Source organism: Narcine bancroftii, chromosome 8 (assembly GCF_036971445.1).
Source record: "Narcine bancroftii isolate sNarBan1 chromosome 8, sNarBan1.hap1, whole genome shotgun sequence".
NCBI lineage: Eukaryota > Metazoa > Chordata > Chondrichthyes > Torpediniformes > Narcinidae > Narcine > Narcine bancroftii.
The window spans coordinates 44,121,907-44,263,772 of record NC_091476.1 but is presented as its reverse complement, the minus strand read 5'-3'; the positions used below and the strand labels follow the sequence as shown (position 1 = coordinate 44,263,772).

General features: G+C 42.2%; 1 protein-coding gene across 6 annotated transcripts; it reads right to left on the bottom strand.

Moving 5' to 3' along the window:
- Nucleotides 1–30,503: 30,503 nt before the first annotated feature.
- LOC138740622 (mediator of DNA damage checkpoint protein 1-like) lies at nt 30,504–134,838 on the bottom strand. Of its 6 annotated transcripts, none has more exons than XM_069893523.1 (22): nt 134,703–134,838; nt 134,536–134,613; nt 123,361–123,453; nt 114,563–114,616; nt 112,518–112,574; nt 102,025–102,078; nt 96,652–96,708; nt 93,382–93,429; nt 88,370–88,423; nt 87,138–87,185; nt 83,198–83,272; nt 77,332–77,361; nt 75,820–75,897; nt 72,185–72,265; nt 68,686–68,745; nt 65,508–65,591; nt 64,121–64,222; nt 56,836–56,982; nt 51,594–51,707; nt 48,889–48,990; nt 40,887–41,058; nt 30,504–34,000 (listed from the first exon to the last, which is right to left on the bottom strand). In XM_069893523.1, the coding sequence occupies exons 1-22, from the start codon at nt 134,794–134,796 to the stop codon at nt 30,595–30,597; spliced, it is 5,088 nt and encodes a 1,695-aa protein (XP_069749624.1). In that variant the 5' UTR covers nt 134,797–134,838; the 3' UTR covers nt 30,504–30,594. The 6 variants fall into 6 exon arrangements, with proteins under 6 accessions (XP_069749624.1, XP_069749625.1, XP_069749627.1 ...); XM_069893524.1 differs by having other exon boundaries at nt 75,820–75,894; XM_069893526.1 differs by lacking the exon at nt 72,185–72,265.
- Between the last annotated feature and the right edge of the window lie 7,028 nt (nt 134,839–141,866).

Genomic DNA, 141,866 nt, shown 5'->3' with positions numbered 1-141,866 from the left:
CTGGGGCTCACCCAACTTTTATACAGTCAATTTCAGCATCAGAATTCCCTCCCCCTTACATTCTTCTGCCCCCTGGATGGGTTTGGCAGAGGCAATCCTTCCTGCCTACGTGCATTTTCAGTATACTTGGAGGACCAGGGGGTATCCTGTCGGTGTCTTCTTATGCCATTATTCCCATTGTCCTTATTCACATCCTAGCCCTTGTCCCCATTCACACCTTCCCGCCTCTCAGGGCTACAGTCCCTTCATCTGCAGGGTTCGTTAATCTTGGCTAGGGTTTACTAGTTAAATATGCATACTTGAAAAATCTGTTGTATGGCTTACTAATTATATATTTTCTTTCTTTGGCTTGGCTTCGCGGATGAAGATTTATGGAGGGGGTAAAAGTCCACGTCAGCTGCAGGCTCGTTTGTGGCTGACAAGTCCGATGCGGGACAGGCAGACACGGTTGCAGCGGCTGCAGGGGAAAATGGGTTGGTTGGGTGTTGGGTTTTTCCTCCTTTGCCTTTTGTCAGTGAGGTGGGCTCTGCGGTCTTCTTCAAAGGAGGTTGCTGCCCGCCAAACTGTGAGGCGCCAAGATGCACGGTTTGAGGCGATATCAGCCCACTGGCGGTGGTTAATGTGGCAGGCACCAAGAGATTTCTTTAGGCAGTCCTTGTACCTTTTCTTTGGTGCACCTCTGTCACGGTGGCCAGTGGAGAGCTCGCCATATAACACGATCTTGGGAAGGTGATGGTCCTCCATTCTGGAGACGTGACCCACCCAGCGCAGCTGGATCTTCAGCAGCGTGGACTCGATGCTGTCGACCTCTGCCATCTCGAGTACTTCGACGTTAGGGATGAAAGCGCTCCAATTGATGTGAGGATGGAGCAGAGACAACGCTGGTGGAAGCGTTCTAGGAGCCGTAGGTGATGCCGGTAGAGGACCCATGATTCGGAGCCGAACAGGAGTGTGGGTATGACAACGGCTCTGTATACGCTTATCTTTGTGAGGTTTTTCAGTTGGTTGTTTTTCCAGACTCTTTTGTATAGTCTTCCAAAGGCGCTATTTGCCTTGGCGAGTCTGTTGTCTATCTCATTGTCGATCCTTGCATCTGATGAAATGGTGCAGCCGAGATAGGTAAACTGGTTGACCGTTTTGAGTTTTGTGTGCCCGATGGAGATGTGGGGGGGCTGGTAGTCATGGTGGGGAGCTGGCTGATGGAGGACCTCAGTTTTCTTCAGGCTGACTTCCAGGTCAAACATTTTGGTAGTTTCTGCAAAGCAGGACGTCAAGCGCTGAAGAGCTGGCTCTGAATGGGCAACTAAAGCGGCATCGTCTGCAAAGAGTAGTTCACGGACAAGTTTCTCTTGTGTCTTGGTGTGAGCTTGCAGGCGCCTCAGATTGAAGAGACTGCCATCCGTGCGGTACCGGATGTAAACAGTGTCTTCATTGTTGGGGTCTTTCATGGCTTGGTTCAGCATCATGCTGAAGAAGATTGAAAAGAGGGTTGGTGCGAGAACACAGCCTTGCTTCACGCCATTGTTAATGGAGAAGGATTCAGAGAGCTCATTGCTGTATCTGACCCGACCTTGTCTAGAGCTGGATGAGGTCCTCACCCTGTATGAGACATATAAGGCAATCGAACAACTGAAAAGTGGCAAAGCAGCAGGTATGGATGGAATCCCCCCAGAGGTCTGGAAGGCTGGCGGCAAAACTCTACATGCCAAACTGCATGAGTTTTTCAAGCTTTGTTGGGACCAAGGAAAACTGCCTCAGGACCTTCGTGATGCCTGTACAAAAACAAAGGCGAGAAATCAGACTGCTCAAACTACAGGGGAATCACGCTGCTCTCCATTGCAGGCAAAATCTTCGCTAGGATTCTACTAAATAGAATAATACCTAGTGTCGCCGAGAATATTCTCCCAGAATCACAGTGCGGCTTTCGCGTAAACAGAGGAACTACTGACATGGTCTTTGCCCTCAGACAGCTCCAGGAAAAGTGCAGAGAACAAAACAAAGGACTCTACATCACCTTTGTTGACCTCACCAAAGCCTTTGACACCGTGAGCAGGAATGGGCTTTGGCAAATACTAGAGCGCATCGGATGTCCCCCAAAGTTCCTCAACATGATTATCCAACTGCACTAATTATATATGTATAACTTGCTAATACTATCTAAGGTCTTCTAATTATTTATGCAAGCCTTGCTAATTCTATCTGGGGCTTGGCGACCCTTATCTCATTCAGACTAACTCTACTTCTATTCTCAATTGTCTGTCCTTCTCTCCTTCATTCAGTGAGCTTGCTGGTGTAGGAGATTCTTATCTTACTCAGACAGTGTCAGCTTCCTGCCTTCTAATATCCATGTCTTATGTTGTTTGCACTGGCTTCATTCATTTACTTATGTATCAATTTTATTTTCTTTATTTCTTCATGTTCATATTGCAATGTCAGTTTTTCTCATCTCTCACAATGTTGAATAAAGTCCATTTTTGGTTAATTTTTAAAGAAACAGCGGGAGATGCCCCTTTAGTTCCGTATCCATACATTTCCAGTGTTACATTCATTTCTATCTAGCCGCATTGCAACTAAGGGTGTGAAGAGACTTTGAACGGTTTTCTGTTTCCAAATAATCTATTGTGAATAAAGTCTATTTTTGGATTTTTAAATAAAACTCGACGGGTCAAGCAGTTCCTTTCTTTTGGACTCTCCATCAATCATCTTTCTGGCTTGCTGATCAGGGGATTACAGAAATTCCATTGTTCTCATACTTCCCCTCCATTTCATTGAAAACACTTCTCCCAATTTTAATGAGAGGGAAATGAATCATGAGATGGGAACAGATTAGGCTATTGACCCTTTCAAGATTTTCCATGATTTTCTTGCCTTATCCTTGCTTCCTTAAATATCCAACAATCTATTGATCTCATAAGAAATGGGACCATAAGACGGGAGTAAAATTAGGCCATTTGGCCCATCAAGTTGGCTTTGTTATTCAAATTACGTTAATATATTTTTCCTCTCAAGCCTATTCCTCATGACCTTTGACATCCATGCTAATCAAGAACCCATCATCCTCCACTTGAAATATACCCAATTACTTGGCCTCCACAGCTGTCTATAGCAACAAATTCACCACCCTCTTGCTAAAGAAATTTCTCCTCATCTCCATTCGAAAGGGATGTCCTTTTATTCTGATTCCCTCTCCCACTACTGGAAACATCTCCATGTTCACTCTCTCTAGGAAAGGGGGTCAACCTTTTGGCCCATCGAGACTCCTCGTGTCTGATCTGTTCTGCATAATCCAAAAATCTATCTGCTTTAAATACATTTAAGTTTGAATATAATTATTTTCAACATTGTTCATTTTTTTATCTCCCTCAATTCTTTGTTTACACAATTTTTTGATGTTTTCATCAATTAATGATGAATACTGTTGGAATCTAGGGGTTAAAACATTATGAAAGAAATGATTAATTAATAAGTTTATATTTACTGCATGGTTCAGGGAAAAAGGAATGTGATTAAGTGGCAATCACAGCATGGAGCAAAGTTGGCTGAGCAAAATGGTCTGCTCCCAAATACAGGGAGAGGAAATGCATAAAACGATTTAGGAGGAATGCTCAAACTGAGGAGGTGTTAAAGAGAACAGCAGAAATTGGCCAGACAGGAACAGAATGGTGATTAGAAATATTTGGGGATGAATTAATTTCTGATCCAATCAACAGGATAGTCTGGCTTGGAGGATTAAGATGGGAGTGCTACACCCCAGATATCTGCAAAACAGGAGATGACTTGTGATAACTTTTGTTCTGTATGATAATGAAATCTAGCAAAGGAAGCCAACTTTTGTTCTGTATGATAAGGTTGATCTATATAAACTGAGCCAACTGGACAATAGGGGTCAGTCTTGGGGAATAGCTCACTGTGCAGGTGACCTATGAACTAACTCTGTTAAGTTTTATTCTTGTGCTGTGTAATAAACTGACTGTTGAACCGAATACCTTCTCCTATCACTTCATTCAAAGAACACGCTGGACTCAGACCACACATAGTCTAAATTAAGAGTAAGATAAAGCCAGAGTCCGACAATATTCATCATTTATATATCTCCAGAGTTTTTTCTTTAATATTTGATCTCATGTCCCGGACCATAGCCTCTATTTTGTTGGCTAAATTCTCCAAATATAACTATTTTTCAACCATCATTGTCCTTCCAATAAATTTTTAGTTGAAGAAAATTTATTTCTCTTTTTACAACAATGAAAATATTGAAAAGGTCCTGCATGGCAGATTAGACTGGAAGGTTAGGTTGCATGGAATCCAAGGTGAGCTGACCTAGCTTTAAAACTAGCTTAGTGAAAGGTGTCAGAGGATAGTAGTGGAGGGTTTCTTTTCTGTTTTAAATCCTTTGACTAGTGATATGCTGCAGGGGTCTGGCCTGAATCCAGTGTTATTAGAATGGCATCATTGTGAATATGATTAGTACCTTTGATTACATCAGAATTGATGGTATAATGGACAGCAAGGAAGTACATCTAAGTTCACAACAGGATCTGGATCAGTTGAGAAATTGGGCCAATGAATGGCAAATGAAATTTAACACACTGACAAGTGTGAGGTGTTGTGTTTGGGTCATTCAAACCAGAGTAAGGCTTATACAGTAGCAAGGCTCTGGAGAGTGTTGTAGAACAGAGAGATTGAAGGTACAGGTTCAATGTTCCAGAAGAGTGGTGACTCATTTTGGCAGAATTTGGAATGCTTGCCTTCATTGGGTGGGATATTTAGCAAAAGGTGGGATCTCATGATTCGGCTGTACAAGGTACTGGTGAAACAACATCTAGAGTACTGTGTGCAGTTCTGACCACCTAGTGAAAGGGCATCGATAAGTTGGAAGGGATGCAGAGTAGATTCACTTGGATGTTGTCAGGGCTGGGAGGCTTGAATTATAGGAAGAGGTTGGATAGGTAGAGTCCTTATTCCCCAGAGCTTTATTCTCTGAGGGGTGACCTCATAGAGACTTATAGAGAAATAGTAGAAGCTAATATATATATATATATATATATATATATATATTTAAGACATTGTCACTTGCGTTGTTGGGTAATAGGTGGAGCTGTGTCCACAGCCTGATCAGCCATGATCTTATTGAACAGCAGAACACATTTGACAAGCCTAGTCCTGCTTCTATTTCTTATGTTCTTGTGTTTATAAAATTATGTGATGCATAGATAAAATAAATGCATACAGTCTTTATCCCAGAATAGATGATTCTAGAACTAGAAAACATAGGTAGGGGAATCTTTTTCCACTCAGAGGATAGCCCGGATTTGGAACGGGCACGGTCACAATGTTCAAAAGATATTTGAATGGACTTCTGGATAGGAAGGATTTAGAAGGATTTGGCCAAATGCAAATGAGATAGGCCCAGAATGCCATCATGGGTGGCATGGATGCATTGGGCAGACGGACCTGTTCCCTGTTATATGACTCCATGACTATTTGAAACATAGTCAAGTGTAGTATATTGGAATGTAATGAGGATGTTAAAGGTTTTAGTTAAATTCAGTTGCATTTTAATTGTTTTCTGTTTTGTCGTTGTCCACCTCTTGTTTCTTAACAAGGTACATTTTGTATATTTGGCCACAATTAAGATAGATTCTGATTGGTTGCATCATTGTCTGGTATGGAGGTGCCAATGCACAGGGGAAGAAAAGGCTACAGAGGGTTATAAACTCAGCCAGTGCCATCATGGGCATCAGTCTTCACTCCATTGAGGACATCTGTAAGATGTGGTGTCTAAACAAAGACACCACATCTGTCATCAAAGACCCTCATCACCCAGGCCATGCCCTCTTCTCACTGCTACCATCAGGAAGGAGGTATAGGAGACTGAAGATGAATACCCAATGTTACAAAAGCAGCTTCTTCTGCTCTGCCATTAGATTTCTGAATGGAAAATGGACCACAGACATCACCTCACTTTTTTCCTTTACACAAATCAATGATTTTTAAATAGTGAATTTACAGAAATGTAATATATAGCAATTTTTTCACCTGTAATACACAATACTGCTGCTAATTTCATGACACATGTTCCTGACAATAAAACTGATTCTGATAAATAAGTAATTTAATTTTAATTTTTTTTTAAATTTAGATATACTGCACAGTAACAAGCCCTTCCAGCCCATGAGCATGTGCCATCCAATTACATCCAATTGACCTACATCCCTGTAATGTTTCAAGTGGTGGGAGGAAACTGGAGAACCTCGAGGAAACCCACACAGACTCAAGGAGAACAAACAGGCTCCTTATAGACAACACCGGATTCGAACCTGGGTCCTGCGCTGTAACAGCGTTGCGCTAACTGCTATGCTAATAATGTCTCCATTTTCTAAATTTAGACATACAACATGGTAACAGGCCCTTCTAGCCCACATCCTGCCCAAATACCCCAATTAACCTACAACCTCCTGTAGGTTTTGAAGGGTGGAAGGAAACCAAACCCATGTAGATGTGGGGAGAACGTATAAATTCCTTACCGACAGTGCCAGATTCATACCCGACTGGCACTCTACTAGCATTGCATTAACTGCTATGCTAACCATTCGCCTTAAAGAAACTACCTACAGTAAGTAGATACTATAAACAGTGGTTTTCAAGTACTTTTTTTTCAGGTGGTCCACTTTAAAGGAAGGGTCTATTCACATAACCCAATTATAATAATAATAATAACATTCTCCAGTTTGCTGAGTTGAATTTATTAAAAGAAGTGGTGACTTTCATTAAAATATTACTAACCACCCAGGGGCTATGACATCTATTTTGAAAGCCACTGCTGTAGAACATGCACATAAATATTTGATCAGAGGCACTGCTCTGCAATAAATATGATCTACACCAGCTGCAATGTTGACACCCTGAGTTGGCAATTTGCTTCTTCTTGCTTGTGACAAGTATTAATAAAGACAATAAAAACATGGTCATAACTTCAACTAATATCGTTCAGATTTAGACATTGCAATTCTTTAGAAGTTGCTTGATTTTAAATGTAGAAGTTTATATTAACATTATATTGAGGCATTATACTGGTTAAATAATATTATAAGAAATAGGAGCAGAAATAGGCTATTCAGCCCATCGAGTCTGATCTATTTTCCCACTCAGCCTGGCCTTCTCTCTATAACATTTGATGCCCTGTCTAATCAAGAACCTATCAATCGCTGCCTTAAATAAATTCAATTACTTGATCTCAACAATCACCTGTGGCAACAAATGCCACAGATTTACCATCCTCTGGCTTAAGAAATTCCTCCACATCTCTGTTCTAAGTGGACACCCTTCAGTCCTAAAGTTGTGCTCTCTTGTCCTAGACCAGTGGTTCTCAACCTTTTCTTTCCACTCCCAGACCACTTTAAGTAATCCCTATGTCATTGGTGTTCTGTGATTAGTAAGGGATTGCTTAAGGTGGTCTGGGAGTGGGAAGGAAAGGTTGAGAATCACTGCTCTAGACTTAATTATTACTGAAATATTTTGTTTGAGGAAAAATTGTCACTAGTCCATTTCCTTTGGAGTTATGAAACTGTGCACATGACAAGTCTATTGGGTAGGATTAAAACAGTGGTTTTCAAACTTTCTTTCCACCCACATACCACCGTAAGCAATCCCTTACTAATCACAGAGCACCGATGGCACAGGGAATAGTTAAAGTGGTATGTGACTGGAAAGAAAAAGGTTGAGAAACATTGTCTCTAGGAAACAACCTTACTACATCTCCTCCATCCATGCCTTTCAGCTTGCAAAATGTTTCATTGAATTCCCCCTCATTCTCCAAAATTCCAATGAGTGCAGGCCAAGAGCTCTCAGACGCTCCTTATTTGATAACCCTTTCATTCCCAGTATTTGTATATTCAATGCAAGTTAGTGTCCTTAAATGAATCTATGATTGACTCTTTTGTGCATCTGTTCCTGAACCTTGTGATGTGAGTCTTATGACACCTGTACCTCTTTCCTGATGGTACCAGCAAGGACAGAGCATGTCCTGGGTGTTGTGGATCCTTTATGATTGCTGCTGCTCTCTGACGGCAGCATTCCACATAGATTTTCTTGTTGGTGGGGAGAGTTTTGCCAGTGATGTACTTGGCTGCGTCCACTATCTTTTACAGGGCTTTTTGCTCAAAAATATTGGTGCCCCAATCCCAAGCTGTGATGCACCCAGTCAGCACCCTTTCCACAAGACATCTATAGAAGTTTACCAAGGTTTTCGATTCATACCGAAAACTCTGCAAACTCCTGAGGAAGCAGAGATACTGACATGCTTTCTTCACAATGACATTAGTTTATTGTATCCAGAAAAGTTTCCCTGAGATAATGACATCCAGGATCTCCAGTAAAGAGTTTCACATCACATTGCAGTTAAAAATTATCAAATAGTTTTCAGCCATCCCTGAAGACCAGCCATATGGTATGGCGGAAAACTTTTGTAATGTTTTAATTCCAGTGTGTCATCAGTTATTGTCCTACTGAGAAATGCTGCTATAAGCTTTACTTCTCTCCTTCTCATATCCAGATCATAAAAGGACTGTGGATGGAGTGGGATTTACAGACAGATGGTTTTTTTTATTCCATATTTTTATTATATCTTCCTTTGTAACGCAATGAAAAGATACATTCATGCAGGAACAGTGATGATTGCTCATTTACAGTACATGATTTTTGTCTTGTCTCAATGCAATGAAAATTCACAGTATTCATCCTCCATCCACATGTAGTCCTATTCCACATCTTTCAGCACAAAGGAAATCTTAACCAAACACAGTCCTGTGTCTCATTGTACTCCCTTCAAACATTACATAATCTCCAACAGGAAAAGAACTACACGTAGCCCTAGTGTGAAAGCAGTCCAGGAAATGAAATGTGCTCTTCTAGAATTCACAACTACGGTCAAAAAAATATGATACAGAATAAAAATTCCCTCTCATGGAATTTTTGTCTCAATTTTCATTGTATTTTCAGCTTGAAGCATGTACAGGTGATGTGGCTCTCTGTAACGGAAAATCACAATACAACAGTCTTCTGGGAACACAACCTTCCTAGTATCATGAGGGTTGACTGTACTGGTTATAGCGTAGAGTATATTTTGATATTTTTTTTTGTTACACTTTTGTAATGAATAACACTATAAGCACAAGATCATTTTTTTTTAATGCTTGTTCCTTTTGGTACCTTTGTTCCAATTGTTTTTTTTCTCTTTACAAGAAAATGTTCATTTTGCCCAAGTCTTTATTTGCTCTCTTTTATATTGGGCTCCCAAAAGGCTTCGTGTGCTAAAGGCTTCTTGATCATGTCACAGGTTTGGATGTGGAGCTCGGGTTGCCAAGAGATGAACAGGGCAGTGTCTGCGTGACTGCAGAGGCTGCAGGAGCGCTGGAGGCGAGTCCATGGACAGTGACTCTGAAGGGACTTCTTTTGCTTTGCTTACTATAAGGGGGGCTGGGCAATACTCATGGCAGCACTTTGTCTGCCTTACAGCAAACAAAAGGATATTTTGTACAGTTTTACATTTCTTTTTTATTATCTTACAATAAAAGTATATTCTATCCAAATAAATTCTTCTTCATTCCTTTTCTCCTTTCTCTTTTGATTCCATTTAATTTCTCTGGTCTCCCTCTTCCGTCATTCGCCATGACCTATTGTCAATTTTGTGACACACACTGCCCAGACTACTAGTCTATGTCTTTTAAGTCAGTGCAGCACCTATTGTCACAAAATGTGTCAAGAATCCTTCTCCTTATTAGTTGAGGTTCACAGAGAATAGAAGATGCACTGCTTGCATTTTTTCATCAATTGATCTCTACAAATCAGAACGTCACAGATTGAGCACAAGGCCTTTGTGTATGTGTTAACGGTGCGTGACATTTCATGTTGTCACAAGCTGCTTTTAAAATCATTCTATTCCACTTGCTCAGAGGATTTAAACCCTGAAAAGATACAGGGCATTCAGCGTATTTAAAGTTGAATGAACAAATCCTGACAAATTGACATAGATTTAAAACAAAGTCAAAAACATAAATTTTAAAATATATTTTTAGCAACTAATGTGAACCAAGAGCAACCATCATCTGGCACTTTTCAAGTAACAATGGCGACACAGTTAGCGTAGCGGTTAGTACGACAATATTTCAGCGCCAGCAACTGTAATTCGGGGTTCGAGTCCGGTGCTGTTTGTCAGGAACTTGTACATTCTCTGTGTCTGTCTGAGTATTCCGTTAATTTGGGTGTAATTGGATGGCGTGGGTTTAAATGGCTAGAATTGGCTTCTGCCATGCTGTAAATAAAATTAAATTAAATGGAAAGAATCATATCACATTATCACATAGTAAGGGCTGTAGGCCTATGAAACCTACTCCACCACAATCCAATCCTTCCATAACCTTCTATTTTTCTTGCATTTCAAGTACTTTTGTGAAAAAACTGAAGGAACAGAATTCCAAGCCAAAGAGGAACAGTAATAATTGACTGAATGTTTTGACAGACAAAGAAATGAGCTTGGAGCTTTTAAAACCTGGAGGAATTGATTGAAACCAATTAGGCCTAAGAACAGGGGTAGTTAAACTATGGTGCGTGAGTCACATGCGACTCTTTGACATGAATGTGCAGCTCGCTGAAGTATGTTGGCTGTGTGGTTTTGGTGGGTGTGGCTTGAGATCATGTGATTGTGGCGTGTGGGGCTGTGCTACAGACAGTGGGAATAGTTGCGTTTGAGTGATCCAGGACACTCGCCCATCCGAGCTCCCAATTCTCCAGTCACCCGAGCTCCTGACGCCCCAGTCGCCCGCCCACCTGAGCTCCTGACGCTCCAGCCCCTTGCCCATCAGAGCTCCAATTCCCCAGCCTCCTGCTCATCTGAGCTCTCGACACCCCGACTTCCCACCATCTGAGCTCCCTGTGCTCCAACCTCCTGCCGATCTGCGCTCCCAGCTCCCACCCATCTGACCTCCCAATGTCCTGGTCTCCCACCCATCTGAGCTCCTGATACCCAGGCCGCCCAATCATTTGAGATCCAGACACCCCGGCCTCCTGCCCATCTGAGTTCCAGATGCCTCAAATGATGCAAGTACTTATGCGTGTAATAGTCGACCCCCTAAATATTACCCTAAAAATTAATCCACAAAATTCAACTATTACAAAAGCATATATTGTATGTGTACATGTTGATTATTGAAACTAATACAAATTAGCAGTTTAAAAACTACATACATGAAGAAATTTTATGATATACATGTACAGTATTTAATATTTATAAAATTTTTGTAACAAAATGTGCATATTAGTAAAAACATGTATGTAATATTTTTTCTATGTCTTACTGTTCTCAAACATCTGAAGTTTATCATATGTGGTTCTTGCATTAAGCAAGTTTGGCCACCCCTGCCTTAGAAGATAACTACAAAGTGATTGAAGGCACATGTATCATCAGTGGAGTTGGATGACATGGAGAAGCCTACAGTTAGAATTGGGATGGTATTTGCATGGACCTCAAATGGAACATAGAGATTAAAATGTAGTTTTACATGGTTTAGAAGGACTCTGTGTTATGGACACAAGCCAGAGAAGTGCAATGAGTGTGCAGTGATCAAAGCAGGATAGGCGTTGTAGAGATAATTGACATTTATGGAGAGAATGGAGAATAAGAAGTAAGAATGAATTTGCATTTTCACAACTTAATGTTCTCTGCATATCTGCAGCACAATGAGCTAGATCTTGCCTCAAACTAGCAGACTCTTTACTACTTTTAATGTAATAAAGATGCATTTAGAAAACTTCAGGAAAACAGGTAGAATTAATAACAAAATGCATTACTCGGATAGGTAGGAATACAGAATTGAGATTATGATCAGAATAGCTGTGATCTTAATAATGGAGCAGGTTTTAGAGGCCACAGAAGTCACATTACTTGTACTTCATAACTTCCTGTACATTTATATAGCATCTTGTATGTAATAAATCATCTCAAAGCTTCACAGGGACCAAACTTTGACACTGACTGGGGTTACATGAAAGTAAGTACACCTGGACACGTAAAGTTGAGAACTATATTTAAATTTTATTTACAGCACAGTACACTGTATAAGTCAATTCTAGACATTTAAACCTGTGCCACTCATTTACACCCAAATTAACTTAGAAACCCATGCAGACACGGTGAGAACATTCAAACTCGTTTCAGATACCACCGGATTTGAACCTGGGTCACTAGTGCTGTAGTAGCGTTGCTCGAACTGCTATGTGAAAGATATGGCCCAATTTATAAGTAATAAAGCAATTATTTAATACCAGAGCAAACAAAATATTTGCTTGTGTGTGCAGATGTCGTCATCCTAAAGATAAGGTTACCAAAAGCTTGGAGGGAAAGACAAGTAACGGCACTCACTCTCTAGAGGCTCAATGACCTACCCTACACTTTGTCACAAAAAATAAGCCTTGCCAAAAATAAAAATATTTTCACTTTATTGGAATAGAGCTTGAAGTATCTGCAATTTCAAACATGATTTTTTTTTTATTCTTCAAGTTGAGAAAATGACAGCAGAATATCACCTGAATTCCTCAGGAATACAAATAGTACACCTGGCACAAAGCTGGAATTTCAGACTGGAAATGTTGTTAAACATTTGATGCATTTCTGAAACTTGGGCATTATGTTCCATGCAGACACTGAGGTCTGCAATGCATGTTCCTGGGCTGAACTGCTTTATATTCCATGTGAATATGTTGGAAGTGAATGGAAAATAAACAAATTAGCTGAATTCAATGTACCAATAGATTTTTTTTGATAATTTTCTCAATCCACAGATCAATTTAACAAGGCAAACAGGAATCTTTGTAGACCTGAGGAAAGATTCTGCTTGCAGAAGAGTATTATTTTCACAGGCTGTGAAGTAATGCTTGATAAGATTCAGTACTTGCAGCAGAGGCCTCGGTGGCACGGACTGAAATCATAAAATATTTTTTCTGCTTCTTATGTAGTCGGTAGGAGGGATACCAGCTAAACTATTGCTTCACAGGAAAGGGGGCCCATAAACTGTGAGCAGAGTTCTCGGGGGCCCATAGCCAAAGAAAGGTTAAGAATGAGTGCTCGGGTCAATGAAGCAGTTTGATTCAGAAATAAAAATAAAATCCAAACTTTGTATTTCATAATACTTGAATTTCCCTTATCTGTTGGTACATCTAGTCAGGGACATGGATAGGAGAGCTTCAGAGGGATATGGGCCAATCACCAATATGGGAAACTTGGAGTTACTGAAACAGTAAGGAACAAGAAAAAAGCAAGCCTTAAATGAAAAGTAAACATTTTAAAAGGAAATCTGATCAACTTGTTTGTAGTCTAAATAATTGCAAACAACAGACTCAATCCACATGAACATAATGCTGCTTTGTCAGTTTAATAAAACACAAGCATCAGATGGTGTGTTCAGCCTGCCACCAAGTGGCATATAATAGATGATAGTAAATAAGTGTATGAATAACCTGAGGCATAATATTTTATGATGTGGACCAAAGAGGTGACTTTAATTATATGATTTCCAAAGATCTCAATCAAAGCTTTATGTTATTTGTAGAGGTTGTTGCAGTTGATAGCTATTAATAATCAAAATCATACCATGGATGTTATCAGGACGGTAGAAGGTGAACTTGTTGGACTTGTCAGTTTTGTGGACAGTTTTATAATGTACAACCTTAATGTTACTATATTACCAAATTGGCATAAATTATACAGTATATTACATCCTTTGGCTTGGCTTCGCGGACGAAGATTTATGGAGGGGGTAAAAAGTCCACGTCAGCTGCAGGCTCGTTTGTGGCTGACCAGTCCGATGCGGGACAGGCAGACACGATTGCAGCGGTTGCAAGGGAAAATTGGTTGGTTGGGGTTGGGTGTTGGGTTTTTCCTCCTTTGCCTTTTGTCAGTGAGGTGGGCTCTGCGGTCTTCTTCAAAGGAGGCTGCTGCCCGCCAAACTGTGAGGCGCCAAGATGCACGGTTTGAGGCGTTATCAGCCCACTGGCGGTGGTCAATGTGGCAGGCACCAAGAGATTTCTTTAGGCAGTCCTTGTACCTTTTCTTTGGTGCACCTCTGTCACGGTGGCCAGTGGAGAGCTCGCCATATAATACGATCTTGGGAAGGCGATGGTCCTCCATTCTGGAGACGTGACCCATCCAGCGCAGCTGGATCTTCAGCAGCGTGGACTCGATGCTGTCGACCTCTGCCATCTCGAGTACCTCGACGTTAGGGGTGTGAGTGCTCCAATGGATGTTGAGGATGGAGCGGAGACAACGCTGGTGGAAGCGTTCTAGGAGCCGTAGGTGGTGCCGGTAGAGGACCCATGATTCGGAGCCGAACAGGAGTGTGGGTATGACAACGGCTCTGTATACGCTTATCTTTGTGAGGTTTTTCAGTTGGTTGTTTTTCCAGACTCTTTTGTGTAGTCTTCCAAAGGCGCTATTTGCCTTGGCGAGTCTGTTGTCTATCTCATTGTCGATCCTTGCATCTGATATTACATAGAATCTACAGAATCAACTCAATTTGTCCACAACTTTTGTGATAAAGTATTTGTGAAAATTGGGATGTGAAATAATGAATGGACATGCTTTGATTCTTGCTTCATATAAGCCTTCACTTTCACAGTGCAAATATTGCTATAAATTACATTTAAAAATAAATAAATTAGCACAAAAAGAGAAAGGAGAATTCGTGGTTTATTGTCCATTCAGAAATCTAATGGCAGAGAGGAAGAAGTTGTTCTGCTTATTCCTTGAAGAAGGGCTCAGGCCCAAAATGTTGGCAATATAGCTTTGTCTCCTATAGACACTGAAGAGACCAGCTGAGTTACTCCAGCATTCCGGTGTGTTTTACCTACAATCATAGCATCTGCAGATTCGTGTTTCACTGTGTTCCTTTGGGTGTTCATCTTCAGGTTACTGTACCTGCTTCCTGATGGTAGCAATGAGAAGAGGGTACGGCCCGGGTGGTGAGTGTCCCTGAGGATAGAGGCTGCTTTCTTGAGACACCGCCTCTTGTCGATGTCTTCGATGGGGCTGGAGACATGATAGCGCTGGCCGAGTTCACAACTCTGTAATTTTCTTTCCTCTCCTGTTCATTGGTACCTCTATACCAGACAGTGATTCAATCAGTATGCTGTCCATGGCATGGTAAATAGATGAGAATTTAAGCAGCAGGGGAGATAGCTGATAAAAGTAGGAGGTCTTGGAATACTTTGAGAAGAGGCCAACACATCTTACTAAGGTGTTAGGTGAACTAGAATCCTTCTCTCCTTCTGTCAAATATACATTATTGTTGCCACGCATATAAAATCTGAAACTCAAATCATTACCAAAAATGGTGCAAGGCTGCAACTGCCTTGTTAGTTTTCAGTATTTTTCAGGGGGCAGGATGGAGTTGATTTGAATTCACAATGGGAATTGAAGGACTTTAAATGATTCATTGGGGACATTTCTGCTCCTCCACTCCTGGATGTCAAACTTTCTGATAATTTAAACATAGTAGAGATCAAGAAAAAGTATCAATGAAGTGAGCTAGCACACCTGTAAAAATTGACCATGATTATGGACAATGATTATGTATAAGGAAAGAGATGAGGGAGATACAATAGATCCATGAGGAACATCAGAGATAACTTTTGTTCAATGTATTCCTTTCTCTGGCACTTTTTTCCACTTGCCCTCTGCATGTATTATTTGCCTTAAGCCTGCCATCTGGCAACAGATTACCTATTCTCAGTGCCCTCTGAATGGTAGCTGTTCCAGGCAAGCGTTCAAATCAATGTACCAATAACTCCAGTGCTGTGTTGTGAAGAATCTTGTAATGTAAATGCACCCTGTGTTTTGAGCAGCCTCAAACATTGGAAGATTTTATTTGCAATGGATGAGATCAAACAAAGTGGCAGAGTGGTTGAGTTGATAAAGCAGCAGATTATGAAAGGCTTGAAATAAAGAAAAGTGCTGAGACAGTGTGTGACTTTGGTATTTGGTCATGTAGAAGACACACCAACACCTCTGCTTTCTAAGAAATCCAAGGAGATTTTGCATGTCTTCAAATATTCGATCAAACTTCTTCAGATGTACTGTGGAAAGTATACTGACTGGTTGGATCAAGACCTGGTTTGGTTACTGGAGTTCCTAGGAATGAAGAGGGCGGCAAAAAGAAGCAAGCATAGCCATGTTCATTTGACCTCCTATCCATTGAGGACATCAATGTGAGGCACTGCCTCAAGAAGGCAGCCAACATCATAAAGGACCCTCATCACCCTGGTTACAACCTCCACTCACTGTTGCTTTTTGGCAAAAGATACATAAACCTGAACTCCAGCATCTTCATGTTCAAGAAGTTGTTTTTTTTCCAATTGCTATCAGGCTCTTGAACTTTCCCATATTGTTCTAATCCTAAAATAAACTACACCAATTCCATCAAAAGATCTATATGCACTACTGAAACAAAGCTTTGTATTTCTTGCAATATCTGTGAATAGTTATCCATCTTTTTATATCTAATATCTCATTTTCTGTCTTGGCATATTGTGGTGATATAACTCTTTTAGAGTTAGTGGATCTTGATTTGCAGCAAGGAAGAGTTTCAGCACATCTGCACAAGGTATGTGTGTATCTGACAATAAGCTCATCCCATTTATATTGAACGAGCTGCTAAAGGAATCCTTAGCGGTGGATGCAGTTGGTACATCTAGTCAGGGACATGGATAAGAGAGCTTCAGAGGGATATGGGCCAATCACAGTGTGGTGTAGATAAAAGCTCACACTCGGCTGGAGGGAGAACAAACGCTTTTATTAGCTTACAACACAGGTAGAGTTCACGAATAGGCTTTTGGAGGGGTTCTGGATTTAAGCAGAAAACCAGGGTTATATAAGGGCCCCAGTGGGAGGAGCTGGAAGGCGGGACCAGTCATCAGTACAGCACACTTCTAGTGAATCCCAGTTCACTACACACAGGCAAATAGGACAAGTTTAGGTTGACAACTGGTTGGCATGGATAACTTGGGGCAAAGAGCTTGTGGTCAAACTTTATTATCTTCATGTATTTTCATACCAAAACATTTGCAATGAAGGCCATCATCCATACTGTTTGCTTTCGAAACAATAACCATAATTCTTCCTGTGTTAAAGGCACTTTAATAAATCTGTTTTTTTTCTTTTTGCTCTTTCAATCTTTTTATTGAGTCTTATAGAAAAAGAACACATTGTATAGAGAACACAAGGTTACCAAATATGAAGAATATAAGTACATTTCCAAAAATAAATCAATAGTGATATACCCCTTCCCTCTACGATGTTTTTGGAATGACAAAAAAATGTTAAAAAAAGAAACCAAAGAAAAGAACTCTAACCCCTTACCGAAAAAAAATCCTGGGATGTTTGGACATAAAATTAAAGATAGTATAGTTCTGTTGAACCTATAGAATATTACTAACTGAAGAAAAAATCATAGACATAAATAAATATATTCAATGATCAAGATATTTTAATGAGCATGAAAATACTCCAGAAAAGGACTCCAAATTTTATGAAAATTAGTGTTAGTTGACAACACGGAACACCTGATCTTTTCTAAATTAGGGCATGACATGATATAACCCCAAAGTAACTCGTGGGTGGAACAGAATCTTTCCATCTACGAGACAGAAGAGTTGTAAATAATATGACTTGACAATCAGATGAAGAAAATAGCTTGTTAATACCAAATAAAGCCGTTTAAGGATTTAACATGTAATATTACTGACAAAACACCAAAATTCTCCCTCCAAAAATGCTGTTTTAATCTGCTGTTTCACCAGTACTTTACTTTCTGCTGTTAGCTACACATTATTGACATCTCTCGGAAGTTCTCTGTTAATACTCACATTGGCAGTGAATTTGATGTTTTGCAAAGCACAGATCCAAACTTTAGGCAGTGACCTCCAAACATCAATCAGATAAATGTTTTTGTTAGCTTTGGCTCAGTGAAAGGGCTATGAATCTTTTGATATAGAACACCACCCCTTTTCCCCCCCGACTTTATACCTGAGAGCTAAGCATGCAGCTAGGCATATCTGGTACAATCCGTGGCATCCATGCAAGAACACCAGCAGAAATCCCTCCCCAACCCCATAATGTACTGGGGAATATTTCTAATTGAATCTGTATCATTTAAAGAGAGTATCTGATTGATTTACGGTACATACTGGTAATTGTGGGATTTCACAATATAAAAATGTACTGCTTTATTTCTTACTTTACAATGGAAATGTTTCTTTTGGTCTGAAGTACCTTGGATTTCCTTGGGACATGAAAGGGACTACAAAAATGACTCTTGCATTTAAAACAATATTTGAGTATTTCCCTCTTTTAAAACAAGATCAATTATTATTTAATTGCAGAGAGAATCCAGAGCTGGCAACTGTTGGTGTAGAGAACCAGGAGAGGGCATCTTGACAACATCACTCAAGTGTCTGAACCAATTATTGTGATTTCACTCTTCATGAACAATGATTTCATGATCCGCGATCCCAGAGAAAGCCCATTGTTTGCAGGAAGAGTCAGTGAGCAAGACTGCGATACACTATTTCATGGACTAATTGAATTGTTACGACACAGGAGGCCATCATGCCTGTGCTGTCCTCTAGTGGATCAATCTCTTGCCCATCACCTTTAATGTACTTTCTCTGACCTTCATGCTTTGGCACATTAGATCACTGCCATTTGTGGCCTATTGCTATCTGACCTGAACAGAGTTCTGGTGTGTCGCTTAAGAGGCACTCACATTGTATGGGTGTAGAGTTCTGTGGTGTAGGGTGGATTGGCCGAATAGGAACATAGGAACATAGGAAGTAGGAACAGGAGTAGGCCAAAAATGGCCCATTGAGCCTGCTTCGCCATTCAATAAGATCATGGCTGATCTAATTTATGACCTAACTCCACCTACCTGCTTTCTCCCCATATCCCCTAATTCCTCTATCATGTCAAGATTTATCTAACCGAATTTTAAATATGTTTAATGAAATAGCCTCAACCACTTCCCTGGTTAGAGAATTCCAAACATTCATTACTCTCTGGGAAAAACTATTTTTCCTCATCTAAATCTACTCCCCCCAGTCTTGAGACTGTGTCCTGTCGTTTTAGTTTCCCTGGCCAGCTCAAAAATCCTTCCTACATCTATCCTATCTATACCCTTCATAATCCTATATGTTTCTATAAGTTCTCCTCTCATTCTTCTGAACTCGAATACTTACTCTGAAGGACATAAGTGAACCAGATGGATTTTTACAAAAAAGCTGGCCGTTTGTTATTGTTACCAAGCCTAGCTATCTTTATTTGATTGAAGGTTATGAACTGAACTTAGATGACACAATGGGATTTGAGCACCAGTCTAGACAGTTAAGAGTAAGCTTCAATAACATAATCTCTCTTTGTAAACCTGCCAGGATCTTTAAGCTCTATCAAATCTCCTTTCAATCTTTTTGCTTAAAGAAGAAAAATCCTAGCTTGTTCAGCTGTTTAAAGATGGAATTTCTCATCCTTGGAACTATTATATAGTTACTGTTTTCTGCATGCACTCTCTCAAAGGTATTGGAGACAGCATTCCAGTTACAACCAACAGACGTTTTACAGTGGTTCAACCAAAACTCCCTGCTTTTGCACCTAATGCTGCTCTGATATTTGAGTGGCCCCATTTGTATTATTGGTTTAGAAGTTTTTCTTCACTCTGCAGACATATAAATGGTTGACAGGGCCTTAATGTGTTCTCCTGTGTAATTGAGTCATCAGATGTGAATTCAATATACAGATGTAATAACCCTAATTATCCTTGATTGGATCTACCCTTTCCCTAGCTACCCTCTGAAACTTTGGAAATAGAAGGAGCAGGCCTTTCAGCCCTTCAAGCCTACTTTACCATTCATCCATACCCCTTGATTCCTTTTCATCATAAAGGGGCCAAATACAGCTATCTTTTGAATATATCTTCTAAACTGGGCTCAACAACTCTCTGTGGTCGGGAGTTCCACAAGTTCACAACTCTCTGAGTGAAGAAGTTTCTCCTCATTTCAGTCCTAAATGGCTCCCCCCCCCCCCCCCCCCCTTATTTATAGACTGTGACTGCTTGTTGTGGACTTCCCCAACACTGGGAACCTCTTGTACATAATATACATATAAAATGGCGTGCAATTCTCCTTCATCCTACCTGGCAGGGACATTTTGTAGCTCCTTTTACTCCTAAGTTTTTAATGAAGTTTTTATCAAGGTTGTATGTGATGTCATGTATGTACTCTGACATGTCAGAGTCTGATTTCAACTTCCAAAAAATATTCTTCCTTTGTCTTTCTGGCTCAACTCACATTTCTTGTCATCATAGGTTCCAGAAATTTGCCTTCCAAAAGGGTTAGATTTCCTCAAGATGGTAATGGGCTGGCAAATCCTCGTAGACAGGCACCTTGCTGATAAGAACATAACTGGAGCATTGCCAACCATCAAGCCTGCTCCACCTTTCTGGCCAGATTTAGCTCCACATACCTGCCTTTTCCTCACAATCTTTATTTCCCCATACTTGACTTAAATATATTCATTGAGATAGAGAATTCCACAGATTTCCTACTCCCTCGGAAAAGCAGTTCCTCCTCATCTCTATCCTGATCCCAAGTTCCTCAACATGGTTATCCAACTGCACGAAAACCGACAAGGTTGGGTCAGATACAGCAATAAGCTCTCCGAACCCTTCTCTATAGACAAAGGCGTGAAGCAAGGCTGGTAGCAGTTACCACGATGTTATTACAGTATCAATGACCAGAGTTGGATTCCGGTGCTGTCTGTAAGGTGTTTGTATGTTTTCCCCATGTCTGCATGGGTTTCCTCTGGTGTTCCACTTCCACTCTTCAAAACGTCTGGGGGTGGGAGGGTGGGGGAGGTTGAAGGCTAATTAGATGTATTTTGGCAGCACAGGTTCTTGGGCCGGAAGGGCCTATTACTGCACTGTATGTCTAAATTTTTTAAAAATAAATGTACTCTTCTGAATGTTGAGGCTACATTCTCCAGTTCTATTATCACCTACCAGTGGAAACCACTTCCACTTTCCTGCCTCTATCCTATCTACCCCTTTCATAATTTTATATGTTTCAAGTCTAAGTTCAAATTTGTTGTCATCTGTATACATACAACCTGACAAAACAGTTTCTCTCTGGACCATGGTACACACACATACACACACAATACGCTGCACATAATAATCATGTATATACGTAAAGATAGAATTTAAGATATATAAAAAATATTTTGCAATGATTTACTCAGTTACAAGACACTGTTCATCAATGGTTAGGAAGGCCCTTGGTGTGCTGGCCTTCATTAGTCAAGGAACTGAGTTCAAGTGCTCTGCTCTGGAAAGTATCCAGTTTGCTAGGTCCACAGAGACCAGACTGAACACAAGTGTTACAATAAAAGATAACTTCATTGAACACACGGAAGACAAACAGGGGACGACATCAAACAATATTTAATTACTCTACTAAATAACTATACAGTATAGACATTCATATTGTAATCAGGATGGACTCTGATACCAATGACTGCCTGTCTTCTAAACGGTACAAGACAAAAAACTTTAATGGTGCAAGCAGGCACATCGGGCACAGGGGACTCCAATAGCGGTGGCTACTTACCTCCCACACACATGTACACACTTCACACACAGGGACTTTCAAACACTCCCGATTCCTTGTACCAACAGGGGTGCAGTTCTTCGCAAGCACTGATCTACTGCAGTACTATGGCTCAACTCAGAGTAGTGCACACCTTATCTGCAATTCCTCCAGCGATGTCCACAGTAGTGATCTGGCTTGGAGTGATGTCTGGGGCTTTGACCAAGAGGCAGAGAGAAAGCATTGTGGTATGGATTGATCTTTATACTGTTCTAAGCTGGGCATCTGGCCAATGGTGACACTGAATCATTTAAATGAGCCAACAGTAAGATGTGCACTAATGGGTGGCTGGAATCTGACCTTGATTGGCAAGAAATGCAACTTCTGAATAAGTTTCAGACACGGAGCTCTCATGACTCTCTGCATCCACAATCTTCCACTCAGGGAGGCCACGACTTACTCCACAATCCACATATAACAAGCTGTGAGGTAATGTTGCAGCATATAAAACTCTGATTAGACCAGTGGTTCCCAACCTTTCACTTTCAACTCACATACCACTTTAAATATTCCCTAAAAGAAAAAGTTTGAAAATCACTGTTTTAATCGTATCGAATTGACTCGTTCTGTGCACAGTTTCAAAACTCCAAAGGAAATGGGCCAATGACAATTTTTCTCAAGCAAAATATTTCAGTAACAATTGGGTCCAGAGTAGTGATTCTCAACCTTCTCTTCCCACTCACATCCCACCTTAAGCAATCCCTTAGTAATCATGCCATCATCATCACCCTGTACAAAAACAAAGGCGAGAAATCAGACTGCTCAAACTACAGTGGAATCACGCTGCTCTCCAGGCAAAATCTTCACTAGGATTCTCCTTAATAGACTAAAACCTAGTGTCGCCGAAAATGTCCTCCCAGAATCACTGTGTAGCTTTCGTACAAATAGAGGAACTACTGACATGGTCTTTGCCCTCAGACAGCTCCAAGAAAAGTGCAGAGAACAAAACAAAGGACTCTACATCACCTTTGTTGACCTCACTAAAGCCTTCGATACTGTGAGCAGGAAAGGGCTTTGGCAAATACTAGAGTGCCTCGAATGCCCCCCCAAGTTCCTCAACATGGTTATCCAACTGCACGAAAACCGACAAGGTTGGGTCAGATACAGCAATAAGCTCTCCGAACCCTTCTCTATAGACAAAGGCGTGAAGCAAGGCTGCGTCCTCGCACCAACCCTCTTTACTATCTTCTTCAGCATGATGCTGAAACAAGTCATGAAAGACCTCAACAATGAAGACGCTGTTTACATCCGGTACTGCACGGATGGCAGTCTGTTCAATCTGAGGCGCCTGCAAGCTCACACCAAGACACAAGAGCTACTCTTTGCAGACGATGCCGCTTTAGTTGCTCATTTAGAGCCAGCTCTCCAGCGCATGACGTCCTGTTTTGCGAAAACTGCCAAAATGTTTGGCCTGGAAGTCAGCCTGAAGAAAACTGAGGTCCTCCATCAGCCAGCTTTCCACCATGACTACCAGCCCCCCCACATCTCTATCGGGCACACAGAACTCAAAACGGTCAACCAGTTTACCTACCTCGGCTGCACCATTTCATCTGATGCAAGGATCGACAACGAGATAGACAACAGACTCGCCAAGGCAAATAGCGCCTTTGGAAGACTACACAAAAGAGTCTGGAAAAACAACCACCTGAAGAAACACACAAAGATCAGCGTGTACAGAGCCGTTGTCATACCCATGCTCCTGTTCGGCTCCGAATCATGGGTCCTCTACCGGCATCACCTACGGCTCCTAGAATGCTTCCATCAGCGCTGACTCTGCTCCATCCTCAACATTCATTGAAGTGACTTCATCACCAACATCAAAGTACTTGAGCTGGCAGAGTCCGCAAGCATCAAATCTAAGCTGCTGAAGACCCAACTGCGCTGGGTGGGTCACATCTCCAGAATGGAGGACCATCGCCTTCCCAAGATATGGCGAGCTCTCCACTGGCCACCGAGATAGAGGTGCACCAAAGAAGAGGTACAAGGACTGCTTAAAGAAATCTCTTGGTGCCTGCCACATTGACCACCACCAGTGGGCTGATATCGCCTCCAACCGTGCATCTTGGTGCCTCACAGTTCGGCAGGCAGCAACCTCCTTTGAAGAAGACCGCAGAGCCCACCTCACTGACAAAAGACAAAGGAGGAAAAACCCAACATCCAACGCCAACCAACCAATTTTCCCTTGCAACCGCTGCAACCGTGCCTGCCTGTCCCGCATCGGACTTGTCAGTCACCAACGAGCCTGCAGCAGATGTGGAGATACCCCTCCATAAATCTTTGTTCGCGAAGCCAAGCCAAAGAAGAAGAAGTAATCACAGAGCACTTATGGCGTAGGGATTACTTAAAGTGGTATGTGAATGGAAAGTAAAAGGTTGGCAACCACTGGATTAGACTATATGAAATATTGCATTCAGTTCTAGTTGCCTCATTGCAATAAGGTTGGAGATGCTTCAGAGAGGGTGCCTTGATTGGAGAACACATCTTATGAAACAAGTTTGACAGAGTTAGAGCTTTTCTCTTTGAAGAGATGAAGGATGAGAAGAGACAACAGAGATGTACAAGAGTAGGAAGGGCTTAGATAGGATGGACAGCCAGCACTTTAGTCCCAAGGCAACAACAAATGCCAGAGGACATTAGATTAGATTCAGCTTTATTGTCATTGTGCCAAGTACTGATACAAAACCAATTGTTGTGAGTGAGGAAACAGGTCTGGTAGGTCTCAAAGGCAAGGACTTTGAACACTCAGTTTTGGTAAAGGAAGGATTTTATTTACAGAGGCTGTGTGGGAAATGGTAACAGATGCAAAACACACACACACACACACACACACACACAAAGAACTGGTACAATGATCAAGGAAAAATCGCTATGAAGCCCCACCACCCCTTGACTCAGTGCAGGTAGAGCTCTATGCTACAAGGGACACTAATTAAATGCTCCCAACTCTTTTAAACAGTGCACATCTTATCAACAGTTTCTCCAACACCCTTCCACATTTCTAGGCCTGGAGTGAAGCAGGGTGGTCCCAAGCTGGCAAAAGAGGGAGAACAAAGAACACATGGCAACTTTATAGTGCTGCAGGGTCCAGCCCAAATCTTTAGCAGAGATCAATGACTTGGTGCCAGGATGGTTAATCCAATTACAACAGCCAATGGCCCAAGGCTAAGTACAGGCAGGATGGAGTGGAGAGTCCAGTCCAGGTAATTTACAGGAAAGATTTGCACTAATGGGTGGGCAGAACTAAACCATAATTGGCAGCTGGTGTGTCCTCTGACTAGGTAGGGGCAGTGCTGTCATGTGACAGTCACAACCCGTCCCAATGTACCAATGAAATGCAATTAGCACCTATACCAGTGGGTCCCAACCTTTTCCTTTCCACTCACATACCACTTTAAGTATTCGCTATGCCATGTGCTCTGTGATTAGTAAGGGATTGGTATGTGAGTGGGAAGGGAAGGTTGAGAATCACTGCTCTAGACCCAATTGTGACTGAAATATTTTGCTTGAGAAAAATTGTCATTGGCCCATTTCCTTTGGAGTTCTGAAACCGTGCACAGAACGAGTCAATTAGGTACAATTAAAACAGTGGTTTTCAAACTTTTTCTTTCCACCCACATCCCACCTTAAGCAATCCCTTACTAATTACAGAGCACCTATGGCATAGGGAATACTTAAAGTGGGATGTGAGTGAAAGAAAAAGGTTGAGAACCACTGATCTAAACAGAAATACAAAAATTAGTGCTATTTACAAGTAACTGTGAATAAAGCAAGCACTCCAGCAAATAAGCAAGTATAAAAATACTGACAGTACAATATGGGTGCAATACTGCTCAGTGCTATAATGTAAGATTCAGCAGGGTCACAGCCTCAGGAAAGAAGCCCTTCCTGAGTCTACTGGTTTGGGAGCTGAGTGCAAGGAGAGTAAAAAGTCCATAATTAGGGTGAGATGCATCCTTGATGATGCTTTTCGCCCTTCCCAGGCAGCATTACTTTATAGTTGGGCAATTGGGGGACGATAATCTGCTGGGCAGTTTTCAACACCCTCTGGAGTGCTTTACAGTCTGATATAGGACAGTTGCCATACACACTGAGATGCCACAGATGAGTATGCTCTCAATGGTACAGCGATTTTTAAAAATCCATCAGTATCCTGGGACAGAGGTGAGCTTTCTTGATGGCCCACAGGAAATAAAAGTGCTGTTGTGCCTCTTTGATCAGAATGGAGGAGTTCAGGTGCCAGGTGTGATCATCAATGTGCCGATCATCGGAAATGTGGGCACCAAGGAATTTGAAACTTGGTACATGTTCCACTATAGCTCCAATTATATAGATAGGGGCATGAATGTGGCTTCCAGCACAGCTGAAGTCCACAATGATCTCCTTGGTCTTCTGGGTGTTAAGGGTCAAGTTATTGTCAGCACACCACACAGCCAGGTGCTGGAGCTCATCTCTATAGGCCATCTCATCATGCCAACCACCATGGTGTTACCTACGAACTTGATTATCAAGGTAGAACCATATGCAGGAATGCAGTCATAGGTGTAAAGGGAGTACAGAAGAGGGCTCAGCACACAGCCCTGAGGCACGGCGATGGAGAGGTTGGGGACTGTTAGTTAAAATGTTCAAAGTCCAATTGCAGAGGGATGAGCTGATACCCAGCTGGTGAAGTTTAGTGATCAGCTTTGAGGGAATCACAGTATTGAATGCAGAACTAAAGTCAATGAACAACATTCTGACATAAGAGTTGAGTCTGTCCAAGTAGGTCAGGGCAGAGGGAAGTGCCGTGGAAATGGCATCCTCTGTCGACCAGTTGGTGTGATAGGCAAATTGATGGGAGTCCAGGGTGGAGGGCAAACAGGATTTAAATATGATAAAAACAGTCTCTCAAAGCACTTTGCAATGATAGAGGTGAGTGCAACTGGATGGAAGTCGTTCAAGCTTGTGGCAGTGGAATGCTTCAGCACTGGCATGATGATGGCCATCTTGAAACTTGTGAGGACAATTGCCTGGGCCAGGGACAGATTTAAAATGTCCCTAAAGATAGCAGTTTAGGATGAGCAGAAGAAAGTTTAGGTGAGATAGCAGAGGTAAGTTTTTTTTTACAAAGAGCATTGTGGATGGCTGGAATGCATTGCTGGGGATGGTAGTGGTGGAGACTTGTAGAGAAGGGACATTTAAAACTGTGATCGGCACATTGATGTCAGAAAAATGGAGGCTTATGGGTTAGAGGGAAGGATTAGATTGTTGTGGAGTAGGTTTACTTAAGTCAGCACAACATTGTGGGCTGAAGGGCCTGTACTGTGCTGTAATGTTCTTTGTTCCATGATCCACAGCCTGTGGGAAGAAGCTATTTTGATCAATTACATCACCTTCCATTCATCTGAATTTCAGCGACTATAGTCTCCACATAGGCTAACTCCCTCATTTACATTTTTAAAACATTTATTTACAGCACGGTAGAAGCTGATTCCGGCCATTTAAACCCAAGCACCCCAATTTCTCCCAAATTAATAAACAACCCCATACGTTTTGGAGGGTGGGAAGAAATTGGAGCACCCGGGGAAAACCCAGTCAGACATGGGGAGAATGTACAAACTCCTCACAGACAGCGCTGGATTCGAACCCGAGTCACTGGCCCTGTAATAGCGTTACGCTAACCTCTACACTAAGCATGCTGTCTCATCTCTGGAATCAACCTAGTGAACTTCCTTGGCTCTACTTCCAAAGCCAGCCTATCCTTTCTCAAGTCAGGAGACCAGAATTGCACGCGATACTCCAGTGTAGCCTCACCAGCAACCTGTACAGTTGCACCAGAACCTTCCTGGTCTTAAATTCAATCCTTCTAGTAATGAAGGCAAGCATTCCATTTGCTTTTTTTGATTGTCTGCAAAATAATTTTTTTGCGATGTACTCCCAGGGCTCTCTGAGTTAATGATTCTAAAATTAGAGGGCATTGGTTTAAGGTGAGTGGGGAGAGATCAGAGGGGAACCTGTGGGGCAATGTTTTCACTCAGACAGTGGTCCACATCTGGAACTTTCAATGCACTCCTTATAGTTACCACTAAGTTCTCTTCTTTCGAAGGAGATCTGATGTTTTTCAGTGAGCCTTGATGATACCTCAGTGCACATTTTAATAGTGACTTTCTGGATTGTAAACTTTAGCCTCTTTAAACCTGAAGAGTTCCGATCAATTGGTGGTTGAGGTGAATGAGCTTGCGTGGAAGCAGCCGATATTCAGACACTGCGAACCCAGATAAGTTTTTTTTTCATTATACCCAGCTCAGGACTGATGATCAAAGCTGTTTAAGAACAATCATCTCAGTATCGGCGTGTCAGTTTCCTCGATCCAGCGGCGACCTGCCCTCCTTCATAATGCCAGCAGTGGAGATGTTTGCTGATAATGCGCAATACTCAGTTGCAAGGTGAGCCAGATAATAAATCAATCCGTGTCCATGTGCAGCAATCAGACTTGGGCAGGAAAGTGGCAGCTAATGGTTCTTCACACAAGTGCTAGAAATTTTCCACAAGTGGGAGTATAATTTGCTCCCACTGAGGCGCAACAGGTTTCCCATAAATTCAACACCTCTTCATCATATTCAGAGAATGTGGAAGCAAATCTTTATTTAGCTGAACCAGTCTTTCTGCAAAAACACTTTCAAAGACCAAATCCCAGTTCATCCCCAAGACGTCCACAAGACCACAATTATAACCCCCTTTGGCTTATTTAAATTTTCCGCATCCCCTTCAGTCTAAAGAACGTGGCACAAACTTTCCATTGGCTGATGGATGCAGTGGCCGGGACCTCCCATTTGCATTCATCTATTTGGATGATATCCTCATCGCTAACCGCAGCTGCAAAGACCACGCTGCTCACCTGAGATGTCTGCGTATCCGTTTGAGTGAGTTTGGGTTGACCATCAACCCCGCAAAGCGCCAATTCGGCCTGGACACTATTGACTTCCCGAGGCACAGGATAAACAGACACAGGGCTTCAACCCTCCCCGAAGAGGTCGAGACAGTCTGGCACTTTGTCAAGCCACTACAGGAATTCGCTGGTATGATAAACTTTTACCATAGATTCATTCTGGCAGCAGCCCCCATCATGCGCCCACTCTTTGCACTGATAGCATTGTCAAATGACATTACCTGGGATGATAAGTCTTCAAGGGAATTCCAGAATGCCAAAGATGTGCTAGCCAATGCCACCCTCTTGGTCCACCCCAGACCGGAGGCACCTACCGCCCTGACAGTCGACACCTCCTGCATAGTGGTAAGGGGTGTACTGGAACAGCTCATTGAAGGCCACTGGCAATCCCTAGCCTTTTTCAGCAGGCACCCCCCCTCCCTCTGCCCCTCCCCCCCTCACCTAACTCAAATACAGCTCTTTTGACCGAGAGCAATTGCCACTGTACCCGGTGGTAAGACATTTCTGTTACTTTTATTAAGGTCGGCAATTCAAGGTCTTCACCGACCACAAGCCACTGACCACCTTCCATAATGTATCAGACATGTGGTCGGCCCAACAGCAGAGACACTTGTCCTACATGTCTGAATTTACCACGGACTAACAGCACATCACAGGGAAAAGCAATGTGGTAGCTGATGCTCTGTCACGCCCCACGAATGTCCCAGGGAGTCAACTATGTGGCCCTCGCCAAAGTGCAGTAGCAGGACCTTGAAATCCTTGCATATAGGACAGCCATCTCCGGTCTCAGGGTGGAAGGCCCAGGTAACCTGACACTGCTGTGTGACGTCTCTACAAGCAGCCCTCGCCCCATTGTTCTGGCCGCACGGAGGTGCCAGGTTTTCAGCACCATCGACAACCTGGCATATCCCGCAACCCAAGTCACAATCAAGATGGTGGCCAGCAGGTTTGTCTGACACAGCCGCTGTAAGGTCACCCAGTGGGTCAAAACCTGCATGATTTACCTCTGGGCTCTGGGCAGCACTTCCTGGGGACACAACTTCACCACATCACAGCGCATCACCCTTAGGCTACTGGATTGGTGGAATGGTTTCACAGGCACCTCAAGGGTCCCAAATGGATAGACGAACTGTCTTGGGTCCCGCTGAGGATTCATAACATGCCTTGACAGCAGAGATGGTGTTTGGCACACCCTTAATCATTCCAGGGGAGCTCCTGTCCCCTGATAAACGCCCGGAAGAACCCACGGCAACTGTGGAAACTGGGGTCCCTGGTCCTGCGGCAACCCCCACCAGACAACCAGCCCGAACATAATATCCCCAGGGTCTTAAAGACTTGTCAGTACATGTTTGTGGAAATGGATGCACACTGGCCGCCCCAACAACAACCCTATGAAGGGCCCTACTGGGTCATCAGGGACGACTCCACCTTCATGCTTGACATCAGCGGTAAGGAGGAGACTTTTACCGTCAACTGCCTGAAACTGACATACCTGGACGAATGCGGCAACTGTGCAGACCTGGGGATGACACTGGCCGTTGTCTCAGGTGACCTTTTGCACGGCGGGAAGATGGGGAACTGTGGTGAGAATGCCGGCGCTCCCAGGCCGGTGCTCCAATGACACAGGTCCCTGATGTCAGCTCCTGGGGCCCATATATGAGCTAGGGCCAGTGCAATAAACCACTCGATTTCAAGGCTTTGAGGTGCGTCTCGTTCTTCTCTACGTCGCGTAGTGCTAACACTACAATAGCATTACATTTTATTTGTGTAATGCTGTCCAATCACTGATTTATAACTTTACAACAGAGGTGCATCAAATCAATATTCAGAGATCTGCTGCCTGTTGATAATGCTACTTTTATTGTATTATATAATCTTCAAATTAAAGTTACATTTCTCTTCACAGTTGTTTATCAAGTGTGTGTTTTTCATTCACTATTCGTGTAATCGCTTGAATCATTGAAGAAACTTTTAGCTGTATAGTAATGTGCATTAGGTATTAAATTGGAGTCGCTGCCAATTTCATTGATCGAATAGTCACTGGACAAGCCCGTGGATTTCTCTCTGAAGGAAGGTGAAGTAGGAGGAACGTCGTAAACACTTTCAGAGGAAGTTGGAAAGTTGTCTTCAATACTCTTTGGACCCAATTGCTTGCTGTACGGTGTTTCCTCTGAAGATACAGAACTGATGCTACTTGCAGAGTTAAGAGCAGTGTGATATATTTCAGGATCTATGTCAATTGGGATTGATCTTGATTCTTTGGGTGTTGATGCAAAATGTTGAGAACCATATGGGTATGTAAACACATTATAATCCCTATAAGAATATCTTCTTGGTGTCAAATTAAATGACTGAGCAGGGGCAACAGGAGACAGTTTTGGACTAGAGTAATCTTTGTAAATAAAAGATTGAGAAATAGGTGACTCCTTCAAAAATTCACTATCCTCAAATCTTGTGGTCTGGAACAATTCCTGGGGTCCCGAACTTTGGCTGCCAGGAGGAACAGCTGGATCTCGAAGGATTGTCAGTGACAAAGGCGAAAGTGGCTGCAATGATGGGAAAGAAAACTGTGAATGCGGGTGAGTAGATGGTGAGAGAGGTGGTGGTACATTAGGTAATGGGCTCTGCAATGTACCTTGGGATCTTGATTGTACATCAGACTCAGATCCTGATAGCTGCTGGTATGATGGGAATAATGCTGATTGCTGAGGTATTGAATAAGCAGCTGATGGTAAGGCCATTGATGGATGAAAAGAATCATGTCTTGATTGTAGATGGTTAGGTGGAATTTGTGCAATGCCTCCTTGACTTGGAATATTGCTGATACTGACCTGCCCTGCTCCTGGACCACCAGTGGGCTCCCAGCCTTGTAATGGCGAGGATGGTAAAATGTAAGATGAAGAATACGGCATCCTCGTGTATGAAGTCCCCATGTTTGATAGGTCGTGGGTGACATATGGTGCTATCCCACCAGATGAGAATGAGGGTGTCTGCATTTCTATAAATGAGCGACTTGCTGCTGCATCTGGAGATGGAAAGGATGGCTGCTGGGTTTGTAACATTAGAGGTAATTGTTGTCCTTGGTTGATATTTGTTATGGACCTTCCATCAGGATCGTAAGCTGATCTTGAGTAATCAGCTGAAGATATCTGTGGCCTTGAAGCCATTATGGATTCTTCTCGAAGATGTGGAGAAGACAGAGATGAAAGATGTTGAGGTGACAAGCTAGGTGATTGGTACTGAAATTGTGATTGTTGGTTAAGTCCTTGAGGTAATGGACTTAATGGATATACTGGCGACTGCACAGTGTCTGGCGGAATCATTTTGATGTCACTTTCTTTAGGAATGTAGTGTTTCCTCGGACTTAAATCCTTTGCTGAGACACTACCTTGGTATTCATACTGATCTTGTGGATAGGGTGACAAAGGGACCATTGGAATATTAATTGATTTTGACCTAGGTCTTTGTGTCTTGGGTCGAGGAGATAAGAATCTTGGTGATACGCCACTAAATGATAATGATAAAGGTGGTGGTTTTTTGGAAGGCGTTAGGCGCCTCGGCTGAGGAATGGATGGTGATAAGGAGCTTCCAGATTGAGCATGTTGAGAACTAACAACTGGTCTGATGAAAACTGATGATGGATCAGCATATGATTCAACACTGACAATATCACCATCATCTGAAACATACGCTGATCTGCTACTCCTGTCTGGACTACCTACTCCAAAGGTATCAGAGGGTTCTGTAAGCTGATCATAAGGTGGCTTTAAGGCAAATGATTTTGTTTTTGATTTCATAATTGATAAGGGATATTGAGAATCACCATTTCTATCCAGTTGGTATGGGAACTGCATGGATGTCTGTGACTTTGTTGGTGAATGAACAGGCGAAAGAAAGGAAGATGACTGTTTTGGCCCAGTATTTCCAAGATTTCTATCAGAAACGGAAACCAACTGTGCATCCATGGCCGATCCTGTAGCTGGAAATGGCATCTTCCTGAGAGATGAGGGCATTGAAGGCTGATGATCTGATAGTGTCATCTCCTCAGCTGGAGTAGGTAATTCTGCATGATCCATTGACAAGATCTTTGAAGATGAGGGAAGATAGGAAGGTTGATAACCTGGCAAGGTTGTGTCCCCAGCTGATGCTACTCCATCCATTGACATCATTCTTGAAGATTGATAGCCTGCCATTGATGCATCACTCTCTGGAATGAATGATCCAATATCATGAAATGATATTCTCTTTGGGATTGATTGATGTGGATCTTGATAATATGGCATTGATATATCCCCAGGAGAAGAAGGCAATCCTGCATCAGGCAACCTTCTTGCAGCCAAAGCAAGTGGTGACTCTTGATAAAATTCTAAGTCTGTATCCTCAGTTGAACTGGGAACATCCTGCCGTGATAACCTTGGCGTGCTGGGCTGTGCTGCTTGATAATCTGGTATTGTTCTGTCCCTTGGTGAAGCAGGTGCTTCTGCATTTTGCTGTGATAACCTTCTTGGACTTGTGGACTGTACAGATGGATAATCTGGTAACGTTCTGTCCCTTGGTGAAGTGAATGACTTTACATCTTGTGGTGATAATCTTCTTGGAGTTATGGGATGTGCATCTTGATAATCTGGTAACGTTCTGTCCCTTGGTGCAGTGGGTTCTTCTGCATCTTGCCGTGATAATCTTTTTGGACTTGTGGGCTGTACAGATGGATAATCAGATAACGTTCTGTCCCTTGGTGCAGTGGGTTCTTCTGCATCTTGCCGTGATAATCGTTTTGGACTTGTGGGCTGTACAGATGGATAATCAGGTAATGTTCTGTCCCCTGGTGAAGTGAGAGTCTTTATATCTTGCAGTGGTAACCTTCTTGGCATGGTGCGCTGTGCCGCCTGATAATCTGGCAATGCTGCATACCTTGTTCCTGATTTTTTAGTTTCTTTGTGTTTATGTTGCTGGGGAGATGAGGGGAAGTAGGGGTGGCGGTTGGGTGGTGATCGGGAAGACTGTGAATAGGGGCTCACTGGATAAGGAGAGAGTGGGCGAGGTGAATGGGCACGGGAGATATGTGAACGAAGGGGCTGGGGACAAGTGGATGTCATTTGAGGTGGTGGGAGAGTCATGGTTTCAGTGGTTACATTGTTACTTTCTGTGGAAACATTGGATGAAAATGTTTGCTGGACTGGCTTCTTTTGATATTTGTACCGAACCTGACGTTGCCGTGGTGACCTGACTATTTTCCCATAGCAAACAGATGGGCTGTGTTTTTTCGAGGAACCAACGGTATACTTCCTTGTTCCATCTGTGGGTCCACTTTCAATTATGGTTATTGTAGGACATCTGAAATAAATTTTGACTTTAAGTAAATGAGCACAAAAGCTTTTTGTAAAAATATACAGTAATAAAATCACTCTGAATTATAAGCAAATTAAAGAGTTAATTTTCATCTGTCAACAAATTATATGACTTTTATCTTTGATTTAGATATTTGTCAGTTCTTACACGACTGAGAAGATGGACACATGTACAACTTCCTTTGAAATAATTTAGATTTGAATGTAATGTAATTATTAATGTGGTTTAAAAAATTATAAAGTATTTTAAAAAATGGACACATCTTCCACAACTCAAGCACATGACAACATAAGAAATAGGAGCAGGTTGGCTATCTGGCCTGTTGAGTTTGCTCCATCATTCAATAATATCATGGCTGATCTGGCTTTTGACTCAGCTACTCCTATCTGCCTGTTCTCCATAACCCATATTTCCCCTACGATGCAAAAATGTACCTATCTGCACTTTAAATATATTCAATGAGGTTGCTATGGTAAACCACAATATGTATCATTATCTGGTCAGGCACACTTATTGGCCGATTGTACCTGTGGCCCCACCCCACAGACGCCTGTATAAAGGTGGCTGTTCCCCAGCCATTACAGTTCAGTGCAGACAACCAAACAGTATGGATGTGCTTAAGTTCTGAAGTGAATAAAAGCCTATTGGTTTTTCTACAATAGTTTTTCGAGTGATTGATGATACATTAGTAACCTTTACTGCTTCCTTGGGCAGAGAATTCCACAGAATCACCATTCCATGGGGAAAAAAAGTTTCTCCTTATCTCCATTCTATACCTACTCCCTCAAATTTTAAGGCTATGTCTGTTTGTTTGAGTCTCACCAGTGGAAACAATATTCCTGCCTCTATCTTATCTATCCCTTTCATAATGTTATATGTTTCTGTAAGATTCACTCTCATTTTTCTGAATTCCAGAGAGTATAACACCAGGCGATTGAAACTCTCTGCATGAGCTAAATCTTCATCTCCAGAATCAACATGATGAACCTCCTCTGCACTGCCTCCAAAGCCAGTATATCCTTTCTCAAGTAAGTAACTGCAGAACTGCATGCAGTTGCACTTGAGGTACAATCTCACCAACACCCTGTACAGTTCCAGCAGAACCTCCGGGCTCTTACATTGAATCCCTTTCGCAAGGCCAACATTCCATTTTCCTTCTTGGTAACCCGCTGCACCTGCAAACCATCCTTTTGCAATTCATGCACCAGCACTCCCAGTCCCTCTGCATAACAGCATGCTACGGTTTTCATCATTTAAGTAGTAATCCAATCTACTATTTTTCATTCCAAACTGGAGACCGAGTATTTACCAACATTGTACTCTATCTGCCAGACCCTTGCCCACTCACAACCTATCTTTAGTATCTCCCTCTATACATGTACACTCTCCTGATCTTCTGGCCAATACTGACCACTGTGACACTCGCTCACTACTGATTGCCCTCATTTATCCCAATTCTCTGCCTTCTATCCATTAACCAATCCTCTATACATTAAAATAGATTACCCTAGCCCCATAAATTTTTATCTTATGAATTAGTATTCCCAAACCATAGAAATCTTGAAATACTCTGTTTAGATTTCACCATTCTGTGATGCAAAATGGGTTCCATGTTTAACCCAAACCCTCTTCAAACGAGAATCAAGTTCTAGTTATGCTTCAAAGATCACTGGTATTTATCCTCAGCTCATTGCCCTAAAACTCCTGGTGGCTGCAATATGCTGAGGGTGAAGTTTCTGTATCATTCACTGATTGTAAATGTGCCTGTTCCTTAAAGTGTATGCATGAAAAGGCAGAGAGAAGAAAGAACAACTACCTTTCATATCTGTGGCCATAATTCCTCTGTCATGGTGATAGATCAATTCTAATGCTGCATCCAGCCAGTGTGAAACATGAGCTCAGAGCTCCCCAGGAATCACTGCTTTGAGCAAACAATGAGCTGGTGGAGTGATGAGCTGGCCAAACGACACCCGTGAAGAGAAAATGTCAATGAGTCGGGTTGGGGGTCCTCGATCTGTGTGACCACGTCGTCACAGAAATGATTTCCAGCACAGGCAGTGCAATGACTAATCAGACAGGTGGAATCACAGACTAAAACAAGTGTCAATTCATGGATAATTATACCTTGTTCTATTGTGAGTGAAGTCCACAGGTTGAAGGTTAAATTTGACTGGTCCAATTTTAGTTAGTAAAGCTAAAAAGGGAATTGCACATGTTGATTGCAATGTCACATGGTAATGCCAGAGATATGATATGGGATATGATATAATGCCAGGGATATGATATCTGTGAACAACTGGCAGAACCAATAACCCAATGGGCAGAAATTCCACTGAGAATGGAAGCAATTGCTTTAAAATATATATACAAAGATTTGCCTGCCATGAAGTTGACAAGAAAGGGATTTCTCCCAATACAACATGTGTACAAGAAATGAAGCCAAATGGTTCAGCGTTGAGGCACCTAACATTCCCCTGTGTCCAATTTCAGGCTGAAGGAGTCTTTGCCGAGGGACACACTGAGCTTGGCATAGCCAACGCAAGGGCACTGAGGGGAAGGACAACAGACTAGAGTCCTTCCATATACTGGGCATTGAGGGGCTGAGATCAAGGGTAAGGCCCTCAAACAACAGAGGCAGGTAATGATAAGGCGCCACAGTGATGACAATGCTGCGAAATATAAATTAATGTAACAACGTAGAGTGATGGAAATGTATGGATACAACACTAAGGGTGCTATGAATGGTTTTCTGTTTGTAAATAAGGGTGCTATGAATGGTTTTCTGTTTGTAAATAAGGGTGCTATGAATGGTTTTCTGTTTGTAACTAAGGGTGCTATGAATGGTTTTCTGTTTGTAAATAAGGGTGCTATGAATGGTTTTCTGTTTGTAAATAATTTATTGTGAATAATGTCTATTTTTGGAAAAAAATCTACCGTTTTCCTGTCACAATTCAAACTCCTCTGAAAACATTCATTATTATTTCTTTGACTCTCTGTTACCACCCCTTTTTTGTTTTCTGTTCCTCCACCCAATGATACATCTTCTCCTTTGTTCTTTTTCCTGGCTTTTAACTTGTTTGGAGTCTGTCTGGTCTCTGCTATTCGGCAAAGAGGTGCAAAAAGCCTTTAGACTAATGAAATGTTCATTGCTTTTCTCTTTCCAAAGATGTACATGGTTTAGTGAGGTTCTGAAAAATTTTCTAATGGTAGATGTTGTGTATCTGGGAAGAACACAACATGTTCATCCCAAAGTTACAATAATCCCTCACATCTCCTTTGTGGGCCCACCTGCCATGATCAGAACACATCCTTGAATGAATACCTGATCAATATATTGAATTGATTCATTGCAACTGCTCCCAGCTTGCCCTGAAATCCCTGGTGAGACTTTGGTGCGACAAAGAGGGATTCTTCAATCTGGTGAGCCCCAGCCTGTCAATTTCCTGTGGTATTTTGGTGCTTTCTCTGGCATTTATCTCCCTGATGAGAATACTGGGGCTTTCACACAATCTAATAGCTTTCTCCATCTCCACAGCAACAGCTCTCTCCTCTCTAGCACCCTTAGGTGTTTTGCTGGTGTTAGGATGATGGGGGGAAAGGGCACATAAAGGTCAACCAACATTCCCAAAAGGCAGCAAAGCATCAGATGGTGCCATTAATTGAGCCTAGTCTGATGGAAAATGGTGCAAGTCATATTTTAGTGCAGTATTTTAGTGCAGGGATGTCAGGGCAAGCTAGGAGCAGTTGCAATGAATTGTTTCAGTATGTAAGGCATTGTAAGCCACCACTACACTGTCTCTAATGTATTTTTGGATAATATTACAATTTTGTAAAATTGTGGGTGGTTCCGAATGGGTGCTGATTTTTTTCCGCAACACAAGTCCTGTGCAGCAAAATAGGGTGAAATGCAATGTCTCGTCCAGTATTTCTCAAACTGTGATCTGCAAATCATCGGTGGCCCATGGGTTTGTTAGGCTCTTTGTGGCAGAGAATCAGGAGATAAGAAGTTTCTTATGGATGATACTACTGATGATAAGATTTGCCTTCCATATGCCATATGACAAGAAAGGGATTTCTGGCATCTCATAGTGTGAATGTGATTGGCTCAAAGATAGTCTGGAAATGATTTAATCTGAGACCCAGGGTAAATATTCAGCTCCAGTGTGCTATACAACATGGAGGATGGTACAGCATGGGGAAAAGGTCTTTAGCCCATGTATCTGTGCTGAACCTGATGCCCAAGTTAAATAAAACTCAAGCACATGACAGGTGCGTGTCTAGATTGTTCTGAAACACCACTATTGTATCTGTTTTCACACTACTCTTGGCTGCCTGTTCTTGGCACCCATGACTTTCTGTATAAAATAGCTGCCTCTCAACACCTCCCTCAATCCTTCTCCCTCCCTCGACTTAACACATTATCCAGTGTGTGCCATTTTTACACTGGGCAAAAGACTATCTTCCATATAATTGGCTCTCATGATGTTATGAACTTTTATCAGGTCTCCCCTCAGTCATAACTCATTTCTTTAAAATTGTGAATTAAACAACTAGGCTACACCCAGCTTCCAGGAGTGAAGCCAATTAGTTTAAGATATTTTTTATTTCATTTACTTTTTGAAGTTCCATTTCAATATTCCATTGCTTCAGATGTGATAGGTGTGACCACACTAATAGGGGAGTATTATAGACCACCCAATAGTCCGAGGGAATTGGAGGAGCAAATATGTAGAGAGATAGCAGACTGATGTAAGAAGCAGAACATTGTGATAGGTTTAACTTCCCAAATATTGACTGGGACTCCCATACTGTAAAAGGGCTGCATGACTTGGAGTTTGTGAAATATGTTCAGGAAAAGTTTTCTAAATCAATACATTGAGATACCAACGAAAGAGGAGGCAGTATTTTATCTACCATTAAAGAACAAGACAGGTCAGGTGACAGATGTATGTATAGGTGATCATTTTAGGTCCAGTGACCATAATGTCATTAACCAAGTTATTTATGGAAAAGGATAAGTCTGGATCTCATTTTGAGATTCTAATTGAAGAAAGGCAAATTTTGTGGAAATGAGAAAGGATATGAGAAAAGAGTTGTTTGGGATATGCTGTTTTATGACAACAGTGTGGCAAGTTGTGGATAGCCTTCAAGGAAACATAGTGGTCAACTATGTGTGGAGCCTTACCAATGTGGGTGATCTTAAATGGTGTTTTTGCCTCAGTATTGACTCAGGAAACTGGCTTAGTGCATAGGGAAGGAATGGAAATAAACAGAAGGGTTATGGAACAGATGGAGATTAAGAAGGAAGAGGTGCTTGCTGTCTTATAGTGAATAAATTACCTGGGCCGGATATTCCCTTGGACTTTGAGGGAGACTAGTGTAGAAATTTCAGGGACCCTAATGATATATTCAAAATGTCTTTGGCCATGGGTAAGATGCCAGAGAATTGGAGGGTAGCTCATATTATCCCGTTGTTTAAAATGGGTTCCAAAATTAAACCAGGTAATTATAGGCCAGTGAGCCTGACGTCAGAGGTGGGTAAATAGTTGGAGGGAGTTCTAAGAGACAGGATATATAGGTATTTGGACAGTCATGGGCTGATTAAGAACAGTCAGCATGGCTTTGTGCGTGGTAGGTTGTGTTTAATGAATCTTGTAGAGTTTTTTGAGGAGGTTACCAGGAAGGTAGATGAGGGATGGGCTGTGGATTTTGTCTGCATGGACTTTAGTAAAGCCTTTGATAAAGTCCCACATGAAAGATTAGTTCAGAAGGTTCAGACACTGGGTATTCAAGGAGAGGTTGTAAACTAGATTTGGAATTGGCTGTGTGGAAGAAGACAGAGGTTGGTAGTGGATGGTTGCTTCTCAGATTGGAGGTCTGTGACTAGTGGTGTGCCTCAGGGATCTGTGTTGGGACCATTGTTGTTTGTTGTATTTCTCAATGATCTGGATGATAATGTTTACAAGTTTGGTGATGATAAGTGGTGTTGTGGACAGCAAGGAAAATTTTCAAAGCTTACAGAAGGAACTAGACTAACTTGGAGATTGGGACAAAAAATGGCAGATAGAGTTTAATGCAAACAAGTGTGATATGATGCATTTTGGAAGGGCAAACTAAGGTAGAAGATATACAGTTAATGATAGGGCACTGAGGAGTATGGAGAAGCAGAGAGATCTGAAAATACAAGTACATTATTCCTTGAAGGTGGTGTTGCATGTGGACAGGGTTGTAAAGAAACCTTTTGGTATCTTAGTCTTTATAAATCAAAGTATTGAGTATTGGAGTTGGGATGTAATGTTGAAATTGTTTAAGACATTGGTGAGGCCAAATGTGGAATACTGTGTGCAGTTCTGTGCACCTAACTACAGGAAGGATATCAATAAGATTGAAAGAGTGTAGAGAAGATTTACTAGGATGTTGTCCGGTCTTCAGGAGTTGAGTTACAGGGAAAGATTGAACAGGATAGGTCTTTATTCCTTGGAGCCAAGAAGAATGAGGGGAGATTTGATAGAGATTTACAAGATTTTGAGAGGTATAGACAGAATGGATGTGAATAGGCTTTTTCCACTTAGATTGGGGGGAAATAAATCTGAGAGGTTATAGTTTTAAGCTGAAAGAGGAAAGGTTCATGGGAAAATTAGGGGGAAGTTCTCTCAGAGAGTGGTGGAAGTATGAAATGAGTTGCCATCTGATGTGGTGAATGAGGGCTCGATCATGTATTTTAAGAATAAATTGGATAGGTACATGGATGGGAGAGTCCTGGAGTGTTATGGAATGGGAGCAGGTCAGTGGGACAAGGTCGCCACAGACTAGAGGAGCCGAATGGCCTGTTTTCTGTGCTGTAGGATTCTATGGATCATAAATCACTTACTTTTCTTTTTCCTTGGCTTTAACGAAGGAAACGGTATAGAACATTGCAACTAAAGCTAAGATGACAAAAACAGCAATCAGGATGGCAGCAATGAGATCTTCCACTATATCCCTTATGGTCTGTTTGGCCTCAACATGTTTATCACTTGGAATATTGCTCCTCGTCAATTCTTCTGGAAAAGCCAAGAAAGAGAACATTGTTAGTCACTCCAAAGTCAGGAAAATAAGATTTCAACAGAAACCCCATTTATAGTTTATGGACAACTTCCACAGGTGCACCACTGCATGGGATGGGAACTGTTCCACCCAAGACCACAAGAAACTACAGAGGGTGGTAAACATGGCTCAAGCCATCACATACCCCTTCATCCTCTCCACTTACTCTGTTTATAATCCCCACTGCCTCAGAAAAGCAGCCGACACTTTCAAGACTCATCCCACCCCGGCCACACTCTCTTTACCTGCCTCCCATCAGGAAGATTCATGAGTGTGAGATGACCAGATTCATGGACACATTTTTTCCCGCTTTTGTTGGACTCCTGAATAATTCTCACAATAATAAATTGATGTTGCCTTTGCTCTATTCCAACTAATCTCTCTCTGTTACACTGTTACTCCTGTATTTTCTGTATTGTCTTACTTGTTGAACCATGTACAAGAATGTCTACTGGTCTGCTTGCAAAGCAACCTCTATCACTGATTTTCAATTCCTGTGACAATAAATGAACTAAGGAGTCATTGAGTCAAATAGAAACAGGTTCTTTGTCTCACTCCATTGTGCCTATCTAAACAAATCCCACTTACATTTATTTCACGGAAATAGGTGGCGGGTGTGTGTAGAGAGAGGTGCCAGAGAAAGTAGTAGAGGCAGGTACAGTTCCATAAGATGTAGGAACAGAATTAGGTCATTTGGCCCATTGAGTCTGTTCTGCCTTTCAAATAACTGTATTTTCATGCCTTCTCTCCGTAATATTTGATGCATTTACTAATAACAAACCTATCATAAACCTTTGCTTTAAATCTACCCAATGACTTTGCAGCACAACCATCTTTGGCAAATAATTCCACAGATTCACCATTCACTGCCTGAAGAAACTTCTCCTGATATCTTTTCTAAAGGGACGGTCTTTTATTCTGAGGCTCCCCCCCCCCCCCCCCCCCATCCCCTCACCACTGGAAACATATTCTCCATGTCCACATCCAATCTTTAAAAGACATTTAGATAAGTACATGGCTAGGAAAGGTTTAGAGGGGCATGGGCCAAAGGGTGGACAACTTGGTCATCACGGAAAAGTTAGGCTGAAGGCCTTAGTTCCCTGCTATAAAACTTCATGAATCTAAGTCAATAGAAAATTGTACAGGCAAACTCAAAAAAAAGTGTAGAGAGTCATTTCATGACTGGTTAGTATGTGTGAGCAGTGTGAATTCCACGGCTCATTTCTGCAGTCTCTCAACATTGGATTCATTAATTTCCAGTAGCCACAGAATACAGAAACCAGGAGCTCTTTCTCCTTCATAAGAACAGGGACAGGCCTTATGTTCAAATAATAGTTGATCTAATCATGAACTTTCTTGAACAATTGAAGTCCTTCCAGTGATTATGATCCCACAGTACCGATAATCAGCTACTTCTAAAATTTGGGACCAGACCAACGATAATAGCAATGTGCGTGATTTAAAGTGGCACATGCACCTTCTTCCCTTGTCTAATGTGATGGCAAAGGTGTACGAGACATGACCAGTGTTACCTGGGTGAGAACCAACGTGCATTTGGTTCAGTGATTTCATTGCAGCTGAGTGTGAAGGGAGTGGATACATTGGTTACCCAGCAAAGGGTATGGCTGATGGTGCAGAAAGAAATCCACCTGGAGTTTCCTGCTTCTGCCTGGGTTGCAGCTTTTCAATGGTGCTTTTGGCCATCTTTCCATCCATGCAAGACTTTACTATACAATATGATGAGCAGCATAATAGCAAATAGAGGCAATAATCTATTACCACTGTCTAATGCCAATGTCTAATCCAATTTACTACCTCTTCGTGAATACTGAGTGACTGAACTTTCAAGAAAGCATACCACCACCTATACTTCCTTTAGAAGCCTGAGGAAGTTCAGCATGGGTGGTACAGTTAGCGTAATGCTGTTACAGCACCAGCGATTGGGGTCAGGGTTGAAATTCTGTGTAAGGAGTTGGTATATTCTCCCCATATATGTGTGGGTTTCCTCAGTGGGCTCTGGTTTCCTCCCACCATTCGAAACGTATAGTGGGTTGTAGGTTAACTAGGTGTAATTGGGCAGCATGGGTTCGAGGGTGATATGGCCTGTTACCACGCTGTATGTCTAAATAAATAAAATAAAATGTCACCTGTGTCCCTCAACAAGTTCTACTGGTACACCATTGGAAGCATCTTATCAGGGTGCATCATTGCATGGGAAGGGAACTGCTCTGCTCAAGTCTGAAAGAAACTGCAGAGGATTGTGAACATGGTTTAGACCATAAAACATCCCCTCCCTTTCACCAACTTCGTCTATAACATCTACTGCCAAGCAACAGTAGCCAACACATTAAAAGAATCATCCCACTTCAGCCACTCTCTTAACTTCTCTCCTGTCAGGAACAAAATTCACGAGTGATAGGTCACGTACCACCACATTCAAATGAACATTTTATACTTAGTTAAGCACCCGACTATCTGACACATTTGTCAATATATAATAAGTTTCAATGAGGTCACTTGATGAGGTCAGTGATGTTCGGTTTTGGTCAAACTGAATCAAGCAAGTCTCTTGTATAGATTGAACGTAGAATTGAAATTTCCACACTTACTTCAATTCAGCTAATTACCAGCATTTCTGCAGCCTTAAGACTTTAACTTATAGCAAATCAGCAGATGTAATTTGTAAAGCATCATAAAGACAAAGCAGGATTTACAAAATTTTCATAACATCATTGATGTTTAAAAATTGATTTTCTGTTAGAGGTCTAATGATGAAAGTTGAATTCAAGATGTAGCTGCACTCAACCCCAGCATTTACAGATTTTCTTGTGTTACGAGCCCAGTGGACCCATAAACCCAGCAGCAATAGATATTCATCAAGACAACTGGTGACTTAAACAAAAGTTGCTTTTAATCATCTTTAAACATGAAAACTGGATCACACTTTAACTTACCACTATTAACTTAACTGACCTAATTTAACCCCCTTCTAATTCTAAATGCACGTGTATATGTAAGTTTAGGAAAGTTCTTTAATTCACAGTCCAATCTCACTTCTCATTCCTCCCAGTGTACTGGTTAGAGGCAATTCTTATACTGTGCACTGAATTTAACATTTATGAACTTCACAGGCTATAGTGCTTGAAAGGTAAATGGTTACCACTCAGGAAGGTTCTTGTCAGTTTTCAGAGAGAGATTTGTTGATCCTGGTCACAAACGGATCCCTTTTAATCAGCCACTTCAGTGTCTTACTGAAGAAACTTGCCCCATCAGGGTTTTCCAGATGATAACCTCTTTCTTTCAAGTCTCCACAGAATTCCTTTTCGTTTCTCTTATTTCAAGTGAAACATGAGACAGGCACTCCTCTCCTCTTGCATAAACCACAAGGGCTTTGACCAGGCTGAACTAAGCACTCACAACCCGTCTTCCAAATCGGAGTTTTCCACAAGTTTGCAGAACTAAATGCTCTCTCTCTCTCTGAGAAAAAAACCTGTTTGACTTTCTGTGCTTGCAAAACCACATGACCCTCTTAGCAAGCTGCACTCCAGACTGCCTGAGGCTCCGAACTACTCCTCCGATCTCTTTCATCTGTTGCTTTTCAAAACAACAATCCATTAGTGAAGTCTCTTGGGCACTCCCCAAAGTTTTTGCAAAGGCCCCCAGGAGCCACCCTGTCTGGTTTGAGCAGAGCTCCAGTATTTTACACGAGATTGGTTTTGAAGTGTTTGTATGTGACCTACGCTAAAAACCTGCCCCAATTTATCTCCCAAAAACATATCTATATACAATACAAGCACAACATAATCTGTCACACATGTTTATCTTCAAAGTACAGTTACTGCCACTTTTAGCTTCAATTGGAAAATAGCAGTTTTCTTTGTGTTGCCATATTTAGTTGAACAGGATTTCCATTGCATGAGGACTGTGGTTGAGAAGGTTACAATTTAAATTTTGCGAAGAAAAAACAAAACGATGTTTGAATGCAGTACACGAATGTGCTAGGGAAACTCAACAGGTCACACAGCATCCAAAGGAAGTCAAGGGTAACCAATGTTTTGAGTCTAAGCCTTTGTCAGGTATTGATGTCTGAATATTCATTTTGGTTTATTAATTTTAATGATCCTATTCTTACCCTTTTGAAATTATTAAAACTAAATTTAGCACATTACAGAATCTTTTTCATTCATTTAATTCAGATATGATCTAAACTAGCAGGTGGCCAACATTTTCATTTTTAATTTAGACAAACAGCACAGTAACAGGCCATTTCGGCCCAAGAGTAGTAACGGGGATGTAGGATGATTGGGCAGCACAGACTCGTGGATTGAAATGGCCTGTTACTGTGCTGTATGTCTAAATTAAAAATGAAAAGATGGCCAACCCTGATCTAAACTGTTAGTAGAATTCTGATAAATGAAACAATGCCTCGTTTCAATCAGACTGTTTGGCAGTGTCTGGGATCTCCTCATATCATACACTGTCAGGGCAGATTCTGGCTTCTGCTGAACTAGTCAAACAAAGAAAATCAGGTCAAATCCTTCCCTGACTTGGGCACTCTCTTGGGAGGGATTCATGCAACACATAAAGAGGACACCTCTACCCACAGGTCCATGCTGGCACTAATACCAGGAAAGGTTTGGGTAAAATTTAAGATTAGCTGGAGGTTACTACATGTCTTGTCCTTGAGGCCACCTTTGACATCAGATTTATGACATGAAGGTTCTGATACAAATCTGCAGAATGGGGATAAGTAAAATTGCAATAATCCAGTACTCTCGGTACTTTGGTGGTAGCAAATATTTCCCAGATTATTGGATGTTCTTTCTATAAGCAGCCCAACACTCTTTGAACTGCTTTTTTAGTTGCATTGTATTCTAATATATTTTCCAGTAAACTAGATAAGTTGAAAGAGTGTATGCGAACCTGGGCCATGAGAGTGGGTAGAGACCTGAGACCAGAGCATGGAGAGTGGGTAGACACCTGGGATCAGGGCCCTGGAGAGTGGGTAGAGACCTGGGATCAGGGCCCTGGAGAGTGGGTAGAGACCTGGGATCAGGGCCCTGGAGAGTGGGTAAAGACCTGGGATCAGGACCCTGGAGAGTGGGTAGAGATCTTGGACCAGGGCCCTGAAAAGTTTGTAGAAGATGTGGGAATCAAGGCACTAGAGAATGGGTAGGAAATGTGGGAAGTGGACCCTGGAGAGTAGGTAAAGGGACTGGGAATTGGGGTCCTGAGAATAAATAGAGGACCTGGAAACCAGGGCCCTAAGAATTGGTAAGGGATGTGGGAACAAACCCGCCTGAGAGTGGGTAGAAGATGTAGGAATTTAGCACCTGAGAGTGGGTAGAGGACCTGGGAACCATGGCCATAGAGAATTTGAAAAGATCTGGTAAGTATGTATTGGGGTAGATTGCTTTCTGGCAAAGGCATCCTTGGTATGTACCTTTAAAGAGGCCTTTAAAGGTGACATTTTGAGAGAATAGAATTTGTATGTTCCTGTCAGGATTAAATGCAAATTTAATAGGAATAAGGAACCTTAGTTTTCAATAGATATTGAACCCCAGGTTAAGAAGAAGAAAGAGTTGCATAGCAAATATAGGCAGCAAGAAATAAACAGGCTCCTTGAGGAGTATCAGAAATGCAAGAAAACACTTAAGAATGAAATCAGGAGGGCTGAAATGAGGCATGGCAGACAAGGTACAAGAAAATCCTAAGGGCTTTGACAGATGTATTAAAACGAAAAGGATAGCAAAAGATAAAATTGGTCCTCTTGAAGATCAGAGTAGTCAACTATGTATGGAGCCCAAAGAGATCACAGAGATCTTAAATGTTTTTTTTTAATCTGTATTTACTTGGGAGATGGACACCTAATTTGTAGAAGGGAGGCCAATAAGTCATGGAACCTATACAGATTACAGAGGAAGAGGTGTTTGCTGCCTTGAGGCAAATAAGGGTGGATAAATCCCCAGGGCCTGTTAAGATATTCCTTTAGACCTTTGTAAAGGTATAAGAAAAGGTTTTTAAAACATCCTTAGTCATATGTTTTGTTCTTCAAGGACTCCAAGAATAATCAAGGAAATTATAGACCGTCAATTGTAGGCAAGTTATTGGAAGGTGTTCTAAGAGATCAGATATATAAGTACTTGATAGACAAGAATTGATTAGGGATAGTCAACATAACTTTATGCATGGTAGGTCATGTCTAACCAATCTTGTAGAGTTTTTTGAGGAGGTAACCAAGAAAGTTAATGAAAGAAAGGCTGTGGATGTTGTCCACATGGAATTTAGTAAATTCCATGCAGAGAAGGACCCGCATGGGAGATTGGTCAAAAAGCTTCAGTTGCTCAATCTGCAATATGAGGTAGTGAATTGGATTAGATGTTGGCTTGTTGGGAGAAGCCTGGGAGTGGTAGTGGATGATTGCTTCTCTGAGTGAAGGCCTTTGACTCTTAGTGTGTCTCATGGATCAGAAATGAATTGATTATTGTTTATCATCTATATAATTGATCTGGATGATAATGTGGGAAGTTGGATCAGCAAATTTGCAGTTTACACTAAGAATGATAGTCTAATTGTCGACAAAGAAGTCTTTCAAAGCTTGCAGAGGGATCTAGACCTGCTGGAAAAATGGGCTGCCAAATGGTAAAAGGAATTTAATGCAGGCAAGTGTGAAGTGTTGCACTTTGGGAGGACAAATCAGGATCGGACTTGTATGGTAAACAGTAGGGAACTGCAGAGTGTGGTAGAACAGAGGGATCTGGGAGCATAGATACACAATTCTTTGAAAGTGGCATCGGATGTAGACAGAGTTGTAAAAGACGCTTTTGGCATATTGGCCTTCATAAATCAAAGTATTGAGTACATGTATTCCAGTTGGGTTGAGGGAATAAGAGTTGTAGGGAAATGTGGAATAGGATAGGACTGGAGTGATGGAGAACGAGGGGAAATTTCATAGAGATATACAAAATTATGGGGAGTATAGATAGAGTAAATGTAAGCACACTTTTTCCACTGAGGTTAGGTGAGAAAAGAACTAAAGGACGTGGGTAAAGGGTGTAAGAGAAACATGAGGGGAAATTTGTTTGAAAGTGTGGAACAAGCTGCCAACAGCAGTGGTATATGTGAGTTCAATTTTGAAGTTTGGATAGGTACATGGATGGGAGGGGTATGGTCCAGGTGCAGGTAGATGAGATGAGGTGTTACCATGTCTGCTAATATTCCATCCACACAACCTTTTCATTGATCAGACCCTAATTTATGAAGTGGCTAATTATATTTGTTTCACTATCAAGTTAAATAATCAAATAAGTGAATTTCTTGCAATTGCACTGTTTCAAAATGTATATAAAATTACTCCAAGAATTTTAGCGAGCAGGAAACAAAACTTATTTTGCTAGGTCCTGTCGCAATTGGCGTTGTTGTTTTGGGTTTTTCACTTTTCTTTGTGGCGATGAATTAAGTGTTCCATAAAAAGCTTTCATTCTTTTATGTTTGTAAACATCATATGAATGGGTGATGATTGAGAGCAGCATGAGCTGTTCATTTCATTCTGAAGAAGGAATGGATGATGTGGCTTCCATTGGCCTAAATAATTTACTCTGCTTTCTGAGCACTTTACCCCAATTTTTGAGTTCTGGACAATGCTGATGAGTTAGTGGAGATTTAAGCAAAAATTTGCATCAGTAAGATGGTAATTGAATGGCACAACTACTGTAGCTGCCACTTTCCAATTACAAATTTTACAGGAAACGCAGTGTGAAGGAGCAGATTACTGTAAGCATACAAACCCTGGTCTGACTGCAGCTTATTGACACTCTTCTGGACCATTTCATCATCGGTGAATTTGCCTTGCAAATTTTTGTTCAGTACTTTGGGTCTTTCATTTTGGACTACAACAGAAAAAGTAATTTTAATTTTGTATTTAGTTGTTCTTTACAAAACACAGGTTTCGTTCACTTTCTCAAGATACAGAGCATGCCAGATATTTACATTTTAGCGTCATTTCTTGGGTTTAAAATAGATTTCACTCTTTCCCTGCAAGCACTAAGCTTATCAAGAAAATGTCATTTCATATTGATATACAGTTCATTCCATTATTAACTTGCTTTACGCTTTGAATGAGTCAGTTATTTTAAAAAATGAACAAAATGGAACCGGGGCATCAAAGTAGTCTCCTTTTCCCCCATTGACGTGATTTATTCAGATCATTGCCTGAAAAGGTCTTGCAAAATCATTGAGGACCCCTTCCTCCCTGCTCAAAGCATCTCTCAGCTAATCCCATTGGGAAAGAGATACAGGAATATCAGAGCTAGTACCACCTGGCTGAGAAACGGCTTCTTCCCACAGGCAGTGAAACTGCCGAAGGACTGATGTGCTGCTCATATAAACCCACCGACATTCCACTATTTATTTAACAATATTTATTTTTTATATATGTATAGTAAAAGTCCTTGTATCTGGCACATGGGGACTGGTAGATGTCAGGAAAGTGATTTTTCCAGTTGCTTGAGACTGTATGTTGTGTGATTGGTGAACGAACGGCAAGGTATGCCACTTTTAAATTTCTTTATTTTTTTACTTGTTTATTTTAGGCATTTTTTTTCCCAGTTGCGTGTGTGTGTGTGTGTGTGTGTGTGTGTGTGTGTGTGTGTGTGTGTGTGTGTGTGTGTGTGTGTGTGTGTGTGTGTGTGTGTGTGTGTGTGTGTGAGAAAATAAATATTACTTGTTAATAAAACTGCTTGTGTGTTTGCATGTTTTTGCACCGTCGACCAGAGAAAGTGTTTCATTGGGATGTACTTGTAGAAATGGATGATAATGAACTTCATTTTCACAGAGTCAAGGAGGTACACAGAACAGAAATGGGCCATGCTAACCAGGGCATCAAAGGTTATGGGGAGAAGCCTGGGCAATGGGGCTGAGTGGGAAAATGGATCAACTCATGAGTATGTCTTATAGTCTAATACCAAACAGAAAATGTTGGAATTAACTTATCAGGTTAGGCAACATCAGTTGAGAAGGAAACGAAGGATCCTCAGCTTCTGAAACATTAATTCTTTTATTTTTCTCTCCACAGACACTGGCTGTGCAGTTTTTAAAATTCCCAATGTTCAATCTCACATGCAATTTAAAGTCTCTCTCAAGTCATTCTCCAGATTGCTTCTTTGAAAGGAAAACCCATTTCCTAGAATTCGGCCCACCTCCCTCTATTACTCTCCCAATGAAGCACATGCCTAGCCCACTTTGTCTAACAGATTGCTCCAGATACACACCACCTTCTGTGTGAAACACAAGCCTTCAGATCTCCTTTCAATTCCAGGCCTAACATTTTCAGGAGGAAGGAACAAAGAGATACAAGGGAACAATTTCACAAATCTCTTGAAGTCAAGACACAACATAATTGAGCTATTAAAGAGCACATATTTCCATGGAAACAAGATTCAAAAGCAAGTTTGGATGAGAAATGTACATCAGACCTTGAGAACAAGAAGAGTTCTGTTCACATTATAAAACAGATGGAGAGACATTGGTGCAAGTTCAAGATGAAACAGCAAAAACAGCACAGAATTAGGATGTTACACCTAATAAGAAAGGTGGAAAAGGATGGGGTTTTCCTTTCAAAGCAGAAATGATGGCATTCATTGATTAGGTTAAATCTTATTTCCATGCTTGAAGACCAGAATTTATTAGCTATCCTTAATTGGTCTTGAGAAAATGGTAGTGATCCATCCTCTTACCTGCTGCAGTACTTCTGCTGAAGGTGCTCCCAAAATGTTGTGGGGGAGGGAATGCCAAGCTTTAGACCCAATGATAGTAAGAGTTTTATACTGTGGTGAGGCCCAACTTGCCCATGCTGACTGAGTTGCCTGTCTAAGGTTATCCCATCCATGTACCTGTCTAAATATCTTTCAAATGTTACAATTATCCCCACCACCACCACTCTTTTTGGCAGCTAATTCCACATACCCACTAACCTCTGTGAGGAAAAGATATGTTGATTTTAATTCATTCTCCATTCACCTTAAATCTATGCCAGGAAGAAAAGTTCCAGTTTTTCCAGCTTCTCCTTTTAACTCAAACCCTTCCCCCCCCCCCCACCCCCCCATCCCAGGAATGCTCGTGAATCTTTCCTGCACCCTTTCTAGTTTGATAATAGCTTTGAACTAGATGACGATGACAGAACTGTAATAGATTTACAAGGCAGTATGTGTGTAATGTGGAGAGCAATTTTCAAGTTCCTTCTTCCTCCTTAGGTCTTAATTCTGGAACTCCCTTCTAACCGCAGCCTGGGAGTTTAGGAAGATGGCTCACCACCACCCTCTCAATTAAAGACAGGTAATATACTTGCTCCTTTTATCCATTTTTAGGATGCTCACTTCTGTTTTCTCAATTAACATCTGCAAATTGAAATTCCTTCTGTATCTGACAGTTATACTATCAAAAAATGTAATCAAAAAGTGCTTTTTCCAGACAAAAAGGTATAGCTAAAACTAACCATTGTTATCTGAGGTGTCCAGATCCTCCATAAGCTCATCAAAGGCTTCTCCATTGGAATCTGATCCTTCAAAGTCATTGGTCACTGGTTTAAGTTCACGGTTTTCATTATTATCTGCAAGATATGTTTCGTTTGACAACACATAGAGTTATTTTATTTTTCACTCATTCTTTCAGTGTCAGTTAAATTTGAGACAAAGCTTGATACTATTTTTTTGGGATTCCTTAAAAACTGCATCCACACAATGTAGAGTTTTTGGTTACACTGTGGTAAAGTGTGAGAGAACAGAGGAACCTTGGGGTCCAAATCCGTCCATCTCTCAAGGTTTCCACGCAAGTTGATAGAACAGTTAAGAAGGCCTGTGGTATGCTGGGCTTCATTAATCGGGGGATTGCGTCCAGGAGTCGAGGAGTCGTGAGGTAATGTTGCAGCTCTATAAATATCTGGTGAGACCACACTTAGAATATTGTGTTCAGTTCTGGTCACCTCATTACAGGAAAGATGTGAAAGCTATGGAGATGGTGCAAAGAAGATTTACCAGGATGTTGCCTGGATGGGAAAATAAGTCTTGTGAGGCAAGGTTAACAAAACTAAAGCTTTTCTCTTTGGAGTGAAGAAGAATGAGAGATGACTTAATAGAGGTTTACAAATTTATGAGAGGCACAGATAAAGTAGACAGTCAGAACCTTTTTCTAAGGGCATGAGCAGCAAACACTAGAGGACATCTGTACAAAGTGAAGGAAGGCAACAGGGGTAATTTATTTTATTTTAGACAAAAGTTTGTGGGTGCCAGGAATGCATTTCCAGGGGTGGTGGTAGAATCTGGGACAATAGGGACGTAAAAGAGACTGTGAGACAGGCACATGGATGAAAGAAAAATAGAGGGTTATGAGGTAGGGAGTCTTTAGTTATTTTTGGTATGTATGTATGAGCCAGCACAATATTATGGGCTGAAAGGCCTGTATGGGGTGGAGTGTTGTAAGTTCTTAGAAATGATTGTTAGGAGATCTACAAGGATGTACCTGGGATTGAAGAAATTACTGAGGAGGAAGATTGACTTGTGGCATTGATTCTTTTCTTTGGATTAAACTGAGTGAAAGACTAATCAATATAATTTAAACTGCGAAGCCTAAACAGGGAAAAACCACAGAAATTCTGGAGGAACTCAGCCTGTCTCGCAGCACCCATAGAAGGTAAAGATATCCAGGGGAAATTTCAGACGGAGCCCTTCTGCAAGGTATGAGTAAAAAGCGTCACCTGAATGAAAAGGGGAGGACAAGGAGTACAGGCCAACAGATGAAAGGTGTTAATTGGATCTTGAGAGGAGGTCAGGAGAGAGGAGAGGTGAAAATTGACTGGGGGTGGGGATGGCTCTGTGAATATTGAGCTGGAGGAAAGGAGAAAGAGGGAAAAGGGAAGAGTAACAGAGCTAGAACAAAGGAGACATAGGTAAAGATTGGGGGGAGGAGGGGTGAGTGGTTAACAGAAACCAGAGAAGCCAATGTTAATGCCATCCAGTTGGAGGGTGCCCAGATGGAATGCAAGGTGTTGTTCCTCCATTTGTGGGTGTTCTCAGTCTGGCAGTGCATGAGACCATAGACAGCATAGACACACATGTTGGCAAGTGAACAGAGTAGGGAATTGAATTTGGTGGGTACTGAAAGATCCCCGCTATTGTAGAAGACAGAGCTGAGGGGCTCAACAAAACAATCACCCAGTTTGTGTTTAGTCTCTTTGATGTAGAGGGGACAACAATGGGAGCACCAGATGCAGTAGCTGTCACCTGCAGATTTGCACGAAATGTTGCTTCACTTAGAAGAAATGTTTGGGGCCCCGAATGGTTGTGAGGAAGGAGGTATGTGGAAGTGGAGCATCTCCTGCAGTCACTGGGGTAGGTGCCAAGGAAGCGATTGGTGGGAAGGGAGGACGAGGGAGTCACAGAGGGAGCAGGGTGAAGCAGTGACCATGTGCCTGGTAATGGGATCATGTTAGGTGGCAGAAATGGCAGAAGATGGAGGCTGGTGGGGTGGTAGATGAGGACAAGGGGAAACTTGTTGTGCGTGGTGGCCCAGGAGGCCAGGGCAGATGTGTGGCTAATGGAGGATGTATGGGTGCGGGCCGAGTTGATGATGGTAGAGGGAAAGCTACATTGTTTGAAGAAGGTGATGATATGGCATGGAAAACCTTGTCCTGGAAACAGATGCAACACAGACAGAGAATTTGAGAGAAAGGAATGGAATCCTCACAGGAAAAAGGTCACAAAGAGGAGCTGTGGGAGTTTGTGTATTTGTAGAAGCCCGTCTGTTGACAGTTTGTCTCCTGTAATGCACCAAATGAATTTGAGGTCAGGATGGAAGTTGACAGCAAAGCAGATAAAGTTAACGTGTTCATCATTGGTTCATGAGGCAGCACCAAAGCAGTCATGAATGTAGAGGAGGAAGAGTTTAGGGCCCTTGCCTATGTAGGCTTGTAGCAGAGACTTCTCCATATGGCCAACAATAAGGCAAGCATGCAGTTGCTGGGGCCCATGCAGGTTCCCTTTGACTTGGAGAAAGTGGGATGAGTCAAAGGAGGTTACTGAGGGAGAGAACAAGTTCTGCCAGCCAGTAAAGTGTGGTGGTGGAGGGGAACTAGTTGGGTCTGCTGTCGAGAAAGAAACAAAGGGCTTAGAGACCTTTGGTTTGGGGGTTGGAGGTGTATAGTGATTGAATTTCTATGGTAAAATTGAGGCGGGATGAACAGGAAAGATTTATTTTTCTTTGTATGGAGCTAAATGACTACACAGTGTAAATTAATGATAATTGGCTGAAGGGTTAGAGGGAAGATGTTTTCACCTACAAGATGTGAAAAGAGAAGCACCCTTCATATTTATTTATTTTTTTTAAAACATGAAATGCCATCCAACTAAACCTTGGTGAATGGCTGGAGTGCATTTGGAAATGGGACACATTGCGCCAGTGGTGGAATGGGTAATATTTGGGATGAGGTTTCAGTGCCAATTGAATGGGCTTCAATTCAAATTAAAAATACAACGTAGGGCAGATACTCCACAGCTCAGGCACTATTAACTCAGTGTTTGTGCTTCACGTCAAACTGCAAAGTGGGATGTTCTTCCTTACAGAGAGGTGGGAGGGAACAGAGGCTGTGCCTGCGGCGGTATGGCTTAACAGTATCCAGGGACACAATACTGCCAGGACCGCCTAGTTACTGGATGAAACAAGGACAGCGTAAGAAAGAAAAAAAACACAACCACATGCTGGAATGAGAGGTGCAGGAGCATGGCAGTTTTGGAAATCTGATATATAAAACAGAATGCTGGAAGTACCATGAGCAGACAGCATCTGAGAAGAGAGAACCCAAATGACTTGACATCACAAATCATCTCACAGATACTTAACCCAAAACATTGACTAATTTTGTGCCTCCACAGATGCTTGACCTGCTGAAGAAAAGTTCTTCCAGCTTTCGGCCTCTTGTACCAGAACTGCCCCTTTCTGGCCAAAAAACAACCAAGAGTCACTGATCAGAACATGTTGCCTTTGGCATCGAGACTTGAAGCCTTTAATATGCCCAGGTGATGATGGCATGCTTAGGGTGGGCTTCATTGGAACAGTGCAGACCACAGAGGAATTAAAGTGACAGGAAACAAGGAAGTTGGGTCAGCCTTGTTGTCTGAAGGTTCAGTTGTACAAAAAGACACCCAGTCCCTGAGATGGTGTTATAATCACCAAACACAGTGAACTATACAATCAAAGAGTCAGCTTTGTGACAGCATAAGCATTAGTGGGGCTGCGTTTACTCGGGCAAATGCACTGTTCCATCACACTTCAGAGGTGGGGGCATGGAATAGCTTTGGGCAAACAGGAATCATATGGCTGTTTCTGCTGAATTTCTGATCTATCAATGTTCCTATCTGAAGAAGATGGTGGGGATTTTGGTGTTGAGTGCCAGGGAGCATCAATCTTTGGTATGCCGTGATCACCAGCATCGTCCTTGAGCCTTTCTCTCTCTTTGCACAAAGTTATGGAGTTGTACAGCTCACAAACAGACCCTTCGTCCTATAAAAGCACAAGACATAGGAGCAGAAATAGACTATTCAGCCCATCGAGTTTGCACCACCATTCAATCACGAGCTGATCCATTTTCCCACTCAGCTTTACTGCTTGGTCTGCTCCCCATAACTTTTGATGTTCTGGCTAATCAAGAAATTATTAATCTCTGGCTTAAATACACCCAATAACCTGGCCTCCACAATAGCCTGTAGCAATGAATTCCACTGATTTACTCTCTGCCTGTAGAAATTCATCCACATCTCTGTTCTCAGCAGACACCCTTCAATCCTGAAATTGTGCCCTCTTGTTCTAGGCTCTCCCACCATGGGTAACACCTGTGTACATCTACTCTGTCCATGCTTTTCAACCTTCGAAATGTCTCAACGAGGTCCTCCCTAAGTCACTATGTCTCTGCTGAATAGGATGCCAAATTAAACAAATCCCATTTGCCTGCACATGGTTTATGTTCCTCCATTCCCTGTATGTTCATGTCTGTCTCAATGCCTCTTAAATGCTGCAATCTTATCTGCTGTCAACACCTCTCAGGTCACAAGTTAAAATCACTTGCTACTCTCTGGGTAAAAAAAAACTTGCCTTGCAAATCCCTTAAAACCTCCCCTCTCTCATCTTCAAAGTGTGCCCTTTAGATTTTTGACATTTCCACCTTGAGAGAAAGGCTCAAACTATCTAACCTATTAAATGCACTTCTATCAGGTGATGCTGACCTGTGCTGAACCTATTTGCATGCGTTTGGACCACGTGCTTTCAAACCTTTCCTTCCCACGTATCTCTCCTATAAATATCTTTCAAACATTGTAATTGAAATCTCTAATTGCCATTCTGACTTTCTCTCTGTGACCCTCCATTCTTTCAAAGCAAAGCTCAACACAGCCTTGAGGAACAACTTTCCAGTCTGGGAAAGTTGTAGATATCTGTGCTCAATACTGAATTTTCCAAATTCCGATAACTCCCTTTTTTTTCTGCCAGTGAACCCACTGACCCACACATCCCAAAGGTGTGCAAAGAAACTGAAGTGAGTGAAGGAATCCCACGAGCTCACAGGGAGAGTGTGGACACTCTAAACAGATAGTGGCTGAGATCAGGATTGAACGTTGTGAGACTGTGAAAGAAATGAGAATTAATTTCATATCTTAAATCAACAGAGAGCAGCAAGCTACTTCCATTCTGACCGGGTACTGTGTTTGCTTCCAGCTCATCCAGTTTCTCCTCAACAATGTCACTGTCGTTTTCAGAAAGGTTTTCTTCTGTGGATTCTTGGTCCTCAATTTCAAAGTCTGAGAGGCTTCTGCTGGGTGCTAAATCTTTCGCCCGTTGATCTGTGTGTTTGGGAAGAGTTGCAGAAGAGTTAGGGCTATCTCAGAAAACATCAAGTAAATGTGTAAAAACACACAAAGCTGGAGAAACTCAGCAGGTCAAACAGTGTCCTTTATAGAGCAAATGTAAAAATATAGAACCGACGTTTCAGGCTTGAGCCCTTCATGAAGGTATGGAAAAATGTCAGTGATATCCAAACAAATGAGTGAAGGGGGAGGTGGTGTAGTGGCAGGTGGAGAAGGGAGGAAGGGGACAGCAGTGGTTAAGGGAGAGAGGAGAACTGGAAAGGGAAAGAGAAGGAAGGTGAGGGAAAGAGGAAAGCGGGTTAGCAGAAACTGGAAAAATCGATGTAATGCCATCAGGTTGGGAAGTGCCCAAACGGAAAATCAGGTGTTGTTCCTTGACTTGGCAGGTGGTCTTGTTGGAACTGTTGGTCCTCAGCAGAGGCATCACCTTCATCTCCCTCCGCTCACACCTTATTGAGTTCCACGCACGCCATGATGCCGATTTCTTCTTCTGTTGCCTCTGCCTCCAGGCTCACTTTCATGACCATGACTTTCCACACAACCCCCATCCCCCACAATCAAGACCCCTTCTTCTGCTTTAAACTTTCTTCATCATCCTGGACACTTCATCCTGGCCAGCTGCCCATTCTGGACCATTTTATTTCCAACTGCCACTGAGACATCAACCATTTCAACTTCATCACTCTCCTTTCGTATTCTAATCTTACTTCCTCCGAACACTTTGCCACACCCCCCCCCCCCACCACTCTCTCCACAACAATCCAAACCTCTCCATCAAACTCGCAGATAAGGGTGGGGCTGTTGTGTCTAACACACTGACCTCTACCTTGCTGAGGCCAGATGACAGTTCTCTGACACCTCCTCCTATCTACCCATCCCATTGGACCCCACCATGGCATATCAAGCCACTGTCTCCAACACCATTTCCAACCTCATCACCTCTGGTCACCTCCCTCTCATGGCCTCCAACCTCATGGTCTTCCATCCTCGCACTGCTCGTTTCCACCTTCTACCCAAGATACACAAACCTAACCATCCAGGGAGACCTATTGTTTCTGCTTGCTCTTGTCCCACCGAATTACTTTAATCTTACCTTGACTCCATCTTTTCTGCCCAGTCCCATCCCTCCCCACCTATATCTGCGATACTTCACATGCCCTCCATCTCTTCAATGACTGGACTGCCTCATCTTCACGATGGATGTCCAATCCCTTTATGCCTCCATCCCCCATGCAGAAGGTCTTAAAGCATTTCACTTCTTTCTGGACCAGAGACCCAACCAGTCACCCACCACCACTACCCTCCTCTGCCTGGCAGAGCTTGTCCTCACTTTAAATAACTTCTCCTTTAACTTGTCTCACATTGTCCAAGTTAAAGGAGTAGCCCTGGCTACCCGCATGGGTCCCAGCTATACCTGCCTGTTTGTGGGGTATGTGGAGCAATCCATGCTGCAAGCTTATACAACCAAGTCCCCTCAACTCTTCCTCCAGTATATCAATGATTTCATCAGGGTTTCCTCATGCACTTCATCCTCATTGCTGCCAACTTCCACCCTGATCTCAAACCTAACTGGTCCATCTCTGACAACACTCTCCCCTTCCTGGATTTCTCTGTCTCCATCTTAGGCGACATTTTCCACCAATGTATCGTACAAACTCATTAACTTCCACAACTAGTTTGACTACAGTTCCTCATACCCTGCCCCTGCAAGGTTTCTAGCCCCTTCTCTCAATTTCTCTGTCTCCACCGCATCAGTTCCCAAGATGAGGTCTTCCAGTCCAGATCTTCCGAAATGGCTTCCTTCTTCCACCACCCCCTTACCAGCATTTCCTCTATTTCCCGTTTATCTGCTCTGGCCCCCTCCTACCCCCAGATGCTAACAAACATCTACCATCCCACCAGCCTCTGCATTCAACACATTATCCTCTGGAATTTCCAACACTTACAACAGGTTAGTGGAATGCTATTACAGCACCTGTGACTTGGGTTCATATCCGGCACTGTCTGTAAGAAGTTTGTACGTTCTCCCCATGTTTGTATGGGCTTTCCTTGGGTGTTCAGGTTTCCTCCCACCCTTCAAAGCATACGGGGTTGTAGGTTAATTAGGTAAAATTGGCATAGGCCAGAAAGGCCAGTAACTGTGTTGAATGCCTAATTTAATTTAAAATTAAGAAAAGGCAGTGGGAGTAGTAGAGGCTAACAGGTAAGAAGAGGTCACAGGTGGTTATGGGTAGAAGAGAAAAATGCAGAGAAGTGATAGGGAGAGGAGGCTCAGAGGAGGGTTTTCACAGAAACTGGAGAAAACGATGTTAATGCCGCCTGTTTGGAGAGAGCTCAGACAGAATATTAGGTGTGCTTCCTCCAATTTGCAGGTGGCCTCTGTTTGGCAGTGCATGAGGTCATGGATAGACATGTGGGTGTGGGAATGGGGTGTGGAATTAAAATGATTGGCCACTGACAGGTTCCTGTTATTGCAGCAGATAGAGTGAAGGTGTTCAAAAAAAAAAACAATCTCCCAGTCTGCGTCCAGTCTACCCTATGAAAAGGAGACCACAATGGGAGCATCGGATGCAGTAGATGACCCCTACAGATTCACAAGTGAAATGTTGTTTCACTTGGAAGGACAGTTTGGGCTCCCGAATGGCAGTGAGGGAGGAGGGGTAGATGTAAATGTAGTACTTCCTGCAGTTACAGGGGCAGGTACTGAGGAGCGATTAGTGGGAAGGGAGGAGTGAATGAGGGAGTCATGGAGGGAGCAGTCCCTGTGGAAGGTGGAGAGGGGAGGGAAACATGTGTCTGGTGGCTTGAGGCCTAGTTTAGCATGAGTTAAAAGGGCGAGGCCTTCCTTATCCATGACTGGATCCAGTCTCCTTTGTCTTTTCAGCAGTTTTCTTTTTCCTTGTTTCCACTGTCATGGCCATCCTGCTGCACCTCAACCCCACCTTCCCACATAATTTCTTGGGTCCTCTGACTGTGACTGACCAGTTCCCCACACTATGCACCCTGGATCAGTCACCACTCTATCTCTTCAGTTGTCTGCATCCTACCACCAATCCTGAACCTCACCTTCACCTGATCTGTGGCTTACCCTCTCAATGCTTCTGAGCCTCAGTGCAACTGGCCCCACACAACTCCTGACTCCAGATCCAATCCTCCAAACTCAGATGGTCTACCTGTGCCTTGTGGTCCACTGCCTGTATGACTCCCCCAAACCACCCACCCCAAATAGTTTGATGGAATTGATGAAGGAAACCTTAATTTAGTGTTTGTGGTCCATTTACTTATGCACTGTATCTTGTACCCAATTGAATTTTGTTATCATGGATCCCACAGATCAGGAGTGATATAGATCAGATGGTTGAGTGGTGTCACAATAATCTTGCAATCAGTATCAGCAAAATGAAGAACTGATCGTGGACTTCAGGAAGGGGAAACTCAGCAGTGGAGAGGGTAAAAAAAACTTCCAACTTCCTAGGTGCCGACATCTCTGAAGACTTATCCTGGGGCCATCATGTTGATGCAATCATAAAGAAGGCTTACCAGCGACTATATTTCGTAAGGTGTTTAAGGAGATTAGATATGTCCTCAAAGACTTGCAAATTTTTATAGGTGTACCATGGAGAGCATTCTGCCTGGTTGCATCATTTTTTTTTTTTTAATCTTGTATTTACGGAATTGTATTTACAGAATTGCAATTTGTAGTAATTTTGCACTTTGTTCTGCCCAATAATGCTGCCACAAAACAACAAATTTTCGTGACCCATGTTCATGACAATAAACCTGATTCTGGTAAAACTGCTGCGGGCACAAAAAAGGGCCCCTTTAATGCAGTTGAACACATTTTGTGGAGGGGTCAGCAGGTCACATCATCAGTGGGAGAAAAAGACTGAAAACGTGAACCATTCTTTTTCTCCCACCATTGTTGCTCAACATGACATCCCTCCAACAGAGTCTTTTTCTTCAGTTTTCAACAATTGAATTTCTCTGTGCATCCCCTTCAATGCCCTTTTTCAGAGCCCTGGTGCAACAGACAGCTTCAGAAACAAAAGACACAGCTTGAAACGTGGACTGAAATCATTAACCTTTTGAGCAGAAACAAGGCTGTAACAACAATGTATAGTTCTTACCACACATCAGATAGAATCATGTATAGACTATTTCATATTTCATATGTATAAGCCCATTAAAAGATCAAATTGTTGTAACTCACTTACTCTTTCTCCAAATTTCTCCTTTCAAATATTTCTAAAACAACCCTTTTGAAAGTCACTATTGAAACTGCTGCCATGAAAACTCATTATTTAAAAAAAGACTTTTTTTTAAACATGGTCTTTGACTTTTAATTGCATCCTATTTTACTGACCTCATGGACCAAAGAATACTATTTCTCCTGATCTTGCCTTGTCTTACCTCACATTCTTCTAATTGAATTCCATGTACTTCTTATGCACACCTGGTGGTAGTTTCTGCACTCTTAACTCCCATCCTCACTCTCTGCTGTTCAGAGAACTTTGACAGTATTGTCATGAGTCCCACTTCTAAATTCAAATTATTACTTGGTTTTATGATGAGCAAGGGGTTTAGAACAAGTGCAGTGGAACCAAGCAGCACATATCCCAGTCACTGAATCCATGGTTGCCCAATGCCCTTCAACTTCTTCCATTGAGTCCTGACATCAAGGGCAGCCACTCTTGCCTCGTCTTGGAAACTCTGCCCTTGTCCATGGTTGGGGAGTGAGATCTGCTGACATGAAAGATCCAGGGAGTTATCATGTGGGATTCTGGGAGGAGTTTCCCCACTACAAACTTGCTGATGATACCACAGTAGTGGGTTGTATAAAAAGGGGAAATGAGTCACATACAGGAGGGAGATTGAAAGTTTGGCTCAGTGATCAACTGGTGCACTAACAACCATCTCGCACTCAATGAACCAGAACCAAGGAGCTGATTGATGGCTTCAGGAGGGGAAAACCAATGATGCATGATCTAGTGATCAATGGGGGATTAGAGGTGGAGAGGGCCAGCAAATTTATGTTCTTGGGAGTCGCTATTTTGGAGGATCTTTCCGGGACCCAAAATACTTAATGGCATCGTGAAGTCGGTGCCTCAACTTCCTCAGGAGTTTGTGGAGGTTTGGTATTTCTTTTTAACTTCATTTCAGTTTAATTTAGACAAACGGCACAGGAGCAGGCCCTTTCAGCCCATGAGCCCATGCTGACCAATTACACCCAATTAACATACAACCGCTGGCATGTTTTGAAGGGTGGGAGGAAACTGAAAACACAGGGAGAACGTACAAACACCTTACAGACAGCGCAGGATTCAAACCCCAGTCCTGATCACTGGTGCTCTAAGTGTTGCGCTAACTGCTACGCCAACCATGCCGCCCATGTATAACATCGTAAGCCCTGGCAAGTTTCTACCGATGTGTGGTGGGAAGTGTGCTGACTGGCTGCATCACAGTCTGGAATGGGACACCAATACTCCTGAAGGGAAAGCCCTGTAAAAGGCTGTAGACTCAGCCCAGGACATCACAGACAAAATCCTCCCACCATCAGAACACCTAGAGGGAGTGCTGCCATTGGAGAGCAGCAGCATTCATCACGGATCCACATCTTGCTGGATATAGTTGACACAAGACTCACCCCACCTGCTTCAGGAACATCTGCTACCCCTCCACCATCAGAATTCCTCAACAACAAACTCCATCAGAGACTCATTTAAGGACTCTGACTTTGACATGTACTTGTTTTTTCCTCTCTGTATTGCACAGTTTGTTTACATATCTTTATTTGTTTGCATGTATATGTATCTTCTGGAGTACAGTTTTTTGCACTACCAATAACTGGTAATTCTGCCTCATCTACAGGTAAAAGAATCTCAGGGTCATATGTGATGACTGACAATATATCAGAACTTTGAACTTTATCTTGGAAAATGTGTATTTCTTAATAAACAACTAAAAGATATAACTTTTGAGTTATTGCTGCTGGTTACACTGGTTCAAACCTCAAAGTTATTGTCAGAGCACAGACATGACATCACATACAACCCTGAGATTCTTTTTCCTGAGGGCCAGGCAGTAGTTCTCTTATTGGTTGTGTTAACTATACTCAAAAAATGATACGTTTACAAAAGAGAGAAATGTAAACAACCTTTCTGTGTAAATACAGAAAAAATAAATATTCAGTAATTACTTTAATTACCACGTTGCCATGGTAATTTCATGTAAAAAAAAATATTGCGACCTTGAGGCTGTGAAAGGGGCAACAGAATTATAGCTCCCTTCTCATTCGCTTATGGTAATCTCATCTGACTAGTGGTTGATATCTCAACTCTCTCCAATTTACACACATTCCATCCATTCAGTGAAGTCACACTATAGGAAGTATGTAGGAAAAAGTGTAATTGAGCTGGAAGGTGATTCACTAGGATGTTGCCTGGAATGCAGGATTTCAGCTATAGGACAAGATTAGAAAGGTTGGGCTGGTTTCTGGAGTGACGGAGACTGATAGAATTACATCAAATTTTAAGAGGTTAGTCAGAAAATTTTCCCCAGGGTAGGAGTATCAAAAACAAGAAGGAATAGGTTTAAGGAGAGAAGAAGGACTTGGGAGGAAAAGTTTACATTTACACAGAGACTGGCTAATATCTGGAACTCATTGCTGGAGGTGGTAATGTAATCAATCAATATGTTTAAGAGGCATTTTGGCAGGCATGTATTTTGTAAGGCAGAGAACAGGACAGGCCTCTTGTAAACAGCAATTAGTGTTAACCAGCCATTCTCAACAGGGGGACCATATGGCACATTTAGCAGGCCATGTACTGAAATCATAGAATATCTTTTGTGTTATTTTTATGTTGTCAGTAGGAGAGAAGTACAGAAGAAACCAAATAAATTTAACTGCTTCACAGGAAAGGGGCCCATAAACTTTGAGCAGAGTCCTTAGGGGGCCATAGCCAAGAAAAAGGTTGAGAATGGCTGGTGTAGACAGTCAGTCACATGGAACGGGCCATATCTGTGACTTTGAGTCTCAGAACAATCTAGTACACTCCACCACAATATTCTGCACCCCGATAAAGTCTAGGCAAAACCAAGCGGAATGGCAATCTACCTTTTTGAACTTGTGACCAATTATCTTCTCCAAAATCATCAGAAGGTTCATTCCTCTTCGACATTCTTTTTCCTTTCTTTTTTGCTCTGTGATGAAGCTGATCTTTAATTAGCATGACAGAAAAACACAATTTGTCGCAGGCAACGATTCTGAGAGAAGTATTAACAAATAAATCAAAAATCACAGTAAACGAAAGTGAGTTGGCAATTCAGCTCTCTGCTGGGAGCTCTGGGGTATTAACAAGCTTTCAGAGAAAACAAAGTGAGAAACAAACATAGCGGCTCCACCAGCATAGACAGCAATAGACAGACAACATTTTAGGCTATAACCCTTAACCCTTCTTCAAGGATCATCTTCCATGGTTTGTCATCTATAACAATGATCTGGATGATAATGAGGTAAATTGGATCTGCTAGTTTGCAGATGATACAAAGATTGAAGGTGTAATAGGCAGCGAGAAAGGTTCTCAAAGCTTGCAGCAGAATCTGGACCAGCTGGAAAAATGGGCTACAAAATGGCAGATACTATTTAATGCAGATAAGTGTGAGGTATTACACTTTGGGAAGACTAACCAGGGTAAACAATAGGCACTGAGGAGTATGGTAGATCAGAGAGATCTGGGAATACAGATACACAATTCCCTAAAAGTAGCATCACAGATAGATTGGGCTGCAAAGAGAGCTTTTGGCATGTGGGGCTTCATGAATCAACATACTGTGAGTAGGAGATAGGATGTTATGGTTAAATTGTATAAGATATTGGTGACGCCAAATTTGGAGTTTTGTCCCCAAATTTGGTCACCTACCTACAAGAAAGATATCAATAAGATTAGAAGAGTGCAGAGAACATTTTTAAAGATATTGCTGGGACTTGAGGAGCTGAATTACTGGAAAAGGTTAAATAGGTTCAAATTATATTCCCTGGAGTGAACGAGGGGAGATTTGATAGAGGTATACAGAAGTATGAGGGGTATAGATCAAGTAATTGCATGCATGCTTTTCCAATTGAGGTTGTACTATGAGACCTCATCATTATATTGTAAAGACTAGCCTAACTTGGAGATCTTTTCCTATCAAACTGGAATCATGCAGCTATTAAGGCAGATAGCCAAACGTAGAAATTGCAAAAGTTGGAGGAGGGTTTGGGCAGAGCTTACCAAGCATATCATAGACATTTTTAGTGACTACAAATATCAGGATCTCACATATCCAGTTGTTGTGTTAAATATGTGGTATGGAAGATTGTCAGAATCTGTGCTGCCAAATTTACATCCAGTTAGCCTAGACCCCTGATATGTTTCCAATGGTGGGCGTAAACCAGGCAGACGTGGGAGATTGCTTTTCTTTCCATCACACATAGTAAGCAGAGATGAGCAGCGATTCCTCACCTTCTTGTGTTGCCTGCTGAAAGTTTTGTAGAACCTTTTGAATCTTTTTGTCATCAGGATCTAGATAAAGTATTTCTTCATATTCTATCCCAAAACAGAAGAGGCTTGTAAGTTATGTAATGGGTGTTATGTAACAAACCTCCTCAATATTTGTATTATATATTAATTACTGAAAATAATTTTTCATTTCATTCAAAATCCATTTCAGAACAATGGAAGGTGGTTCAAGGAGATCAGAGTGACCTTAACCCCACAAAGCTGTGGCTTCCATACCTACAACCCCATGGATGACCAGTTGGAGAGAGGTAAGGCAAGGGCAACTGATGTTAGACAGAGAAGGCTTACTCATTCAGCATAAAATGTAGACCTGAAATTAAAAGGACATATGGAAAGGAAAGAAAGGGCATGGAAAACAGTAGGTAAAATGAAAAACAATCCAGAAATGTTTTTTTGTTAAATAAAGAGCAAAGGAACATAACAATACAAAGAGGAAGATATTAGAAGTGCGGAACTCTGGAGATCTTTAAAGGCGGTAAGGTAGAATAGATACAGGGATGGTGGGCTTTCAGTGATGTATGACCCAGAGCAATGGCTGAACACCAGATAGTAGTCATGCCTTGTCCAACTATAGAAAGTGTGTTGAGGTTTAAATGCACCTTACTGCAGACTGTTATATGCTGAACAATATGAAAGGCAACATTGTTATGATTAAATACTTCTGACGAAATCATTTTTTTTAACTGATATGCCAATTAAAGATCAGCTAATATGAAAGAACTAAAAGGATAGGAAAAATAATATTGAAGAGGAATAAATTTTCTGATGATTCAAAAAAGTTAGATTGCCATTCTACTTGGTTTTGCTTAGAGGTTATCAAGGTGCAGAATGCTGTGCTGGAGTACAAGGTCAATAGATGCTTCCCTTCATCAGACAAGGCATGGGATACAAGTCTGGTCAAAACCTAATGAGACCACAGTTTAAATATTGCCTGCTCTTTTGGTTACAAAATTACAGGAAAGATGGGATTGTACGGGAGAAAGTGCAGAGGAGATTTTTGGAAAAGCAGCTATGAGTGAAGACTGGATAAATTGGGGTGGTTTCCTTCGGAAAAGTGGAGTCTAAGGAGGGGTCTTAATTAGGGTTGTTAAGTTGGATAGGACCTTGAATACATACTTCCCATAGCAGAGAAGCCAAAATCGCGGAGGTACAGATTTAAAGGGATTAATGGAGGACAGAGGACAAATGAGAAACGTTTCTTTTCAAAATGTTTCTCAACCAATGAGTCTTTGGTTTGCTCCCTCTTCACTTGCCAATTTAATTTAACTCGTTCCCAACACAGCTCTGTTCAGATTTGACAATAATCACATAGATACTGTAAGTCATTATCTTAATTCTGCATTAGCATGCTACAAAAACCTACAATTATAATCTAAATGTTTATCTAACATTGGAATTACTGGAAGTGTTGGCACTTCCATAACCTTTTCACAGATCGCAGCTTCAGATGACAAAAATACACCTCATTAACAAAGTAATTTGCTAGATTCATAATGCATTATAAATTTAAAATTAATTTCAGCTTTCTCACTCAAAATACTTAAGACTCTCATGAGAAAACAGATGAAAGAAATGTAAACATTTACCAGCTGAATCACTTCACTGTGACTGAGCTGAGATTTACAGAGTTGGAGTGTTAGATGATGTCAGAACACAGACCAACATTAATACAAGAATGTGGCAGGGAGAATCAGTATTGAACTCCAGCTTCTGATTATAAAGCATCCTTTCAATTATTCTTTCAAGTAATTCCCACAACAGGCGGCCAACAACTGGACTGAAACAGGAACTGAGAGGTATAAATTTCTACAATGCTTGATTGCCACCCCCCCCCCCCCCCCACCCCCTCTCTCTCTAGTGGAGTTCTCACCACTCTCTGGCTTGAGCACAGACTCTGGACTGAAAGGTACCTGTACCACTTCCTTATGATGTCTATAGTTTCTTGCAAGGGCAAACAGAGGTAAAGCTGGAGACATGAGAAACTGCATACAATGGAATCTGCAGCAAAAATACTGAAACAGCACATCGAGCAACATCTCTTGGAGAAAAAGAATGGTCGAGGTAAATTTGTCAGTTAAGCATCATTTATTGAAGGCTCAGCAAACTGCAGTGTCTGGTCAACAAATGTCATACAACACGGTTTCCAAGTTCCTGAAGGTATACCTATACATAAACAGAACACAGCTTCGCCTTTGAAGAAAAAAATGTGACAGTGCTTCCTGCTTACAACTCAGAATACTTATAAACACCATCATCCATACCAGAGACTATTCTCCACACTGCAGAGAATATCACGTCTAGTCTATCAAGTGATTGTGCCTGAAGTTTTTTCACCGTCAAGTGCTGCCATGGCACCCAATCATAAATATCTATGAATTACCCCTCAGTTAATGTCTGCAACCTCACCTCTTGTTCAGTAACCCTCTCCTCTGGTCCCTGATTGCACACAGCAGACCTGGGGCTCTCAAACGTCTCTAGTTAAAAGGACACTTTTGGCCATCATTATGTCCTCATGGGAGTCCTTCGAGATGCTGGTAGAGTGACCGACACTGCCACTATAATCAGCCACAATATTGCCTCCCTCTTTTTGCATGTGGTGAGATTCCATGTTCTGGGTCCTATCCTAATACCACAACATTGGTCTCACGTGCTCCACCAAACCAGTCAAACCAATGATGGTTTACGCATGTTTCTAAGTTCCCTGATGAATCTGCCATGTTCTCTGCCTGTGATTGTCACCCATTAATCAGAGAACCCCACTTCCTCACAATGTTACTACCTCGAGGTAATATCCAAAACTTAATACCTCTGTGGCAATTTTTCCACCCAAATACACCCACGTGACCAATTAACCTCGTAACCCTGGAAGTCTTTGGAACATGGGAGGAAATCAGAGTCATGTGGAGAATGTACAAACTCTTACAGACCATGGCGGATTCGAACACATTGTTAATGTAATACTGTTGCGCAAACTGCTATACTATTGATGCTTGCAAAGGCAGAGGTAGACTAATGCATCAAAAGTCATTTGGCACAGTGCATAGAGTTCTAAAACATTGTGTTACAGTGACATATCCCGCACTCACTAAGTCAACATATGAGCCAAACCATCAGCCTTTACCTGGTGATGATTCACTTATTGGCCCTCCAATCAAGTTTTCAGGCTTCGCACGATGGAATACTGGACATGACACAAACAGTTCAGTTAATATCTTTTAAAATAAGCTGTTATAAATCACAAATGCTGTCCAACTTCCTATGTCACATTGTTTTGGAATAACCTGAAACTGGTTCTGCCAGAGGGAAACCCAATGTCAATATTTACCTGCTGTGTGTATGGTCACCACCATTTGGCCTTTAAATGTTGTGTCTGTTATCAAAAGTCTGGAGCAGAGGCAGTGAGCCTTGACCTTAAGGTTCAGTTTGTTAAGATTGAGTTTTGATCACAATGCAACCTTCAGGTCATTCCAATAACAGCAGACGTAACATCCCCAGATCAGAACATGAAAGATCAACTTCCAAACCACCAGGCCCCAAATTCTGAAAACTGTATCACCTGACCCAGTAATGTAATCACTATAAGTGAAGGTTATGTAATTTTACTGTTCTTTTCTATCACTCTGTACTTCACCAACTCTTGTCCTTTTCACCCCAGAGGACAACAAAATCAACTGAGAAATGGTAAAACTTCATCATCCAGACAATGCAGCAATTTAATTTTTTTTCAATTGTATTTTTTTTTAATTTAGGGATACAGCATGGTAACAGGTCCTTCTCACCCATGAGGCCATGCTGCCCAAATGCACTCATGCGACCAATAAACTCACTAACCCCGAACTTCTTTGGAACATGGGAGGAATTTGGAGCACCCGATGGAAACCTATGCGGTCGCAAGGACAATGTACAAACTCCTTATAGTCAGCACCAGATTTGAACCTGGATTGCTTGTGCTGTAATATGGTAACCGTGTCACCCAATAAGAGGATGTTAACAAGGGTATGTCCCCCTAGTCACTCATTCCCCAAGGAACAAAGTCTAGTTTGGAAAATGTGATAAATTATTCATCATACAGCAGAAAATATGAGCTTCACAGAGGTGCGTATCATTTTCTTTGCCTATTCCTTGGAGAGCTCCGTCCCAAAACATTGATTATCTATCTTTATCTCCTATGGACGCTAAAAGACTGGCTGAGTACCTCCACCATTTTGGTGTGTTTTTACGATCACAGCATCTGCAGACTTTCGTGTTTCAAGCATATAATTTAACACACCTAATCTCCTCCACCATCGAATGTAGCCTCACCTCTCCCTCAACTGTCCCTTTCTCCTCCATTCAATCTCCTTTCCCATGCTCCTTGTTCTCGATTACTCTTCCACACCCTCTTCCCTCTTTGTCTTCTATTTCCACTCCAATCATTTTACCTAGTCCCCATGTTTTCTGCCTCTTCAAATGCCTTCTCAGCCTGTCTCTCCGCCACAGGCTGAGTTACTCAGTAAGGAAGCACATTGTCCAAGTTACTGGACTGGTATCTCGAGGTCCTGGATTGAACTGTTGATTCAGACTTTATTCTGGCCCCTGGTGTACTGTATTTATTTACATTCAAGTAATTAAATTCTGGATATTAAAGCTGTTTAGTTCTTTAATGTCATTCAAATAAGCAAATCTATCACCCTTACCTAGTCAGGTCTATATGTGACTCCAAAACCCTCAGTGGTTGAAATTTAACTGCTTCCTCATTCAGGGACAAGATGAAAAACAATTTGAGCAATATCTGCTTCCCATAACCAAATTAATGCATTTTAACTTCATATTCCAGTTAGCAATGAAACAGAAAACAAATTAATTCCAAGTTTTTAAACTTCCTGAATCAGCTGGTCATTAAAACAATGTTGAGCTGGCAATTTCCTTGGTCATGACTCATATGTTGCCCCTTCAGACAACCCCATTTTGGGCTTTACAGCTATTAGAACAGATTGGCTGCTGTAAAATAATAGATATTCAAATTTACTTTTGTAATGATCCATCATAGTATTCTGTTAGTTGCAACTTTTCTTCACAAATTGCATTGAATCTTCACCTAAAATCTTCAGTAAGAAATCACATCAACAATTATCTGTAAGCCAGTGGAACCGAGCTTGGCATAAATGGGGTGAAGTAGCAGAAATAGCTAGCAGGGAAGATTTTATGTTGTTTTAAGGTTATAAATGACCTTAAAGCAATGCAGAAAAAAGGATATCGACATCTTGCAGAAATCCTAAATTCAGCCAGTTCAGGTAATCTTGCACACCCCATTGACAATGGGTGTTTCAAGGAAAAAGGCTGATCCCCAGACCAGCCAAGCAACAGCCTAACATGGTTATATTTCCACACAATGTGCTGGACTCATTGCAATCCTCATTTGGGTGCTATGGTTATCTTCCTCTTCCCAAAAATGTGCTGGTAAGGGTGATTTACAGTAGGTAATTAATGTGCTGCACAACCTGTTTTTGGTAAGGTGAACTGACAGTCCTTAGATGCTGGAGAACTGGAACAATACAGAAACATGCGGGTGGAACTCAGCAGATTTATGATGAAGGGTTCAGGCCTAAAACATCGACTGCCAATTGCTCTCCATGGATGCTGTGTAACCTCCAGCACATTTATGCATTGTGTGTTTTGTATGAGTGACTTTCTAGTTTGGTTAAGAATGCTGTTAAAATTCATTCTCATTGCTGTGGATTTGGAATTACACACATGCCAGAGGAGAGAAAAGCAGAAGACTTCCTTCCCTGTTTAATATTTAATGTGAACTTTAGCAACTGTGCAGTCATGGTCACTATTTGTAAGGTCAGCCGATTAAAATATTAAGATTAGTTAATTAACTGAATAAAGTTCCAAGATGCATGATTTTGACTCAGTTTTTCAAGATACATCTCCAGGTTTCTGAATTAATAGTCCACTAATTTAATCACAGTATCACCACTCCCATCCATGTAAAATTCCCATTAATAAATCTGAAAAGAAATTCAACGGGCTGCTGGAGACTGGCTCATGGGAACCAAGTATTGGAACCTTGGATTCGAGAGGATGCTGAGGGCAAGACGAACTCCCAAAGGGCTTCGGGTGTTGAAGGCTTCTTGATCGTGTTGGAGTTTTGGTCCTGGAACTCTGGATCGCAATGGATTGAAAATGGCAGGGGGGACTTGAGGCAAATCCTTTTGCTTCTCTTTCTCTCATATTGTAAGGGTTGCTAGGCGACACATGGCAGACTAAAGGAAATTTTATGTAATACTCCATTTTCTGTTTTATTACATAATAATAACAATCTTGAATCTAGGAAAACTTACTTTACCCAGAATGCAGAGAGATTGTTTAATAAGATTTTTCAATAAAGATCAAGATAAACAACACTGTGCATTTAGATTGGATCCAAGAGCCAAGGTGAAAGTTTATGCTGATAGCATGAAGTGTGGGAGAACAGGTGGGGCTCAAGGACAGTTATCCAAAGGACTTGAATGGTACTACAGACTCAACATAATCTTTAAAGGAGATTTTGTATCCAACATAACGAACAACAAACTGAATCAAAAGTTTCTTTGTTTTCTCTCATCAGGTTAATGTAATTTTATCTCAGTATGTACCAGGAACTGTTGAAGTTGTTGTCTTATCCGGGTGATATTCAATTTCATGCTTTGCCATATCAGGGCTTATAAAACCCAAATCTGCATAGACATGACAAAAAAACTCAATTAACAAAATCTTCTTCTGTTGTAATAACCCCCCATGAATTATAAATTGTGTGAGAGGAGGCTGATTAAAAAGTAGCTCTTAGAAAGAAAGATCAATCCGTTTGTAAAGTCTGTCCAACTGCCAAATGGGTAGTGAGGGTTGACTTGTACTGTGCTGGGATGCATTGGAGCAGACTCTAGACAAGGTGATGAACATACCCACACCCACCTGCACCCATAGCCCCTATGGCTAGGATAACTGATGAGGATATAATAGAAGGACATAATTTAAACAGGAACAGTTCTTTGTGCAGAGTTGTTAAGTAAGGCCAGAAATACATTGAAAGCCAAGAAAACCGCAGCTGTTGAAGGTATGACAGATTGTTGGTGGCCCTGGAGAGGTGAACAGATATTCCACAGATGCTACTTCACTTACTGAGCGTTTCCACCGTTTTCTGCTTTTAAATTTTTTTTATATAACTAGAATGGTTTAGAGAACAGGATCTTCTCACAGAACTGCATATACCCCTTCATAATAATTACACACACACACACCTCTGCCCTGTTGTGTTCCATCAAGAGAGAACTGCATTTCATTGAGTCTTCTCAGCTCACACACACCCCTACCACTCACCTTACCCTCATTACTAACTACTCCACTTATCCAATGTCATCATGTTGTTCCTCCATGGAAGGGGGTGTGGGAAACAGTCTGCCACAGCAGCAGAATCTCCAAACATGCCTCGTTTGACCAAAGTTCGCAGGCTATAATATGAAAGATCATTGAGGGGGTCCTGACCAACTGCAGCAGTTGCTGTCCAGGGTTTCAAAATATTTCACCATCTTTAAACCACCTCACTACCCCCATACATTCTTGGTGACTCTCTATAGATAGTCTCATAGCACACAGAACAATATATGAAACGCCAATTTAACTAACCCCATCTACCTGCTCACAGTTCATATGTCTGTCTAAATGCTTTCTAATAATCATTTTCATATTTAATTTGCTCAACTCCCCTGACAGGGCATTTCAGGCCCACCACTGTCTCATACCTCTGCTTTAAACTTTCCCCCTCTCATCCCTCTCTACCCTGGGAAAAGACCCTGACTATCTAAGTCTCTCAGAATTTTACAGAATCAGAATTTATTGTCACGAACAAGTCACAAAATTCTGTGTTTTGTGGCAGGATCACAGTGCAAACATTCCTATAGAACACTTTATAGCAATAAAAATAGTGCACGAAAAGTAAGCCAGTACCTTTGATTCATTGATTATTCAGGAATCTGATGGTGGTGGGGAAGAAGCTGTCCTTGTGCCATTGAGTGCTCATCTTTAGGCTCCTGCACCTTTTTCCTAATGGTAGCAGAGTGATGAGGAATGGCCTGGGTGGTGGGGGTCCTTGAGGAGAGAGGCTGCTTTTTTAAGACACCGCATCTTGTAGATGTCCTCATTAGAGAGAAGTCTGGTGTCTGTGATGTTGCAGGCCAAGTTAACAGCCCTCTGAAGTTTATTCTTTTATTTATAAATTTTTATTTAATACTTCACTGTGAACCACGTCAGTAAAAATATATACAAATATTCAGTATTAATATATACACAGTGGCATTTTCATTTCCCCCTGCCTTCCCCCACCATCCCCACCCCCAATAACTTCAAGCAGGATATAAAAACAAAATAAGGAAGAAATAAATAAACAATAGAAAACAAAAGAAAAATAAATCGTACCATCCAATATTTATGTAACTTATCACATCAAGAGATAGGGTTTATTAGAAACTGCCAATTTCAGACCTTCATGTATGGTTCCCAAATTTGTTCAAATAAAGTATATTTGTCTTTTAGATTGTAGGTATTTTTTTTCTAATGGGATACACTTATTAATTTCTATGTTACCATTATTGTATTTTTAAGGTTGCCTCCTTTTTCCGACTTATCATTCTGCACTTTTTTGCTGTTGCAAGTACAATCATAATAAATCATTTTTGAACCCTGTCAAATTTTAGACCCAATTCTTTATCTTTTATGTTGCTTAACAGTAAGATTTTTGGGTTTTTTGGTATCCTATTCTTTGTAATTCTATTTAATATTAAGTTTAAATCCTCCCAAAAGGTTTCCACTTTTGTACATGTCCAAATTGCATGTCTTGTTGTTCCAATTTCTTGTTTACAACAGAAGCATCTGTCGAATATTGCTGGATTCCATTCTTTTAACTTTTGAGAAAGAACATATAGTCTATGGAGCCAATTGTATTGATTCACACGAGACCGAGTATTTATTGTATTACTCATGGTACCTGCACATAGTTATTTCCATGTTTCATTCTTTATTCGTATATTTAAATCCTTTTCCCAACCTTGTTTGGGTTTGTACATTGCTTCATCATTTTCCTTGTATTGCAATTTGGTGTACATGTTTGTAATTTTTTTTTTACAGTATCTGTAATTAAGTATTCGTAGCAGCTACTCTCAGGTAACCTTAGACTAGTTCCCAACTTTTTTAAAAAAAAAGTTCTCAACTGATAATATGAAAATATTGTTCCATGCGATATTGAACTTTATTATCTTTTAACTGTTCAAATGTCAATAAATTATTTCCCAAAAAGCAACTTTTTAAATTCCTTTTCTTGCCCATTCCTTGAAAAATAGATTTCTGTTGTAAAAGGAATTCATGGGTTTTGCGTTAATAACATTTTTGGTATTTAATAATTTATCATCTTTCGTTCCAGATGTATTCTCTTCCATATTTTTAGTATATGATGTAATATTGGTAGATTGTTATGTTGCACCAGAGTCTCATCCCATTTATAGAGCAAGTCAGGAGCTTAAAACTATGTAGAACTCTCCAGGAGTTTGGTGTTAGGAATTTGAGATTTAGTATGTCAAAAATTACTCTTGTAAATTTAAACAGGTGTATCACGGAGAGCATTCTGACTAATTGTCTGGCATGATTATATGGAGGTATCAATGCACAGGACTGGAAAAGGCTACAGCAAGTTGTGAACATGGCCAGCGCCATTGTGGGGATTAATCTTCACTCCATTAAGGACATCTGTAAGAGGCAGTGTCTCAAGAAAGCAGCCTCTATCCTCAAGGTCCCTCACCACCCAGGCCCATCCCCTCTGCACGTTGTTATCATCAGGAAGATTACAGGAGCCGGAAAACAAACACCAAAATGAACAAAAACAGCTTCTTCCCTTCCGCCCTCAGATTTATGAATGGGCATTACCTTACCATTTCTCTTAATTTGCACTAATTTAAAAATGTAAGTTATAGGAATCTTTGAACCTCTGATGCTGCTGTAAAACAACAAGTTTTGTTACACATGTTCATGACAATAAATTCTGGTTCTGAGGTACAGACTCACCAAAACTCTTTGTAGCTGCAGTGAAACATCTTCACTCCTGCACTCAATTCCCCAACAACAAAGGTGACCAACCTTATCCTTCCTCACTGTCCGCTGCACCACCACGTTGAAAGGCGGTCTGTTTTATCCTGGATTTGCACCATCTGACCAAGGACCCAACGATGAAATGCTGGCTGTTTACCTGGTATTGGGGCGATTGTTGAGGTTGCTGGTTTTAATTCAACAAGTTCCATTTCAGGACTTACAAAGCCTATAGCTGCTTGGACATGAGAAAAATGTCTTGGTTAATCATTTATTATAAATTACAAATGGTGTCTGAAATGCAACTTTCCAATTCAGACTTAACTAAAACCACATAAAAAGTGATCAACAGAAAATCCAATCTCAAGTGCCATTTTGATCTATAACTGTAGCACAGAGCTTGAAATTTACAGGAGTTATTGCATAGAATGTAATAGTGAATAATTTCCTCAGATTGCCTGCTTGCTCATGAACAACTACCCAGTTTGTAAGCTCTTAGCACCGTAAAGCAGAAGAAACAGGAGCAGGAGTCATCTATCTGGTCCGTTGCTCCTCCTTTGCCATTCAATAAGATCATGGCTGATCTGGCCAGCTATTAATGTTATAGCTGACCAGACATTAACCACGTGAAAAAGAAAGCTTTCTTTGTAAGTGGGGACTATTATTAGTCACAAAGTCCATCATTATATGCTATTTTGGCAGTAGGTTTTGGCTTTAAACTGTGACACCAACAGTGCATTTTAGATCATGATATCCTGTATCAATTAGTTATTTATGGTGTCTCCAATCAGAGAAAAATGACATCATTTTTTATTTAGCATGCCTAAAAAAACCTCAGAATTCCAAATCAACATTCAGAAGAAGTAAAAATAAAGCAATATTTCCCAGCATTCACAGAATTTCCATTATACTCCTCTTGGCAAATTTAATCCCTACACAACCTAACAAATATTCCAAAACATGACCACTAGGGACACAGTCAGAAAATGAGAAGCAGGAGAGAAGATGTCCACACGTAGAGGATGGTAGATATTTGGAACACTCTTTTGTAATTTATATCCTGTTACTTGTTAGTTTTTAATTTGAGATTAATATATTTTTGTTGAACAAAGCTATTTTGAGATATAGGAAAAAGCTCGAGAGTATGGAAATAGCCATGATCTTACAAAATGGTGCAAAAGGCTCAAAAGCTGATCCAACAACAGGCACATTCAGGCCCATAATTCCACTAATTAAATAACAAAGACTATAGGATAGAACTATGTATAAACCACCACCACTGAGCTGAAGGACTGACCAAGGAATACAATGAACTATTCCTCACAGAAAGGAAAATACAGACCAGAGGCAACAAGTTCCCAATGCAGTCCATGAAATGCCATTCCCATTCACCTTCAAAAACCTTTCCCATTCTCCTGTCTCCACCAACCCCCACACCTCCCCCTCCTCCTGTTTTCTCCCATCATCCTTCCTCAATCGTTATATTTATCTTCCTTAATCCTCCTTTCTCCTGCTCTCCCACCTCTCCTATTACCCGTTCACATTCCCCCCCCACACCCACCCCTTCAATTGGATCTTGTTCTCACCCTGCTTCACCTGAACAGATGTCAACAGTGGCATATATGAAATTTATGTCTAACCACAACCCAACAAGAATTAAAAGGTGGATTACCTGGTATTGGATGTGTCGGCTCTTTATTAACTGGAAAATAAGAGAATGCATATGTCATGATAATGAATATGCATGATATGTATTAACCTGACCGGAAGTCAGATGGTATGCACTGGAGGTAGGAGGGCGCGAATGGGGGAATAATGGAAGCAGGAAAATAAAGACACTGAGATGTTCAACTGGTAAAGCATGTGGTGATGTTGTTATTAATTTCACATTTCGGGCCACAAATGTGACATTGGCGACGAGGATAAACATTTTGGATTTTAAAGGTGATAAATATTTTGGATTTTGAATCGGTGGCTTTGAGCTGGAAGGTTTTCTTCATGGCAGTCACAGGAGCTGAATTTCTAGCACTTCGAGGTGTTCCTCATTTTGACCCGACGGGTGATGCAAGCACTGTGAGTGTGAAGTGGAAGGCATGGCTGGAAGAATTTGAAGCCTACGCCGACAGTCGTGGCCTATTTCTCGATAGCAGTACGGAGGAACAGAAAGCGCAGCGGAGGGCGTTACTTCTCTTCACCGCAGGACCCGCAGTTCGGGAAACTTTTAAGACGCTTTCGAATACTGGAAGGAAGGAGGAATACCAGAAAGCCGTAGATGCATTGAATGCACACTATGTGGTGACACCAAATGCTACATTTCAACACCATTTGTTTCGCAAAACAAAACAAGAAGATGGAGAAACGGTTGCCCAGTATGTGACGAGATTGCGACAACTGGCTGTTGGATGCAATTACATGGCAGCTGATTTGGACAACCAGTTATTGGATCAAGTTGTGCAGCACTACAGATCAGACAAACTCAGAAGGCGACTGCTGGAAAAAGGGGGTGAGTTGAAACTTACCAATGCTTTAACAATGGCTGCTGCATTAGAGGCTGTTGAGGGGCAATTTCATACCATGAAATTGAAAGACAACTCAAGCCAGCCCAGTAAAGACAAAGTTGGTCAACAAGTAAATAGGCTCTCGCATAGCCATAGCCAGCCAAGAAATATGCCGACACATGACTTGGAGTGTTACAGATGTGGAAACAGAGGTCATTTTGGAAAAGACCCATGCTGCCCAGCAAAAGGCAAAGTTTGTAGAAAGTGTGGAGGTAAGGACCACTTTGCAAAGAAGTGCAAAAGTAAGTCAAATGCAAACCAGAATGGGAAGAGTACAGCTTCTAAGGGCAAAGCTTGGGGGAAAGGAAAGTATCCTGGAAAGAAAGGCACTATTCGCCATATAGAAGGTGACCCAGAAAGTGACGATGATGATGACAACCAGGATGGGCAGAAATACTATCAGTTTACATTGAATGATGTACATCATGAGAAGGTCCCAGTGATCATTGGTGGTGTGACAGTTCCGGTCATTGTAGACTCAGGCAGTGACAGTAATGTAATTGACCGACATTTATGGGAGAAATTGAAAAGAAAAAAGATCATTTGTACATCAAAGAAGTGTTCAAAGAAACTGTATCCATACACAGCAACCAAGCCATTGCAGACCATTGGATGTTTCATTGCGACTGTTGAAGCTGGTGACAAGTACACTGAAGCAGAGTTTGTTGTCATAGACGAGAGGGGAGAATCATTGCTGAGTAGACGCACGGCGCAAGACCTGGCAATACTTCATATTGGAGCTCGTGTCAATTCAGTTCAGTCATACGAGGATATGAAGCAAGAATTCCTCGCAGTTTTCCAGGGAGTAGGAAAGCTGAAAGGTCGACAACTAAAGCTAGGAGTGGACAAAACGGTCAAACCCAAGGTGCAACCAGTTCGCAGAACTCCATTTGGACTTCGTGGGAAAGTCGAGGCCAAAATCAAAGAGTTGATTGAGCAAGACATTATTGAACCTGTAGAACATTCAACACAATGGGTCAGCCCAGTAGTGATTGTGCCCAAACCAAATGGTGACATAAGACTGTGTGTTGATATGAGGATGGTCAATGAAGCTATAATTAGAGAACGGCACCCCATACCAACAGTGGAGGAAGTACTTCAGGAGTTAACTACCAGTCAGGTGTTCTCAAAAATTGATTTAAAATGGGGCTATCATCAATTAGAGCTGGACCCAGAATCCAGGGACGTGACAACATTTGTGACTCACTGTGGATTGTACCGGTACAGGAGACTATCGTTCGGCATCAATGCAGCTTCTGAGATCTACCAGTATGAAATCCATCGAGTGATTCAAGGCATTCCTGGAGTTGCCAACATTTCTGATGACATCATAGTCCATGCGGCTACAAAGGAAGAGCATGACAGACGGTTGAGGTGTGTGCTATCCAGACTACAGGGGGCAGGCCTTACCGTGAATGGAGACAAATGCCAATTCGGTGTGTCAGAGATGGACTTCATGGAACACAGGCTTACACGGGAAGGACTGAACCCAGCTGAGGCCAAGGTGAAAGCTGTTGCAGATGCACATGAACCCCAGAATGCAACAGAGGTGAGGAGTTTCTTGGGATTGGTTAATTATTGTGCAAAGTTCATCCCTAATTTTGCTACACTGGCAGAACCACTGAGGAAACTAACCAGGAAAGGTGTACCATTCCATTTTGGCTTTGAGCAGAAGGAAGCATTCACAGCTCTGAAACAAAGTCTGACAAATGCCGATACTCTTGGGTATTATGATCCGGCTGCACCAACCAAAGTTATAGCGGATGCTAGTCCTGTTGGTTTAGGAGCCGTGTTGGTCCAGATGCATGATATGGGACCAAGAATCATTGCCTATGCCAGCAGATCTTTGACAGATGTGGAAAGGAGATATTCTCAGACAGAGAAAGAAACACTCGGACTTGTATGGGCCTGCGAGAGATTCCATGCATATTTGTATGGCATTGAATATGAACTCATCACGGACCATAAACCATTGGAGGTGATCTATGCCGCCAGGTCCAAACCGTGTGCCAGGATAGAACGATGGGTGCTCAGACTCCAACCGTACAAGTACAGAGTAGTTCACATTGCCGGGAAAGCAAACATTGCTGATCCGCTGTCCAGATTGTTGAAAGATGGATGCCCACAATCCAAGTCAGAATTTGGGACAGAAGCAGAGAGCTTTGTACGCTTCGTAGCTATTCAGTCGACACCGGAAGCTGTGACAACGAGGGAAGTCGAGAGAGAATCCGAACATGACCCAGAACTCATGGAAGTTAGAGAATGTATCCAAAGTGGACAATGGGACAAGTGCATTCACAAGACATATATTCCCATTAGAGACGAACTTTGTTGCATCGGGCAGTGTGCATTGAGGGGGTGTAGAATGGTGATACCACAGAGGTTGAGACCAAAGGACACCTAGGTATTGTTGGTACCAAGCAAAACCTCAGGAGTAAAGTATGGTGGCCAGGTTGTGATAAAGACGCAGAGAAATTCGTCAAAACCTGCCATGGGTGTCAACTCACAAGTAGGAGTAATCCTCCAGAGCCGATCCAGAGTACGCAACTCCCGACAGGACCATGGATTGATGTAGCTGTTGATTTTCTCGGACCTTTACCAACTGGTGAGTCATTCATGGTAGTGGTAGATTACTAGAGCAGATACTATGAGTACTCTGTGATGAGGTCAACGACCACTGAAAAAACAATACAAGCATTGGCAGAGATCTTCGCGAGATATGGATTGCCTGTTACGCTATACTCTGACAATGGTCCACAGTTCATTTCAGAGACATTTGCTGAATACATGAGGACCACAGGTATCCACCATCATAAAGTAACTCCTAAATGGCCGCAAGCCAATGGGGAAGTAGAGAGACAAAATCAGTCCATCGAAAAACGATTATGGATTGCTCATGCAGAAGGACAGAACTGGAGAGAAGCACTGCTATCCTATGTAGCTGTCTATCGGGCAACGCCTCATGCAACCACAGGGAAAAGTCCTGCAGAAGTACTTTTTGGGAGGAAAATCCGCACAAAAATGCCCGAAATAAAGGAAATCAGGGACGACCAGGAGATGAGGGACCACGATGCTGAAAAGAAGGGAGCAGCAAAGCTGTATGCAGACTCGAAGCGTGGGGCCAGGTACTCAGACATCATGCCTGGAGATAATGTTCTGGTGAGGCAAGAGAGTGGTGGTAAGCTAGACACACCTTATTACCATCAACCCTACACTGTTGTATCCAGAAGCGGCAGTATGGTGACAGTCAAGTCTCCAGCTGGAGTCCTGTACAAAAGAAACGTGTCTGGTGTCAAAAAGTACCAATCTAGAGCGACACCGAGTGAAGTGGTTGGAAGTCCAATACGAGATGCTCAACCTGAGGGACCAGATGATGTTCCAGAGGTAGTTACCAGCATTCCCGATGAAGTGACCAGAGTACCAGAAACACCAGAGGCCACAGCGAGCAGTGTTTCCGGTGCTGAGGGTGAACAACCAGGTTGCGACAGTAGCATTGCAGGAAGGCCGAGACGGGACAGGAAACCACCTAAACGATATGAAGATTTTGTGCCATATTTCTAATCGTGCCCGCATTATCACGAAAGTGAAAGTCTGTGATAGTTGGAATGAGTTTCAATGAAGCGCAGTAATGTTACTCACCAAGGAAGAGAAATGATGATGGGAACATTTGGACAGTGATTTGATCAATACATCATAAAGTACATGTATGAGTGCTGTATGAATTGCATTTTTGTTTAGTGGACTATTTGGTATTAAATGAAAAACAAAACAAAAGTATTGGAATTTAAACATGTGAGGTGTATAAATTTAAATGTTTACATTTTGCATATGAAGTGAGCATTGTATTAGTATAATTACAGAAGAACAGTTGAGCTATTATATTACATTTGGTTATAACATGTTTATTTTACATTTTGTGAAGAGGGAATTTGAAGTCGGTTTTGTTTTGAATTTGAAGTTGTTTTGTTGGTTCAGAAGGCAGAAAAATGCTATTGATAGTGTTAAAGTGTTTACATTTAAACATAAAGATATAAAGTTTATTTCTGGTGAAAGGATGGATGTCATGATAATGAATATGCATGATATGTATTAACCTGACCGAAAGTCAGATGGTATGCACTGGAGGTAGGAGGGCGCGAATGGGGGAATAATGGAAGCAGGAAAATAAAGACACTGAGATGTTCAACTGGTAAAGCATGTGGTGATGGTGTTATTAATTTCACATTTCGGGCCACAAATGTGACAGCATAGAATTACAAAATTACCTAATTAACAAACTCATCTCCTCCCATCATAAATTTTAAAAATGTACTTGCATTACAAATTTTCATCTCAAATGACACCAAAACACCTCATTTAAGGGGGTGCAGTGAAGGTTCACCAGACTGATCCCTGAGACAGCAGGACTGACAAATGAAGAAAGACAAGATAGACCAGGGTTATACTCACTGGGATTTGGAAAAATGAGAGGGAATCTCATTGAGTTGGATAAAATTCTGACAGGACCAGTCAGGTTAGATGCTGGAAGAATGTTTGAGATGTTGTGGAAGTCCAGAACAAGGGGTCACAGTCTCAGGGTAAAGGGAAAGCCACTTAGGACTGAGACTGTGAGGGTTGTGAACTTGCACAATTCCACATCACAGAAAGTTGTTGAGGCTGGTTAATTAGATCTATTCACAAGGGAGTTGGATGTGGCACTTATAGCTAAAGGGATCAAGGGGTATGGAAAGAAAAGAGGAGTAGGATCCTGATCACCATGATCATATTGAATGGTGGAGCAAGCATCAGAGTTCCAAATGGGCTCCCCTTTATTCTTAGGCGACATCCCTTGCCCTGGATTTCCCAACATTGGGGACATTCTTCTTGTATCTAAACTGTTTAGCCCTCTCAGAAGTTTACATGTCTCCATGAAGTCCTTGCTTCCAAATTCTAATGTGCATAACCTGAATGTACATGCCACAGTTTAGTCCTGGAACTTACCTGCTCCCGAGGCCACCCTTGAATCTTCTGATGTGGTTGAGAGTTTTTCCATTTCAGGGCTTGTAATGCCAATAACTACATGGTCATGACAGAAACACATAGGTTAATAAGCCATGAAAAATAGCAAATGCTACATAGCTTGCAAAAGTCCAACCCACATTGAATTAAAGCAGGTTCTGTCAGTGGGAGAACAAATTTACCTGTTGCTTCTGGTGGCACAGAGCTAGAAGGTTGGTTAACTGTTGCTTTACATAAACCTAGTTGCAAAGCCCATTGATGAAATAATTTTAATTTAATTTAGACATACAGCACGGTAACAGGCCATTTCACACCACGAGTCCATGCTGCCAAATTTACACCCAATTAACTCACCCCCAGTACATTTCAAACAGTAGGAGGAAACCAGAACTTCTGGGGAAAATCCATGCAGATATTGGGAGAATGTACAAACTTCTTACAGACAGTTCAGAATTTGAACCCTGGTCCTGATCGCTGGTGCTGTAAAGGTGTTGCGTTAATCGGCACACCAACTGTGTGCCCAATTTAGTGCGACAGCACTGTATAACTGAGGGGCGGAGAGCATAAACAAGAGGCCTAGTCAGTGGCACACACATCCCACTAATGAGCGACTAAAAATCTTCAGTGCAAAGTCATTGAGCCAGTAACACTAGATTCAGTCCATGCCTTGGACTACCCCTGAAGCCCTATCAGCCCGATGACCTCTGGACCTTCCTGCTGTGGCACTTTCCGAGGCAGTTATCAGGAACAGTGACTGGGGTCCCACTCCTCAAACCGATTCCATATCTTCTGCCAACTGTCAAATCCCAATGAACTTGGAACTATCCATGATGATTATAGACATTCAAAATCGATGCCCAAGTAGTAAAACAATTACAGATTTAAAAATATAAAACAAATTTAATAATTTTGAAATAATATTCCTAAAAGTAATAAATTTTGGAAAAAAATTAAAATGCATTCACTTACCTTTTCATTTAGATTGGCAACCCCGCTCGGATAACACCGCTGGCTGCACCCAAACCATTCTGCACCCACAACTAATTTTGTTCACAGGTGCATCTCTGAACTGAGTGAAGATGTTTGACACCTTTCACTGATCTGTTTCAACTCTTCTTCTACTCTTAGGAACATTCTGAAGAGTTTCTCTATTCACACAATATCCTGCTTTTCATTTCTTCCATCCAAATGGATTATGCCTATTTTCCACATTTTAATTCACCTGCCACGTCTGCCCTGTTGCAGAACTGTATTCACATCCCTTTGTATTTGTCCAGTAACTTGAGATGTTTCTGCTTCCTTTCTTAGCTTAGGAAAATCCGACAAAAAAAGCACTTGATCCAAGTCCAAGTTCAATATAATCTGATTGTACATATACAACGAGATGAAACAGTGTCTCTCCGGACCACGGTGCATACACAAAAACACACAATATCCAGTACTCAACAATCAATTTAAACAATCAGAGCAAACACATTGTTAGCTGGATGTCGAATCTGGAATGGAGCCACACTTCCATAATTACCAGTTATTTTCAGAGTGCAGTGATCCCCAATTCCCTCTGGTTCAGATGCAGCTGCAGGTAATCCAGTTTATTTTCCAGAGATTGTACATTTTCAAGTAAAATCATCGGGAGCACAGGACTAAATTTGAGTCTTACATGAATGCCGGCACACTTAGTGTACTTCTGCTTCCTTTTCCACTGTTCCTGACAATCCCTTCCTTGAGTTTCAGTAGTGGGCTTCGATTTGGTGCTCACTGCCGTCATTGAGCCAGTTTCGCACAGTAGCTTCCTGACCTAGTCCTCTAGCTTGGTAGATCTACAGGTGTTAGTGTTCCTTACATTCAGCAGTGTTTTTGGAGCCAGAGTGGCTGCTGCAACCATGTTCACCACCATCTTCTACTGATCCCTTCATATTTGACGTAGCTCCTAAATACCTGAGGCCCAAGCACTTACCCCTGTAATGCCCTGTCTCGTCAGTCCAAATACCAGGTCTCTCCATCCTGCTGGTTATGCCTCCAAATAACTCAAATAAATGCTTCCTTTCATGATATATTTGATTTTCTAAATCTCCAGCTATATTGATCATAATTAATCATCAATATTATGAATAATGACTCCAGATTTTTTTTCCCAAATGCCAGTTGCTAGTCCACACTTGGCTGAATGAAACAGTAAATCTTTCCAACTTTAGCTGACCCATTTTTCTTTAAATATAAATCTTTCCCACTTCTTCACCTAATATTTCTATGAATGTGGCTGTTTGCATCTCCCACAATCCCTCCGTTTGTCTACTGCACCCTCCCTATTTTTTAATCTTCTTTTATCTGCATTGATTCTCACCAATGGTCATCCATTCCCTGCTCCTGTCCTTACTGTAACAATATTAATATTTGTGGAGAATTTATAAGATTTAGAGTAGGTCACATACATAGACACATTTTAAAACAGATCTCATTTGAAAGACTGAAGAATTCACATTGCAAGATCTCTGGAGAATGTAATCACCTTTCACAAGTAGGTGTTAATTGAACTGACATCATAAAATACTTGACCATTGTCTTGCTGGAGTCATGCTGTCTATCAGTACCCTTTCTGCAAAGTGTTCACAGTAAGGTCAATTCTGGATTGAGAGAGAGAGAGAGAGAGAGAGAGAGAGAGAGAAGCCCTCTCAGCTGGTGTGTGTGTGACACAGTGCAATCCAGGAAGAACTGATGAAAAATTCCAGAGCAGTAGATGGCTGGAAGTGCTATCTGTCTGATGTTTCTCTAGAAATAGAGGAAGGAATGGAACTCTGTGGTAGCTTGGTTACCATCTAGAAGACCTTGATGGGGCAAGTTTCATCAGCAAGATCCTGAGGTGACTAGTGGTGGTACCTCAGTTGTGGAAATCCTGGAGCAACAAATATCTCTCTCTGCAAACCCTACAAGAACCTTCCTGAGCAGTAAACATTTACCTTTCAAGCACCAAGCCTGGTGAACTTTATACATATTAAATTCTGTGCACAGTATGGTGATTGCCTGCAACCAGAGAACTTGGAAGGAGAAGTGAGATTGAACTAAGAACCAAAGAACTTTTCTTGAATTTACACACGCATTACATACACGTCCTCAGAATTAGAAGGGGGTAATTTGGGTTAGTATAGAGTATAGTGTAAGAATAGAGTTAAGTTAAAGTTTCATTCTATTTTCATGTTTGAAGTTGATTAAAAATAACTTTTGTTTTAGAAACATAGAAACATAGAAGATAGGAGCAGGAGTAGGTCATTTGGCCCTTCGAGCCTGCTCTGCCATTCAATGGCTGATCTTAAAGTTCAGTACCCCGTTCCTGCCTTCTCTCCATAACCCCTAATTCCCTTATACTGAAGAAATATATCTAATTCCCTCTTAAATATATTCAATGAACCTGCCTCTACTGCTCTCTGTGGCAATGAATTCCACAGATTCACCACCCTCTGGGTAAAGAAATTCCTCCTCATCTTGGTTCTAAATTGTTTGCCTATTATCCTCGAGCCATGGTCCCGGGTTCTGGACCCCCACCATTGGAAACATCTCTTCCGCATCCATTCTGTCCAGTCCTGCCAGAATTTTATGTTTCTATAAGATCCCCTCTCAATCTTCTAAACTCCAGCGAGTACAATCCCAAACTGTGCAATCTTTCCTCATAAGTTATTCCTGCCATTCCAGGAATCAGCCTGGTGAATCGCCTTTGCACTCCCTCCATTGCAAGAACATCCTTTGAAAAACACTTGGCTTGGTGAATGTCTATTGCTGCTGGGTTTTGGGGTCCTTTGGGCTCATAAAATTACCCTCTCCCACCTACTCCCAAATATTCACTTTGCCTTCTGAACCTCCTTTCCTGAAGAGTTAATCAGAAATTTACATTCAATTGGCAAGCCAAGAAAGTTGAGGTGGTTATTACCTGGTACTACATGTGCTGAAGGTTCCTTGAAGAATTCTGATTCAGGACCTGCAATTTTGTGACAACATTATATAAATACCTCGTTAATAAATATGTATTATACATTAGAAGCAACCATTTGGATTATACATTTTGAAGATATGTTTTTGTGAATCTATTTCAATAAGGCACCGTCTGGTGAAACTCTTTTCGTGATCGTAACTATGGTTGAATTGAAATATGAAAGTCTTCAGATGCTGTGATTGCTGGAGGAACTCAGCAGGTCTCACAACATCCTTAGGAGGTGAAGATATGTTACCAACATTTTGGGCCTGATTTGGGCCAGAGCCCTTCTAGGGCTATAGATGTCATAACAATAGTTGGCATTTGTCATGTTAACTGACTGATGTACAAACTGCATATAACTCTGATTCGGTCACATTTGGAATATTGTGCGAGATCTTGTCACCACATTACTGCAAGCGTGGAGACTTTGTTCAGCGTTCAGAAGAAGATCATTAGTATGTTGTTTGGTTTGAGAGTACAGTATGACAAAAGGCAAAGGAGGAAAAACCCAACACCCAACCCCAACCAACCAATTTTCCCCTGCAACCGCTGCAATCGTGTCTGCCTGTCCCGCATCGGACTTGTCAGCCACAAACGAGCCTGCAGCTGACGTGGACTTTTTGCCCCCTCCATAAATCTTCGTCCGCGAAGCCAAGCCAAAGAAAGACAGTATTAGTTACAAGGAGACATTGGATAAATTTATTTTCTCTGCAGTGCTGGAAGCTGAGTGATGGCCTGAGAGAAGTTTATAAAATTTACAGTCACACTCGCAACAGGAAGATGGAAGGGAGAAAGGCACCAGTGGGTCCTCAACCTGGAGAGGCTTGGTCGTACAGTCAAGGTCTGTCCCAGTTGTGTGTCAGGCAAGTGGGGTCAACACCATGGATTTCTCAGTACCTGATACATACCAGGTGCACAATGAGTTCTTAACCACATTTACTGAGTGCATTTTAGGTAAAATGCCACCCTAGCCTGCATTAAAAAATGTCCTTGCAACACAATTTCTATCCCCTTTGATCAGTTTAAATATTTCCAATATTGGAGAAAAACCATATAATTTTATATCTCCACAAACATGAACTCGTTTTCAACAGATTGTAAAGAAGCATTCCGTGTTCCACATTTCATGTTCTCTGTAACATGCTCTATATTGTGTGTTCTCTGTTATGTATTCTTTGACTGCTTACCTGGCTCTGCTTCTGTCGACAGTTTCTCAAGTTCTATTTCAGAGTCTGCAAGTCCTATTTTGAGGTACAATTAATTGATTCATTTGATTAACAAAAATGTCTGCTGTTGTAATAATCCATTGTAAATAACAAATATAGTCTAAGCAGTAACCTTCCAGTTCAGATTACAGTGAATTCCCATGTTGTCAGTGCCAATGGGAAAAATTATCAGAGGTTTCAATGAACAACTGCAGTAGGTGGCATCTTGAACTTCTCTGAACATGTACACATTTACATTAATTTCCTAATTATTATTCTCAAAGCAGAAAAAAGGAATTTCTAACAGGATCAGCCTTTCAAATCTCCCAGCTAGGGATAATTATGATGCTTCACAGCTGGAGTGTGGCTTCCGTGATCCTTCTCCTTCTTCTTCCCCCCCCAACTCACTCAACCATATAACCATATAACCATTTACGGAGCGGAAACAGGCCATGTTGCTCTTCCCTCTTCACCTCTCCCTCCCATCTCCTCTCCTCTTTCCCCTCTCCTTTCTCCCCCATCACCTCCCTCCCTGCGCAAGGTCTATTCCTCATCACCCTCCCATTAATATGTACAATTACACCTGGGAATCTGAAAAACACTTCATTATTGAAACCAAAACACAGGTATCATAGGGGAAAGCTAAACGCATACCCTCAAAGGGATGCCTGTCGCTTCTAAACACTTCAACATTCACTGCTCCATCCACACCATTCCCATTTTCCACACCCTTGAACTGCAACCCTTCCCCATTCCAGTCTCTGAACCTTCCCTTTCTTGGCATGTGTCCCACTGGCTCTTCTCCCTCCTTCATCTGAACATGAGTCAGGAATGCAAATATGGTGGAAACTGACTGACTAACTTTTGCTGAGAAACACAAAAGCTGCAAAAAAAATTCTGGATGAACTCAGCGGGTCAGTTAGCATCCACAGGTAGAAATGATCAGGCAATGTTTTGGGTTAGGGCCCTTTTTCAAGAATGCGAAAGAAGGGGTGAAATTACATACATAAAGTGGGAAAAATGCTGGGGTGGGGCCCAGAGGTGATAGAATATAAGACGGATAACCTGGGGGTAATGGCTAAGAATATAAAGTTTGTTAATTTTAATGTCAAGTGGATAAAGGTCTTGGCACACATTAATAAATGGGGATAGATATGGCCTTCATTCAAGAGATGCATTTAACTGAGTGTGAACATCAAAAGCTAAAAAGGGGCTAGGTGAGTCAGGTTATTTCCTCTTGTTCGGCTCAAAGGCAAGGGGAGAGGCAATTCTAGTGGGAAAGAGTGTTCCAGTGCAGGTGCAGAAGGTGATTACAGACAAAATGGGAAGATTTGTTTTGGTGCACTGTCAGATATATTCAGAATCCTGGACCCTAATGAATGTGTACACCCCCAACTATGATGATGAAAAATGTATACAGGACATTTCCCTACAATTGGCGGAGGGTTACAAAAATATTCTAAAAGGGGATGACTTTAATCTGTGTCTGGATCCTGTGCTGGATCAATCCACAGAACAGACAACTAGGATCAGGGCAGCGAAAGCCACCATTGACTGCATGAGGGAGCTGAATTTGATAGATGCATGGTGGAGAAGCCATCCAAGAGAGAAGGACTACTTGGAACTTCTACTCTAGAATAGATCTTTTTCTGGCTTCAGCCCATTTGGAAGGTAGGATCATGGAAGCCGAGTATAGGGCAAGGCTTCTGTCAGACCATTACCCCTTGGTTTTGACTATAGATGTGCCAGATAAGCAAAGCACAGCATACAGGTGGCATCTTAACACTGCTGTTGAAAAAGCCGGAGTTTTGTATTTTTACAAGAACTCAAATAGCCTTGTTCTGTGAGGACAACTGCCCCTCTACTCCAGATAAATTTCTTCTTTGGGACACCATTAAGGTGTACTTGAGGGGCCAGATAATTGGGTATACAAAGACAGTCAAGAAAGATTATATGAGGGTGGTTGTGGAATTGGAAAAGGAGATTACCCAATTAGGAAAGGATTTTCAGGATTCATAATTGGAGGACCATTATCGAGCTCTCACAAACAAGAAATTGGAATATAATATGTTTCAGACATATAGTATGGAGAAGGCCATTATGAGGTCAAGACCAAAGTATTACAAGTTGGGAGAGAGAGGTCACAAGGTCCTCATTTGACAGTTGAGAGCATAACAAGCCTCTAGAAAAATTAATACAATACAAATGGGGAATGGCCAGGTCTCGTATAAACCAAAGGAAATTAATGAGACCTTCAGGATTGTATAAATCTGAATTGACTGGGGATCCCAATCAATGGATGAGTTCCTGGCCAGATTAGATCTCCCACACTTGAATTCAGAGGAACAGGTGGGATTAGATCTTACTTTTACAGAGAAGAAGCTGGGTAAAGCTTTGTGTGCGCTACAAGTAGGCAAGTCTCCGGAGGAGGATGGATTCCCACCTGAGTTCTATCAAGAATTTAAGGACTTATTAATAAGTCCTTAATGACTAAATAAGTCATTAATGCCTCTGTATATGGAGGTGATAGACCAGGCTAAGGAAACATGGCCCCTCCCGGAATCTTTCACAATGGCGATTGTTACAACGATTTTGAAGAAGGGTAAAGATCCACTTATGCCCTCTTCTTATAGGCTAATTTCCCTGATGAATACTGATTACAAGATCCTAGCCAAAGCCCTGGCAAACAGATTGATAAACAAAGACCAGGCAGGCTTTGTGGAGGAGAGGCAAGCAGTGGACAATATTGGCAGACTGCTGAGTGTAATGAATCTGACACAATCTAGAAATAAGAGGGGATTGGCCATTTCCTTGGATGCAGAGAAGGCTTTTGACTTATTTGCCGATGACATGCTGATATATCTGACAGACCCTATGACTTCTCTGCCTCAATTTCATGTGGTACTGGAGGACTTTCTGGGTACAAGATCAATTGGGAAAAGAGCGAGGTGATGCCACTCACCAAGGGTAATTATAGTCAATTTAAAGAAAATAGTAATTTAAAGTGGATGCAGGAAGGGATCAAATACCTAGGAGTTAATATTGATGGTAACTTGAATATCCTATACGTTAAGCTACACCCTCTTTCTGGAGAGAGTCGAGGAGGACCTAAAGAGGTGGATGACCCTGCCCATAACATTGGTGGGAAGGGTTAATTGCATCAAAATGAATGTGTTGCCAAGATTCCAGTATCTTTTTCAAACATTGCCTGTGCTGTTGCCCCGGGATTTCTTTAAACAGCTGCTACATAAGGTTAAAAGGTTTCTCTGGAGTGGTAAGGTGGCAAGAGTCTCTATGGAAAAATTAACATAAGATTATAGTCTAGGCAGATTGAGAATTCCAGACTTAAAAAAACATTATGGGTAGCTCAGTCGAGATACATCGCCTCTCTTTCAGGGAGGAGGTGTACCATTCTGGGCACAAATTGATCTACACTTGGTAGCCGAGAGATAAAGAGGATTTCATTTACAAATGGGATGCCAAATTGCTGTCAGGGAAGAAGAGGCCCTATACCAAAACAAGTGATTAGTATCTCAACCAAAATTAACCAGTATCTGAACACTATAGTGGAGCTATCACCAAAATCGCCCCTGACTCCTAATAAATTAATACAACGGTAGGTAACAAGATCCAAGACATCTGGTGCTGTAATGGCATAAGGTGCATAGAGGACTGTTATGACCAGGGGCAATTAATGTTGTTTGAGCAGCTAAAAAATAAATCTGCTTTGCCAAATCAGACACTCCACTGCTATCTTCAAATAAGATTTTCTACAGGACATATTGGGTCCAAGTATGGCCCTACCTTGATGCAGTAACATAGAGGCCGTGATTCAAAGTGGGAGTGGTAAGAAATTTATTTCGGCAATGTTTTGCCTGTTCCAGTCAGAGGAACCCAAACCGGGCCTTCATAAGTTTAGAGAAAGATGGGAGTCAGACTTGGGCATTGCAATTGATGAGAGATGCTGGTCCGACTTGTGCCAGGTCATCAATGCAAGGTACAGGCTGGTGCAGTATAACTTTTTGCACCAGCTGTATCTAACGCCGCAGAAAATAAACAGGTCAAAACTGGAACTCTTGGTCCAATGCTTCAGATGTGGTGTTGCGACTGGGACATTCATGCACACAACTCGGTCATGTACCAATGTGAGGCCCTTTTGGGTAGATCGAGGCCAAGTCCTGGAGAAAATTATAGGCAAGCGATTCCCACAGGACCCAGAGTTGTTCCTGCTGGGAAATATAATGGAAATAAGGATTACAATGAAGCTGTCCACATTTCAAATCCAATTTGTGTTAATCACATTGGCAGTGGCCAGGAAGGGCATTGTGGTGTCTTAGTATCGAATGATGGAACAAGGAAATGCAGAGGCTGTGCTCCCCTGGAGAAAATAACATAACCTGAAAAACAAATACGGTACCTTTCTTAAGATCTGGCAGCCATACATGCACTACATAGGCACATGGCGGTGATTGGTTTACTTGTTCCTTGCTGCGGCTTCTCTCCCTCACACTGATCGCAATCAAGGAAAATCAGGAACGGATATTGGACCAGAGACCGCCCAATGAGCTGCAACAATCCCTGCCCCTTATTTATTTTTCTGGTGTTAAAGTTTTGTTGTTGTCGGTCAAAGTTTGAGTGAGTAGTCTTGTTTTATGTGTGTGTGGGGGTGGGGAGGGGGTCGGTTTGGTAGAGACACAGGCTTGTATATCTGAATGTGAACTGCCATGGTTGGCATGACACTGTATATGGCTGTACAAGCTTGTGTGAAAATATAAACAAAATATTAAAAAGAATACAAGACGGATGGTGCCAGAGGGGAGAGACAGATCAAGGGAGAGACCATTAGGAATGGAGGGGTGGATAAAGAGTATATGTAGAGATAAAAAAATAAATAATAAAGGAGTAGGTCTCTGATTTTCATGATCTATGTTATGTGTTCTGCATTCTGTGATCTATATTCTGTGTTTAATGTTTCATGTCCTGGCACTGCTTACCTGACTCTGCTCCTGTCGAAAACTCCTCAATAAATTCTATTTCAGGGACTGCAATTTATTAAAAAAATATTTTAAGAAACAAGAACATGTTCCTCCAGTAATCCAATATAAATTACAAATCCAGTCCTGTAAACTTTACACCTCAAATTGCACTTGGATTCATTGAGTTTACAGCCCCTTCACTTTAAATTTTACATTTAAATTTAGACATATAGCACAGTATATAGCCACTGGGGAAAAAGTCACTCAGGCATGGGGAGAATATACAAACTCCTTATAGACAGCACAGGATTCGAACTGTGGTCCCAATTGCTGGCGGTGTAAAAGGCGTTGTGCTAACCACTACACCAACCGTGCTGCCCTTTAACCTCTCCTCATTGACCAACATGTTTCTCCATACTATTTCCATTTGCCTGCCTTTGGTCTACAACCTGCTAAATTCTTTTGTATCCACACACCTGTCTAAATGTCTTTTAAATAGGATCATTGTACCCCATAGACAAGCTGCACAGTAACAGGCCGTCCTGATCCACAAGCCATGCCCACCAAATACACTAAGTAACCTACCAATCTTGTACTTCCTTGGAATGTGGGAGGTAAACCTTACGGACATGGGAAAAATGTTAAACTCCTTACAGACTGGATGGATTCAAACCCAGGTCGCTGGTGCGGTAATAGTACTGAGCTAACCACCATGCTGACTGTACCATGCAAAGTACTTCTTCCACTCCCTCTGGCAACTTGTTCCACACACCAATCACCATCTGGGTGGAAACTCTGCTCTGCTATTCAGGGGGAGATGAGGCTTTCTTTGTGTTACCTTATTTTTCTCATCAAACCATGCAAAAAAGGTATTCAACCTGTCAGAAAGGGAGGTATCATTGTCGCTGACATGCAGGGTTGACTAATGGAGAGTTATGGTTTGAATACCCTGCCATGTGCGCTTTGTGTTGTCAATGTCACTTAGGTGTCTGTGGATTCTCTACTTACGCTTTGCCTTCCTGATTGCATGGGAGAGTTCAGCGCTTGCTGATCTTAATGCCATCTTTCTCCCTGCCTGAAAGCAGCGTCACAAACTCTGAGGAGGGCACAAACCTTGGGGTTTAGCCATGGATTTCATTTGCCCTGGCTGTGTAGCATTTGATTGAAATCCCTCCATTGGCTCTACTTTTGCACCAATGGACACAAGTGTAAAATCTATGACTTTGGAACTTGCCTGTTCAACGGTGAAAAAATAGGTACGACAACATTAAAATAGTGTTAATGACACATTAACAAATTTTCTGCCAGCATCTGGGCACCTGTCAACAAATAATGTGACACGAGAAAAGATTGCCCTGACTTTGAAGGATGATTTTGCACTCCAGAATTCCTCTCCAACACAATGGCCAAGAAAGCACACCAGCGCTTCTACCTTCCAGAAGCCTGAGGAAATTTGTCATGTCACCTGCATCCCCCAACAACTTCCCAGGTGCATCTTTGAAAGCATCCTGTATGGCGCATCATTGCATGGGATAGGAACTGCTCCTCCACAGAACACAGCTCAGACCATCACATACCCCCTCTCCTCCATCAACATCATCTACAGTATAACTCCTGCTGTCTTGGAAAAACAACCAACATATTAAAAGACTCATCCAACCCTGATCAAACTCACCACCTCCCTCTATTCAGGGAGAAGATTCACGAGTGTGAGATAATGCACCACCACATTCAAGGACAATTTTTCCTCATAATTGTTTTATTTTATTTAAAATATAGTCATACAGCATTGTAACAGGCCAATTCCACCCTACAAAGTCCATTTTAAACTCCTGAACGAACCTAACAATAATAAAGTGATGGTGCCTTTGCTCCATACCAACTAATCTCCCTCTCACTCTCTTTAACTTAGAACTTTTTTACTGTGGTTACTTGGACTATGTAAGAGATATCTACTGGCCTACTCACAAAACAAAACCATCCATCTTGGTATATGTGACAATGAACTTCAATATTGGTCTGATTGATGACATTTCTATAACAGATCACTGAAAGTTCAGGCAGCACATTAATGAATCAGTGACATTATATATAGCTGCATTTATAGTCTGGCTACATTTTGCTCATACCTTGATGAATGACTCAAGCCTGTAACATTGGTTTTGTATCTCTACCTTTGCTAGATAAGTACCCTGTTTGCCCTGCTGAGTTTTTCCAGCATTGAGCTTTTACCTTATAGTCAAACTGCTTCACTCCATGACAGGCTCACAGCTCACATAACATTTGCACTTTGCATCTTCAGACTAGTGGCTGCAAGCACGGGGACCAGGTCACTCCAACTTTCCCACAGGGCAGTCTCACCCACATCTGTTGATAAACGGTCCATCACAAATTCTACTGAACACTGCTGCACTAGAGAGGTTACTGACTAGAAAAAAAAACCCTTTAGTCAGTCACATTGGGTGGAGGCATTGTGTGCCCTGAAAGCTTTCCCAAAAGGCAGGCACTTCAGCATCTGGCTGTAGTGCTGAAGGACCCTCTGTCAGGTGGACTCTTTCAAAAGGTGGGTGAAGAAGAATGATCAATGTTTCAAGGAAAATCCCACTCTCGACAATGGGTTTGAATCAAAACATTGACTAATCTCCTTTCCCTAATACTTGTGTTTTATTACCATGGCATGGATAGAAATTCCATTCCCCTCCTATCCCATAAATTCTATTCCAAAATAATCCTCTCATTATGACTACCCTGGAGACTGAAGACCGCCTTACTTCCCCACATCATCCAATTGATCCCTTGGAATTATGTCACTCCCACCATGCGGAATGACACATATTCCAAGTCACCTCCCTTCCATTAAGCAAGCTATTGTGCCTAGGGAATAGAAGAAACTATTCTCCACCAAAATGAGAAGGAAGTCCCCCAATGTTGTCCACCCCATGCTTTCCCATTCCTCACACCTGTCCTTTTACCATTATCTGCCATCTCTCTCTCCTATTAGTCACACTTACTTCTTCTTATGGTCTCTCTCTCTCTACCTCTCCTGTCTTCAACCCTACTTCGGTTCCAGTTATGCCTCTCACCATGCTTCACTTGAATAGCAGTTAGTGGCAGAAGATCAGTAATATTGCTGAACTGAAGAAGGGCTCAGGCCCGAAACATCGGTTTATATATCTTTACCTCCTATGGATGCTGCGAAACCGGCTGAGTTCCTCCAGCATTTCTGCATTTTTACTACAATCACAGGGTCTGCAGATGTTTGGCTTTCACTCCATGCTGATTAGTTACCTGGCATGTCTCCTGATGAGGGCTCTTCAATTAATTCAGATTCAGGAGGTGCAAACTCTGTTGCAAGGACATTTCAAAAATATCTTGGTTAGCAAAATCACAGTTTTGATCTGCTATGATTTACAAGTGTTGTACTGATTAGAATTTTCAGTCCCAAACGGTTTTGAAACTTCTACAAGGTAAACTCTCAGATATTTCAAAGTATCTTTAATGGCATTTTCTTGGAACTCACCCAGTTCAATCACACAAAATTTTCCTTCAGCATAAATAAACAGTATCAATACCCATTACACATGCAAGGATCCACGGACACTTTCTGTGGCCTTGTTATATATCTATATGCAGCACTCATTATAGATATTATAGTGGCACGCCACTGAATGGGTCCCACCATTATGCTCCCAGACTATGAGCCAGTACAGGCCAGACCATGAATTGACGCTGGCCTCCATGCACTGGATCAAAATAGCCTGCATCAGCTCTCCCAGTCGATGATGAACATCTTGGTCAACGATCAGGTGTTGAGATGCGTTTTCAGAAGCAGAAGGACAGAGAATTTTATCCACTCCAATATGGTGCAGTGTTTTTGCAGTATTATTCCCTTAAAGCAAGGCCAGTAAACTATAAAGTCTCCCTCGCTTCAAAATCCCACTCGTTGAGATCTGCACCACTGTGACACTGACCATGTGGGGCACAACCTGCAGAGACTTTAAGTTCTGTTCTGAGCACCAGTGCTGCTGGGGACTTACAGTACCACCTCAAAAGTGTTATGATGCAGTATGACAGTCCCCAATCTCCCCTCATGGTCTGGCACCCACAGACCTTCCCTCCGATCGCACTCTCTCTCCCCCCCCCACCCTCAACCCTACCCCACCCCGCCACCGGCCAGCCAACATGTGGTCTCTCCACCTTCCGCATCAATCCCCCATGGCTGTTCACGAACCTCACCCCCACTGTAAACTAATCACCACAAAAAGCAGGAGATGCAGTGAAGGGGACAGAGAATTTATTAAAGCTGAGCTGCGGCAGCTCTTGAATGAAGGGATCATCGAGACCAGTACCAGCCTCTGGAGAGCTCAGGTAGTGGTGGTTAAGAGTGGAAAAAAACACTGATGGTGATTGATTGCAGCCAGACCATCAACTGCTATACACAGCTGAATGTGTACCCCTTCCTTCGCATAGCAGATATGGTCAATCAAATTGCCTGGTATTGTGTGTTCTCCACAACAGACCTAAAATCAGCCTATCACCAGTTTCCCATCTATCCGGAGGACTGCCAGTACACTGCTTTCGAAGCAGATGGCTGCCTCTATCATTTCCTCAGGGTCCCCTTCGGTGTTGCCAACAGAGTCTCTGTCTTCCAATGGGAGATGGACCGGATGGTGGACGAAAATTACCTGTGTGCCACGTTCCCCTACCTGGATAATGTTATGATCTGCATCCATAACCTGCAAGTTCATGACGCTAATCTCCAGAAATTCCTCACGACCATCAAACTCCTCAACCTAACCTACAACAGGGGCAAATCTGTTTTCTGCACTTCCCGCCTGGTGATTCTTGGCTATGTTGTGGAGAATGGAGTTATTAGCCTCGATCCTGTCCACTTGCACCCCCTGCTGGAACTCCCCTCCCCCACTGCCTCAAAGCCCTGAAAAGGTCCCTGGGGTTCTTCTATTACACCCAGATGGTCCCCACTTACATTTTCCCTTTGCCATTCCCTGCTCAGACATGACCACAGTCATCAGGGCACTGCACAACGTTTTCACCCTGTTCAGGTATCCGTTGTATATCCACAGTGACTGGGGGTCCTCAACCATGAGGGATGAACTGTACTAATACCTGCTGGCCACCAGATGGACAACCAGCTATATGCCAGGTGGAGAGAGAAGAATGCCACTGTGTGGAAGGCAATCCTCTTCATTGTCTAGAGGACTACCAGTCTCTCATTGGCAGGAGGTCCTCTCCAAAGTGCTCCATGCAAACAGGTCACTTTTATGTACCGCCACCAACATTACCCCTCCCAAAAAAATTTTATCATTCCCCAGGAAGTCTGCATCAGGGACCACCCCGCCATCCTGGTTGACATTCTCAGGGCCGGTCCTGCTATAGAAGCGCATGAGAGAGCATAACAACGACCTAATGGTCGAAAAGGTCTAGCCTCTCCATGCAAATCCCCAATAAGAATACACGGCCTACCCCGATGGACATCTGTGTGTAGGGGCTCCTTAACGAGTTTAACCACCAAATAACAACCACCCCTCCCATGGACACACACTACATACCATGGCACCCTAACCCCGCCCCCACCCCAGTCACTGGCTGAGTCATCACGTGCCATGCAAGTTGACGCAGTGCTGGAGGTCCGGGACTTAACAGCAGTCCCAGCAACAGCCCAGTTTCCAACTCTCCGATGGTTGCAACAAAAAAAACAGTCCACCAGACAGACTTAATCTGTAAGAGCCTCTGCCCCACTTCACCCCGCTGGACAAAATTTTTTAAAAAGGGGCGAATGTGATGAACTCATCACCTGGGTCTGCCCCTTGCTGTAACTGTACCCGTGGCTCCACCCACTTGACCCCGTATAAAGGCTTCAACACCGTAACTCCACCCCCAGAGCCTAGGTCATAGCATGGGATACACTTCAAGTTTATTGTAAATAAAAGCCTATCTTTCTGTAACTCTAATCCTTTGAGTTATTGATAGTACATCAATTTTGTTTTTTTATGTGATTATTAATTATCTCTAGTTTAATTTTGATCATTTGCTCCAATTTCATTTGCATCTTACAGATTGATATTTCCATGACACTTTATCAATTTTATTTTGTGGTAAATTATGCATCTTTTTAAGCTTGAAATCTAGAGGATTAAAGGTTCAAAGTTCCTTTTATCGTCACATAATAAAAATGTAATATGCACGATACACTTCAATTTTTATCTGCTATAAGGAAAACAAAGTGACGCCAGGAGCATTGTCTGGCACCGCTAATAGGAGAAAGAGAAGCAAAACGGATTCCCTTCAGAGACATTGACTGTCCGTGGATTCACCTCTAGTGCTCTCGCATCCTCTGTAGCCGCACAGACTCCTGTTCGATTCAATGGCGTCCCAAGCTCCAGATCCAAACCTCCGACATGATCAAGAAGCCTTCAGTGCCTAAGGCCCTACAAAAGCCCTACTTGCCCTCAACATCCTCTCGAATCCAAATTATATAAAGATGTTAAATCAAGATCAAATACGTTTATAATAACAAATTGTATTAAAATGCAAACACCAGATCGAGGACTTGTTTGATTGTGATAGTACAGATTCTATCACCAATGTGTATATGTACAGATTGTAGTGTAGGATGACTGTGATTGGCTGAGAGCATAGCCACGCCTACTGGCAGGTCTTAAAGGATTGCTCCTAGCCAGACCAGGTCATTCTGGTATGGTCGACCTACTTGTGATATGCTTCAATCTTTTAGTTAATAAAAGCCTTGGTTTGGATCAGCAAGTCTTTGGTTCTTTTGACACGCTCTGCAATTTTATTAACTAAAAGGTTTTGAAGGGATGGAGTGTATGCTACGACTGGAATGCCTCGATATCGACCTCTAGTCAGCTACAGCCTCGAATGACTTTAAGCACTGGGTGAGGTGCTTCGAAACATACTTACAGCTCTCTGACCCTGCTGCAATAGAGGACAGCCATCGACTACTAATATTGATGACTATGGTGTCCCCGAGAGTTTACCAGAGCATCCAGGATGCGACCACTTACGCCACAGCCATGAAGGTGCTGAAAGGGCTCTACAAGCGACCGATGAACAGGGTCTATGCTTGGACATGACCGCCTCCTCAGTCATAGAGGCCCTGCACAGCATCTTCGCCATCTTTGGGTACCTCAGTTACATCCACAGTGACAGGGGATCCTCGTTTATGAGCGCAGAGCTACGGCAGTACCTTCTGGAGTGTGGTATTGCTTCAAGCAGGACCACCAGCTATAACCCACACGGTAATGGGCAAGTCGAGAGAGAGAGAATGCCACCATCTGGAAAGCGGTTACGCTTGCCCTCCGGTCCAAAGATCTCCCCACCTCTCACTGGGAGTACAAGCTCATTAGTGCCCTACACTCCATCCGCTCCCTCCTATGCACCATGACCAATGCCACCCCCCATGAAAGGATGTTCTCTTTCCTGAGGAAATCAGAATCGGGAACAACCATACCAGCATGGCTCATGGTTCCCGGGCCGGTCCTCCTACGATGCCAAGTCCAGTATTCAAAGAATGATTCCTTGGTTGACTGAGTGACTCTGCTCCATGTGAACCCACATTATGCCTACATTGATGGGTGGGAGGACACATTCTCGGTAAGGGCCTAGCCCAAGCTGGATCAAGCTAGCAGGCTCCCCTAGGTCATGTTCTTGAACAGAGGGACCAGCACCACCCCACCAACTCATGCCAGACTGTCGACAACACTGTTGGGGAATTGAGCGAAGCAGTGGCTGCACCCTACAAGCCTGCCAGCAACACGACTCCAGCGACTCCAATCCCGGCACCACGGCAGTCACGCCAGATGGTCAGGCCCCCTGACCGGTACAACCCCTAACATCCACCGGGCCACCCCTTTTTTTTCCTTTTTTTTTTTTTTTTTTACAGCCCTCCATCCACCCTGGGGTCAGTTCATAAAGAAGGGGTGAATGTGATAGTACAGATTCTATCACCAATGTGTAGAATGTACAGATTGTAGTGTAGGATGACTATGATTGGCTGAGAGCATAGCCACGCCTAGTGGCAGGTCTTACAGGATTGCTCCTAGCCAGACCAAGTCATTCTGGACTGGTCGACCTACATGTGATATGCTCCAGTCTTTTAGTAAATAAAAGCCTTGGTTTGGATCAACAGTCTTTGGTTCTTTCGACGCGGTCAACTATGATCTATGGCTTGGATTTCTTCAACAGTAAAGCAAATCTTGTTTATTTATTTCCCATTTTCTACTTTTCTCTGCTTGTCACTGAAAGTTTCTTCTTCCATTATTCTAGGATACAAATTCTCTTCTCGTGTCCCATAACACAATCTTGAAAACACAGAGATTCCATAGAAAGTAAAAAGTAACCAATGTTTCAGGCCTGAACCTTGACGAAGGACCCAGGCCCCAAACATTGGGTTTCTTTTGCTTCCTACTGCATGACCCACTGAGTTTCTCCAGCACTTTTGGGTGTTGCATGGAAATCCAGATCTTTGTCCAGCTCACGTTACCAATTTGTCAATAACTCATAGGTTTTAATAACAATGCTCCGATGATGCTGCATTGGGGATAAAAGGATTAAGAAATGTTTTGAATCATAATTTTGATTCAATGGATGAATAGCTAAGCAATTTGTAGGATTATTTACCTTCAAAATACGGGAATTCTGTGTGAATCTCCTCTTCTGCAGGACACTCGATTGCTGTAGATGGAAGAGAAAACACTTTACCAAATTAACAAATCTGCTGACTTAGGGTGAGCAATACAGGCTGTTCCCAGATAGCAAACGGCTTCTGTTCTTGCAGACATCCAGGAGTCTAATTTGTGCATGCCGGATAAAGCACAAAATTACTATGTCTCCAGTGTTGTAATAAATGGTGTCAAACACATGCAATACCAATAAGAAAGAACAATTTCTAAAAGTGGAGCGAGAAAGGAAAGTTGATCTGCCGTTCATAGCAAGCAACATTGTACCTACATCGGAGTTTTGAGTTCAGAGTTCGTAACCTGGGGATTGCCTGTACTGTCAACTATGATCCTTACTGTCTACATCTAAGTCAGAGGGTCTCATAAGCAACAGTAGACCACCCAGTCCCTTGTGCCTACTTTGCTCATTCACTAAAATTGTGGTTTATCTCCAATGGTTAAAATGATATAGAGGATAAAGTTTTAAAAAAAAACAAGAATGACTAATATTGGTTAATATTGGTCCCTCTGTTCTTTTGCATTTATTACTAAAAATCTCATTTGAAGTATGCTAAACTGGATAGGGAAGAATTTAGCATCAGTAGAAGTCCTGATATGGTCATTAAATTACATTTAAATTAAATTTAGACAAACAGCACACTAACAGGCCATTTCAACCCAACTGTCCATGCTGCCTATTTACACCCAATTAACCAACACTCCCACCCTGGAGGAAACCAGAGCTCCTAGGGAAAACCCACGCAGGCGCGGGGAGAACGTATCAACTCCTTATAGACAGCATGGGATTGGAAACCCAGTCCCAATAGCTGGCGCTGTAAAGGCATTGTGCTAACCTCTCTGCCACCCTTTAACCTGTCCCCTCTGGCCATCACTATGCTGTTTCCATTTGCCTGCCTTTGGTCCATAACCTTCTAAATTATTTGTATCTACGCACCTATCTAAATGTCTTTTAAATATTATCACTGTACCAACAGCAAGTTAAGAGGCCATCCTGGTCCACAAGCTGCACCCACCAAATACACTAAATAACTTACCAATCTTGTACTTCTTTGGAATGTGGGAGGAAAGTCACGCAGACATGGGGAAAACATTCAAACTCCTTAAAGATGGATTCAAACCTGGGTTGCTGGCACAGTGAGAGCATTGCACTAACTGCCAAGCTGATTGTATCATGCAAAGTGCTTCTTCCACTCCCACTGGCAGCTTGTGCCACACATCCATCACCCTCTGTGTGGAAGCCCTGCCCCTCACATCCCCTTTAAATTTCATCCCTAAAACCAGTGCCCTCTAGTTTTCTGAAAAAGGTATAAATTTCACTCATCCTATACCCAGCAAATATCCCATCACATTGCCAGTTGCCTACTCAATTACTTCCCTCATCCCTGCTCCAACCACTGTGCCACAGTCCAGCTCTCTTTCACAAATTCCATCCATCCAACAAGGTTCTTCTCCAAAAGGCTGTTAGACACAAGAATAGGAAGAGAATGGAGGGATAAGGATCATGTGCATGCTGCAGAAATTGAGTTTAATTTGGCATCCTGTTCGGTGCAGACAGGGCCTGCTCTCGAGCTGTGATGTTTCATGTTCCATGCATCATCACTTTCTCCTATCCCCTGACACTGCACCCACTCCTCTTCACTTGAGTCCAATGACACACTTTCCCTTCTCTTTCTAAGCAATGATGAGTGGTAGCAAGTCCAGAACACTGACAAAGCTGAGCTGGATGTTTACCTGTTCTTGATTCTGTGGGCTGCTTCCCCATCTGTTTTAGGGGCTGTTATGGTATTATGTCTGTGTTACTTGGGAGGCTTCTTAAATAACTTAGGGATGCAAGATTCAAATAACAGAAGAGACTTTACTTACTGATGCCTTCCAACATCTCAGGAAACTGTTCACACACCATATAACCACTTACAGCATAGAACAGGCCAGTTCGGCCTTACTAGTCCATGCCGTAACAAATCCCCACCCTCCTAGTCCCACTGACCAGCACCCAGTCCATACCCCTCCAGTCCTCTCCTCTCCATGTAACTATCCAGTCTATCCTTAAATGTAACCAACGATCCCGCCTCAACTACATCTGCCGGAAGCTCATTCCACATCCCTACCACCCTTTGCGTAAAGAAATTTCCCCTCATGTTCCCCTTATAATTTTCCCCCTTCAATCTTAAACCATGCCCTCTAGTTTGAATCTCCCCCACTCTTAATTGAAAAAGCCTATCCACATTTACTCTCTCTGTCCCTTTTAAAATCTTAAACATCTTTATCAAGTCCCCCCTTAAACTTCTACACTCCAAATTTAGCCTCACCAATGCCTTGTACAATTTCATCATAACCTCCCTACTCTTGAATTCAATACTCCGATTTATGAAGGCCAACATTCCAAATGCCTTCTTCACCACACCATCTCCCTGAGTATCAGCCTTGAAGGTACTATTTACCATAACTCCTAAATCGCTTTGTTGCTCTGCACATCTCAATAGCCTACCATTTAATGCATATGACCTATTTCGATTTGCCTTTCCAAAATGTAACACCTCACACTTATCTGTATTAAATTCCATCAGCCAATTCTCAGCCCACACCTCCAGCCTTCCTAAATCACCTTTTAATCTACAGTAAACTTCCTCACTGTCCACAACACCACCAATCTTTGTATCATCCGCAAACTTGCTTACCCAACTCTCCACCTCTACTTCCAGATCGTTAATATATATAACAAACAATAGTGGACCCAGGACCGATCCCTGAGGAGCTCCACTAGTCACCGGCCTCCAATTGGACAAACAATTTTCTACCACTACTCTCTGACACCTCCCATCCAACCATTGCTGAATCCATTTCACTACCTCCTTATTTATACCTAATGCCTCCACCTTTTTTTCTAACCTCTTGTGGGGAACTTTGTCAAAAGCTTTACTAAAGTCTAAATAGACAACATCCACAGCTTTCCCTTCATCAAGCTTTTTTGTAACCCCCTCGAAAAACTCACAGGTTTTTCAACCATGATCTACCCCTGACAAAACCATGCTGATTACTCCCTATCAATCCCTGTACCTCCAAATATTTGTAAATACCATCCCTCAGAGCACTTTCCATCAACTTGCCCACCACAGACGTCAGACTCATGGGCCTATAATTCCCAGGTTTACATTTGGACCCTTTCTTAAACAGCGGAACCACATGCACAACCCTCCAATCCTTTGGGACTACCCCCGTGGCCAGTGACATCCTAAATATCTCTGTTAATAGCCCCACTATCTGTCCACAAGCCTCCCTGAGTGTCCTTGGGAATATTTTGTCCAGTTCCAGAGATTTATCCACCTTTATCTTTTTCAACACAGCCATCACTACCTCCTCAGTTATCCTTATATGCTTCATGACCTCCCCATTATTTTTCTTTACTTCAACTGGTTCAATATTTTTTTCCCTAGTGAATACCGAGGCAAATAAATCATTCAAAATTTCCCCCATTTCCTTTGACTTCTCACTCAGCCTACCCTCGCTATCTACAAGGGGTCCAATTTTATCCCTCACTAATCTTTTAATGTACCTATAGAAACCCTTTGGATTTATTTTTACTCTGTCTGCCAAAGCCTCTTTGTACCTTTTTTTGGCCTTTCTAATTTCTTTCTTAAGATTCCATCTACACTCCTTGTAGTCCTCCTTCAAATTCTCAGCTCCCTGCTCTTTATACCTCTTGTACACCTCCCTTTTTCTCCTAACCAAATTTCCAATATTCTTCGAAAACCAAGCCTCCCAATGACTTCCAGCCTTTCCTTTGATCCTCACTGGGACATATCTGCTCTTTTTTTAATATCTTCCATTTTTTATTTACATGTACATATACATACGCCCCACAGTTGGGCACTACAGATACTACAGTGAGAAGAGTGTATTCTTACGTGGTTACAAAACAGTTCACATTTTCCTTACTATATAATATCCCTCTTTCACAAGATAAAGAAAAATTTAGTGTTTTTTTATCACTTTCTTTCCAGTGCAACTTAAATAACTGAACTTGTACACTAGTTTATTTACACTATTATTTTTAAATAGTTCTTATTGATATCGCTCTGGTGTCAGTATGTTGCTTCGCCATCTTGTTGATTTGGCTGTGACTGTACACGTGTAGGTGATGTAGCTTGTTTGCTTCACTTGACAACAGCTGTGTTGATGTTTTGGTATTAGTGGTTGTGGTCTCTTCACTTGATATTGTTGTTACAGGTTTTGCTGGTATTAAAGCTTTCTGCTTCATCACATCTTGTGTCGTCTGGATGTGAATTCTGCTCCTCCTCAGCTGATTGCCAGCGTCTATCTCGACAATGTATGATCTTGGTGTCTCAGCTTCTCTGATGATCTTTGCTGGGGACCATGTTTTCAACAACAGCTCTTGAATATCCACATGCTGCCCTCTGAAGAGTTCTGGCAATGTTTGTGCCTGTTTGTTGTAATGCTGGTGTCCTTCTTCTGGTTTCCTCCTGGTCTTCTGGAGGGTTTATTTTGCTTGATAAAGTTGTTTTATATCTCCTGCCATTTAGAAGTTCTGCTGGAGACTTCATGAGAGCCCTTAAAGGTGTTGCTTGTAATGATAGAATAGCTAGGTATGGGTCTTCATTTGTTTCACGACATTTAACTAGTATGTGTTTTACTGTTTGCATTTGTCTTTCAATGAACCCATGACTTCTGGGGTAGTTGGGGATGATGTAGTGATGACAAGCCCTTACTTTGAAGCTAGCTTTTTGAATCCTTGTGATGTGAACTGTGTTCCATCGTCACATATTACTTGCTCGGGTATTCCTTGTTCAGCAAGGAGCGATCTTATTTCTGAGGTGATAATTGACGCTCTCAGGTTTTTCACCCTTTTGACGAATGGAAACAGAGTAGTTACAGGCTACTATTAAATACGACTCTTGATTCTCAGTGAACAAGTCTGTTCCCACTCTGTGCCATGGCCTGTAAGGTACTTCTGTGGGAATCATTTCCTCTTTTTGTTGTGTGTTTCTGTTGATGCTTTTGGATATCTTCTTTGTCTGGATCTCATAATTGACAGAGATCAACTGCAACTCCTGGCAGCTATCCAGAGCTAGAAATGCTGGCCCATCTGCATCTACCATGTAGAATGTAGAGAGGATGTTCTTACCCTTATTGATCTTAGCTCTCCCTGACTGCTTGATCATGAGTCCACCATAGGCCATTAATGTGACATTTTCGGTTTCCAATGCACCTTCTTTTGGATACCCTTTTATGATATTCTCTTGGAACATCTGACGGTAGAGTCTGATTAGAAGGACATTGCTTTGCCATCCAGTATTCAGCTTCACCTTTAGGTTAAATATCGTAGGCTTGTTCTGGATTGTCCTCTGTATTTGGACCCTTGTGTGCAACTCGCTTCCTTCTTTCATCTCACCCAACATCTCATAAAGGTGTATGGATTCTATGTCCAGTATCTGGGTGTTGGAGTCCTCATTGTGGTTTCCTTTTATGTGGTGGATCTTCTTGTCTTCTTTCTTCACAGGTATTACTGTTTTCTTCATACCAGACTGGCACATCTTCGCCCAGTGGTTTGCTTTACCACAGGTTCTACATTCAGAACTGTATGTGGGCATTTGTTTCAGTCCTCGAAGGGGTGTTACCTGCCGCACTTCATGTAGGTCTTGGGGGCTTGCACTTTTCTGATTGTGTTCTTTATAGCATCAACCCTTCCTTCTCTTTGCTGTGGGTGGGTCTGCATAGATAGGGATTTCATCTGCATCCTCGTGGCTTCGAAGGCTCTGGCTGCATCTCTAGCTTCAGCAGCTTCAAGCTATCCTTCCCAATAAGAGACTTTGCACTTCAGGATGGAAACATCCCCATATTAGTTGATTAACTAATCTTTCCTCTATTTCCTTAAATCTCCATTTTACAGCAACAATTTTTAATCTAGTGAGAAAATTATCAACAGTCTCATCAGTCTCTTGCATTAAGCCTTGATATTGACAGTGTTTAATTCTATGATTAGACCTGGGTTCAAGATGAGAAGCAAACTTTGCAAATATCTGCTCTGGATCATTTTCTCCACTGTAAACTCCCAGCTATTAAATAAGTCAAGGTCTCACTGCCCTATCCAGAGAAGTATATAACTGACCTTCTCCTCAGCTGTTGCATTCTAAAAATAGCTTTTGGATGATAAATTGCACTTCTGCTGAAACTTTTTAAACGATTCAGCAATGTCTTCAGCCTCCCAGTGCATCACTGGGTAAACTGCAGTTGCTCCAGCCATTCCTTTTCAGTAATGTGCTTTCTTTTCTTCTTCCTTTTCATATTTTAGAGACTTACAATCAATTGTATGGCTTTATTCTTGTTCTCTTATACTGCTGCCACCATGTTATGTCTCTGTGTTACTTGGGAGGCTTCTTAAATAACAGAGATACAAGATTCAAATAACACAAGAGACTTTAATTACTGATAGAAACATAGAAGATAGGAGCAGGAGTAGGTCATTCGACCCCTTGAGCCTGCTCTGCCATTCAACGAGATCATGGCTGATCTTAAAGTTCAGTACCCACCTTCTCTCCGTAACCTTTAATACCCTTATACTAAAGAAATATATCTAATTCCCTCAAATATATTTAATGAACCTGCCTCCACTGCCCTCTGTGGCAATGAATTCCACAGATTCACCACCCTCTGGGTAAAGAAATTCCTCCTCATCTCGGTCCTAAATGGTTTGCCTATTATCCTCAAACCATGGCCCCGGGTTCTGGATTTTCCCATCATTGGAAACATCCCATCTGCATCCATTCTGTCCAGTCCTGCCAGAATTTTATATGTCTCTATGAGATCCCCTCTTAATCTTCTAAACTCCAGCGAGTACAATCCCAATTTGCGCAATCTTTCCTCATAAGTCATTCCTGCCATTCCAGGTATCAGCCTGGTGAATCGCCTCTGCACTCCCTCCATTGCAAGAACATCCTTCCTTAGATAAGGTGACCAAAACTGCACACAATACTCCAAGTGGGGTTTCACCAAGGCCCTGTACAGCTTCAGTAAGGTATCCTTGTTCCTATACTCAAACCTTCTTGATATGAAGGCCAACATACCATTTGCTTTTTTAACCGCCTGCTGTACCTGCATGCTCACCTTCAGAGACTGGTGTACAAGTACCCCTAGGTCTCTCTGCACTTCCCCATCTCTTAATCTATTGCCATTCAAATAGTAATTTGCCCTCCGGTTTGTATTACCAAAGTGGATAACCTCACATTTATCCACATTGTAGTGCATTTGCCATGTATCTGCCCAGTCCCTCAATTTATCCAAATCACACTGGAGCTTCCTGACCCCCTCTTCCGTGCACACAACCCCTCCTAGCTTAGTGTCATCTGCAAATTTGGAGATATTACATCCAATCCCCTCATCCAGATCATTAATGTAAATTGTGAACAGCTGGGGTCCCAGTACAGATCCCTGTGGTACCCCACTGTCACCGCCTGCCACTCAGAAAACGAGCCATTTATCCCAACTCTCTGTCTTCTACCTGCCAGCCAGTTCTCAATCCACATCAATAATTTGCCCCCAAACCCATGAGGCTTGATTTTGGAAGCCAGTCGTTTATGCGGGACCTTATCGAAGGCCTTTTGGAAGTCCAGGTACACCACATCCACTGGGTCTCCCCCATGCCTTCCACCATCTCAGGAAATGGTACACACACACACACACACACACACACACACACACACACACACACACACACACACACACACACACACACACACACACACACACACACACACACACACACACACACACACACACACACACACACACACACACACACACACACACACACACACACACACACACACACACACCCACCCACCCACCCACCCACCCACCCACCCACCCACCCACCCACCCACCCACCCACCCACCCACCCACCCACCCGTGGTGCACTACAGTGAGAAAGGTGTATTCTTACGTGGTTACAAAATAGTTCACATTTTCCTGACTAGATAACACATGGCAAAAACGTGGTTTGTAAAGTTATCTTGTGCTCATTCTAAATAAACAAAGATTATACACTTTGTAACTCTGTCTCAAACTGGATCAAAAATAACATAAAATTGTGCTCTCCATCAATGGGAAGATCTGTAAAATGTAAACATACACCTGCAGTATCTGGAGTGCCACTGTACTTGATACTTGCAGGATTAAAAGAACAATTGGAGAGAATTGAATGCAAATCAAGCTCGTTTATTATTATCTGACTGTATATGTACAATCCGATGAAACAGCACACACAAAAAGACAATGCACAGTACATAATGATCACATAAATGATCAAAATAAGTATATATAAATATTTTAGCAAGATTTTCACGGATACAGGATGCTGTTCATGGTTTTCATTTGCCTTGGGTTTGTAGCATTTGATTGAAATCCCTCCATTGGCTCTATTTTTGCACCAATGGACAAAAGTGTAAAATCTATGAGTTTGGAACTTGCCTGTTCAATGGTGTAAAAATAGGTACTGCAAAGTTGAAATAGTGTTAATGACACATTAACCAATTTTCTGCCAGCATCTGGGTACCTGTCGACAATAATGTAACATAGGAAAAGACTGTCCTGCTTTTGAAGGATGATTTTGCACTCCAGAACTCCTCTCCAACACAATGGCCAAGAAAGCACACCAGCGCTTCTACCTTCCAGAAGCCTGAGGAAATTTGTCATGTCATCTGCATCCCCCAACAACTTCCCAGGTGCATCTTTGAAAGCATCCTGTATTGGCGCATCACTGCATGGGATGGGAACTGCTCCTCCCAAGAACACAGCTCAGACTATCACATACCCCCTCCCCTCCATCAACTTCATCTACTGTATAACTCCTGCTGCCTTGGAAAAAAAACCAACATATTAAAAGACTCATCCAACCCTGGTCAAACTCACTTCACCTCCCTCCATTCAGGAAGAAGATTCACAAGTGTGAGATCATGCAAGAACAATTTTCTGCATAATTTTTAATTTTTAAAAAATTCATACAGCACTGTTACAGGCCAATTCCGCCCTACGAGGTCTGTTTTAAACTCCTGAATGAACCTAACATACCAACTCTCTTTAACTTAGCACTTTTGTACTCTGGTTACTGGTCTGCTCACAAAAAACAAACCCTCTATCTTGGTATATGTGACATTGAACTTGAACATTGGTCTGAATGATGACATATTTCTATAATAGATCACTGAAGGTTCAGGCACTCAATGAAACAGTGACATTATTAATAGCTGCATTTATAGTCTGCCTACATTTTGCTCAAACCTTGATGAATGACTCAAGCCTGAAATATTAGTTTTGTATCTTTACCTTTGCTAGATAAAATATCCAGTTCGTCCTGCTGAGTTTTTCCAGCATTGAGCTTTTACCTTATAGTCAAACTGCTTCACTCCATGACAGGCTCACAGCTCACATAACATTTGCACTTTGCATCTTCAGACTAGTGGCTGCAAGCACGGGGACCAGGTCACTCCAACTTTCCCACAGGGCAGTCTCACCCACATCTGTTGATAAACGGTCCATCACAAATTCTACTGAACACTGCTGCACTAGAGAGGTTACTGACTGGAAAAAAAAACCCCTTTAGTCAGTCACATTGGGCTGAGGCATTGTGTGCCCTGAAAGCTTTCCAAAAAGGCAGGCACTTCAGCATCTGGCTGTAGTGCTGAAGGACCCTCTGTCAGGTGGACTCTTTCAAAAGGTGGGTGAAGAAGAATGATCAATGTTTCAAGGAAAATCCCACTCTCGACAATGGGTTTGAACCAAAACATCGACTAATCTCCTTTCCCCTAATACGTGTTTTATTACCATGGCATGGATAGAAATTCCATTCCCCTCCTATCCCATAAATTCTATTCCAAAATAATCCTCTCATTATGACTACCCTGGAGACTGAAGACCGCCCTACTTCCCCACATCAACCAATTGATCCCTTGGAATTATGTCTCTCCCACCATGCGGAATGACACATATTCCAAGTCACCTCCTTTCCATTAAGCAAGCCATTGTGCCTAGGGAATAGGCACAATGAGAAGGAAGTCCCCCAATGTTGTCCGCCCCACGCTCTCCCCATTCCTCACACCTGTCCTTTTACCTCTATCTGCCATCTCTCCTATTAGTCACACTTACTTCTTATTATGGTCTCTCTCTCTACCTCTCCTGTCTTCATCCCTACTTCAGTTCCAGTTATGTCTCTCACCATGTTTCACTTGAATAGCAGTTAGTGGCAGAAGATCAGTAATATTGCTGAACTGAAGAAGGGCTCAGGCCTGAAACATCAGTGTATATATCTTTACCTCCTATGGATGCTGTGAGACTGGTTGAGTTCCTCCAGCATTTCTGCATTTTTACTACAATCACAGGGTCTGCAGACATTTGGCTTTCACTCCATGCTGATTAATTACCTGGCATGTCTCCTGATGAGGGCTCTTCAATTAATTCAGATTCAGGAGGTGCAAACTCTGTTGCAAGGACATTTCAAAAATATCTTGGTTAGCAAAATCACAGTTTTGATCTGTTATGATTTACAAGTGTTGTACTGATTAGAATTTTCAGTCCCAAACAGTTTTGAAACTTCTACAAGGTAAACTCTCAGATATTTCAAAGTATCTCTAATGGCATTTTCTTGGAAACACCCAGTTCAATCACACAAAATTTTCCTTCAGCATAAATAAACAGTATCAATACCCATTACACATGCAAGGATCCACGGACACGTTCTGTGGCCTTGTTTTATATATACACACATATTCAGCACTCATTTAGTCCACCAAAAATGCTTAAAATAAATATTGAGTTATGACAGCTTCCCCAAAGCGCAGTCATCCCTGGTAGAACATAGGAGGCAGAAGCTACCCTTCCAGGATATGACCTGGTTACAGATGTTCACCAGGGATGCCTGCTCCCAGTACTGGTCAGGACAATATTCCATCAGCAAAGCAAGAGCCAGTGGAGTGTTGTGTAGCGGTATCAGGGCAGTGATAGCTTAAAGGAAGTCATATGCAGTAAGACAGCTAGGGTTAGGAAGTTGGTGATTGAAATTCTGCAGATGCTGTGATTATAGTATAAACACACAGAGAGCATTAGGAAGTTGTTAGGATTTGGATAATGGTTAGGAAAGAATAGAGGTGGGAAAGTTGATTCCACTTATAGCTGAGTCTAGAACTAGGGACATAGTGTCAAGATTGGAGAAGTACAATTTTGACAGAGACAAGGAGGAACTGTTTCTCCCAGAGAATGGTAAATCTGTGGAATTTCTGCCCAAGGTAGCAGGAGCAGCTGCCTTTAAAACACAGATAGATATTTACATATGAGGGGAATTAAGGTTTACGGGGAACAGACGGATAAGTGGAGTTGGGTCATCTTCCATGATCTTATTGAACAGCAGAGCAGGCTTGATGGGCCAAATGGCTGACTCCTCTTTTTTATCTCCTTTTTGTTGTTTTTTTTTAATCATTTCATTATTAATGATCTCTTTAGTTTAATTTTGATTATTTGTTCCAAAGGATTTTATTTTGTGGTAAATAATGCATCTTTTTAAGCTTGAAATCCAGAGGATTAAAGGTTCAAAGTTCCTTTTATTGTCATGTAATAGTACATTAAAAATATAATATACAAGATACACTTCAATTTTTATCTGCTATAAGGAAAACAAAGTGACACCATGAGCATTGTCCGGCACCCCTAATAGGAGAAAGAGAAGCAAAGGGATATCCTTCAGAGACACTGACTGTCCGTGGATTCATCTCTAGTGCTCCTGCATCCTCTGTAGCTGCATAGACTCCTGTTTGATTCAACGGCAACCCAAGCTCCAGATCCAAACCTCCGACACGACCAAGAAGCCTTCAGTGCCTAAGGCACTTCAGAAGCCCTATTTGCCCTCAACACCCTCCTGAATCCAAATTATATAAAGATATTAAATCAAGATCAAATCCGTTTATAATAACAAACTGTACTAGAATGTAAAGACCAGATCGAGGACTTGCACGATCTATGGCTGGGATTTCTTCAACAGGAAAGAAAATCTTGTTTATTTGTTTCCCATTTTTTACTTTTCTCTGCTTGTCACTGAAAGTTGCATCTTCCATTATTCAAGGACACAAATTCTCTTCTTGTGTCCCACAACACAATCTTGAAAACTCAGAGATTCCATAGAAAGTAAAAAATAACCAACATTTCAAGCCTGAACCTTGACAAAGGGCCCAGGTCCTAAACGTTGGGTACTTTTTGCTTCCTACTGCATGATCCACTGAGTTTCTCCAGCACTTTTGGGTGTTGCACGGAAATCCAGATCTTTCTCCAGCTCATGTTACTAATTTGTCAATAGCTCATAGGTTTTAATAACAATGCTCCGATGATGCTGCTTTGGGGATAAAAGGATTAAGAAATGTTTTGAATCATAATTTTGATTCAATGGATGAATAGCTAAGCAATTTGTAGGATTATTTACCTTCAAAATATGGGACTTCTGTGTGAATCTCCTCTCTATCTGGACCCTTGAATGCTGTAGAAGAGAAAACACATTACCAAAATGAACAAATATGCTGGCTCAAAGGAGTAATAAAGATAAAGGTTCCATTATTATCACGTAATGCTACATTTAGGATGTAACATACATAAAATTCTTTAACTTTGTCTACAATAAGGCAGACAGTGAGTCACCACTTTGTTCACTGCCCCTCACAGAAACCTACACCACCTAGTGTTCCTAAATGGTTCTCCCTCCAAGTACTTACCAGGCCTGAGCCTGCTTAGCTTTCGCGATCAGACAATCTCAGACGTATTCAGGCTATTAGGCAAATGGGTTCTGTTTTTGCAGGCATCCAGGAATTGAATTTGTGTACACGTTGGAAAATACACAAAAATCACTCGATAGTCTGATCATAACTCCAATGTTGTAATAAATGGTGTCAAAAACATGCAAAAATTATCAAAGAAATTACTAAAATTGGAGAGGAAAAGTAAACTTGATCTGCCATTCATAGGGATCAATATTGTACCTACATCAGAGTTTTGAGTTCAGAGTTCATTCAAATATATGTATGTTCCAGCATTCGTAACCTGGGCATTGCCTGTACTGTCAACTATGATACTTACTGTCTACATCTAAGTCAGAGGGTCTCATAAGCAACAGTAGACCACCCAGTCCTTTGTGCCTACTTTGCCCATTCACTAAAACTGTGGCTTATCTCCAATGGTTAAAATGATATAGAGGATAAAGTTATAAAAAACAAGAATGACTAATATTGGTTAATATTGGTCCCTCGGTTCTTTTGCATTTATTACTAAAAATAATCTCATGTTATGTATGCTAAATTGGATATGGAAGAATTTAGTATTCAGCAAAGATCCTGATAGGTCAAGGTACAGAAAAATCCCCAGTATCTGGAATTCAATCAATTGGCAACCCAAGCAACCAGAAAAAAAATTGAAGAAATAAATAAATTTTAAAATTTTAAATAAATAAAAATTTTCTTTCACTTTTTTCCTTGCCAGTTCCAATATTTTCTCATTCGTTGTATATCATAATAGTTTTATTTGTACGGAGCGCGGTTTCTGATTTGGCTGCGGCTTTGGCGCCAATATCTGTGGGCTCTTTCGATCTTTATTTCTTCTTGGAGTTCTTCCACTCCCAAGATCTGTGGGATCCATCTTTTTATAAATCCTTTTATGTCTGCTCCTTCTTCGACTTCTTTTACGTCCACTATTTTTATATTATTTCGTCTGTTGAAGTTCTCTATAATATCAATTTTTTGGGCTAATAAATTGTGTGTTTTCTTAATTTCTTTATCTCTACCATCTTTTCTCTTAGCTCAATCACCTCCATTTCCATGCCTATTACCTCATCAATTATTTTTCTCATATCTGTCATAGCTTTGTATTTTTAAATCTGTTTCTTGTATAGTTTTTTAATAATACTGAACTCGGCCATTATTGTGTCCATTAGTATCTTTATTTGATTATCAAAATATTCTTCATCAAGTCTATTTCTGTTTTTTTTTCACTTTGCATTTCTTCCTGTAAGGTTTTATCTTTATCTTGATTTTCTTTCTCAATTTCTATTTCTGGGTTCTGTGTGGTTCCTTTTTTTGGTGATTTCACTTTTACAATTTCTCTAACTGCCGATCCAGCGTCTTGCTGTTGGCGTTCATTTCTACCATTTATTTTAATATTATTTTTACTATGTACATGTGAGGACATCTCCTCCATGATCCCTCCGACTGTCAATGGAGCATCCTGCCGTCGGCAACCATCTTCACTGGCTTCTCATATATTATGCGTATCGCGCATGCGTTGGGATTTCTTTTTTGGATTTTTTCAGCCACCGATCGAGAACATTCTGGGGGACGTCGTTGTTTATCAACTTTGTTGATCAGGCCATCTTCTTTAGGAGAGTTCCCTGCTTCCGGATATCAGCAAGGCCTTCCTTTTTCTGGTGATTTTTTAAAACTCTTGTTTAGTTGATATTGTTAACTTTTCTTTCTTTGGTGTCATCTCTAAATCTTTTATCTTATGATTTTTTAGTATTTTTCTTTTCTGCCTTGTTTTTTGATCTATTTTTTAAAACTTTCTCTGAGGAGGGCTGGTTTTCCCCGGCCACCCACTACTCCATCACATGACCCCTCTGCTGAAATTTAAATAAAAGTTTAAAACTGTAAAAGTAAATGTTTTCCAAAGCAATACACAACCCCTTGGTGCCCTGCCTACAGCAGCTGCTAGAATAAAGTTGGCTTGAATAAAATGGCTTTCCCCCTATAGTCAATATCAAGTTTACTACCTCACCATCTCTCCATGAATAAGAGTGACTGATCTTTCCTGACCAACCTCCCATGTGGGACCTTTTCAATGGCCTTACTAATGATGAAGCTTTTCCTTCATCAATTTTTCTGGTAACCTCTGAAAAACTCTTTAAGATTGGTTCAACATGACCTACCATGCTCAAAGCCATGTTGACTATCCCTACCATTCATCTATTACAGAGTGGGCAACCTTTTACCATGTTTGGGCCGGATGGTATGTCACTAGTTGAACAGTGGGCTGCACTAATGCTACCACAAATGAAATAAATAAATAGAATGAATACAATAATACATTTCAGGTCAGGGAAAGCATCTTCAAATCTGGAAATGCACCAAAAATCACGAGTTAGACTTTGAAATGACACAATTTTTAAAAAAGTTTAAAAAAAAATTAATCACAATGAAAACAAAATAATTAACCCAAAAACAGACAGTAACGAGAGGGGGAAGAATGTCACACTGGAGAGGGGGAATGTCATACAAAGAGAGGGGACTCTCACATAGAGAGAGGGGCATGTCACAGAGAGATGATGAGTGACATAGAGAGGAAGTGACAGAGAGAAATTTATGCACAGATAAAGGAGAGGGCGGGGGAGGGGGAGGGGAATCTCGCACAGAGGGCAGAGGGGTCTCCAGTGCAGAGGGTGGGGTGATATATCTACAACAGAGAGCAGGGGGTGTATCCACAACAGATGGCTGAGGGGGGGGGGGGGGGGGGGGAACTCCAACGTACCGAGACCAGGCAAGAAGCACACAGAGGAAGGAGCTGTACATGGGGGGGAAGGGGGGGGGTGGTAGAGAGCATCTCACTGAGGAGGGCAGATGTGTACCAAGCAGGATAAATTTGGATCATAGGCTGTAGATTGTCCCCCACCCATCTTGATTTATTACATTTGAAATGGATGCGAAGTTGCCATCTTAAAACTGAATCCTCTGGTAGACTTGGAACATCACGGTGTAACAAAATCAAATTCAACACAGGAGAACTGGCCAAACTGCTTCAGCTGGAGGCAGCTATTAAACAAGAGAATACTCAATTCAAAGCAGGACTCTGCCTGTGACACAGGAAATTGTAATGCCACAGATAAAAATGCAGGGCAGAGAGCGTGCTGAGAGCTGGAAAGATGGAGATAGTGAGATGAAGTCTGTGAAATATTTAAGATTGTAGAGTGTTGAGGGAATCCAGTTTATTCATTTGTGTTTCACGGTTTACATAGCTCTGGGTTTCTCTGGATGCGAACAGGTATGGATGTGTTACCCATAATCCTGGTGAAGGGCAAGTGTAATTCACCAAAATAATGTCCATTACAAAGTGACTTTGCCGCAGGGCCTTGTGGAATAACAATAAAGCCCCAAAACAAAGGGAGAGTGGCAAAAATTTGGATGGAGACGGAGGATAAAAAGCAGTTGCAAAGAAGGAAGGAGTTTGGAGAGCTGGAAAAGGTTAGGGAGAGAAATCCAGAGCAAAACATCCATGCCATCCCCATTCAGACAGACAGACACACACACACCCTACCTCGACTCCAGCCAACTGCTGCCAGACAACATTCTGGTGGATCATTACCGTCACACCCCGGACTCATTCTCTTCTCCCTCTTCCCATTGAGAAGAAGGTTCAAAGTTTGAAATTGTGCATCAACAGACTTAAAAACCGTTTCCTCCCCCCACCTTCACCATAAGGATCCTGAATGAAACCCACCATAGTGCTCTCATGCCGTCCTCGCCTAGTGCTAATTGATCATCCCTTTCACTCTGTAAATTGTGCTCTTTACATGGCTGTACGAATGTTAGGAATAACCTGTTAGACTGCTCACAGAAGAACCCTTTTCACCACACTGGGCATAATGAGACAATAAACAAACATTTGCCTTTGAGGCAACACCAGCCACTGCTGGATCAGAGCCGAGAAGAATTAGCTGACCACAGATAATCGTGGTAATAGGAAAGATGATTCTTACAGTGGCAGGAGAAGCAAGATGATGAAGGGGTGTGTAAATCAGGGTCAGTGTTTAAGTGACTGCTGATGCACGTCAGCAAGCAGGTAGCTGGTGTGAGCTCAGGTATTACAGACTTCAGGTTCCGAATCCTTTCCTGACATGTGCATAATACACAAAGTATGTTTTCATTTGTTCACCGTAAAGGCAAAAAGAGTGCCCACTAATCCAGTTCCCTGTCAAGAAAAGAGAGTCCCTTCAGAGACATTGGGTGTTGTGGATCCTGCCATCTTCTTCAATGCTGCCACCTCCTGCCCCCGTAACCTCCATAGCCACACGTCTAATCCAGTCCAGTGGTGAACCCGATCTCCTGGCGTCTGAGTCCCCCCCTCCTCCTAGTTCTGAACCAAAACTGTCAGCACCCCAAAGCTCACCATCAGCATCCTCACAACAACTGATCCTGATTACTGGTTCCCATCACCTGTCTCCAGCAGCCCGCAGCCTGGAGGGAGTTGCTCAGCCACTGTGTTCCTCACAGGTCCACTGATGTAGTCTCCTATTCCTTCTGCTTTATCCGACAACATGAATGGTAGAGATGACCTGTTTGCTGCTGAGTTAGACCCTTCTCACAGAGCCAGGGAATGTGTGACAAGTAAACCAACAAATTTGCTGAAGTGCAAGAGGCTGAGGAACCAAAAGGCTAGTTTTATAGAGGCTTCTAAGATCACCACAGGCATGGAAAAAGTGAATACTTAGTCTTTTTCTGGGGTATAAGGTTTAAGTTGAGAGGGGAGTGATTTAAGAAGGTCTTGAGGGGAAATTTCTTCACTGAGGGCAGTCCATGTCTGGAATGAGCTGTCAGAGGAAGGTATAGAAATTGAACAATAACAACATTCAAAAGACATTTTGGATAGGAAGGATATGGTCTAGAATGCAGGCAAATATGATTAGGCTAGAATGTTTGCATGGGCCAGTTGGGCCAAATGGTCTTTTCATGCTGCATAGTTCAAGGTCTTTAAAGCAGCCATTCTCAAACTTATTTTGGCTATACTCCCTTTAGACTCTGCCCAGATTTTATGGGCTCCCTTCTCTGTGAAGCAGTCAAGTTTATTTCAAATTTAGACATACAGCACAGTAACAAGCCATTTTGGCACAAGATTCCATGCCATTCAATTTACACCCAATTAACTTACACCCCCGGTATGTTTTGAACAGTAGAAGGAAACCAAAGTCCACAGGGAAAACCCATGCAGACATGGGGAGAATGTACAAACTCCTTACAGATGATGCAGGATTCAGATCTGGTCCCAATCGCTGGTGCTGTAAAGATGTTACACCAACTGCTACCACAACTGTGCCGCCCCTTTAGTTGGTGTCTTCTCTACTTCTCTCCTATTGACTACATTAAAAAAAAGGATTTCAGGCCATGCCCCCCCCTTAAATGTTCTGTTGCCCCAAGGGGGTATATGATCCTTCATTGAGAATGGCTACTTTAATGCACAGATGTTTTGTCCTGGAGTTGATCATTCATTTAATGGATGATACAGAACCATGACACATATTCTTGGACCGAGGCAGCTGCTGTCTCCAAGTATGTACAACTGGGTTCATTTTTACTGCCACAAAGAATGGTATTGGCTGCTGGAGATTGGGGTATCGTAGGCTGTCTGGATCACATGACCAATGCAATTGGAGGTTGGGAGTGGAATGGAAGTCTCCATGAAGAAGGTACATATATGGCTTTTATTTAAAGTATTGGAGAAATTTGGATTAGGTCAAAATTTTATAAACTGGATTTGAGTCCTATATAATGAATCTAAGGCTATAATTGTGATGAATGGTCAAGTATCTCCAACATTCCCACATCCAAATCCAGCAGACAAAGACGTCCGTTATCTCAGGCTCTCTTCGTATTGGCCATAGAACCTCTGGCAGAAATTATTCGATGGGATCCAGACATTAAGGGGCTCAGAGTTGACTAAGATGAACACAAGATTAATCTTTTTTGCAGATAACCTAGTAATATATCTGACAGAGCCTGAAATGTCTCTATAAAGGTTGCACTTATAACTAGAAGATCATGGGCGGGTTTCTGGGAACAAAATAAACTAGGACAAGAATGAGATCATATCACTAACTGATGGGGATTATACAAAATGCCAAAGGAGTACAAAATTTAGATGGCTTAAAAATGGAATCAAGTACTTGGAGATCAAAACAGATGATGATTTAAAGAATTTATATAATATGAACTACCTCCCTTTGCTTAAAAATTTTGAATTTAAATAAATGGGTAACTCTTCCAATAACATTGATCGGAAGGGTGAATTGTATTAAAATGAATATATTCCTGCTTATACAATAACTCTTTCAGGCTTTTCCAATACCATTACCACAGAAATTCAAAATCTGAATAAGTTATTTAGGAATTTTCTCTGGAAAGGAAAGTTAGCCAGAATCTTCATGGAAAATTAACTTGGAAATATTATATGGGAGGGTTACAACTCCCAAATTTTAAATATTACTATTGGGTGGCCCAAATTAAATTTGTCACTTCCCTCTTTAATGGAAGAGGCAAGCCTTCATAGCTGGAAATTGAACTGCACAAAGTTGGAGAGAGAGTAGCAGAAGATTTCTTATATAATGGGATACTAAATTTATTTCTGGTGGAAAGGAAACACTATTAATAAAGCATATTTTGAATATTTGGCACAAATTGAACAATTTAATTGATCAAAAAGAAAAATAACACCAAAACACCCGATTCAAAATACATTAATTCCTTTAACAATGGACAATAAAATTCTACATAGGTGGTCCGGTAACGGGATCAGGTATATAGAAGATTGTTATGTACAAGGGAAATTAATGTCATTGTACAGTTAAAAAAATAAATATAATATTCATAACAATACTATTTTCTACTATTTTCAATTAAGAGCTTTTTTCCGAGATGAATTAGGACTGACCATGATTCCTCCAAAGTGCAGTGAAATGGAGATTATGATTCAAAATGGGATCACAAAGAAGTTTAAACTAACAATGTATTTTTTACTTCAATCGGGCACCCCTAAACAGGAGTCATATAAGTTAAAGATGAGAATCAAACTTGAATATTAGTATTAATGACAAGAATTGGTCTGACTTATGTCAGGATTGCATGACTAGTATAATTAATGAAAGATTATAGAGAGATGCAATATAACTTTTTGCATCAGCTATATCTTACCCCGCAGAAATTGCACAAATTAAATTCTAATATATCGAATATCTGTTTTAGGTGTGGGGAAGAAACAGGTACCTTTTTACATTCTACCTGGTGAAACCCTTTTGGGAAAATTTAAGAATTTTATTAAACCAGATTATTGGGAAGCAATTGGGAAGCAATTACCACAAAGTCCCGGATTATTTCTCCAAGGAAATATTGTGGACATTGAACCTAAAATGAGGCTGTCCAAGTACCAATTAGAATTACTTAAAATTGCATTGGTGGTGGCCAGGAAATGTATTGCAGTTTGCTTCTGGACATAGCATGATGGAATGCGGAAATGCATATTTGTGTTCCCCTGGAGAAAATTACTTACAATTTAAGGAAGAAATATATTATGTTTTGCAGGAATGGCAGCCATAGTTGCACAATACAGGGTTGAATATCTAATATACCTATTCTGTTTTTGAGGTTTTTTTAACATCCCTGTTTGTTCCTATGTTCGAGTTCCAGGCAAGAAAAAGAATTAGACTTTCTGGAGTGGATTCCAGATCCTGACAACTCCTCCTTCTTTTCTTTTTTTTTTCTTTTTTCATTCACTTTTTCTTTCTCTCTATTTACTATTTTCCTTCTTTATCGTCAGATTTTATTTGGGGTGAGGAGGGATGGGTTATTTGGAATCATGGACAACTTGTATCAATGATTCTTTTTTTCCACTTGGCAATGATTAATTCTTGATACTTGTTTGACCATAAAATTAAAATAAGATCTTAAAACAAAAGGTACATGGCCAAGGATGAATCCTTGGCCTTGGAACTATTTGGATTTTGAAGGGTCAGGGGTTTAGCCTGTTGCTCGGAGTAGAGAGGAAGATGATGGTAGATGGGACACCAGAGTGATGTAAAGTAGAAAAGGTTTTTAGGTATCAGAGATAAACACAGAATTTAATGCACAATGATCAAATTCGTGACAACCCACTTACACTAATCCTACATTAATCCCATTGCCTCTATGTTCTATCAATTCTCAATGGGTTTTGCCATTCATCTATACACTAGGCATAACTTACAGCATCCAAATATTCTGTTGACTGCACATCTTTAGGATGCAGGAAGATACCAGGGCAAGAATGAACCTGGGTCTTGAATGCTGTGTTGTCCTCTTGAAAGGGCCAAATTTGACAAATGCTTTTAATTGGAAGATTTTAATTGGTGAAAATAGTTTCTCATTGGTGGGATACTCATTTCATTATTAAAGAAGCACATTTTTATACAAGAAATCAAGTTTTTCTTAAAATTGTACTCACTGCATTTTTCCTTTATTTTGCTTATGAATTCTTGTAGGTTCCTTAGTGCATTTTTCCTTTTTGCAGTGTCCCAATTATTTTCTTCAACTCCATCTATAGATGGAACATAAATCATTCAATGCGGTTTCAAAATTGTCCAGCTGAGTGATTCTCATAACTGAGAAATGGAACGGTCTACAAACCATCTGACTACGCAGAAGGCAAAAGTACCTTCCGAACAAAAAGTCAAGTCTGAGACTACATCGGTGTTATTCTGAGGACAAATCATGTTACCACAGCTACAAACGTAGAGCTGCGCTAGGGAAATCTGTTCACAGTGCAGTCAGGGAATGATAACTTGAAGAGCAGACACCAGCACAATATCTTTCAAACAAAGGCACAGTGATCAGTTATTAACAAAATCTTAAATAATAATTAAATTGATCTAAAGGGAAGGTATTATCATTAAAGATATCATTTTTAATCTAGTTAATTTGCAAATTTAGTGATACAGCATGGGAGCAGACCCTTCCAGACCAGAAGGCCACATCACCCAAACACATCCATGTGATCAATGAACCTACCAACCCTGTGTTTTTGGAATGTTAGGAAGAAACTGGATCACCTGGAGGAAACATAGACTGACACAGGGAGAACATACAAACTCCACACAGACAGCTACAGATTTGAACCCAGATCACTGGCATTGCACTAACCACTAAGCTAACTGTTCTGCTATTAAATAAAGTAAAACTCTGATTATCCAAAATCTGACTCTCCAAAATCTTCATTTATCCAAATTTTTTTCAGAGCCGAACTTGACTGGGGACGTCGGGCTCCCGGTGGCAGCAGCGGACCTCAGGCTCCCAGGCACGAGCAGGTCCTTCGGGCTCCCAGGAAGGAGAGGAGCCTTGGTTGGGAGGTATCGGTGATCGGTGGTGGCCTGCAATTTTTTGGTGAGAAGTAAACTTTATTTTAATGCTTAAAAAGCCTTACCTTGTTGTTTGCTGTTGTATAAACACTGTTACAAATGATTTGCTGTTGCTACTGGGCTGTTTTTAAAAAATGACTGGTTCTCTGAAAAAAACGTTTACCATTTTGGATAATCAGAGTTGAACTGTAATGCAAAAAATGTAAGAAAATGCTTAAATAAGTAGACCCATAAATAACAACATGGTCCACTAGTTGCAAGTTGACTTGAAATTATGGTAGATACTCAATCAAATAAACATGGTAATTCTGCATGAGTAAATCTGTAGCGAATATTTGGTTGCTGGAAGAATTCAGGCTCAAAACTGCTGACCTGGAATCTGAGTTTCAAACACTCAAAGAGGGGGAGAGGTACCTGGCTGGACACTGTGTTTCAGGAGGCAGTCACATGCATTAGAATAGCTGCCTCAAATTTGGCCTGTGGCAAGGGACAAGAGGGTGTTACTGTGAGTGAGGCATGTAGTGGAATCAAAGAGAGTGCGAGAGGAACTGGAGTGCCTTGGCTCACAAGTTTGAAGTTCTTGCTCCTTGTATGGATAAGATTGGGTGCTGCAGGAAGGATGAGCAACCTGACCGTGACACTATGGTTCAGGAAGCCATTTAAGAGGGAGGAGAAAAGAGAATTGTAGGGGTAATTGGGGATAGTATAGTTAGGGGAATAGATAAAGTTCTCTGTTGCAGGGATAGAGCATCCTGAAGGCTGTGTTACCTGTCTGGTGCCTGGGTTCAAGACATCTTATCTGACCTGCAGAGAAACATCCCTTTGTCGTGGTCATGTGGGTACCAACAACATAGGTAGAACCAGGAAAGATGTTCTGGTAAGGAAATTTGAGGAGCAAGAGACGACAGTGTAAATTAAAAAGCAGAACCAAAATGGTGATAATCTCTGGAATACAACAAGAGCCACGTACAAATTGGGACAGGGTCCAGAGGATTAGAGAGTTAAATGCGTATTGGTGTGGGAGAAGTGGGTTCAAATTCATGGGAAATTGGCACCAGTGTTGGAGAAGGAAGGAACTGTTCAAAGGGGACAGTCTCCATCTAAACCATGATGAGACTTGGATCCTGGTGAAACGCATAACTAGGACTGTGGACAGGGTTTTTAAACTAAATAATGGGATGGGGTGGTGGGTTCAACAGATTAGAGAGGGATAGATGGAGTAAAAGAGAAGAGTATGAAAAATGTAAAAGCAACAGTTTAAAAAGAGAAAACTAAGAGCAGAGGGGATAAAAGCCAAGTGCAAAAAAGACAAAGAGGACCAGATTTTAACAGGTCATTGGGTATAAGGGGTACTTTAGCTAAATGACCATAGTATTCTAAACAAGGTCATTGCAAATGGTATGATTTAGTGGCCATTACAGAAATGTGGTTGCAAGGTGGAGAGGACTCTGATTAACTATTCAAGAATATCAGGTAATAAGGAAGGACAGGCTAGAAGATAAGGGAGGTGGGGTATCACTGTTAGTTAAGGATGAGATCAGGGCAATAGTGAGAGATAATGTAAGATCTAAGGTGCAACACGTTGAGTCCATCTGGGTAGATCTTAGGAATAGTAAAGGGGGAAAAAAATCACCAGTGGTCTATACTATAGACAGGGGCACAGGCAAGAAACCAAGAAATAGCAGAGGCATGTAAGGGTGGAACAAGAGTGATCATGGGGGACATTAACATGCACATCAACTGGATGAATCAAGCTGGTGAAGGGAACCTTGAAGAGGACTTCATAGAATTCATATGGGATGGATTTCTTGAACAACATGCTACTGAACCTACAAGGGAACATGTTATCTCAGAACTGGTCCTGTTCAATGACACAGGTAAAATTAGTGATCCTGTAGTTATCCTCTTTCACCAGAATTCCTATGATGCGCTATTATCCTCCAAATGCACAAGAATTTTCCCAGACAGTGTTTTGGCATTGTCTTCAAGATTGTATTACCATTATTGTCAAGAATGCATTAACATTAGACAGATGGCATGCTGAATTTCAAAGTTGTATTCCATTAGAACAAGTTACGTATAATTTAAGGGATAATTTTAATTTTATTTTTGCAAAATTGGGGTCTGTATGCAAAAATAATGAAATTAAAATTATGATTTTTTTTTCTTGATCAGTGAAGTTTTCCTTAAAAATATATTTTATGATGTTTTTTGAGGTCTTTGAGTGCCAACTGATCCAATCTGATTTAATTATTTGTAACCATTTTATAATGAAATAACATCTATTAGTTTTTGGATTAGATTAGCTCAGGGGGACAGTGGGTCTTTAGGGTTTTTTTTGGGAGTTTGTAGTTGTTTTAGTTTTTAGATTTTAGTATTTTAGTTTAGTTTTTATAAGTAGATTTTCAACATATACTTGTTAATATTCTATTATGTAACTATGCTACAATGTTCTTAATTTTAGACATTATATTAATAAAATATTTTTTAAAAGAATGCATTACCTATGCACAAGAACTTAATGTTATTTGTGTTACTTTCAAGAATGCATTTGCATTCCTCCAAGGAAAAATAAAATCTTGTTCAAGGGAGGCCCGAGAGACAGTTAATTTATTTTTGAAACAAGTCTAACTGTGATTTAATCTATTCTTTTCAAGGACCTTCCTAGAAATCGAATTAAAAATATATAATTGAAGTTTTTTTTAATTTATGGGCTCCAAAAGAAAATTATATAAAAATTTCAAAAATCCTGCATTATATTTTTTGACTCCAAGCATCCTAAAACAAATGATGCAGAATACTTGAAAATGATTGTGATAGTTTATGTAAAAATACTGCAACTGCAGGGTCTTCCTCCAAGATGGTGGCACCTATGATCGGCTGCCATGAGGGGTTACAGTCTGCGAAGGAGCAGCGGATTGGTGCAGAGCACCTGAAAATGGGAAGACCACCCTGTTTGAGAAGGAGAAACAGAGATGACCCACAGGATGGTGATCACAGCGATGAACCAGTTTGGGCTTCTGCAGTTGAAGAAACATACAGGTGACAGGCAATTAGAGACTCAAGGCGAGGAACCCATGCACGCTGCAGGCTATGGCCGACTGCAGTCAAGGAATTCACACCAGGTGGTAAACTACTGAGGACTGGTTCGAGACTGGCTGAAGGGGCACCAGGTGTCAGAACTGGGCTCTGAGATTCAGATCTGAAGCTTGTGCTTTGGACTGGACTTTGTGTAGCTGCAGGGGGCTGTAGAAACGCTGGAGGTGAATCCACCAGGGCTGGTGCCAAGGGGAGTTGTATGCGGGCATTGCCCCATCAAACAAGGTATTGTGACCACTCCCATCTGCAGTGCTAGCATCAATAGTGTTATTAATCTCCATGTGATATAAGCAGCATGTTTGTCTGTAAGGTCGGAGGGAGGGGAAAGTGTGACGGCAGCGACGCATGGAGGAGGTTCATGATAGGCAGGTAGGCACCACCACCCCACCTCCTGCTGAGGGAGATTTTGAATGTTAAATTGTCCCCCCTGCTAAGACTTGTTCTGACACTGACCCTGGAATCTACAGACACTTGGTGTCTCTGAGGGGACCCTCTTTAGCTTCTCTTTCTCTGACTGTAAGAAGCGCTTCAGGCAATTTCTGCCAATGGCAAATCTGTCTGCCTAAAGCAAATTTTGTGTAATATTGCACTGTTTTTATTACATGACAATAAATTGAATCTTGACTCTTGAATCTACTTATGTTGTTCAACCCCTGAGCAAGAATAAACAATGGTGAAAATACTACTTTGGCTGTAAAGGAGGACCCTTCTTAGTTGTATATCAGCTAAACCCTTAAGCTGTTTAGTGCTTATGTGTGAGCAGAAGATTACTGGTGTGTAGATGTAGCATGCATTTTATTGCACTGTCTTGCAAATGATTTGAATGTGTTATAAATGAATGTTCCTACCCCAGTCCCTTGCCGAAAAGTCTCTCTAGGGTATCATGTACTGCCAAACTCAGACCACATGCAAATTAGAAGAATAACACCTCATATTTCCATCTGGGCATCCTCCAACCAGATGGCATTAACATCAACTTCTCTGTTTTCCATTAGCTCCCTATCTCCATTTCTCCTCTCCTCGAGCTCTGTCTCTCTTTCTTTCCCTCTCTCTCCTCATCAGCTCGTCTGTCGGCCTGCGCTCCTCCCTGACCTTTCTTCTCTCTTCCCCCAGCCTTTTTATTCAGGTGTCTGCCTGCTTCGTACAATCCTTGAAGTAGCGCTCAGGCCCAAAATGTCAGTTATATATCTCTACCTCCTATGAACGCTGCACGGCCTGCTGAGTTCTTCCAGAATTTCTGTGTTTTAACTACATTCCCAGCGTCTGTAGACTTTCATGTTTCACACAATGTGTACCTTGTGAGATAAGGTAGAAACACCCTCATTCTCACAGCCTCTTTGTGTAAAAACCACCCTGCTTAAAAAAAACTCCTCAGCACCACTTTAAATCTTTCCCCTCCTAACGTAAACTTCTGCCCCCACCTACCCTGGGGGAAAAAACTGTCATTATTCATCTTATCTGCACCCCTCATGATTGTATAAACCTGCAAGATCATCCTTCAACCTCCGACACTCCAGGGAGCTTGCCCCAGCCTATCCAGCCTCTTCATATAATTCAAGCATCTGGAATTGTTTATTTGCCACCTGTATCAAAATACAGCAAGCGGGAAAAGAGAGTATGATCTGGATGTGATGTGACCTTCAATATTTTACCAGCTGTCCTGTGACAACGAGAGGAGTTGATTGAGGAGAGCTTGGTATGTGTGATGGCCTGAGGTATGTTTAGCACTCTCTGCACTTTGTTCCTGTCTACACAGAACAAGCCCTCCAGATCTGGCAACATCTTTATGAATCTTTTCTGCTCCTTCTCTGGCTTAATCACATCTTTCCTGTTGCTTGGTGGCAAGAACTATGCCAAATATTTCAGCTGCGATCTCATCAACATCTCGTACAGACCTAACACGAGACCCTAACTCTTGCATCGCAATGCCGCATCCGTTGGTTTTATGCCTTATGCTTTCTTCACTACCTTGTCTACCTGTGTCACCGCTTCTATGAAACTACACGAAATGTAGAACATACAGCACAGTATAGACCCTTTTGCCCACAGTGTTGTGCTGACCCAATAACCTACTCGAACAATTGCCTAGGATTTCCCTATGCATAACTTTCCACTTCTCTTATAAGATCCTATTGTACCCGGCTCCACCACTATTGTCAGCTGTGCATTTCTTTCTCCCATCACTCTGTGATGAACTAACCTCACATTCTCTCTGTAATTACTCCAAACTACCTTAAAAGAATACTCTCTCATGTTTGCCATTTCAGTTCTGGAAAAAAAGCCTCTGGCTATCCACATGATCGATGCCTCTCATCATGTCACCATTCATCCTTCGTTGTTCCAAGGAGTAAAGACCAAGTTCACTCAACCTGTCTTCATAAGGCATGCTCTCCAATCCAGACAGCATCCTTGTAAATCTCCTCAGCCCTCTCTCTGCAGCATCCACATTCTTACTGTACTGAGGTGATTAGAACTGAACACAATATTTCAAGTGGGGTCTAAGTTCTTGTATAGCTGCAAGATTACCTTATGGCTCTTGACTTGATCCCATGGTTAATGAAAAAAACAACTCATCATATGGCTTCTTAACAACACTATCAACCTGGGCAGAAGCTTTGTGTGTCCTATGGACAGAGATCCCAAGATCTCTCAGTTCTTCCACGCTGCTCGAAGTCCTGCCATTAATATTGTATTCTGCCTTCAAATATAACCTACAACAATGAATCATTTCACACTTTACTGGGTCAAACTCCATTTGCCACTTCTCAGTCCAGATCTGCCTCCTATCAATATCCCTCTCTAACCTCTAGCAATCCTCCAGATCATCCACAACACGACCAACCTCTGGGTTATCGATAAATTTTCTAATCCCCCCTCCCCCCTTCTACATCCTCCTCCAGGTCATTTATAAGATTCATGTGAGGATAGTTCCCAGAACAAATTCCTGTGGAACACCATTGGTCACCAACCTCCATGAAGAATAGATCTGCAACTAGATCCTTGACTACCTTATCTGAAGACCACAGTAAGTGTGAATTGGAAACAACATCTCCTCCTCACTGACATCAAAATAGGTGTACCTCAAGGATGTGTGATTAGCCCAAAGCTCTACTTACTCTACACAATGACTGTGCGCCCAAGCACAATTCAAATGCCATCTACAAATCTGCCGATGACACCGCGACCATTGGTAGAATCACAGATGCCAATGAGGAAGCAAACAGGACAGAGTTAGATCATCTGGTTGAGTGGTGTCATAACAACTTCACACTCAGCGTCAACAAAGCTAAGGAACTGATTGTGGACTTCAGGAGATAAAATACAAACAAATCCTCATTGAGGGGGTCAGCAGTGGAAAGGGTTAAGGACTTCAAATTCCTAGACATCAACATTTCTGAAGGTCTATCCTCATGTCGATGCAGCCACGAAGGCTCACCAGTGGCTATACTTCGTGATGAGTTTGAGGAGATTTGATATGTCACTGAAGACTCTTGCAAACTTCGACAGGTGTACCGTGGAAAATATTTGGACTGGTTGCATCACCGTCTGATATGGAAGTGCCAAATGCACAGGACAGGAAAAAACTACAAAGAATTGTGAACTTGGCCAGTGCCATCATAGGCACCAGCCTCCACTTCATTAAGGGAATCTACAAGACATGGCATCTCAAGAAAGTAGCCTCTGTCCTCAAAAGCCCTCACTACCCAGGCCATGCCTTCTTTTCCCTGATACCATCAGGAAAGAGATACAGGAACCTAAAAATGAACAGAAACAGCATCTTCCCCTCTCCCATCAGATTTCTAAATTGACAATGAACCACACATGCTACCTCCTGTTCACATATTTTTCACTAATTTGTTTTTTAATGACATTTTGCACCTGTAAATGCTGCTTCAAAACAACCAATTTCTTGACATGTTCATGACAATAAATTATAATTCTGAGGTACAGACTCACCAAGACACCAACAACTTGACCAAGAGTTGTTTTTAATCGAGAAAGATGGATGTTGAAAAAGAAATTGAATCAAGAGGGTTTAGTTTGGACATTCGAGAACATGTTGATATCACAATGAATTGTTTTGGAAGCAGAGAGAGGGAGTGTCCAGCACAATTGGGGTCATTTGTTTTACCTATCCAATTCGCTGTGTCCATACACTTTCCTCACAGTTTTTAAATGTATTCTCTGACTGCAATTTATTCAATTGCCTTTCCAATTATAGCATTTAAAATTGTTCCAACATCTTCTTAAGAGCAGAAGAAATATGACCATGAGGAGGCTGATAAGTCTCTCAAGCCTCCTCCATTCAATCAAATTAAGCCTGATCCTGCACGTCTTCTCCTCAGTCTCCAAGGATCATTTAATCTCAATCTTATATTCAACAAACAGTCCCAGCTCTTGAGGTATGATGTTGAAAAGATGCCCAATTCTTACAGAACTTCATACCTGGATTGACTGTTAAAGAAGGGAAACTTCATATTTTAAAAATGGTGAGTGAATACAGATTAAAAAAAAAGAACATGATAGCACAGTGCAGGCTTTTCAGTGCACAATGTTGTGCTAACTGATATAAATCTACTCCTGAACAATCTAAACTTTTCTTTATGTTTCTTGCATGCATGTACCTATTTAAGAGTATTTTGAATGTCCACCACCACTCATGGCATTCCAGGCACCCTGCAATCTTACCCCATACACTTTCCTCCCCTCACTAAACAGATGCAAGGTCAGCAAGCTGTGAAGAAGGCAAATGGCATGTTGGCTTTCATAAAGAGGGGATTGGAGTATAGGAGCAGGCATGCCCTCCTGCAGTTGTATAGGACCTTGCTGGGACCTCACCTGGGATGTTGCATCAAGTTCTGGTCCCCAAATTTGAGGAAAGACATACTTGCTATAGAGGGAGTGCAGTGCAGATTTACAAGGTTAGTTCCTGGAATGGCAGGATTGACATACGCTGAAAGGTTAGAAAGACTGGACTTATATGTGATGGAGTTTAGAAGGATGAGGGGAGACATGATTGAGGTTTATAACATTATCAATGGGCTAGAATGGGTGAATTCAGATTACATCTTCCCAATGTTGAGAGAAACTAGGACTAGAGAGCATAGTTTAAGAAACCAGGGAAGGCCCTTTAAAACGGAGATGAGAAGAAATTTTTTTACCCAGAGAAGTGTAAATATGTGGAATGCTTTGCTGCAGTGGGTGGTAGGGGTAGATTCGCTGGATATGTTCAAAAGTGAGTTAGATAAGGCTCTTGTGGGCAGGGGAGTTAAGGGTTATGGGGATAAGGCAGGAAATGGATACTGACAGAGAATCATCAGCCATGATCTGAAAAATGGCGGTGCTGGCTCAATGGGCCAATTGGCCTACTCTAGCACCTGCTATCTACGTCCTCTGGCATTTGCTATTGTCACCAGAGAAAAAAGGTGTTGGCCCTCCATCCTTCCTAAGCCCTTCAAAATCTTATATATCTCTATAATGTCTCCTCATTCTTCATCGCTCCAAAGGAAAAATCCCTAGCTCAGTCAACCTTGCTTAAAAAAAAGGTAATAGGGAGAACCCAGGGAAGTAAGTTTTATATCAGTGGTGGACAAACTATTGGAGATAATTCTTAATGACAGGATTTATTGAGATGAAGTACAGTATTCTCAAGGATAGTCAACATGGTTTTGTGAAGGGAAGGTCCTGCTTTCATGAGCCTAATTTAGTTTTTTGAGAGAGTAACAAAATAAATGGATGAAGGCAGGGCAGTAAATGTGGTGTATTTAGATTTTAGTAAGGCATTTGACAAGGTACCCCATGGAAAACTTGTTCAGAAAGTTATCAGGCATGGAATCCATGGAACCTTAGCTTGTGGATACAAAATTGGCTTGCCTGTAGAAAGCAGAGAGTAGTGGTAGACAGAAAGTATTCTGCCAAGAGGACAGTGACTAGTTCCACAGGGATCTGCTCTGAGACCTGTGCTCTTTGTGATTTTTATAAATGACCTGGATGAAGAAGTAGAGGGATGGATCAGCAAATTTGCAGATGAGACCAATGTTGGAGGTGTTGTGGATAGTGTTGAAAGCTCTTGCAAGTTAAAACAGGATCTAGACAGGATGTGGTTGGGCAGAGAAGTGAAAGATAGAGTTCAATTCAGATAAGTGTGAGGTGAATGCATTTTGGAAGGTCAAACTTGAAGGCAGAGTACATGGTTAATGGTAGGAATCTTAAATGTGTAGAAGAACAGAGGGACCTTGGAGTCCAAATCCATAGATCTCTGAAGATCATCGTGCAGGTTGATAGAACAGTTAAGAAGGCCCACGGTGAACCCATGAGGGTTAACCCATGAGTGTTAATTGGATTCAAAAGTACGAGACGGGGTCATATAGAAACACAATTAAGAAAGTGGCAGATAAGATAAAAGGCAGGAAAGTTGTTTCTACTGGTAGGTGAACCTAGAACCAGAGGACATTGTCTCAAGATTCTGGGGGATAGATTTAGAATAGAGATGAGGAGAAACTCCTTTTCCCAGAGCGTAGTGAATCTGTAAAATTCTCTACTCAAGGAAGCAGTAGAGCCTGCCTCATTAAATATAATTAAGACAAAGATAGATGGATCTTTGAATTAAAGATTATGGGGAAAAGGCTGAAGCTGAGTCCACAACCAGATCTGTCGTGATCTTATTTAATGGCGAACTCCTACTCCTGTTTTGGATGAACACAGTGAGTTTAAACACATTGCAGGAAACTGGGACAATTATGAATTTAAAGCCTGGCCGGATACATAACCAGTGATTCAGATGTGAAGCATGGGGATCTGTATACGATGGGCAGCAGATTTTGGGATGCTTGGTGAAATTGGTCATGAGGTTGCTGGCTAGGGAATGTCTCACATATACCCAGGCCAAAGCTCAGGCCATGCCAAGGCCAATGCCCATGTAAATGCCAATTCTGAGCCATGCCAAGGCCAGACCAATTCCCAATGCCCAGGCCAATGGCAAGTCATGCTAAGGCCATTCCAATTCCCAATGCCCATGTAAATGCCAATGCTGTCATGCTAAGGCCAGGCCAATTCCCAATGCCCAGGCCAATGCCAACATTGGGCAGGTGCACGCGTCCTTGACCAAGGCAGGCTTCTGCTTGCCGACGAGCTGCCCCTTCCTCATTACTTGCCCCACGCCTTACCACCAGATGCTGGGTCGCCTTGGTCCAAGACCATGGGCTCGTCCTCCACGTGGTACACGGGCGACGGGCGGGACAGACCTGCGGCAGACAACGATAGAGAAACAGGGCTCAGCGCCAGTGTGCACAGGGACTGGGCTGTGGTTCGAGCGGAGAGCGGAGCCCCTGACCTGCTGGGCCGGCGGCATGGCGGGGCTCGGCGATCCGGGGAGCGGACACGGCGCTGAGGAGGAGCGGGATGAAGAGGAGCAGCCTCAGAAGCATGGGGAGTATCTGCGCTCCCGTCCTCACGCCCCACAGTGTTATCTGCCACGCGTGGCCCTGGCGCCCGGCAACCCCATTGTGGCGTCACCGCGATGGAGACGGTGGAACGGCCAGAGTCCAACCAAGACGCTCCGCCCGAGCTCCCCGGCATCACACGGGGTCCCTCTGTGGGTACCTGTCTTCCCGTGGGCACCTGTCTTCCTATGGTTTCCCTGTGGGCACCGGTCACCCCAAGGGCTCCTGTCTCCCCGTGGGCACCGGTTACTCCATGGTCACCTCTCTCCCTGTGGGTTCTGCAAGGCCACCACCCCCTGTGCACCTGTCTGCCTGTGGTCTTCCCATGGTCTCTCCATTGTCACCCGTGGACTCCGTAGGCACCCATCTCCCCGTCGTCTCCCCTTAGGCACCCATAGTCTCACCGGCCACTGGTCACCCCATGGGGAACTGTCTTCCCTTGGTTTCCAGATGGGCATGCATAGTCTCCCCGTGGGCACCGGTCTCCCTATGATCTTTCCATGGGCAACTGTGGTCTCCCTATGGGCATCAGTCACCCCATGGTCTCCAAATGATCTCCCATGGATACTGGTCTACCCATGGACACCTGCGGTCTCTCTGTGGTCTCGCCAAGGCCTCCCCACGGCCACTGGTCTCCCTCTGGTTGCCCCATGGGCAGCCGTGGTCTCCTCGTGGGCACCAGTCTCCCTGTGATCTCCCCATGGGAATCTGTGGATTCCCTGTGGTCATCAGTCTCCCTGTGGTCTCCCCAAGGCCAACAGTCACCTCATGCACACTTATCTTCCTGTTGACACCCTATGACCACCGGTTTCCCTATAGTCTCTCCAAGGTCTCCCCAATTACACTGGGCTCCCCATGGTCTCCAAATGGAGACCCATCTTCCCATGGGTACACACCAGCCCACGAGACACTGTCCTCCCCATGGCCACCCATTTTCCTATTGTCTCTCCATGGCCACTAGACTTCCTATGGATTGGTCACCACATTGCGTTTCTCACTGTGGGCATCATTATCACCATGAGCCATCAATGGGAAAAGCTGGAACTCCATGGAGTCATTGATGAATTAAACCATCAGCATCAGTCTCCCCAAGGGTACCAGTTACCACATGGCACAAGTCTCCCCATGGGCACCAGTCTCCCCATGGCATCATTGGTGAATGGAATAATGGGCATCTGTATCCCAATGAGGACATTGAATAGTCGGAGAGTCACGGGCACCAGACTCCCCATAGGCTGTTGGTCAATGGCTCATCCATTGGCATGTTCCTTCATAAGCTATGGGTCAATGGAGCATGGGCATCAATGTCCCCATTGAACCACTGAACAATGGGGTCAAAGGGATGGCCTTCAGTACCAGACGCCCCATGGGAGTGCTGCTCATTAGAAGCGGTCTGGACCAGGTGAGGCTGTTTCTCAATAGGAGGACAGTAGACACTAATGGGTTGGGGGGGGGGGCATCATTGCTCAATTAAATGGTTCTGGTCAACAACCAACTCAATGACCTAATTGCTTAATGAGGGGACCATGGGCAGCAGTCACCCCAATGGGTCATTGTTCTGGCCATCAACTATCCAGCTACTCAATGTTCACTGTTGAAGAATTGAAGGCACCAGCTTCTCAAAGGGCATTGCACCATTAAAGGGGTGTGAGCACCAGCTTTGAGGTTCTGCATGAAAAGAAGGTTCATGAACACCAGCTAGTGTTCTGACCATCAGCTGCACAGGGTGGCATGATTTTGACTCTGACAATTTTAAAAAGAAAGATCCTCTGGCTGCCATATTGGTTCTATCTATAACTTGCATTGTCTGGGGAAAGCAGCCAACTTATGAGAAGATTCATCCCACCCTGGCCACACTCTCTTCAATCCCCTTCCTACCCATCAAGATTCACATGTGCAAGATCACTCACCAGCAGATTCAAGAACAGTTTCTTTCCTGCCATTATCAGACTCCTGACTATGTTTCTTTGTAGCTCTGTCCGTGTCTCTGTATGTCAGTATATCTCTGTGCATGTGCCTCTATAATCTGCATGCGTGTCTGTCACTTTGTCCCTGTGTGTGTGAATCTGTCTGTTCACACCGGCATTTGTGTGTGTCTGTCTGTCTGTCCATGTCTCACTGTGTGTGCGTGTATCTGTCAACCTCCCTGTCCCCCCAGCTTTCTCTCTCTCGCGCTGCCTACCCGACTCTCTTTCTGTCCATGTCTCCCTCTCCGCTGCGTGTGCGTGTGCGTGTGCGTGTGTGCGTGTGCGTGTGTGTGAGAGATTGCAGATTTATTGTCAGAGCACAAACATGACATCACATACAACCCTGAGATTCTTGTTCCTGATGTGAAGCAGGGTTATAACTTTTTGGTTGTGCAAAAACAACTGTATACAATGTACACACATAAACAAATAACTGCAAACAGATAGAAAATGTAAACAAGCTGATTGTGCAATCCAGATGAGCATGAGAGAGCGAGATACTGTTTCATCTGATTGAATGTGCACAGTCAGATGATAATGGACCTATTAAAATGAAAACTTGTGATAGAATCTACCAGGAGAGGGAGCCCCTGGCCTGAAATGACACCACAGCTGCTTCTGTTTGCAGATTCCAGACTCCAGCCCTAAAAATTCTGCTGCAAAATGCAATTGATGAATTTTACAGATCCAATGCCCACATTTTGTAAAGCACTTTCTCAGAGCATCATGCTAGGTGGGCAATACAATATAAGCATTATATTTAAAAAATTAAACAGGGCTTTTGGAGCTGCTTTTTAGGAATTACATAGAAAATAAAAGAATAATTTCCAATAAAGGGCTCATGCCCTAAACATTGACTGTCTTTTACTTCCTGTGGATGCTGCACAACCAGCTGAGTTTCTCCATCAACTTTGTATACTGTTCTAGATCCCAGCATCTGCAGAAGAGAGTCAGGGGAACATGACCCAGTCCTCATCGAGGGCTCAGTAGTGGAGAGGGTCAAGAACTTCAAATTCCTGGGTATCAACAACTCCAAGGATCTGTCCTGGAGCCTCCATGTTGATGGGATAATGAAGAAGGCTTGGCAGTGGCTCTATTTTGTGAGGTGTTTGAGGAGATTCGGTTTGTCACCCAAGACTCTCAAAAACCTCTACAGGTGTACGGTGGAGAGCATTCAGGCTGGTTGCATCACTGTCTAGTGTGGAGGTGCCAAATCATAGGACAAGAGAAATAAACGTTGTTAACTTGGTCTGCGACGGGATCAGTTCCAGAACCAATGTTGGTGGGGGGGGCGGGCGGGCATAGTGCAATGCTCATAAACACGGTCGGGGTGGGGGGGTGAGTGTTGTTAACATCTCCTCCGATGTCGGTGACAAGAGCGCTCCTTTAATTGTGTCGAGCATCACTAGACACTAGTGATGCTTGATACACACTAGTGACGCTGCCTAGGGTGAATGGATAGTCTCTAGCCTGCATTAAGCTATATGCTAGTGATGCTGGAGGGGGTGGGGGCGGTACTGACAGCGAGCAATGGCCGTGACACTACGGAGGAACAGCACCTCGCAGTGGGGGGGGGGGGAAATACCTGCAGTTGCCCTCCTTGGTGCTGACCCAGGCCTGTAACATCACAGGCACCAGACTTCACTCCATCGAGGACATCTACATGAGGCATTGTCTTAAAAAGCAGCCTCTATCCTCAAAGACCCCCATCACCCAGACCAAGCCCTCTTCTCTCTACTACTATCAGGAATGAGGTTCAGGAGCCTAAAGACGAGCACTCAGCAGCACGAGGACAGCTTATTTCCCGCTGCCATCAGATTCATGAATGATCAATGAACCAAAGGCACTGCCTTATTTTTTGTGGCACTACTATATTTATTATATATTTTTGTTGTAACATGTATGTTGCACTGTGATGCTGACACAAAACACTGAATTTCATGACTTCATGACAAATTAACTCCATTTCATTTTAATGATCCAAGTACATTTGTCCCTGAAGTAAATGGTCCAGGAAGATGAGAGTTGAGTCCACGAGCGGATCTGTCATGATCTTATTTAATGGCCAACTCCTACTCCTGTTTCTGATTAACACAATGAGTTTAAATGAAATGCAGGAAACTGGAACAATTATGAATTTAAAGCCTGGCCAGATACATACCCCGTGATTCAGATGTGAAGCATGGGGATCTGCAAATAATGGGCAGCAGATTGTGGGATGCTTGGTGAAAATGGTCATGAGGTTGTTGGCTGGGGAATGTTACACATATACTCAGGCCAAAGCTCAGACCATATCCTGGCAAATGCCAATGCCAATTCCCAATGCCCAGGCCAATGCAAACATTGGGCAGGTGCCAGTGTCCTTGACCAAGGCAGGCTTCTGCTTGCTGACGAGCTGCCCCTTCCCCATTGCTTGCCTCACGCCTTACCACCAGATGCTGGGTACCCTTGGTCTAAGACTATGGGCTCGTCCTCCACGTGGTACATGGGAAAAAGTTGGACCAGACCTGTGGATGACAATGACAGAGAAACATAGCTCAGTGCCAGTCTGCATGGGGACTGGCCTGTGGGTTCGAGCGGAGAGTGGCACAACTGACCTGCTGGGCCGGCAGCATGGCGGGGCTCGGCGATCCGAGGAGTGGACATGGCACTGAGGAGGAGTGGGATGAAGAGGAGTAGCCGCAGAAGCATGGGGAATATCTGCACTCATGCCCTGCAGTGTTAACCACTACACCCAGCAACCCCATTGTGGCATCACTGCGATGGAAATGGTGGAACGGCCGGAGTCCAACCAAGCCGCTCTGCCCAAGCTCCCTGTCATCACATGGGGTCTTCCTGTTGTCTCCCTGTGGACACCAGTCTCCCTGTGATCTCCCTATGGGCAACCTGGTCTCTTGGTGGGCATCAGTCACCTGGTGGGGTGATACAGTTGTCTACCCATGGACAACTGTGGTCCTTCCATGGTCTCCCCAAGACCACTGCCCACTCCATTTGCATCTGTCTTCTCATTGACCCCTCATGATCCCTAGTCACCCTATGGTCACCAGTCTCCCCATGGGCACCAGTCTCCCTGTGATCTCCCCATGGGAACCTGTGGTTCCCTGTGGTCATCAGTTTTCCTATGGTCTCTCCATGGTCAACGATCACCCCATGCACACCTGTCATACTGTTGACTCCCCACAACCACTGGTCTCCCTATAGTATTCCCATGATCTCCCCTTGGTCACCGGTCTACCCATGGTCTTCCCAATGATACCCGTCTTCCCATGGGCACCTGTCAGCCCATGGGTTACCAGTTCCCCATGGACACATTCCTCCCCATGGGCATTCATCTTCCTATTGTCTCTCCATGGCATTAGTCTTCCCATGGATTCTTACTCCATTGGCACCCATCTCGCCATGGGCACCAACATCACCATGTGCCGTCAATGGGAAAGGCTGGAACACCAGTTTCCCATGGAGTCACTGGTGAATGAAACCATCGGCATCAGTCTCCCCATGCCACATGGCATCTTTGATGAATGGAATAATGAGCACCTGTCTCTCAATGAGGATATTTGACAATAGGAGAGCCATGGGCACTGGTCTCCCCATAAGCTGTTGGTTAATGTCATGTCCATTGGCATGTCTCCCCATCCCCATTAGCTATGGGTTAATGGAGCATGGGCACCAGAAGCCCATGATCCACTGGGCAATAGGGTCAAAGGGATGGCCAGCACCAGACTCTTCATGGGATGCTGCTCATTAGAAGTGGTCTGATTCAGTGAGGCTGTTGCTCAATGGGAGGGCAGTGGACACTAATGGGTGTCATTGTTCAATGAAATCGTTCTGGACAACAACCAACTCCCCCATCTTTTCTCTTCTTTACTCAATGACCTCATTGCTTAGGGAGGGGACCATGGGCAGCAGTTACCCCAATGGGTCATTGTTCTGGCCATCAACTATCCAGCTACTCAATGTTCACTGTTGAAGAATTGTAGGCACCAGCTTTTCAATGGGCATTGCACTATTAAAGGGGTGTGAGCACCAGCATGAAAAGGTTCATGAACACCAGCTAATGTTCTGACCATCAGCTGCCCAGGGTGGCATGATTTTGACTTTGACAATTTTAAAAAGAAAGATCCTCTGGCTGCCATATTGGTTCTATCTATAACTTGCATTGTCTGGGGAAAGCAGCCAACTTATGAGAAGACTCATCCCACCCTGGCCACACTCTCTTCAATCCCCCTCCTACCCATCAAGATTCACATGTGTAAGATCACTCACCAGCAGATTCAAGAACAGTTTCTTTCCTGCCATTCTCAAACTCCTGACTATGTTTCTTTGTAGCTCTTCCATGTCTCTGTATGTCAGTATATCTCTGTGCATGTGCCTCTATAATCTGCACGCACGTCTGTCACTCTGTCCCTGTGTGTGTGAATCTGTCTGTTCACACCTGCATTTGTGTGTGTCTATCTGTCCATGTCTCACTGTGTGTGCGTGTATCTGTCTACCTCCCTGTCCCCCCCAGCTTTCTCTCTCTCGCGCCGCCTACCCGACTCTCTTTCAGTCCATGTCTCCCTCTCCGCTACGTGTGTGTGTGTGTGTGTGTGTGTGTGTGTGTGTGTGTGTGTGTGTGTGTGTGTGTGTGTGTGTGTGTGTGTGTGTGTGTGTGTGTGTGTGTGTGTGTGTGAGAGATTGCAGATTTATTGTCAGAGCACAAACATGACATCACATATAACCCTGAGATTCTTGTTCCTGCTGGTGAAGCAGGGTTATAACGTTTTAGTTGTGCAAAATCAACTGTATACAATGTACACACATAAACAAATAACTGCAAACAGACAGAAAATGTAAACAAGCTGATTGTGCAATCCAGATGAGCATGAGAGAGCGAAATACTGTTTCATCTGATTGAATGTGCACAGTCAGATGATAATGGACCTATTAAAATGAAAACTTATGATAGAATCTACCAGGAGAGGGAGCCCCTGGCCTGAATTGACACCACAGCACCTTCGGTTTACAGATTCCAGACTCCAGCCCTAAAAATTCTGCTGCAAAATGCAATTGATGAATTTTACAGATCCAATGCCCACATTTTGTAAA

Coding starts and splice junctions, on each gene's coding strand:
- LOC138740622 (XM_069893523.1), bottom strand. CDS start 134,796: ATGCTTCTGAGGCTGCTCCTCTTCATCCCGCTCCTCCTCAGCGCCGTG. Junction 68,746..72,184: donor AACAACTTCAACAGTTCCTG/GTACATACTGAG, acceptor TGTCATGTCCAG/TATTCCATCGTGCGAAGCCT. Junction 48,991..51,593: donor GGACACCTCAGATAACAATG/GTTAGTTTTAGC, acceptor TTTCTGTTGTAG/TCCAAAATGAAAGACCCAAA.